Source organism: Coregonus clupeaformis, chromosome 18 (genome assembly GCF_020615455.1).
Source record: "Coregonus clupeaformis isolate EN_2021a chromosome 18, ASM2061545v1, whole genome shotgun sequence".
NCBI classification, from domain to species: domain Eukaryota; kingdom Metazoa; phylum Chordata; class Actinopteri; order Salmoniformes; family Salmonidae; genus Coregonus; species Coregonus clupeaformis.
The window spans coordinates 3185906-3320501 of record NC_059209.1 but is presented as its reverse complement, the minus strand read 5'-3'; the positions used below and the strand labels follow the sequence as shown (position 1 = coordinate 3320501).

Genomic DNA, 134596 nt, shown 5'->3' with positions numbered 1-134596 from the left:
TTATGAAAACTCAAATGTATTTATAAAGCCCTTTTTACATCAGCAGATGTCACAAAGTGCTATACAGAAACCCAGCCTAAAACCCCAAACAGCAAGCAATGCAGATGTAGAAGCACTGACTTTATAGAAGCACTGACTTTGCTGATAACTACTTTATTGAGGGAAAATGTACTTGCTAAGACTGTGATATGTGGTTGTCTCACCCAACTATCTTAAGATGAATGGACTAATTGCAAGTTGCTCTGGATAAGAGTTGGGGCACGATACCGATACTGCTCAGTGTCTTCTATCTTTGCCTTGTGCATGTGTGTGTGTGTGTGCGTGTGTTTGTGTGTGCGTACATTTATTCCTTCTCAAACATTACACACATTGCCAAAATTGAGGATCACTTGCCGAAGCTGTTCATCTATGGCTAGACATCCTCAAAAGTGCATAACTGCACCAGAACTCTCAGCACATAAAAGGCGATTGATGACTAGCCATAACATTTTGATATTAATCTTTGAAAGGCTTTCCTTATCTGCAGTAATATTAGCATTACCTCTACTTACGGATCCCATCAGTCTCTTATCCATAAATAACAAAGCTGTGCAATAAAGGTGAGTATCTAAGATGAGACAATGTGATGCTTTTTATATAGTCTCCACTCAAAGTTGGTGAATTGCAAGAGGCCTTAAAGGGATAGTTTACCCAAATAACATCAAGTTGTTTTGTGATTTGGTTGAACTATCACTTTAAGGTGATTAAAATAGGCTGACTGAAACACAGTGGACATTAGGATGGGAGTCATTTCCATTTAAACTCTGTAAAATTAACTCTGATTCTCTTCATGAGTTGCAGAAATAGCTCGTTATTTTTTGACGATTAGGAGAACAAATATTCGGCAGAATTTTCCTTTACAGTTATTACAATAAATAAATATACAGTAATTGATCACACCTCTAGACCTACAGGTAAGACCAACGAACACATGACCATGCTTTAATTCATGTTTACACAGAGAAAGAGAGTGAGTGTACAATAATATACTACACCATATCGTGAGATGCAGACTTAATAAAAGCTGATTTTGGGCCAGTAAATACAAAACGTCCTAAGAGAATGTCTAAGCAGAAGCAGTATACTGCACAGACAAAATAGTTGTTATTACAGACAAGGGTGAGTGGCTGGCAACCTGACACAGAGTGAAATAGATTATTATGCAGTGAAAGGCCTGAGGGATATAGAGAGTTGAGATGTCTATCCTTGTCCTTGTCCATCAAGGGAAGAATCCAGAGCCATAGCTCCACCTGCAGGATCTTGAGGCAAATAAGAACATTGTGTACCTCAAGAATGAACACAGACCTCCTAGTATAGTAGTAGTTACATAGTAATAAAGTAGTAGCACTATGTTTACAGTGCTTACAAATACACAAATAACTTAAAAACCTTATCATTATCATTAAGTTTGGGTAATCTCAACAAATATTATCATTAAGATTGGGTAATCTTACCAATCTTATCTCATATAGATTTGGTAAGCCTGTGTTGGTTTATATATTATTTTTAGGATGGAAATATAAGCCATTACTTACTTGGGGAGCATAGGCCATCGACTACTCCTCTCCATCACACTCTGGTCTGGGCAGTCTTCTGAATAAACCTTTGCCTCTTTAAAAAAGGTTTAACAACCTGTGCCTCCATTTGAAGAGGGATTAATCAACATAACCCCTCTCTTCTAAAAGCGTTAATGAACTCGGTGTTACATTTCCAAACTCGGCAATCGCTTTGCATTAATTGATACATTGAATATAATGGCCAATTAGAAACATTACAAATACTGTAGTATTTCAGTTCAGCTGAACTCAATTGACCCAATCGTACACCTCCTCTGTGTGATTTTCATCCACAAACAGAATATTCTGTAACATCCTTACTCAAACATGGCACTAGTACACCGAATACACATATTTAATATTGTCAAACCTTTGTCTGAATTAAAACATGTCTATATAAAAATGTAGCACTGTGACACAAAGTAATAGCAAGCTGAAGCACTACGTTAAATATAGATAATATAATTATATAAAAATAAGAACATATGGAACATAAGGAATAAACCCTCACTAGACTAGATCATTCTCTCTTGGATGTTTGAGAGGACTTAGGCATGCTCTGTACTCTGTATCTGTGATTCACTCATTAAGGGGGGCAATGGTACTGTACCATATCAAGTTAGATACTAGACAGCGTTTTGACTGCACCAGAGTATCACTGCCAGGTCCAGGACCTAATTACGGTAATACAATTACCAAACAACAGCTGCGATGATAACCAGTCACTGCTCTGGAAGCGGACTACATCAGTCCAAAATGTGCTCCCACATCAGTTCCCCTGGAACTCCCTGTAGTTGTTTTCAGGTACACATTGGACCATGAACATAGCTGGAAAACAGAAAACTGAATGAATGGTCTGGGACCTAGTCCATTCACACAGAGTTCAGGGTCCGCCAAATGGCACGGTGTCCTTGATGGAGAAAGTGAATGCTTCTCTCAAAGGGCAAGGATTGATGCTAAAGTTGTCTGTTATATTATGGGGGAAACTCTCTGTGGTTGTGAGCAATATGGTGACATCTAATCAATTAGGCTCTCAAATTGAATTTTGTAATTTTGTAAAGCAACTGAACGCAAAAAACAACATATCTGGTTGAAAACGTCCTATGTGGCATTGATATTAGTCAGAAACATTTATTCCAGCGACATAATTGACCAAAAAGTGGAACTAAATTTGTGAGATTTGTATAACTGAGGTCGTCACGACTTACATGAGGGTTGGATTGGGATTACAATCATGCCCACTTGCCCACTAACATGAGATGAAACAGCTGTGCTGATTGCGCTCTATCCAATCGTAGCTCCAGACAGTGAAGCAGACCTGTCCATTACTCAGCGCCTCAGACTTGAACTTGTTTACATAAGACAACACGTCGCCAATGTTATACGAATTTTTTTGTCATTTAACAGACGCTCTTATCCAGAGCGATTTACAGTTAGTGAGTGCATACATTTTTTAGCACTCTCATCTGAGTGTGCCAGAGCGCAGAATAGCTGATGAATTTACGAACCCTCAACACCCGTTGAATATGGCCGGTGTCAGTAAAAAAAAAAGCGTAGTTAAATTGTTGCCAGCAGCACAGTTACAATCACCAATGCTCTGGATAACATGAAAACAGCGTAACCAGCTCTGCTAGGGCTAGTAAAATCAAATCAAATCAAACTGTATTTGCCTCATGCGCCGAATACAACAGGTGTAGACCTTACAGTGAAATGCTTACTTACAAGCCCTTAACCAACAATGCAGTTTTAAGAAAAATGTGTTTTAAGTAAAAAAATAGATAAGTAAAAAATATTAAAGAGCAGCAGTAAAATAAACTTACAGTAGGGAGGCTATATACAGGGGGTACCGGTACAGAGTCAATGTGTGGGGGCACAGGTTAGTCGAGGTAATTGAGATAATATGTACATGTGGGTAGAGTTAAAGTGACTATGCATAAATAATAAACAGAGCACAGCAGCAGCGTAAAAGAGGGGGTAGGGTGGGGTGGGGTTGGGTTGGGTTGGGTGGGGGGGAAATGCAAATAGTCTGGGTAGCCATGATTAGCTGTTCAGGAGTCTTATGGCTTGGGGGTAGAAGCTGTTAAGAAGCCTTTTGGACCTAGACTTGGCGCTCCAGTACCGCTTGCCGTGCGGTAGCAGAGAGAACAGTCTATGACTAGGGTGGCTGGAGTCGTTTACAATTTTTAGGGCCTTCCTCTGACACCACCTGGTATAGAGGTCCTGGATGGCAGGAAGTTTGGCCCCAGTGATGTACTGGACATTACTCTGTAGTGCCTTGCGGTCGGAGGCCGAGCAGTTGCCATACCAGGCAGTGATGCAACCAGTCAGGATGCTCTCGATGGTGCAGCTGTAGATCGTACTTTTTGGAGAAATGTCCTCTGGTCTGATGAAACAAAAATAGAACTGTTTGGCCATAATGACCATTGTCATGTTTGGAGGAAAAAGGGGGTTGCTTGCAAGCCGAAGAACACCATCCCAACCGTGAAGGAGTCCCCTGTAGCTCAGTTGGTAGAGCATGGTGCTTGCAACGCCAGGGTTGTGGGTTTGTTTCCCACGGGGGGCCAGTATGAAAAAATGTATGCACTCACTAACTGTAAGTCGCTCTGGATAAGAGCGTCTGCTAAATGACTAAAATGTAAATGTAAGCACGGGGTGGCAGCATCATGCTGTGGGGGTGCTTTGCTGCAGGAGGGACTGGTGCACTTCACAAAATAGGTGGCATCATGAGGAAGGAAAATTAGGTGGATATATTGAAGCAACATCTCAAGACATCAGTCAGGAAGTTAAAGCTTGGTCGCAAATGGGTCTTCCAAATGGACAATGACCCCAAGCATACTTCCAAAGTTGTGGCAAAATGGCTTAAGGACAACAAAGTCAAGGTATTGGAGTGGCCATCACAAATCCCTGACCTCAATCGTATAGAAAATGTGTGGGCAGAACTGAAATAACGTGTGCGAGCAAGGAGGCCTACAAACCAGACTCAGTTACACCAGCTCTGTCAGGAGGAATGGGCCAAAATTCACCCAACTTATTGTGGGAAACTTGTGGAAGGCTACCCGAAACATTTGACCCAAGTTAAACAATTTAAAGGCAATGCTACCAAATACTAATTGAGTGTATGTAAACTTCTGACCCATTGGGAATGTGATTAAATAAATAAAAGCTGAAATAAATCATTCTGTCTATTAATATTCTGACGTTTCACATTCTTAAAATAAAGTGGTGATCCTAACTGACCTAAGACAGGAAAAACTGAGTTTGAATGTATTTGGCTAAGGTGTATGTAATCTCCCCATTTTAGCTACTGTTCTATCAATATGTTTTGACCATGACAGTTTACAATCCAGGGTTACCCCAAGCAGTTTAGTCACCTCAATTTGCTCAATTTCCACATTATGTATTACAAGATTTAGTTGAGGTTTAGTGTTTAGTGAATGATTTGTCCCAAATACAATGCTTTTAGTTTTAGAAATATTTAGGACTAACTTATTCCTTGCCTCCCGGTCTGAATCTAACTGCAACTCTTTGTTAAGTGTTGCAGTCATTTCAGTCACTGTAGTAGCTGACACGTATAGAGTTGAGTCATCCGCATACATAGACACTCTGGCTTTACTCAAAGCCAGTGGCATGTCATTAGTAAAGATTGAAAAAATTAATGGCCTAGACAGCTGCACTGGGGAATTCCTGATTCTACCTGGATTATGTTGGAGAGGCTTCCATTAAAGAACACCCTCTGTGTTCTGTTGGACAGGTAACTCTTTATCCTGTCACAGTTCCCTCAGCCAGAACCCAAAAGCAGACCAGGACAAGGAGAGTTGAACGAAGGTGAGGGTTTATTTGATACGACAAAAGGTGCAGAATAATCCAGGGACAGAGCGGGCGGCGTGGTTGAGTAGTTGGGGGTGCAGTACTGGGTCCAGTGATGGCTCGGCAGCCGCCGACCATCAGGCAGAGGTGGGGTGAAGGTTCCGGACGTGTGACTGCAGGTGGAACAAAAACGGAGGTAAGAACACAAAAACTCAACAAAGTACAAAATAACAAAACTCACGCTAGAAAGCTCTAAACTGATACACAGAACACCTACTGTTCATGGCTAACGATCCGGCAGGAACTGGATGTTTGGCCAGAGCCTAAAAAAGGGTGATGATGAGGGCCAGGTGTGCAGATTGCTGACGGGATGCAGGTGCGGAAAACAAGAGAGCTCCCCGGAGCGTTCCCGAACCCTCGGGAAACTGGAGACTACGAACAGGAAACACTAGTCACCAGACAGGACCCGACTCAGACTGCCGGGATCGTTACAGTACCCCCCTCCGACGAACGCCACCGGGCGGACCTCCCGGAGCGCCAGGATGGAGGCGGTAGAAATCCCCTGATGAGGTCAGCATCTAGGACCTGTCGCCGCGGAATCCAACTCCTCTCTTCAGGACCATACCCCTCCCAGTCCACGAGATACTGGAAACCCCGGCCCCGCCGTCTGGAATCCATGATGCGACGCACCGTGTAGGCAGGACCACCTCCGATCATCCGAGGAGGAGGAGGAGGAGGCGGAGGAGGCAACAGAGGACTGAGGAAGACAGGCTTGAGGCAGGAGACATGAAAGGTGGGATGGACTCTGAGCGTCCTCGGTAGTTTGAGTCGAACTGCCACTGGATTGATCACCTTCTCCACCACAAACGGACCAATGAACTTCGGTAACAACTTCCTAGACTCAGTCCGTAACGGAAGATCCCGTGTGGCCAACCAAACCCTATCTCCGATGGTATAGGTGGGAGCGGGGATCCGGCGACGATTCGCCTGGAGCTGATACCGATCCGAACCTCTAAGGAGTGCCTTTCTGGCCCGATGCCAGGTCCGGTGGCAACGACGAATATGAGCCTGAACAGAAGGCACTGATAGCTCCTTCTCCTGAGAAGGGAACAGGGGAGGTTGGTAGCCATACAGGCACTGGAAGGGAGACATCCCAGTGGCAGATGTAGGGAGAGTATTGTGGGCATACTCAACCCAAGGCAACTGAGAGGCCCAGGAGGTGGGGTTGGAAGAGACCAGACAGCGTAGCGTGGATTCCATCTTCTGGTTGGCTCTCTCCGCCTGACCATTGGATTGGGGGTGAAAACCAGATGTGAGACTGACTGTAGCTCCAATGGCCAAACAGAAGGACTTCCAGACAGCAGAGGTAAACTGAGGGCCACGGTCGGAAACGATATCACTGGGCAAACCGTGGACCCTGAAAACCTCCCCTAACCAGGATCTCGGACGTCTCCGAGGCAGAGGGAAGCTTGGCAATAGGCACAAAGTGGGCGAACTTGCTGAATCTGTCCACGATAGTCAGAACGACCGTGTTCCCCTCAGAAGCGGGCAACCCAGTGACGAAGTCCAGGGCCAGATGCGACCATGGACGCCGGGGAATAGGAAGGGGGGTGAAGTAGTCCAGAGCTGGGCCGATTGGTACTCTTATTCTGCGCACACACTGGACAGGCAGCAACAAAACCCCGAGTATCCTCGGCCATGGCAGGCCACCAAAAAGCGTCTGCGAAGAAACGCCATAGTCCGAGCCACGCCGGGGTGACAAGCCATCTTGCTGGCGTGGGACCATTTGAGGACAGCAGGACGAACCGACTCAGGCACAAACAACCGACCGGGTGGACCGTTACCGGGACCGGGCTGAGTCCGAAGGGCCGCCAGCACCTCCTCCTCAATCTTCCACATCACTGCTCCCACGACGCAGTTCCGGGGGAGAATAGTCTCGGTCTTGGACCCACTCTCCTCCGTCTTGGAGAACATCCGGGACAAGGCGTCCGCCTTGCCGTTCTTAGATCCAGGTCGGAACGTCAGGGCAAACTTGAATCGTCCGAAAAACAACGCCCACCTGGCCTGACGGGAGTTGAGACGTTTAGCCGATTGCACGTAAGCAAGATTCTTGTGGTCAGTCCAGACAATAACGGTTGCTCCGCCCCCTCCAACCAGTGGCGCCACTCCTCCAAGGCAAGTTTCACCGCGAAGCTCCCGGTTACCCACATCGTAATTCCTCTCTGCAGGCGAAAGGCGACGAGAGTAGTAGGCGCAGGGATGGAGTTTACTGTCCGTGGAGCATCGCTGCGACAGGATAGCGCCAACTCCCACATCAGACGCGTCCACTTCAACGACGAACTGACGGGCCGTGTCCGGTTGAGAGAGAATCGGTGCGTTGGTGAATCGCCTCTTCAAATCCAGAAACGCTCGATCCGCCTCCGGATTCCACTTGAAGGTCCTGATACTGGAAGTCAAGGCAGTTAATGGAGCGGCCACACGGCTGTAATCCCGGATGAATCTGCGGTAGAAATTCGCAAACCCCAAAAAATCTCTGGAGTTGCAATCTCGTACCGGGCTGGACCCATTCCAGAACCGCTCTAACCTTCTCCTGATCCATCCTAATCTCACCCCTGGAGATGATGTACCCGAGAAAGGATGTAGTGTGGGCGTGAAACTCGCACTTCTCGGCCTTCACGAACAGGCGATTCTCCAACAATCGCTGCAGAACCTGCCGGACATGCTGGACGTGGTCGGAAGGTTCCTTCGAGAAGATCAGAATGTCATCCAGGTAAACAAACACGAAGAGACCGATCATATCTCTCAGGACGTCGTTCACCATACTCTGGAATACCGCTGGAGCATTGGTCAGTCCAAACGGCATCACCTGATACTCGAAGTGACCCATCGGTGTATTGAAACCCGTCAACCACTCGTCCCCCCTCTCTGATCCGGACCAGGTGATACGCATTGCGTAGGTCTAGCTTGGTGAACACTGTAGCACCCTGTAAGGAGTCGAAGGCAGAACTCATCAAGGGCAGGGGATACTTGTTCTTGACCGTGATGTCATTCAACCCCCCGATAATCAATACACGGTCGAAGAGAGCCATCCTTCTTTCCCACAAAGAAGAATCCTGCCCCCAGGGGGTGATGACGAGGGACGAACGAGACCAGCAGCTAGGGACTCCTTGATGTAGGTCTCCAACGCCTCACGTTCAGGTCGGGAGATACTGTATAACCTTCCCTTGGGGTAGACAGCTCCAGGAACCAGGTTGATGGCACAATCATATGGTCGGTGGGGGAGGAAGTGACAGAGCCTTCTGCTTACTGAAAACTTCCCCCAAATCGTGATATGTCTCGGGAACCAGGGACAAATCTGGGGGTTTAGCCTCAATCACCTGACTGGGAACCGAATGGGGGCAGGCAGTCTTGAGACAGTTAGCATGACAATCAAGGCTCCAACTCGTTACCTTGCCCGTCACCCAATCGAACGTGGGATTGTGTTCCTTCAGCCAGGGGTATCCAAGAACCAGAGGAACATGGGAAGACGGCAGAATGAAAAATGAAATCATCTCAGAATGATTCCCCGACAACCGCATCTTAACCGGTTCAGTCCTCATCGTGATACGTGCCAGACTACTGCCGTTCAGAGTGGTCGCTTCAATGGCTTCCGGCAATTGCTCCTTGGAAAGCCCCAGCTGTTCCACCAACTCGGCATCAAGAAAGCTTCCATCGGCACCTGAATCGATAAAAGCGTTAAGCGCTAAGCTCTGATTCCTGTTCACAAGGGTAGCCGGGAAGCGGGGTCTGACAGAGGTACTGAGAGGTTGAAACTGGCTCGCTAAAAGTCCTCCCAACTTTAGCGAGCCGGGCAGTTTGACGACCGCCGGGAACAAGTGGAGATGTAATGTCCCGAGCGACCACAGTAGAGGCAGCAGTTGGTCTTACGTCTATGTTGACGCTCCTCCTTGGTTAACCCGTGCCGCCCCACTTGCATGGGTTCAGAATCGGGAGAGAGGTCCTCTCCACTAATCCTTAGTGGTGGAGAATGATCGACGTGTTCTGGTCCACCACCCGACCCGACTGGGAACTGAGAAGCTGATCGATTGGACGGACCCCCATTGCTTCTCCCTCCTTCGCTCTCGGACTCGATTATCCACCCGAATAGACAAGGCTACCAAGCTGTCCAGGTCACTAGGCTCCGGATAGGAGATCAACTCATCCTTGAGCTGCTCCGACAAGCCCTGGTAAAAGGCCGCTTGCAAAGACTCCTCGTTCCACCCACTCTCCACAGCCAACGTCTTGAACTCGATCACGAAGTCGGCCACGCTGCGAGTTCCTTGGTGAAGAGAAAACAGACGCCTAGCTGCGTCCCTCCCTCGGACGGAATGGTCGAAGAGCTTCCTCATCTCGGCCGTGAACCCCTGGTATGAAGCCATGCAGGGATCCTGTCGTTCCCAAACGGCTGAAGCCCACTCCAGCGCTCGACCACGCAGCAACTCAATCAAAAAGGCTATCCTAGCCTTGTCAGTGGCATAAGAGTAGGGCTGTAGATCGAACACTAATCCACACTGCATAAGGAAGGAACGGCATCTTCCCAGCTCCCCTCATATTTCTCCGGCGTCGGAACCTTGGGCTCACGGAGGGACACAACTTCAGAAGCGGCAGGCGAGATGGGTGAAACCGGTAGTGAGTCCTCCACCGGACACTGGCGTTGGTTCTGGACCTCCGTCAGGCCGGTAGAAAGGTTCCGAACTGACAACGCGATCTCCTGTAGTACCATGCTATGATGGCCCAACATCTTCTCCTGCTGGGTAATGGCATGGCGAACAGAGTCCAGGTCCGCTGGGTTCATATTTGGCCGGATCGTTCTGTCACAGTTCCCTCAGCCAGAACCCAAAAGCAGACCAGGACAAGGAGAGTTGAACGAAGGTGAGGGTTTATTTGATACGACAAAAGGTGCAGAATAATCCAGGGACAGAGCGGGCGGCGTGGTTGAGTAGTTGGGGGTGCAGTACTGGGTCCAGTGATGGCTCGGCAGCCGCCGACCATCAGGCAGAGGTGGGGTGAAGGTTCCGGACGTGTGACTGCAGGTGGAACAAAAACGGAGGTAAGAACACAAAAACTCAACAAAGTACAAAATAACAAAACTCACGCTAGAAAGCTCTAAACTGATACACAGAACACCTACTGTTCATGGCTAACGATCCGGCAGGAACTGGATGTTTGGCCAGAGCCTAAAAAGGGTGATGATGAGGGCCAGGTGTGCAGATTGCTGACGGGATGCAGGTGCGGAAAACAAGAGAGCTCCCCGGAGCGTTCCCGAACCCTCGGGAAACTGGAGACTACGAACAGGAAACACTAGTCACCAGACAGGACCCGACTCAGACTGCCGGGATCGTTACATATCCACAATATAGCAGGGGGTTTAAAGCCATAACACATACGTTTTTTCCAGCAGCAGACTATGATCAATAATGTCAAAAGCCGCACTGAAGTCTAACAAAACAGCCCCCACAATCTTTTTAGTATTAATTTCTCTAAGCCAATCATCAGTCATTTGTGTAAGTGCTGTGATTGTTGAATGTCCTTCCTTGTAAGCATGCTGAAAGTTTGTTGTCAATTTGTTTACTGTAAACTAGCATTGTATCTGGTCAAACACCATGGTTGAAACTACGCTCATGGTTGGTAACAGGCTGATTGGTCGGCTATTTAGCCAGTAAAGGGGGCTTTACTATTCTTAGGTAGCGGAATGACTTTTGCTTCCCTCCAAGCCTATGGGCACACACATTCTAGTAGGCTTAAATTGAAAATATGGCAAATAGGAGTGGCAATATCGTCCGCTATTATCCTCAATAATTTTCCATCCAAGTTGTCAGACTCCGGTGACTTGTAATTTTTTCACCTCTTCCACACTCACTTTACGGAATTCGAAATTACAATGCTTGTCTTTCATAATTTGGTCAGAAATACTTGGATGTGTAGTGTCAGTGTTTGTTGCTGGCATGTCATGCCTAAGTTTGCCAATCTTGCTAATGAAAAAATAATTAACGTAGTTGGCAATATCAGTTGGTTTTATGATGAATGAGCCATCTGATTCAATGAATGATGGAGCTGAGTTTGTCTTTTTTCCCAAAATTTCATTTATGGTGCTCCAAAGCGTTTTACTATTATTCTTTATGTCATTTATCTTTGTTTCATAGTGTAGTTTCTTCTTCTTTTTATTCAGTTTAGTCACATGATTTCTCAATTTGCAATACGTTTGCCAATCGGTTGTGCAGCCAGACTTATTTGCCATTCCTTTTGCCTCATCCCTCTCAACCATACCATTTTTCAATTCCTCATCAATCCATGGGGATTTAACAGTTTTTACAGTCATTTTCTTAATGGGTGCATGCTTATTAGTAACTGTAATAAGCAATTTCATAAATGTGTCAAGTGAAGTGTCTGTTTGCTCCTCATTACACACCACGGACCAACAAATATTATTTACATCAACAACATAGGAAACACCACTAAACTTATTGTATGACCTCATACACAACATTAGGCCCAGCCTTTGGAACTTTGGTTTTCCTAGACATGGCTTTTCAGGGAAGTTAGGAACCAATATACACAAGCAGTCAGGAAAGCAAAGGCTAACTTTTTCAAACAGAAATTTGCATCCTGTAGCACTAACTCCAAAAAGTTTTGGGACACTGTAAAGTCCATGGAGAATAAGAGCACTTCCTCCCAGCTGCCCACTGCACTGAGGCTAGGAAACACTATCACCACCGATAAATCTACAATAATCGAGAATTTCAACAAGCATTTTGCTACAGCTGGCCATGCTTTCCATCTGGCTACCACTAACCCGGCCACCAACTCTGCACCCTCTGCTGCAACTTGCCCATGCCCCCCCGCTTCTCCTTCACACAAATTCAGACAGCTGATGTTTTGAAAGCGCTGCAAAATCTGGACCCCCACAAATCAGCTGGGCTAGACAATCTGGACCCTTTCTTTCTAAAACTAGCCGCCAAAATTGTCGCAACCCCTATTACTAGTCTGTTCAACCTCTCTTTCATAACGTCTGAGATCCCCAGAGATTGGAAAGCTGCTGCGGTCATCCCCCTCTTCAAAGGGGGTGACACTCTAGATCCAAACTGCTACAGACCTATATCCATCCTGCCCTGCCTTTCAAAAGTATTTGAAAGCCAAGTTAACAAACAGATCACCGACCATTTCGAATACCACCGTACCTTCTCCGCTATGCAATCCGGTTTCCGAGCTGGTCACGGGTGCACTTCAGCCACGCTCAAGGTCCTAAACGATATTATAACCGCGATTGATAATAGACAGTACTGTGCAGCCGTCTTCATCGACCTGGCCAAGGCTTTCGACTCTGTCAACCACCGCATTCTTATTGGCAGACTAAATAGCCTTGGTTTCTCAAATGACTGCCTCACCTGGTTCACCAAATACTTCACAGATAGAGTTCAGTGTGTCAAATCGGAGGGCCTGTTGTCTGGACCTATGGCTGTCTCTATGGGGGTGCCACAGGGTTCAATTCTTGGGCCGACACTTTTCTCCATGTATATCAATGATGTCGCTCTTGCTGCTGGTGACTCTCAGATCCACCTCTACGCAGACGACACCATTTTGTATACATCTGGCCCTTCATTGGACACTGTGTTAACAAACCTCCAAACGAGCTTCAATGCCATACAACAATCCTTCAGTAGCCTCCAACTGCTCTTAAACACTAGTAAAACTAAATGCATGCTTTTCAATCGAACGCTGCTGGCACCCGCCCACCCGACTAGAATCACCACTCTCGACGGGTCTGACCTAGAGTATGTGGACAACTACAAATACCTAGGTGTCTGGTTAGACTGTAAACTCAACTTCCAGACTCACATAAAGAATCTCCAATCCAAAGTTAAATCTAGAATCGGCTTCCTATTTCGCAACAAAGCCTCCTTCACTCATGCTGCCAAACATGCCCTCGTAAAACTGACTATCCTACCGATCCTTGACTTCGGCGATGTCATTTACAAAATAGCCTCCAACACTCTACTCAGCAAATTGGATGTAGTCTATCACAGTGCCATCCGTTTTGTCTCCAAAGCCCCATACACTACCCACCACTGTGACCTGTACGCTCTTGTTGGCTGGTCCTCACTACATGTTCGTCGTCAAACCCACTGGCTCCAGGCCATCTATAAATCACTGCTAGGCAAATCCCCGCCTTATCTTAGCTCATTGGTCACCATAGCAGCACCCACCCGTAGTCTGCGCTCCAGCAGGTATATCTCACTGGTCATTCCCAAAGCCAACACCTCCTTTGGCCGCCATTCCTTCCAGTTCTCTGCTGCCAATGACTGGAACGAATTGCAAAAATCTCTGAAGCTGGAGACTCTTATCTCCCTCAATAACTTTAAGCATCAGTTGTCAGAGCACCTTACCGATCACTGCACCTGTACACAGCCCATCTGAAATTAGCCCACCCAACTACCTCATCCCTATATTGTTATTTATTTTGCTCTTTTGCACCCCAGTATCTCTATTTGCACATAATCTCTTGCACATCTAGCATTCCAGTGTTAATACTATTGTAATTATTCTGCACTATAGCCTATTTATTGCCTTACCTCCATAACTTGCTACATTTGCACACACTGTATATATATTTTCTGTTGTATTTTTGACTTTGTTTTTTACCCCATATGTAACTCTGTGTTGTTTTTATTGCACTGCTTTGCTTTATCTTGGCCAGGTCGCAGTTGTAAATGAGAACCTGTTCTCAACTGGCTTACCTGGTTAAATAAAGGTGAAATAAAAAATAAAATAAATAAAAAATATTGTGATCACTACATTCGATAGATTAGGATACTGCTTTCAAACAAATCTCTGCAGGGTACTGGAGTGTGAGGCAGGTCACGGCCCCTTATTCATCTATATTCTCTTATCTATCACCTACTGTACTGGAGTGGGAGGCCGGTCACGGCCCCTTATTCATCTATATTAATTTATCTATCACCTACTGTACTGGAGTGGGAGGCCGGTCACGGCCCCCTATTCATCTATATTCTCTATCACCTTGTCGTGACGTGACTTTCATTAATATGATGACTGTTATTTATCGAATCAACTAACTATGTTTATTGTAACTTGATTAAATTAATAATGTAACAATTAACCCATTAGGAATTTGGGGCAGCACGGAATAAGTTGTTTAACGAATTACCATCTCACGAATTAAACTCTTAGAAGATATATGTTATATATCGATAACAGTCACTTATTAAATAATTACCTCTTATCAGTCTCATTCTGAACGTCGCATAATCCTTGAACCTGCAAGAACCCTAACCTTATTGATGAATCAGCAATACACAAATTGGCTTAATTATTTATTTACTAACTAACTAAATAATAGCAGAATACAAACACACACACAATACAATGAAAACAGGTCCCTAGTGGACTGGACTCACAATAAGGAGGGGTCAGAGTGGAAGGGAGAGACAGAGATTCAAACTATCATTGTTACATTTGGAAACTACGCTCACAGTAATCATAATACTTAGCACCCTAACCACCGCTCATTCGGATAAGAAATGCAATGTATATATTTATGTGTAGCTGTCCTTGATTGTCTTTTCTCTGTTGAACCACTTTCTCAAAAAGGGTTTGAGTGTCCTGGTTCCACTTCGGTGAGACTCGACTTGTCTTCGAATGGAGTGTTCGTTAGAATAGATACTTCAGATGTATCAACGGTTGTCAGAGAGGGATTGTCCTTCCCAACTCGTGTCTTTACTGAATGTTCTCTAGACGACTATACATGCCAGCTGCAGACTGGTAATGCTACGGTCTAGTGAGTTTCTTCTTCTTGTGTAGAGATTGAGAGTTTCAGAGTTTCTCACCATTTCAAACGTGTGGACTAACGTCTCACGTTTTCTGGTCTTTCTGGTCTAACCATTTTAAGCCGGTATAACGGTTGATTTGTTTTTCAATACTTTTTATGCTCGGGTAAAAAAGGGCGTTCCATCACGCCGACCCAATGTCTGTGCTTACTTGGGCGTGGTTACTGACTGGCAAAAGTTTATATGAAATTATCTAATTTAGAAGGCTAAAATCACATTGCCATCTTCACAAACGTATTCTCATACTTAATCATATATTTTATACAACATTTAGATGCAAACCTGATAACTGAAATGTATACACTTCCAGAGATAGTTATTTAGTAATACCATTCTTAATAACATCACAAAACAATAAACAATATGACATGATTATTCTTTAGATCCCCACCAACCATTCCAACCACTTAGACGTCAGAAATAATGTGCCAATGTCCAATCATTTGGAGAAAAATGTTTTGGTGGCAGTCTGTCCCTGTAACACAGAGACATTCAGATCCAACAAGGAGTCATTTGTTTCAAACCATTTAGGAAAGGCGCGAGGAGTCATAAACCCCCCCACATCAATCCCTCCTGTGTTCATAAAAATGACCATGGGAGAGAGAGAGAGAGATCTGTAGACTGTTGCTTCTCTGTATTCTGATCTTGGGCTTCTCACGTGGGACCATCACATGAGAGTCATGACAACCTACTGTACTGGAGTGTGAGGCCGGTCACGGCCCCCTATTAATCTATATTCTCTATTACCTACTGTACTGGAGTGTGAGACCGGTAAAGGCCCCCTATTCATCTATATTGTCTTATCTATCACCAACTGGACTGGAGTGTGAGGCCAGTCACGGCCCCCTATTCATCTATATTCTCTATCATCTAGCATACTGGAGTGTGAGGCCGATCAAGGCCCCCTATTCATCTATATTCTCTATCACCTAGCATACTGGAGTGTGAGGCCGGTCAAGGCCCCCTATTCATCTATATTCTCTATCAACTACTGTACTGTAGTGTGAGGCCGGTCACGGCCCCCTATTCATCTATTTTCTCTATATATCACTAATTGTACTGCAGCTTGAGGCCGGTCACGGCCGCCTATACATCTATATTCTCTATCACCTACTGTAGTGGTGTGTGAGGCCTGTAACGGCCCCCTATTCATCTATTTTCTCTATATATCACTAATTGTACTGCAGCTTGAGGCCGGTCACGGCCGCCTATTCATCTATATTCTCTATTCCCTACTGTAGTGGTGTGTGAGGCAGGTCACGGACCCCTATTCATCTATATTCTCTATCTATCACCTACTGTACTGGATGTGAGGCTGGCCACGGTCACCTATTCATCTGCAGTGCATTTGGAAAGTATTCAGACCCCTTCACTTTTCCACATTTTGTTACGTTACAGCCTTATTCTAAAATGGATTAAATTGTTTTTTTTACCTCATCAATCTACACACAATACCCCATCATGGCAAAGCAAAAACAGGGTTACAGACATTTGTGCAAATGTATAAAAAATGTAAAATGTAAATATCACATTACATAAGTATTCCTACCGTTAACTCAGTACTTTGTTGAAGCACCTTTGGCGGCGTTTACAGCCTCGAGTCTACAAGCTTGGCACACCTGTATTTGTGGAGTTTCTCCCATTATTTTCTGCAGATCCTCTCAAGCTCTGTCAGGTTGGATGGGGAGAGTCGCTGCACAGCTATTTTCAGGTCTCTCCAGAGATGTTCGATCGGGTTCAAGCCCGGGCTCTGGCTGGGCCACTCAAGGACATTCAGAGACTTGTCCCGAAGCTACTCCTGCGTTGTCTTGGCTGTGTGCTTAGGGTCGTTGGAAGGTGAACCTTCGCCCCAGTCTGAGGTCCTGAGTGCTCTGGAGCAGGTTTTCATCAAAGGATCTCTCTGTACTTTGCTCTGTTCATCTTTCCCTCGATCCTGACTAGTCTCCCAGTCCCTGCCGCTGAAAAATATCCCCACAGCATGATGCTGCCACCACCATGCTTCACCGTAGGGATGGTGCCAGGTTTCCTCCAGACGTGACACTTGGCATTCAGGCCAAAGAGTTCAATCTTGGTTTCATCAAACCAGAGAATCATGTTTCTCATGGTCTGAGAGTCTTTAGGTGCCTTTTGGCAAACTCCAAGCGGGCTGTCATGTGCCTTTTACTGGCCACTCTACCATAAAGGCCTGAATAGTGGAGTGCTGCAGAGACGGTTGTCCTTCTGGAAGGTTCTCCCATCTCCACAGAGGAACTCTGAAGCTCTGTCAGAGTGACCATCGAGTTCTTGGTCACCTCCCTGACCAAGGCCCTTCTCCCCCAATTGCTTAGTTTGGCTGGGCGGCCAGATCTAGGAAGAGTCTTGGTGGTTCCTAACTCCTTCCATTTAAGAATGATGGAGGCCACTGTGTTCTTGGGGACCTTCAATGCTGCAGATATTTTTTGGTAGCCTTCCCCAGATCTGTACTTCGACACAATACTATCTCAGAGCTCTACGGACAATTCCTTCGACCTCATGGCTTGGTAGTTGCTCTGACATGGACTGTCAACTGTGGGACCTTATACAGACAGGCGTGTGCCTTTCCAAATCATGTCCAATCCATTGAATTTGCCACAGGTGGACTCCAATCAAGTTGTAAAAACATCTCAAGGATGATGAATGGAAGCAGGATGCACCTGAGCTCATTTTCGAGTCTCATAGCAAAGGGTAAGGTATTTCAGTTTTTTATTTTAAATACATTTGCAACAATTTCTAAAAACCTGTTATCGCTTTTACATTATGGGGTATTGTGTGTAGATTAATGAAAAAATATATACAGTAACAGTCAAAAGTTTGGACACACCTTTTCAATATTTTTTACTATTTTCTACATTGTAGAATAATAGTGAAGACATCACAACTATGAAATAACACATATGGAATCATGTAGTAACCAAAAGAGTGTTAAACAAATCAAAATGTATTTTATATTTGAGATTCTTCAAAGTAGCCACCCTTTGCCTTGATGACAGCTTTGCACACTCTTGGCATTCTCTCAACCAGCTTCACCTGGAATGCTTTTCCAACAGTCTTGAAGGAGTTCCCACATATGCTGAGCACTAGTTGGCTGCTTTTCCTTCACTCTGCGCGCCAATTCATCCCAAACCATCTCAATTGGGTTGAGGTCGGGTGATTGTGGAGGCCAGGTAATCTGATGCAGCACTCCATCACTCTCTTTCTTGGTCAAATAGCCCTTACACAGCCTGGAGGTGTGATATGGGTCATTGTCCTGTTGAAAAACAAATGATAGTCCCACTAAGAGCAAACCACATGGGATGGCGTATCGCTGCAGAATGCTGTGGTAGCCATGCTGGTTAAGTGTATCTTGAATTCTAAATACATCACTGACAGTGTCACCAGCAAAGCACCCCCACACCATCACACCTCCTCCTCCATGCGTCATGGTACATTGCCAGGACCAGTTGATTCCAGGCTGTAATGGAGTCTATTGCCCCCTGCAGGAGTTCAAGCAGGCCCTCTCCAACTACTCACTGACCTCTGAAATCTATGAGTCACTCTGCAATCACACAGAGGGCGTGGCTGACCCCTGAGGCTTCTGCGACCCCCTTCTTACCTTTGACCCCCAGCTCTGCCCCATGCACTCTCACTGTTACCAGCCACCATGTTTACATCCCACCAGAGACCTCCACTCTCCAGCCTAGCATTAGCCTATTACTAGCCAGTGTATTACAACAGAGGTTTTCAAAGTGTTGTCTTAATGTTCACTGAAGGGAGGCCCACTGTCTCAGACTTTGAAAACGGCTATATTTACAGTACAAACAGTCTAAACACACAAATGTAGCTTCACTGTCAAAGTGCATAACTGACTTTGAACCACATCCTGTGTGTTACTGCTCCTACTGGTTAAGATGGAGACAGTTTTACTTACAGAGATCTTAATTATTGAAATAATCTGGTGATATAATCTGCCTAAAAAATAAGTATGTTACCAATAATATTCATATTTAGTATGGAAAATGTTTGCACTCACTAACTGTAAATCGCTCTGGATAAGAGCATCTGCTAAATGACTAAAATGTAAATGTAATGGTGGAAACCACACATGCAGATATCATCCGTTCACCTACTCTGCGTCTCACAAAGACACGGCGGTTGGAACCAAAACTCTCCAATTTGGACTCATCAGATCAAAGGACAGATTTCCACCGGTCTAATGTCCATTGTTCGTGTTTCTTGGCCCAAGCAAGTCTCTTCTTCTTATTGGTGTCCTTTAGTAGTGGTTTCTTTGCAGCAATTCGACCATGAAGGCCTGATTCACGCAGTCTCCTCTGAACAGTTGATGTTGAGATGTGTCTGTTACTTGCATTTATTTGGGCTGCAATTTCTGAGGCTGGTAACTCTAATGAACTTATCCTCTGCAGCAGAGGTGACTCTGGGTTTTCCTTTCCTGTGGCGGTCCTCATGAGAGCCAGTTTTGTCATAGCGCTTGATGGTTTTTACGACTGCTCTTGAAGAAACGTTCAAAGTTCTTGAAATCTTCCGTATTGACTGACCTTCATTTCAAGTAATGATGGACTGTCATTTCTCTTTGCTTATTTGAGCTGTTCTTGTCATTGCATGGACTTGGTCTTTTACCAAATAGGACTATCTTCTGTATACCAACCCTACCTTGTCACAACACAACTGATTGGATCAAACGCATTAAGAAGGAAAGAAATTCCACAAATTAACTTTTAAGAAGGCACACCTGTTAATTGAAATGCATTCCAGGTGACTACCTCATGAAGCTGGTTGAGAGAATGCCAAGAGTGTGCCAAGCTGTCATCAAGGAAAAGGGTGGCTACTTTGAAGATTCTCAAATATAAAATACATTTTGATTTGTTTAACACTTTTTTGGTTACTACATTCTTCCATATGTGTTATTTCATAATTGTGATGTCTTCACTATTATTCTACAATGTAGAAAATAGTAAAAATAAAGAAAACCCCTTGAATGAGTAGGTGTGTCCAAACTTCTGACTGGTACTGTATATTTGATCAATTTTGGAATAAGGCTCTAACGTAACAAAATGTGTAAAAAGTCAAGGGGTCTGAATACTTTCCGAATGCACTGTATATCGGAGAGATATAAGAATGATCATGTATTTAACCCATTATTTTTGGCACTAAACAATCTCCATAGATACACTAGATGGCCAAAAGTATGTGAACACCTGCTCGTCGAACATCTCATTCCAAAATTATGGGCATTAATATGGATTTGGTCCCCCCTTTGCTGCTATAACAGCCTCCACTCTTCTGGGAAGGCTTTCCACTAGATGTTGGAACATTGTTCGTGGGACTTGCTTCCATTCAGCCACAAGAGCATTAGTGAGTTCGGACTCTGATGTTGGGCGATTAAGCCTGGCTCACAGTTGGCATTCCAATTAATCTCAAAGGTGTTCGATAGGGTTGAGGTCAGGACTCTGTGCAGGCCAGTCAAGTTCTTCCACACCGATCTCTTCAAACCATTTCTGTATGGACCTCGCTTTGTGCACGGGGGCATTGTCATGCTGAAACAGGAAAGGGCCTTCCCCAAGCTGTTGCTTCAAAGTTAGAAGCATAGAATCATCTAGAATGTCATTGTATGCTGTAGCGTTAAGATTTCCCTTCACTGGAACTAAGAGGCCTAGACCAAACCATGAAAAACAGCCCCAGACCATTATTCCGTCCTCCACCAAACTTTACAGGTAGCACTATGCATTCAGGCAGGTAGCGTTCTCCTGGCATCCGCCAGATGGTGAAGCATGACTAATCACTCCAGAGAATGCCTTTCCACTGCTCCAGAGTCCAATGGCGGCGAGCTTTACACCACTTCAGTCGGCGCTTGGCATTGCGTATGGTAATCTTATGTGCGGCTGCTCCGCCATACAAACCCATTTCATGAAGCTCCCAATGAACAGTTATTGTGCTGAAGTTGCTTCCAGAGGCAGTTTGGAACTCGGTAGTGAGTGTTTCAACCGAGGAAAGACGATTTTTATGCGCTACACGCTTCAGCACTCGGTGGTCCCGTTCTGTTAGCTTGTGTGGCCAACCACTTCGTAGGCTACATGTCCAGTTTTACCATTAAAAGCCTAGTTAGCCTAGTTTTACCATTAAAAAATGAACAAAAAATATTTAGGATTTCCCTTAGCCATTGTCTGCATATGTAATATATGCTCATACCCCGCTCTCACTTTGTTTGTTCACCACTATTGTATCAAACACACCGGACTTAGCACCTCAGGTTTCCCTCCCTGTCTCACATGTGCAGCCCCTCAGACAGGATAATACCAAAGCCTCTTTCAGATAATAATAAGTGTAATATAGATGATAATAATAATTATATAATTATCAATAATACTATAGATACTTGCTGCTACAACTATAAGAGATTGAGTGGTTAAAAATGACCATTTTATAAAGCCTCATATGAAGCAGACAATATGGTCTTGATGCAGTGAGGGGTGCAGAGAATAGCGGTTAAATGCAACAATCAAATTCTAGAATAGTAGCATAGAATTCTGGTACCGTGTGCAAAAATAACTTACAGTGAGGGAAAAAAGTATTTGATCCCCTGCTGATTTTGTATGTTTGCCCACTGACAAAGAAATGATCAGTCTATAATTTTATGGTAGGTTTATTTGAACAGTGAGAGACAGAATAACAACAAAAAAATCCAGAAAAACGCATGTCAAAAATGTTATAAATTGATTTGCATTTTAATGAGGGAAATAAGTATTTGACCCCCTCTCAATCAGAAAGATTTCTTGCTCCCAGGTGTCTTTTATACAGGTAACGAGCTGAGATTAGGAGCACACTCTTAAAGGGAGTGCTCCTAATCTCAGCTTGTTACCTGTATAAAAGACACCTGTCCACAGAAGCAATCAATCAATCAGATTCCAAACTCTCCACCATGGCCAAGACCAAAGAGCTCTCCAAGGATGTCAGGGACAAGATTGTAGACCTACACAAGGATGCAATGGGCTACAAGACCATCGCCAAGCAGCTTGGTGAGAAGATGACAACAGTTTGTGCGATTATTCGCAAATGGAAGAAACACAAAATTACTTTCAATCTCCCTCGGCCTGGGGCTCCATGCAAGATCTCACCTCGTGGAGTTGCAATGATCATGAGAGCGGTGAGGAATCAGCCCAGAACTAATGAATGTTTCAGAGGAGAACTGGGTGAAAGTGTTGTGGTCAGAGGAGACCAAAATCGAGCTCTTTGGCATCAACTCAACTCAACGTGTTTGGAGGAGGAGGAATGCTGCCTATGATCCCAAGAACACCATCCCCACCGTCAAACATGGAGGTGGAAACATTATGCTTTGGGGGGGTTTCTGCTAAGGGGACAGGACAACTTCACCGCATCAAAGGGACGATGGACAGGGCCATAAACCATCAAATATTGGGTGAGAACCTTCTTCCCTCAGCCAGGGCATTGAAATCGGTCGTGGATGGGTAATCCTGTATGACAATGACCCAAAACACACGACCAAGGCAACAAAGGAGTGGCTCAAGAAGAAGCACATTAAGGTCCTGGAGTGGCCTAGCCAGTCTCCAGAAATTAATCATATAGAAAATCTGTGGAGAAGCTGGAGGTTTGAGTTGCCAAATGTCAGCCTCGAAACCTTATTGACTTGGAGAAGATCTGCAAAGAGGAGTGGAACAAAATCCCTCCTGAGATGTGTGCAAACCTGGTGGCCAACTACAAGAAACGTCTGACCTCTGTGATTGCCAACAAGGGTTTTGCCACCAAGTACTAAGTAATGTTTTGCAGAGGGGTCAAATACTTATTTCCCTCATTAAAATGCAAATCAATTTATAACATTTTTGACATGCGTTTTTCTGGATTTTTGTTTGTTATTCTGTCTCTCACTGTTCAAATAAACCTACCATTAAAATTATAGACTGATCATGTCTTTGTCAGTGGGCAAACGTACAAAATCAGCAGGGGATCAAATACTTTTTTCCCTCACTGTACATTGTAAGGGCTGTTATTCATATTTGAAACTTACGCGCCAAAAGGTTAATTTGTAAAAATGTAAACCAAAAATAAATCTACTTTGACATTATGAAGTATTGTGTGTAGGACAGTGACACAAAATATCAATTTAATCCATTTTAAATTCAGGCTGTAATACAACAGAATGTGGAAAAAGTCAAGGGGTGTGAATATATTCTGAAGTTACTGTAAATAACATTTTTCTAAACTAATCCAATCTGTTAGTTGAACTTATTGCACCCGTTACTGAAATGGTTGTTCCAGTTTAGATGGTTTAATTCATTCATTTTTCTAACTCTGGCAGTCATTCTGAATGCAAATTGTGGGAATCCACTCTTTATGGATTCCAATAGTCTCCATAATGTGACTTGATGCCAGTTTTGCATTAGCTTATGCTGGTCACAAGTGTCCAAAACACAGTGAAGGCTGGTCACCTGTGAAAACACAACGAAGGCTGGTCACTAGTGAAAACACAACAAAGGCTGGTCACCAGTGAAAACACAACAAAGGCTGGTCACCAGTGAAAACACAACAAAGGCTAGTCTGCCAGCATAACCAGCTAGACCATGCTAGTCGGTCAGCAGAACCAGCTAGACCATGCTGGGTCAGACCAGCTTGACCAGCTAGACCAGCACTGACCAGCTTTACATTTATGCTGGTCTATGCTATCGAACCACACCCCCAAGACCCAAATCACATTTTTCTTAATGAGTAGCAGATAAAACAGCCCCCCTTTAAGGCTGACTTTAGATAGGCAGCCCAATTATTGGCAAAATAGCTGATCCGATAGGTCAAAATACCAATTAGTGGGAAAATGATCAGAATTAGGTTGCCTGTGTAAAGGCAGCCCTCCAGTTTAATTCACCGCCACAAACCACCGCTAGATTACCAGTAGTAAAGGCATGCCTTGCTTGAACAGTATATGTTTAATCATCGCGATGTCCATTGCTGGAAATCCTGACAAAGTTTTTGAAAGGACATTTAATGCCAGTCCTGTTCTTTTGATTTGAGCAGTTTGTGAATGTTCCCTTTGAGGATACTAATATAATGAAACTAAGATACAGTTGCTGGTTCTTTTGGTGCAGCAGACTGTGATCTAATGTTTTCTACAACTCAATTGACAATCTTATCAAATTATTGAAGAAAAACAACCTTTAATAATCTTTCCTCTGAGCTCAATTTTCTATTATTATGTAATCCACTTGCACAGTTAATCTGCACGTTTTGCTGAAATGTCATTTTTTTGTGCAACTTTTCATGCTCCACTTCCTTAACAGGATAGTGTGCCCAATGATCAACACTTGCACTTCCTATCTCCTGCGGGATTGTCTGAGACCAGCCACCCGGACAGCTGATGAAACTGTGGGTTTGCACAACCAAATAATTTCTGCACAAACTGTCAGAAACCATCTCAGGGAAGCTTTTCTGCATGCTCATCGTCCTCACCAGGGTCTTGACCTGACTGTAGTTTGGCAACATAACCAACTTCAGTGGGAAAATGCTCAGCTTCAATGGCCACTGGCATGCTGGAGAAGAGTGCTTTTCACGGATGAAACCCAGTTTCAACTATACTGGGCAGATGGCGTCGTGTGGGCGAGCGGTTTGCTGATGCAACGTTGTGAACAGAGTGCCCCATGGTGGCGGTGAGGTTATGGTATGGGCAGGCATAAGCTACGGACAACGAACACAATTGCATTTTATCGATGGCAATTTGAATGCACAGAGATAGCGCAACGAGATCCTGAGGCCCATTGTCGTGCCATTCATCCGCCACCATCACCTCATGTGATGGTGCTGAAAATGTCCCAGTTCTTCCGTAGCCTGCATACTCACCAGACATGTCACCAATTGAGCATGTTTGGGATGCTCTGGATTGACGTGTACGAGAGTGTGTTCCAGTTCCCGCCAATATCCAGCAACTTCACATAGCCATTGAAGAGGAGTGGGACAACATTCCACAGGCCACAATCAACAGCCTGATCAACTCTATGCAAAGAAGATGTGTCACGCTGCATGAGGCAAATGGTGATCATACCAGATACTGACTGGTTTTCTGATCCACGCCCCTACCTTTTTTTTAAAGGTATCTGTGACCAACAGATGCATATCTGTATTCCCAGTTATGTGATATACATAGATTAGGGCCTAATTTATTTATTTCAATTGACTGATTTCTTTAAATGAACTGTAACTTAGTAAAATCTTTGTTGCATGTTGCATATAATTTATTTATAATTTTTGTTCAGTGTAATTGGCTTCCTGTCTTGAGAAACAGAAAATATATATTTTGCTAAAGGCCTGACTTCAATTATTTTCATTGCAATATTTGAAACAGATTGATGGGTAGGCACATTCTCAACACTTTTGAGTGTGTTTATAGACAAAAGGAACATACACTTGTTGTAGGCTAACATGTTATCCATAGTGTTATGGCTTTCCAGATCAAGGCCTAGATTTAATCCGGATCACAAAGGCGATGTCCCCACATTTGTAGAGACTGTATTCACTGTAAAAGCTGCATATGTCAGCTCAATCGGAAATTACCTTTAAATTTCAATCGCGCTATAACGCGGATCTTCCGGGGTCCCGATTGAATCTAGCCCTAAGTCTCCCTAGAAGACCATCTCCTTGAATATAATGTGTATGACTCAGTGTTGTGCTCATTTTCATGAATGAAACATCATTATTTACCTAACATGCATCCGTCCTTTAACATCCATCCTTTAACATTTTGAACTTTTTGAGTTCTTCAGGATCATGAACACTACAACTTCTTTAAGAAATTATTTTTGCATTAAAAATAAGTTGCTACAGTTATTTTTCTTATGACATGGTTCCCCTTTAACTCTTCCTGTTTAGTAGTGTAACTTCCTGCCTCATTTAGAACACATGCCAAAACAGGAACTTGTCTGCCCTGTGAATCAGCCTCCTAGTGGTTAGTGCTCCCTCACTTACTCGTTTTTCATCTGTTGTCCAAATGGTTCTCCATTCATGAAACCCAGCAGACTCCTGACTCAGAGCTGAATCAAAAGGAATAAACAAGGGCCGGCCACAAGCAGCCATTTCATGCAGAATATGTGGGTTTGCCACAACGATTTTGTGGGCACACCATCAACCGTCCCTTTCTATTTGAAAACCTTTAACAATCCTTGTAACTGCCAACTCGTATACATAGCCAGGCCTCATCAATGTTTTAAGGGTGCTGTGCAATATATGGTATAGAGGCCTTTTAAGAAATGCCTGTTATCAAAAGTTTGAAATGTATTGCAAAGGCTTATTATAATCATTGTAAAATAGATATGTTAATGCAATGTTGGATTGACATAATTTAGTGTATAATCAAATGTAATATACCAATAACCCTTTACATGACACCTCTGTCACTCATACTACAGTACATTAAACTGTCATAATAATACAACTTGAAACTGACATCAGAAATTGCAAGAGATCCCCATACAACACAAACACATTAGAGAGGAGAAACAGCTCAGAGTGTGCCACCCCTGGAGCTAGGTTTGAGATTGAGTGCCTTGCTCAAGAGCACAACGGTAGGTTATTTCACAGGGGATCTGAAACCAGCAGCCTTCAGATAACAATAAAATACGTATCATATCATGTATACCAATAACATGTATAATACATGGTTAAAACATTTGCGTTGAATTTCTGTTTAATATATTTGAATTGCTTTGAATTAAATTCTACTTCCTTTAATTCAAATTCTATTCAAATTCTGCTTCCTGTGGGGTTTGTCTAATTCAAAAAACCGAATTTCAATTCATAGGTTGAATTAAATTCCAAATTGACCCCAACCCTGGTATTGGAATAGATTATGACATTTGTAAAGGGTTCTGTAGAATAAATTCACCTTTGGAATTTCATTGAATTCCTTTAACAACATTCTACTTCCTTTAATTCGAATTAAATTCAAATTCGGCATCCTGTAGAGTGTGACCAATTTAAATGTAATTCAAATTCAGTAATTAAATTGGAATTACAGAGCAATTCACAACCCAATTCAGAATTGACACCAACCCTGATTTGTTGATAGTTTAGTAAACATGCATACAATCAATACTTAGTAGATACTTTACATTATTAGGTAACACTTTACTTGACATGGTAATAACATGTATTATTTTATATATTACATACATATTATTATATGTCATAACAGCTGACATATCTTGTCATAACCTGTCATAATATGGTTATAACACTGTCATGACCCCTATATTTACACCTGTTGTGACATATATTGCGTTACTTTATGGCTGGTTATGACACCTATATAAAAGTGTCAAAACCCACATTTATTCAAATTAGTTGTTTCCCTGCCAAGAAGTTTCCATTCGTTTGAACGTTTGTTTCTTAAATCCTTTGTTGTTGTTGTGATTCATTCTTTACCGTCGTGTTTTTTAAAAATCATATTTTAAATAACATGTAGAAAATACACTTTATGACACTGTCAATAAGCATTATGACCATCCTGTGTCACTTTGACACAAAGACACTTTGATAGGCCTATCACGTACATGCCCTTATGTCAGTCATCAGTTAAAAAGAGGGTTTCTTGTCCTGCTCCTGAAATCTTCTCCTGCATTCATCCCAGTCATCAGCAACAGAGCTTTGGTATAGAGGTCTTTTGACATCAATGTGTGTGCAATTACAATGATAATTTAACATGGTTAATAAAAATATATACAGTACCAGTCAAAAGTTTGGACACACCTACTTATTCAAGGGGTTTTCTTTATTTTTACTATTTTCTACATTGTAGAATAATAGTGAAGACATCAAAACTATGAAATAACACATATGGAATCATGTAAAAAAAAAATATATATATATAATATAAAAAACTTAAAAAATGAAAAAAATATATAATAATAATAATTGTTAAGTGGTTATCCCACTGGCTATAAGGTGAATGCACCTATTTGTAAGTCGCTCTGGAAAAGAGCGTCTGCTAAATGACGTAAATGTAAATGTATGTAGTAACCACAAAAGTTTTCAACAAATCAAAATATATTTTTGATTTTAGATTCTTCAAAGTAGCCACCCTTTGCCTTGATGACAGCTTTGCACACTCTTGGCATTCTCTCAACCAGCTTCATGAGGTAGTCACCTGGAATGCATTTCAATTAACAGGTGTGTCTTGTTAAAAGTTAATTTGTTTGGTTTGGGGTGGAGAACACAGAAATGGAGGTGTGGCATAAGTGTGTCTACAGATATGCCGTATTCTGACCTTGACAATGAAGAAGGTCGAGCAACCTGTCGATTCCATCTTTGAGGACATCTATTTCCATTGTTAGAGTGGTCACTCGACTATCTTGTCAATATAATAGACAATCTTTGGCCATCTACTTTCTTTTTTTCTGATAGAAAAAACACCAATCTCCATGCACTGTAATTTACAAATTGATAAGAGCTATTGATATTGAGCTAGGTAAATGTGTTAGCCGTTTGGATAAGGGGATTGTGAATATAAATGAATATCTTTGTAGATCTATTTTACCTTATGGTCGCTGGAGACAAATGTGAAACCATGTACTTTCAGCAAACTGAAAAGCATATTAACATGACAGGTATTTCGGCCTCTTTTCCACACTGAAGTATAACTAGCTGTGTCGTTACTTAGAATTGTAATTGTAGGCCCAAGCCTTCATCATTTGCGGGGCTGAAATTTGGAGATCCAAGCCGAGGCTGTAGCCTATGGGAACCCATGAGCACTGACACTAGCACCAAACCTACCAAGTTGATTTATGATTTCTAGAATGTTTTAATTATATGCCCAGACTTTTTAGTTATTTCTTAAACTTTTTCTATCATATTAAATATTAGCCAGCGCCACTAATACCCACATACATAAAACCTGTCACTTTAGTGCAGTAACTGTTCATTTCCTTCAATTTGCAGCCTATATTTTGCATCATTCCATTACATCGCTTACCTTTCTTTCCTTTGGCCCGTCCTTGTGGTTGTTCCTGAGGGTCGCTAGCAATAGTGGATCATAGTATTACAAGTTGTGCAATAATTTGGGACATTCAGCCTACTTGAATCATTATGGAACACAGACCATACATACCAGTTTAAACCTGGAGTCTGGCTCACGGTTCACAATGACTGGACCATCACAGTTCCGTGATTAGTGAGGTAGATTTAGAGGACTATGTTCACCCCCTATCGTAGGCCTACACTTTTCTCACCTTCCAATATTTTTATTTTTATTTTTATTTCACCTTTATTTAACCAGGTAAGCCAGTTGAGAACAAGTTCTCATTTACAACTGCGACCTGGCCAAGATAAAGCAAAGCAGTGCGATAAAAACAACACAGAGTTACATATGGGGTAAAAAAACATAAAATACAACAGAAAATATATATACAGTGTGTGCAAATGTAGCAAGTTATGGAGGTAAGGCAATAAATAGGCTATAGTGCAAAATAATTACAATAGTATTAACACTGGAATGCTAGATGTGCAAGAGATTATGTGCAAATAGAGATACTGGGGTGCAAAAGAGCAAAATAAATAACAATATAGGGATGAGGTAGTTGGGTGGGCTAATTTCAGATGGGCTGTGTACAGGTGCAGTGATCGGTAAGGTGCTCTGACAACTGATGCTTAAAGTTAGTGAGGGAGATAAGAGTCTCCAGCTTCAGCTTCAGAGATTTCATGGATTGAACACTTGAATATGCCGACTCATGATCAAACCACTGTATTTTTGATTCACCAACACATTTCTTGCATAAAGGCTCTCCAACCCTGTTTATGTATTACATTTTAGTAATTTAGCAGACCCTCTTACAGTTAGTGAGTGCATACATTTTTTAAATAATTTTTTTCATACTGGCCCCCGGTGGGAAATGAACCCTCAACCCTGGCGTTGCAAGCGCCATGCTCTACCAACTGAGCTACAGGGGACTGTATGATTCATAAATACTTTCCTAACCCTAAGTAATCTACAATATCAGAGTATTTTTAAATATACCAATTGGTGCTGAAAAGTAGACGAATATGTATGTATTAAGATGGATTTATTTAATTGATCCCTATTCTGAACCCAGGGCGCTGCTCAGCCCGCGACCTGCGTTGATCTTGCAAACTGCGTCTGTGTTTTTACAGTTTTTGTCATCATTGTGAGTTTTATGTGAGCTGAAAGGACTTTTATACCCACTGCGGATTATTACACAAATGGACTAAAAGCTGCACTTCTGCTATACAATGTTTTTGGAATACACACGCGCTGCTGTCAAGTGGAGACCACAACAGGATTACAAACATGCAAGTTACATTTAGTTGAGTTGTCAACTAACGTGAATTCAACATGAAATTAACAAAAGATTTCACCATGTCATTCCCTTAATTAATTACTTTTTGCAAATCCAATCAGTTTTCCACATTATCACATATAATTTTTTGTTGAAATGACGTGGAAACTATGTTGATTCAACCAGTTTTTGCCCAGTGGAAGCAGTGGCGTGTATTCATATATGCTAAGGGAAGCCAGGATCCCCCCAAAAAATTTACCCAAAAAACCCACCTGTAAATAATTTAGCTTTTGTCTCTCTGTGTTTCATAATTTTACTTCAATTTGCAAGCGGCTGAATGCATCTCACCGGAGAAAGCATCCGAATGATCTGATGCTGTCTGGTCAAAAAGAGTATGATATTGTTGCTGCCTGTAGCATTGAATGCAAGGAAAGCCAGAGAGCATTGATAAAAATTTTAATAAATAATAGCCAATCAGTGTTGAGCTAAAGTGAGTGAGCTCAACTGTGAATGGTCCTGGCGCACCAAAAAAAAAGTGTCAAGGGAAGCCAGTTTTGATTTGGCTTCACACCAATCACATCGCATCAAAAACCAAACATAATTTACAGAAAAAACATCAATTGTTGCATCTCGTTGAGTTGTTGTCCTCCGGTGGCTAGGTAGCTAGCTAGCTATAATTGGACATTTCCTAAATGAGCCATGGATGGAGATAGGGATTTGTACTTGCGGTTTTACTTAATTCTCCGTACGTAATGATTATTACGGAGATTCTGATCCAACCATCAATTCATACACTATGCACCTTGCCTGAGAGGATGGAAGTTCAATATGTAGCTAGATGTAGTAGGCTAATGTTAACTATCTGCCTCATCGTTGCCCATGTCGTGAAAGGAAGTTAGGCTAGCGAGCAAGCATTTTAGCCAGGTAGCCTAGGACAACAAAAACTAAAAAGCGTGTACTGTATGACTAAGTCATAGACCGTTTCGGCAACATGAAATGGTTGGCATTGGCGTTTCTCTACAAGTAGGGTGAGTCAACATATTTTTTTCTACTTGCAAGCACGCACACAAATCAAATCAAATCAAATGTTAAGGGTCACATACACATATTTAGCAGATGTTATTGCGGGTGTAGCGAAATGCTTGTGTTTCTAGCTCCAACAGTGCAGTAATATCTAACAATTCACAACAATACACACAATACACACATATCTAAAAGTAAAATAATGGAATTAAGAAATATATGAATATTAGGACGAGCAATGTCGGCGTGGCATAGACTAAAATACAGTTAAATAGAATACAGTATATACATATAAGATGATTAAATCAAAAATGTGTAAACATTATTAATGTGACTAGTGATATCAAGTCTATGGCAGCAGCCTCTAAGGTGCAGGGTTGCGTAACCGGGGTGGAAGCCACCTAGTGAAGGCTATTTAACAGTCTGATGGCCTTGAGATAGAAGCTGTTTTACACTCTCGGTCCCAGCACTGATGCACCTGTACTGACCTCGCCATCTGGATGTTAGCGGGGGAACAGGCAGTGGCTCGGGTGGTTGTTGTCCTTGATGATCTTTTTGGCCTTCCTGTGACATCGGGTGCTGTAGGTGTCCTGTAGGGCAGGTAGTTTGCCCCCGGTGATGTGTAGGGCAGACCGCACCACCCTCTGGAGAGCCCTGCGGTTGCGGTTGGTGCAGTTGCCGTACCAGACGGTGATACAGCCCGACAGGATGCTCTCAATTGTGCATCTGTAAAAGTTTGTTTTAGGTGCCAAGCCAAATTTCTTCAGCCTCCTGAGGTTGAAGAGGCGCTCTTGCGCCTTCTTCACCACACTGTCTGTGTGGGTGGAGCATTTCAGATCGTCAGTGATGTGTACGCCGAGGAACTTGAAGCTTTCCACCTTCTCCACTGCGGTCCCGTCGATGTGGATAGGGGCGTGCTCCCTCTGCTGTTTCCTGAAGTCCACAATCAGCTCCTTTGTTTTGTTGACGTTGAGTGAGAGGTTACTTTCCTGGCACCACTCTCCCAGGGCCCTCACCTCCTCTATGTAGGCTGTCTTGTCACTGTTGGTAATCAAGCCTACTACTGTTGTGTCGTCTGCAAACTTGATGATTGAGTTGGAGGCGTGCGTGGCCACGTAGTCATGGGTGAACAGGGAGTACAGGAGGGGGCTGAGTATGCACCCTTGTGGTGCCCTGCCCCTGTGTTGTGGATCAGCGAAGTGGAGGTGTTGTTTCCTACCTTCACCACCTGGGTGCAGCCTGTCAGGAAGTCCAGGTCCCAGTTGCACAGGGCGGGGTTCAGACCCAGGGCCCCGAGCTTAATGATGAGCTTGGAGGGTACTATGGTGTTGAATGCTGAGCTATAGTCAATGAACAGCATTCTTACATAGGTATTCTTCTTGTCCAGATGGGATAGGGTAGTGTGCAGTGTGATGGCGATTGCATCGTCTGAGGATCTATTGGGGCGGTAAGCAAATTGAAGTGGGTTTAGGGTGTCAGGTAAGGTAGAGGTGATATGGTCCTTAACCAGCCTCTCAAAGCACTTCATGATGACAGAAGTGAGTGCTACGGGGCGATAGTCATTTAGTTCAGTTACCTTTGCTTTCTTGGGTACAGGAACAATAGTTGACATCTTGAAGCAAGTGGGGACAGCAGACTGGGAAAGGGAGAGATTGCATATGTCCGTAAACACTCCAGCCAGCTGGTCTGCACATGCTGTCTGGGCCGGCAGCCTTGCGAGGGTTAACATGCTTAAACGTCTTACTCACGTCAGCCAAGGAGGAGAAGAGCCTTGGTAGTGGGCCGTGTCGGTGGCACTGTGTTATCCTCAAAGTGGGCGAAGAAGGTGTTTAGCTTGTCCGGAAGCAAGACGTCGGTGTCCGCAACGTGTCTGGTTTTCCTTTTGTAGTCCGTGAATGTCTGTAGACCCTGCCACATACGTCTCGTGTCTGAGCCGTTGAATTGCGACTCCACTTTGTCTCTGTACTGTCCTTTTGCCTGTTTGATTGCTTTACGGAGGGAATAACTACACTGTTCGTATATTGCCATATTCCCAGTCTCCTTGCCATGTTTAAATGCGAAGGTTCGCTCTTTCAGTTTTGCACGAATGCTGCCATCTATCCACGGCTTCTGGTTTGGGTAGATTTTAATAGTCACAGTGGGTAACAGACAGAAATCACTACCGGACAGCCACATCATATTTAGCGTATGTATATTGGACTAAATAGTTGTTGGTATCTTTTAGCTGTCACTGTATTAGCCTAAGCATAGATGATTTGATGAGGTTGAAATGTTTGTTGAAATGGTGCTAGCTGGAATAGTGGAGCCAGCTCCTGTTTTCTTTGCGACTTGTGGTAACTCTGTGGTTTTAAATCAATAGTTGTTTAATAGTCAGAACATGTCGGAAACATTAACTTGCTTGACCATGCTGTAGGTCATGTAACTGTTTGTTACATGCAGTATGTTTTGTGGACTTCACAGGACAAATGTTGCTCTCCAGTTTTGTGATGAAACACAGGTGTGGTTGAATTGATTTTGCCACTGTGTCTTCTTATCGTCTTGTCCTTAGGCCTATTTATCATGGTGGAAAGGCATATGAACTAACAGGTTATAGAGAAAACGATGCAATTATCACAACACATTGGATGTAATATGGCAATTTTTTCATGGCTTGGCTTCCGCAGTGATTTTACCCACCACTGGTGGGAAGTCTCATTATTTCAACATAACATTGGCGACAATGTAACTTATTTCTCGTTGTCTGTCTAATGTCATCAAACAAGTCTAGGGGCACTGCGTGCTAATGACTCAATAGGGTAGTTCCGTCTGTAAAGAAATGGGCGGGCTTAGGTTGTTTCTGTTGCTACGATTGGATAGCGTGCAGCCGTTTTCTCCATTCCCCGTTTATTGTATGCTCTGATCATTTAGATGGGTGCTGCCAGCTGTACCGTGTTAGTGGGCATGTGGGCATGATTGTGGACATGATTGAAATCCCAATCCAACCCTCAAATATCCAAGGAAATCGGCGATTCCTTAAATCTCTGACATTTTCGTTTGAGAAAATACTGACCTTTTGAGTCAATTTTGGGACTAGAATTTACGTTTATCACTAATACCGATGCCACATAGGCTGTTTTCCACCAGAGAAGTTGTGTTTCAGGTTCAGCTTCTCTTTCACTTTTAGCCCTGGTTGCAGCCAAATCTTTGAAGACATTTGCACCCTCTGGTGTGTATTATCATCAGTAACAAATAAAACTTGCACTTTGAGCAGACCAATGACAATCATTCAGTACATGTGCAATAAAGTATTTCCTCGTTTACCACGGGAAATCTACTGTGTCAATTTACCCTACACGTTAGTGTGAATTAATCTTTTTTTTTGTTATAAATGTTTTGTTTATATAAAATTGTTCTAAACATATTGTCCTTTATTTAACCAGGAGAAGCCCATTGAGACAGAGTATATTCTGCAAGGGAGACCTGGCCAAGGCAGCAATAGGCAATACATTACTCAATTTAAAACATACAATACAATCAGTACAACAACACAATCCAGCCTACAGGAAAGATTTACATGCTTCCAGAACAGTAATTTGCACCAGAGTTTTAAACTCACTGAGGGGCACTAATACATCTAGGTGAGTAATACTTTGTAGACATTTCCATGCTTCTGGTGCACAATAGGAGAAGGTAGTCTTTGCCTAACTCGGTAACGGCCCTAGGTGCTTTAAGTAGCAACCACCTAGTAGACGGCGTCTGGTAACTGCTAGTGGTGAAGGAGAGCAGGCTACAGAGGTAAAGAACCCAGAAGGGCTTTGTATATGAACACATACCAATGTAGCTGTCCATTCCACCATTTGATACAAGGTGCAATGGAGGGCGAGTTCATCGACTACAGCTCAGCCTTCAACACCATAGTGCCCTCCAAGCTCATCACTAAGCTCAGGGCCCTGGGTCTGAACCCCTTCCTGTGCAAGTGGGTCCTGGACTTCCTGACGGTCAAGGCTCATCCTATATAACTACTGCTGTACACACCTTTTCTATTCAGATACTGTCCATACTGTCTATACACACCATTATATACAGTGCCTTCAGAAAGTATTCACACACCTTGACCTTTTCCACATTTTGTTGTGTTACAGCCTGAATTTAAAATGGATTAGATTTAGATTTTGTGTCGCTGGCCAACACACAAAACCCCATAATGTCGAAGTGGAATTATGGTTTTCAAAATTTCTACAAATTAATACAAAATGAAAAGCTGAAATGTCTTGAGTCAATAAGTATTCAACCCCTTTGTTATGGCAAGCCTAAAATACGTTCAGGAGAAAAAAATTGCTAAACAAGTCACATAATAAGTTGCATGGACTCACTATGTGCAATAATAGTGTTTTAATAGATTTTGGAATGACTGCCTCATCTCTGTACCCCAAACATACAATTATCTGTAAGGTCCCTCAGTCGAGCAGGGAATTTCAAACACAGATTCAACAACAAAGACCAGGGAGTTTGTCCAATGCTTCTCAAAGAAGGGCACCTATTGGTAGATGGGTAAAAAAAAAAGCAGACATTGAATATCCCTTTGAGCATGATGAAGTTATTAATTACACTCACTACAAAGATACAGCCATCCTTCCTAACTCAGTTGCCGGAGAGAAAGGAAACTGCTCAGGGATTTCACCATGAGGCCAATGGTGACTTTAAAACATTTACATAGTTTAATGGCTGTGATAGGAGAAAACTGAGGATGGATCAACAACATTGTAGTTACTCCACAATACTAACCTAAATAACAATGTGGAAAAAAAGGAAGCCTGTACAGAATACAAATATTCCAAAACATGCATCCTGTTTGTAATAAGGCACTAAAGTCAAACTGCAGAAAATGTGGCAAAGAAATGTACTTTATGTCCTGAATACAAAGCGTTATGTTTGGAGCAAATCCAACACATCCCTGAGTACCACTCTTCATATTTTCAAGCATGGTGGTGGCTACATCATGTTATACACTGGAATTGTTTACCAAGATTACATTGAATGTTCCTGAGTGGACGAGTTACAGTTTTGACTTAAATCGGCTTGAGACTATATGGCAAGAAGTGAAAATGGCTGTCTAGCAATGATCATTATGTACTGTCCATATTTGAAATTTGTAACTAAATAAAGCCAATTGTGATTGATTAATATATCCAAACATTTTATCAAATGAAAATGATGTCGAATAAAGTTATTTAAAATGGGACAAATTATATTATTTTGCCTTTTAAGATTAACTGTTTGTATGAAGTATAGGCCTAATACTCCTATATTCAAATAAAAAAAAACTTGTCAAGTACTTTGTAAACAACAGGTGTAGACTAACAGTGAAATGCTTACATTTTACATTCATCAGGTGTAGGTTTCTGATGCTCCTATTATGTTGTTATTTAATTGGGGAAATAGAGAACCTAGCGATTTTCCTACCAAATAGTCTGCTGAGGTCCTTCTGGTAGATTACGCAATTTAGATAATGGACTTGTGAGAAAAGATCTGCAGTGGCAGGTAGGGGATCCACTATAGCTCTAAGGTGGGCAGCTGTCCTCTCAGATCCAGATCGGTAAGTCCTCTAGTAACCCTCTCATTGAAAAGGCTTTACACCTTCTATAAAGCAGACACTTGATGTGAATGGTATGAATGAATGGGTAGGTAAAAATAAATGGGCACTGTAGTCTTACAAAAACATAATGGAAACACTTTCTATGATATGGTTGTTTATAATGCATTATGAATTGGCCACTCTGACAGAGCTCTAGAGTTCCTCTGTGGAGATGGGAGAAACTTCCAGAAGGACAACCATCTCTGCAGCACTCCACCAATCAGGCCTTTACGGTAGAGTGGCCAGACGGAAGCCACTCCTCAGTAAAAGGAACATGACAGCCCGCTTGGAGTTTGCCAAAAGGCACCTAAAGACTCTCAGACCATGAGAAACAAGATTCTCTGGTCTGATAAAACCAAGATTGAACTCTTTGGCCTGAATGCCAAGCGTCACATCTGGAGGAATCCTGGCACCATCCCTACGGTGAATCATTGTGGCAGCATCATGCTGTGAATATGTTTTTCAGCGGCAGAGACTGGGAGACTAGTCAGTATCGAAGCAAAGATGAACGGAGCAAAGTACAGAGAGATCCTTGATGAAAACCTGCTCCAGAGCGCTCAGGACCTCAGACTGGGGTGAAGGTGCACCTTCCAACAGGACAACGACCCTAAGCACACAGCCAAGACAATGCAGGAGTGGCTTCGGGACAAGTCTCTGAATGTCCTTGAGTGGCCCAACCAGAGCCAGACTTGAACCCGATCTAACATCTCTGGAGACCTGAAAATAGCTGTGCAGCAACGCTCCCCATCCAACCTGACAGAGCTTGAGATGGTCTGCAGAGAAGAATGCGAGAAACTCCCCAAATGCAGGTGTGCCAAGCTTGTAGCATCATACCCAAGAAGACTCGAGGCTGTAATTGCTGCCAATGTGATATTTCAGTTTTGTTTTTTAAATTAGCTAACATTTTGAAAATCCTGTTTTTGCTATGTTATTATGGGATATTGTGTGTAGATTGTGTTTAGATTGATAAGGGAAAAAAACATTTTAATCAATTTTAGAATAAGGCTGTAACCTAACAAAATGTGGAAAAGGTCAAGGGGTCTGAATACTTTCCGAAGGCACTGTAAGAGCTCACGGTTGCTCAAGGTTGCTCAAGTGTGACCAAAGTTACTGTATAGGGAAGAAAAATTTACTCATCATATGAGAGTATAAAGTTTGTTCAAAGTGAGAAACATTATTTTAAACTTGCAGTAGAAAAGTACAGTCAGTGTGTCAGAAAGGAATTCTGTACATCAAGAGCTGTCTACAGTGTCTGCTTTGTGTGGGTGTAGGGAGAAGTTGCCTTTAGATGCTGAGATTGGGTCAGTTTTGCATGTTCCCCATGGATGGTTAAGGTTAAGATTGGGGAAGGGGAAGCAGATCCTAGATCTGTACCTAGTGGAAACTTCACCCCAGAGCCACTGCAGGGCTAAATATGTGACACTCTCCATACTAACAAGCGTCTACTGCCACCTGCAGATCCCTGACTGCATTTCTGTTCATGTTCGTCTGTCATGAGTCTCAGTGCTATCGTGATGGCATACACTGACAGCTGTATAAAATCGAGCACACAGCCACACAATCTCCATAGACAAACATTGGCAGTAGAATGGCCTTACTGAAGAGCTCTGTGACTTTCAATGTGGCACCGTCATAGGATGCCACCTTTCCAACAAGTCAGTTCGTCAAATATCTGCCCTGCTAGAGCTGCCCCGGTCAACTGTAAGTGCTGTTTTTGTGAAGTGGAAACGTCTACGAGCAACAACGGCTCACATAACGGGACCGCCGAGTGTTCCGATGGACGAATCTGGGTTTGGCGGATGCCAGGAGAACACCACCTGCCCAAATGCATAGTGCCAACTGTAAAGTTTGGTGGAGGAGTAATAATGGTCTGGTGCTGTTTTTCATGGTTTGTGGCAACAGTCTGGGGAAGGCCCTTTCCTCTTTCAACATGACAATGCCCCCGTGCACAAAGCAAGGTCCATACAGAAATGGTTTATCAAGATCGGTGTGGAAGAACTTGACTGGCCTGCACAGAACCCTGACCTCAAACCCATCAAATACCTTTGGGATGAATTGGAACGCCGACTGCGAGCCAGGCCTAATCGCTCCAACATCCGTGCCCGACCTCACTGAATGGAAGCAAGTTCCCGTAGCAATGTTCCAATTTCTAGTGGAAAGCCTTCACAGAAGAGAGGAGGCTGTTATAGCAGATGCCCATTATTTTGCAATGAGATGTTCGACAAGCAGGTGTCCACATGCTTTTGGTCATGTTGTGCATTTTTTCTTTAAGAATACAATTATTTATCTTTCGTCTCTCTGTGTTTCATAATTTTCCTTAAATTTGCATGAGGCTGAATATATTTCACCGGAGAAAACATCAGAGCGAGCCAAACAGTGCCCCTCTGTCTCAGTATGTGTAGCCCATGTATCTGATGCTGTCTGGCCCAAAAGTGTATGGCAGTGTTGCCGCCCGTAGCATTGAATTCAATAGCAAGGGAAGCCAGCGATCACTTGGCCTCCCTTGATAATTAAAAAATAATAATAATAGCCAATCAGCATTGAGCTAAACTGAGTGAGTTCAACTGTGAATGGTCCTGGCGCACCAAAAACAAAGAGTCAAGGGAAGACAGTTTGGATTTGGCTTCAGACCAATCACATCACATCAAAAGCAAAATGTCATTGACAGAAAAAACGTGAATTGTTGCATCTGACTGTGTCAGCTAGCTAGCTAAAATCGTCCCTTTCCTAAATTGGCCATGGATGGATTTAGACTTGTGGTTTTACTTAATTCTCCATACTGGCCAATGATTATAATGGCAATTCTGATCCAACCATGAATGCATACATTGTGCCCCTGGCCTGAGAGGATAGAAGTTTAAAATGTAGCTAGATGTAGTAGGCTAATGTTAACTAGCTGGCTCATCATTGCCCATGAAAGGAAGTTAGGCTAGCGAGTAAGTGTTTTAGCCAAGTAGCCTAGGACAACAAAAACTAAAAGCGTGTACTGTATGACAGTCATACACCGTTTCGGCAACATGAAAGAGAGGAGGAAGGCATTGCCGTTTCTCTACAAGTAGGATTACTTTATCCTAAATCAATAGTTGTTTAGTAGTCCAAACATGTAGGAAACATTAACATGCTTGACCATGCTGTAGGTCATCTAACTGTTTGTTACATGCAATATGCTTTGTGGACTTCACCGGACAGATGTTGCTCTACAATTTTGTAATGAAACTAATGTATGATTGAATTTATTCTGCCACTGTGTGACTGTTGCCTTCTTGTTTTCTCTGCCTTATATATCATGTTGGAATATGAACTGAAAGGTTATAGATCAAAAACGCAATTATCATACATAATATATACAATTGAAGTCGGAAGATTACATACACCTTAGCCAAATACATTTCAAATCAGTTTTTCACAATTCTTGACATTTAATCCTAGTAAAAATTCCATGTCTTAGGTCAGTTAGGATCACCACTTTATTTTAAGAATGTGAAATGTCAGAATAATAGTAGAGAGAATGATTTACTTCAGCTTTTATTTATTTCATCACTTTCCCAGTAGGTCAGAAGTTTACATACACTCAATTAATATTTGGTAGCATTGCCTTTAAATTGTTTAACTTGGGTTAAACGTTTCGGGTAGCCTTTCACAAGCTTCCCACAATAAGTTGGGTGAATTTTGGCCCATTCCTCCTGACAGGGCTGGTGTAACTGAGTCAGGTTTGTAGGCCTCCTTGCTCGCACACGCTTTTTCAGTTCTGCCCACACATTTTCTATAGGATTGAGGTCAGGGCTTTGTGATGGCCACTCCAATACCTTGACTTTGTTGTCCTTAAGCCATTTTGCCACAACTTTGGAAGTATGCTTGGGGTCATTGTCCATTTCGAAGACCAATTTGCGAGCAAGCTTTAACTTCCTGACTGATGTCTTGAAATGTTGCTTCAATATATCCACATAATTTTCCTTCCTCATGACATCTATTTTGTCAAAACTTGGCAAAACTATAGTATGTTAACAATACATTTGTGGAGTGGTTGAAAAACTAGTTTTAATGACTCCAACCTAAGTGTATGTAAACTTCCGACTTCAACTGTACACCTGTATGCTGATAACACTGTTGTGTATGCAATTGCCCCATCTATTGACTCTCTCTGTGTTTTTTGCTTTGCAGAAAGCCATTGTTGAACTGAAATTGGTACTTAATGCAGGTAAAACTAAGTATGTGTTATTTTCCAAAAGGTAAAAAAATGTATCTGATGATTTATGCATTTGTACATTGGATGGTGCCCACATTGATCATGTTTGGGTATCTGGATTTATAAAAAGCTATCTTTCAAAAAGCATATTGATGAGTTAGTTAAGAAGTTTACAGTGGGGAAAAAAGTATTTAGTCAGCCACCAATTGTGCAAGTTCTCCCACTTAAGAAGATGAGAGAGGCTTGTAATTTTCATCATAGGTACACGTCAACTATGACAGACAAAATATGATTTTTTTTCTCCAGAAAATCACATTGTAGGATTTTTTAATGAATTTATTTGCAAATGATGGTGGAAAATAAGTATTTGGTCAATAACAAAAGTTTCTCAATACTTTGTTATATACCCTTTGTTGGCAATTACACAGGTCAAAAGTCTTCACAAGGTTTTCACACACTGTTGCTGGTATTTTGGCCCATTCCTCCATGCAGATCTCCTCTAGAGCAGTGATGTTTTGGGGCTGTCGCTGGGCAACACGGACTTTCAACTCCCTCCAAAGATTTTCTATGGGGTTGAGATCTGGAGACTGGCTAGGCCACTCCAGGACCTTGAAATGCTTCTTACGAAGCCACTCCTTCGTTGCCCGGGCGGTGTGTTTGGGATCATTGTCATGCTGAAAGACCCAGCCACGTTTCATCTTCAATGCCCTTGCTGATGGAAGGAGGTTTTCACTCAAAATCTCACGATACATGGCCCCATTCATTCTTTCCTTTACACGGATCAGTCGTCCTGGTCCCTTTGCAGAAAAACAGCCCCAAAGCATGATGTTTTCACCCCCATGCTTCACAGTAGGTATGATGTTCTTTGGATGCAACTCAGCATTCTTTGTCCTCCAAACACAACGAGTTGAGTTTTTACCAAAAAGTTCTATTTTGGTTTCATCTGACCATATGACATTCTCCCAATCCTCTTCTGGATCATCCAAATGCACTCTAGCAAACTTCAGACGGGCCTGGACATGTACTGGCTTAAGCAGGGGGACACGTCTGGCACTGCAGGATTTGAGTCCCTGGCGGCATAGTGTGTTACTGATGGTAGGCTTTGTTACTTTGGTCCCAGCTCTCTGCAGGTCATTCACTAGGTCCCCCCGTGTGGTTCTGGGATTTTGCTCACCGTTCTTGTGATCATTTTGACACCACGGGGTGAGATCTTGCGTGGAGCCCCAGATCGAGGGGAGATTATCAGTGGTCTTGTATGTCTTCCATTTCCTAATAATTGCTCCCACAGTTGATTTCTTCAAACCAAGCTGCTTACCTTTTGCAGATTCAGTCTTCCCAGCCTGGTGCAGGTCTACAATTTTGTTTCTGGTGTCCTTTGACAGCTCTTTGGTCTTGGCCATAGTGGAGTTTGGAGTGTGACTGTTTGAGGTTGTGGACAGGTGTCTTTTATACTGATAACAAGTTCAAACAGGTGCCATTAATACAGGTAACGAGTGGAGGACAGAGGAGCCTCTTAAAGAAGAAGTTACAGGTCTGTGAGAGCCAGAAATCTTGCTTGTTTGTAGGTGACCAAATACTTATTTTCCACCATAATTTGCAAATAAATTCATTAAAAATCCTACAATGTGATTTTATGGATTTTTTTTTCTCTTTGTTTGTCATAGTTGACCTGTACCTATGATGAAAATTACAGGCCTCTCTCATCTTTTTAAGTGGGAGAACTTGCACAATTGGTGGCTGACTAATTACTTTTTTCCCCACTGTAGATGGGCTGGTTCCTTTATAGGAATAGGGCATGCCTTTCATTAAATAGCAGAAAACAAAACATTTAGTTGACATTCATACCGGTTATAGATTATGGTGATATCGTCTATATGAATGCGGCTACCACTGTATTGAAACCATTGGACACACTTAATCATAGCGCACTGCGCTTTATTTACAGGCGACAGGTTCAGTACACATTACTGCTTTCTGTATCAGAAAGTAAGCTGGCCCTCTTTGAAGTCTCATAGATCGATACATTGCACTATTTTTGTTTATAAAGCCCTCCTGCATAAACTTCCGCCGTACCTTACTTCCTTGACAAACCTACAGACGTACGAGCTACCAGACTCAGTCTCAGGGATGGCTAACTCAGGAGATCCCTTCAGTCTCCACTGAGTTAGGTAGATCTGCTTTTAGTTTTTGCACCTTACTTGTGGAATAATCTCCAAATACTGGAAGAGTTGGTGCCTCTAGGGCAATTTAGATGGCTGATAGAGGACCTTTTTACTGAAGAATGTGTTCGTTTTATATGATTGTGTTTCCCTTTTCATGTATTGATGTGTACATTAGTGTGTATATTGTATATTGATGTGTATTGATGTGTATAGTGTATATTGATGTGTATTATGTGTATATTGATGGATAAGAGCGTCTGCTAAATGACGTAAATGTAATGTAATGTAAATATAGTGTATATTGATGTGTATTGATGTGTATAGTGTATATTGATGTATACATTGATGTGTATAGTGTATATTGATGTGTATTGATGTCTATGTTTGATACAGGGTTCATCTGTAAAAGAGACCTTGGTCTCAGCATGACTCCATGTCAAAATATAGGTTAAATAAAATATAAATTTAACTCCCATCTGCTGTCAACATCAGGGTATGATTTGAGAGCACAAGTTAGCTCCAAATGTGCTTACAATGAATTCAGTGGCTAGCCACACTATAAACATAATTTTACCAGGTTCCCGTGAAGCAATTATAATGACAGTCCACCACAACATACCCAAGAGTTTCCTTATTAGCAAGTGGTAGTCTATGTTGAATTTCATTGTGTATTAAAAACACAATTTGAGATCATTGTGAGGGGATGGTTTGAATGAATTGAATGGGGAATTAGTTTTAATGGGGAATTGGGCTTTCCGGGAAACTTTACAAGGTTGCAACAGTAACCAAGTGGGACAGGGCTTAGCGAAGGGTCAGTTGGTAATTACCAAATAGTACATAGTGATGGTTGTGTCAATGCCAGGCTGTAAAATAAAGGGTTACCAAATTATCCATTAATTCTACATAATTTCATAGGAACTACTAAATGGCCCAGGACTGCGTTTCCGAGAAAGTGTTTCCCAAACTGTTCATGTTTCTCAACATCCAAAGCAGGAGGGGGAATTTAGAAGGGTGGAGGAGGTTCTAGGGTGGGGTATTCATAAGGGAAATAGTTTGTACTTAAATAGTGAGATAAGAGTCAGTAATGGTGACAAATTCTCGGAACCCGTAAATCTATTAACAAATGAATTATCAGAGAAAAGCTTTAGAAAAATCCGAAAAGCTTTATTTTCCCTCTCACATGAATTGTCATTATTAAAAAATAACTTGACATTATATTATACAAATACTAACTGTAAAAAATCTAACACTAGATTTATGCTGCCATCATATAAAATGAGGTCCCTTGAGCAGTATCTTCTTCAATAAAGTACCTCATACTGTGAAATTATTACAAATTATTTTGTTTCAGTCAAAATGTTCCAGTGAAATGACTTTCCTTACTAATCCAGAAATGTCCAAACATCCAGCTGATGAGACACTAAGTCAGTAGCTGCCACTTAATATGGCCTTTCTTGTTACAGTAATGATTTATTTACAAGAGTACCAAACATGGTGCCTTAACTCTCACTAGAAATATAAGATCATCCTTATTCCAGAAACTAGCGAGCGCTGGATGCTATTTAAACATTTGCTCAATTAACTTGCAACATATTTTTGATTTGCTTGGAGGTAGTCTCGTCATTCAGATGTTTTGTTGTGTACCTGAATGTGAAGAAAGAGAGTACAGTCTGAACATCCATCCAAAACTACTCTAGTATTACTTAAAAACAATATTAACAGTCAATTGCAGCTAAATGGTTCAAACCATCTTAACATCCAGATATTTGCTCTGAAGAATTGTTGAGTAATTCCATGTACTGATGGAAAGGTCTAGACTCTAGGGTAAGATAACATAGATAAGAAAGCATTTTATAGTCTGCTTTAACAGAAATGTGCCTCATAAATAAACTCCTTACAGGACATAAACATAGACATCATACAACATACAAAAACATATGGAGGGCAGGGGACTGAACAGAGTGGCTTAGTCGGTGTAAAATATAATCACTTCTGGCAAAACAGTGTTCAAGGACAAATCAACAACATGCTAGTATAGTAGTGGCCTGAGGGCACACACTTAATGTGCTGTGAAAAGTGTTATGAAATGTAATGTCATGTAATATTTTATAGCTGCTGCCTTAGCAGGAACTAATGGGGATCCTTAATAAATACAAATACAAACAATGTAATACAACATGGGTGGACAACTTCAGTCATGGGTGGCTGCAATGCCAAACTCTTACACATCTGATTCATTTAATCATTGTCAACTTTGAAGACCCATAAATTGGTTGATTACATGAGTAAGGTGTGTTAGTGTGGCCCTTTAAGGTGTTGCCCTTTAGGACTGAAGTTGTGACCCCTGTCATTGAAAGGTAATTGAACATGTAATTAGCATGTAAATACACATATATATTAACACGCTATTATACATTCAAGTTGGCAGATAACCACAGCATGTATAGGAAAGAGAAGCCACTTACCTGAGAGCGTTTAGCAGGCCTTCCACACTGCTTTGAGGCTGATCCTTTAAGACTTTGATGCACCCTTTCATCTATATCAAAACAAAGTCAGTTACACATTTCTGGTTACATATGTCAGTGTCCCTGAATGTATTCATGGGGGATCCCTAGGAGGTGCACATTTTTGTTTTAGCCCAGCAGTAACACACCTGATTCAACTAACCATGGGCTGGTTGTTGTTGGATTATTTCATTTGTTCATTAAACTAGGTGTGTTGTTGGACTAGAACAACAATGTTTCCCCTCCCTGGTGATACAACAGGGATATATGAAGTCACGTTTGAGGTATGACAACATCTGGGGCTGTATGTATTAAGCATCTCAGAGTAGGAGTGCTGATGTAGGATCAGTTTGGCCTTTTAGATCACAATGAATCAGATTACATAGATAGGGGAGACCTGAACCTAGATCGGCCCTCCTACTCTGAGACGCTTGATACATATGGCCCCAATAAACGTCATAAGAACTCTGTAAACGCACCTCGATCTTGGAGGACTTGACAAAGGCTCCAGCAGGGTGAACATAGTCATAAAGAATGATCACTCCCACCATCACACGCAAACAGAAGGACACGGTATCCTCGCTGGCAAAACGGCTACGGTATTCCCTGTGGACGCACACACACACAAACACGCGTGCGCAAAGACACGTGTGTAGACACACAAGCGTACACATGCAGTCACATGCACACCCCCACACAGACAAACCAAAAAACAAACAGCATTTTTAGATAATGTTTAGGATTCAAAGAAATTAAACCTCAAAGCAGATGCAACCAAGTAGACAGACGTAATGGTAGAAAGTACAGTAATGAATAGTTTGTGATCTGGCAATGACTTTCTGAATTGTCACAGAGGGGAAAATAAAATTGGATTGAATTAGAAAAGAGGTCTGTCTCACGGTGTTTCCAGCATGACTTTGCACACGCTGGCCATCGTGCACAAGCAGTCCGTTGTGTTTTCAATGGGTAGATCTGTGTTCTGGTCAAATCAACAGAAAATACCATCTTATTGACACAGCTTTTGTTACCATTTTGATTGATGTTTTCCTAAAGCAAAACAACACTAAACTGTGTGTTTTTTTTTTACTGTGCGATACTGTTTAAATAAAAACTGCTGTACGATAAGCCAGCAGATGAGAATAAACTATGTAGCTTACATATTTTGCAATGTCTGTTTTACATGGTCACTGTCAAATAAACTGATACTGTAGCTCACTCTTTATCTGTATCAGAGACAGATTCTGCCCTGTTCCATGACATATGACATTTGGCAAATTACAATTCAAGTAAAGTATAATCAAGTTGTTCAGTGGATTTGCCTATCCAGGACTTTCACATTATGAAATAGGAGCTATTATTCTTAATCAATGTTGTGCTTTTTCACTTACGTCTGAGACAAACTTTGTTGTAGCGTCGCTTAGCGTTTTCAGCATGGGCGTGGCGTTGGCGTAGAACAGAGACATCCGGTTGGCCAGCTCATTGTTGACTTCGTTCTCCTCCTCTGCCTGAAAGCAAAAGAGTTGGGCCAGGATTCAAATCAGATCAGCGGTAACCCGTGTTAGCAGACAAACACGTAGCTTTTCATGGATTTTGTTTAGGCGGTGTCTGAGATGTAACTGCGTTAAAGCTGTCAAATCGGTGACCGGCTGGCTGCTCTTATGGTCATTGTCACAAAACCACACTGTCCTTATATCCCACCAGAGTTAGAAGTTCTAAACAAGAAAGTCAGGCTATCTAGAAATAATGACACTCAAATGTAAAATCATGAAACAAAATAATGGGGATTTCTATCAGCCTAATGGAGGTGTAGAGTACATCACGCATTTCAGTGTTCAAACTTGTAATGTGGCTGCATGGGTTTCTACTAATGCGACTCCAATGGCAATGTCTGTGATAAGTAACGCAAGGAGCCGCTTGTGGACTTGACAGTTCTAATGTAGTTACACCTCAGACACCGCCTAAACAAAAGCAATGAAAAGCTTTGTGTTTGTCGGCTAACGTGGGTTACAGCTGATCTGATTGAATCCTGGCCTTGGTGTCTTTCAACAAAAATAGAATTGATAGAAGTATACAATAGGATTAGTGCTGTTAGGATGTTATGTTGTTATCATTCCTTAAAAGTACTTTTAAAAGTGTTAATATAATATAGCCCATGGCTATATCCTTAAATATTGCACTTTATTTATTTTTTACATATTTTTAATTTAGTTTATAATTTCAAATTGGTATGCAAAATATATCGCAATATATTAAGAGTGGACAATTCATTCTATCTAAACCGTAATAGGACATTACACAGTCAGCACACTATTTGCTGTGCTGTTCTGCATGCATTCTACGTGGCGTTTTACATGAGGGCCTATGTCTAATGAGGCAGAAGAGCGCAAGTAATTATTCCCCAGCCACCGGGTCTCTTAATTGGAGACGCAAGGTCAATGATCCCCCTGTCTCATCGACGCCGTGGCTGGGGAATAATGGTGTTTCCCCTTTGATCAATGGGAGGGTGAGGTGACTAATGTACTACTGTTAGAATCCATTTACTGTGGGTATTTTTAACTGTGTGTGTGTGTGTGTATATACAGTTGAAGTCGGAAGTTTACATCCAACATCTTCACAAGGTCCTTGATTTTCCCATGTTGTCAAGCAAAGAGGCACTGAGTTTGAAGGTAGGCCTTGAAATACATCCACAGGTACACCTCCAATTGACTCAAATGATGTCAATTAGCCTATCAGAAGCTTCTAAAGCCATTACATACAGTGGGGGAAAAAAGTATTTAGTCAGCCACCAATTGTGCAAGTTCTCCCACTTAAAAAGATGAGAGAGGCCTGTAATTTTCATCATAGGTACACGTCAACTATGACAGACAAATTGAGATTTTTTTTTCCGGAAAATCACATTGTAGGATTTGTTATGAATTTATTTGCAAATTATGGTGGAAAATGAGTATTTGGTCACCTACAAACAAGCAAGATTTCTGGCTCTCACAGACCTGTAACTTCTTCTTTAAGAGGCTCCTCTGTCCTCCACTCGTTACCTGTATTAATGGCACCTGTTTGAACTTGTTATCAGTATAAAAGACACCTGTCCACAACCTCAAACAGTCACACTCCAAACTCCACTATGGCCAAGACCAAAGAGCTGTCAAAGGACACCAGAAACAAAATTGTAGACCTGCACCAGGCTGGGAAGACTGAATCTGCAATAGGTAAGCAGCTTGGTTTGAAGAAATCAACTGTGGGAGCAATTATTAGGAAATGGAAGACATACAAGACCACTGATAATCTCCCTCGATCTGGGGCTCCACGCAAGATCTCACCCTGTGGGGTCAAAATCATCACAAGAATGTTGAGCAAAAATCCCAGAACCACACGGGGGGACCTAGTGAATGGCCTGCAGAGAGCTGGGACCAAAACCTACCATCAGTAACACACTACGCCGCCAGGGACTCAAATCCTGCAGTGCCAGACGTGTCCCCCTGCTTAAGCCAGTACATGTCCAGGCCCGTCTGAAGTTTGCTAGAGTGCATTTGGATGATCCAGAAGAGGATTGGGAGAATGTCATATGGTCAGATGAAACCAAAATAGAACTTTTTGGTAAAAACTCAACTTGTCGTGTTTGGAGGACAAAGAATGCTGAGTTGCATCCAAAGAACACCATACCTACTGTGAAGCATGGGGGTGGAAACATCATGCTTTGGGGCTGTTTTTCTGCAAAGGGACCAGGACGACTGATCCGTGTAAAGGAAAGAATGAATGGGGCCATGTATCGTGAGATTTTGAGTGAAAACCTCCTTCCATCAGCAAGGGCATTGAAGATGAAACGTGGCTGGGTCTTTCAGCATGACAATGATCCCAAACACACCGCCAGGCAACGAAGGAGTGGCTTCGTAAGAAGCATTTCAAGGTCCTGGAGTGGCCTAGCCAGTCTCCAGATCTCAACCCCATAGAAAATCTTTGGAGGGAGTTGAAAGTCCGTGTTGCCCAGCGACAGCCCCAAAACATCAATGCTCTAGAAGAGATATGCATGGAGGAATGGGCCAAAATACCAGCAACAGTGTGTGAAAACCTTGTGAAGACTTACAGAAAACGTTTGACCTGTGTCATTGCCAACAAAGGGTATATAACAAAGTATTGAGAAACTTTTGTTATTGACCAAATACTTATTTTCCACCATAATATGCAAATAAATTCATTAAAAATCCTACAATGTGATTTTCTGGAGAGAAAAAAATCTCATTTTGTCTGTCATAGTTGACGTGTACCTATGATGAAAATTACAGGCCTCTCTCATCTTTTTAAGTGGGAGAACTTGCACAATTAGTGGCTGACTAAATACTTTTTTTCCCCACTGGAATTTTCTGGAATTTTCCAAGCTGTTTAAAGGCACAGTCAACTTAGTGTATGTAAACTTCTGACCCACTGGAATTGTGATACAGTGAATTATAAGTGAAATAATCTGTCTGTAAACAATTGTTGGAAAAATGACTTGTGTCATGCACAAAGTAGATGTCCTAACCGACTTGCCAAAACTATAGTTTGTTAACAAGAAATGTGTGGATTGGTTGAAAAACAAGTTTTAATGACGCCAACCTAAGTGTATGTAAACTTCCGACTTCAACTGTATATGGCTGGAAAGGCGGATGAAGGCTGCAACTGATGCTAAATGACTTAAATGTATACAGATTACAGCTTTCAAACAGAAACCAATACCTGCAAAAAACTGGTACCTTTATATAACTTTTAGGAAAATAAAAGGGGCACCAAAAGGGGTGCACTTACGGCAACATTGTTGATGCGCATGCGGTTGAGTGTTCTCCTGTAGTAGCTGAAATCATTCTGGATGGCAGGGTTCGTCATCTGTAATAGAGGGAGCAAATGTCAACACAAAATCACTCAGAGGACAGAAGCTTAACGATTATCTTAAATGTCCCACAGTGGGGAGTTGAGGAGGGATTGTGCCAATTTGAAACCCATTTATTAGTACTTAGCCTGTCGTATTAGCCTGTCTCCTGAAATCTGATTGTCTTGATGGTTAGTTGACTATTTAAAATAGGTGTGTTCATGCTGGGCTGGAAAAAAAGTGTGACAGCAACACTTAGCTTGCTTAAAAATATATATTTCTTGTTCACAAATCCTTGCATCCTCTGTCTCGCAAACAAACATGACCGCCCTCTTGACAACACCTTAGCCAGCTGTACCAACGAAATATGTAATTTGATGGAGTGAGATTACCTATCAAACTAGAATGGGTAACTAGCAATAGGTTGGTGCTATTTATCTCCAAAACTAAAAGCTTCGCTCAACCCTAAACTTCATCTGGATCTATTATTGAATAATGTGGCTATTGAGCAAGTTGAAGAGACTAAACTACAAACTATCATGGTCAAAACATATAGACTCAATGGTTACTAAAATGGGAAGAGGTCTGTCTATGATAAGGTGTTGCTCTGCTTTCTTGACATCTCAATCAACCAGACAGGTCCTACCGGCCCTAGTTTAGACGCACCTGGACTAGTGCTATGTAGTGTTTGTATATTATGTATTGTATTAATTACTGTATTATGCAGTGTTATGTAATAATAATAATAATAATATAATTATGCAGTGTTATGTAAATGACATATTGTATTATGTAGTGTATTATGTATTGTATTATGTCATGTTATGTATATTATGTATTGTATTATGTAGTGTTATGTATATTATATATTGTATTATTGTATTATGCAGTGTTAAGTATATTATGTATTATATTATGTATTGTATTATGTACTGTATATTATGTATTGTATATATATATTATGTACTGTATTATGCAGTGTTATGTATATTATGTATTGTATTATGTATATTATATTGTGTATTATGTAGTGTATTATGTAGTGTATTATGTAGTGTTATGAATATTATGTAGTGTATTATGTATTGTATTATGTAGTGTCATGTATATTACGTGCTGTATTATGTATTGTATTATGTAGTGTTATGTACATTATATTCTGTATTAAATTATGTATTGAATTATATAGTGTTATGTATATTATGTATTGTTTATGTTTTGTATTATATATTGTATTTTGTAATGTATTATGTAGTATATAATGTATTGTATTTTGTATATTATGTATTGTATTATGTAGTGTTTTGAATATTATGTATTTTATTATGTATTGTATTATGTAGTTTAAGTATTGTATTATGTATTGTATTATATAGTGTTTTGTAGTGTTTTGTATATTATGTATTATATTATTTACTGTATTATGCAGTGTTATGTAAATGACATATTGTATTATGTAGTGTATTATGTATTGTATTATGTAGTGTTATGTATAATATGTATATTATGTATTGTATTATGTAGTGTTATGTATATTATATATTGTATTATGCAGTGTTATGTATATTATGTATTATATTATGTATTGTATTATGTAGTATATTATGTAGTATTAGTAGTTTTATGTACTGTATATTATGTATTGTATATGTATATTATGTACTGTATTATGCAGTGTTATGTATATTATATTGTGTATTATGTAGTGTATTATGTAGTATATTATGTAGTGTTATGTATATTATGTAGTGTATTATGTATTGTATTATGTAGTGTCATGTATATTACGTGCTGTATTATGTATTGTATTATGTAATGTTATGTATATTATAAATTGTATTATGTAGTGTTATGTACAGTATATTCTGTATTGGATTATGTATTAGATTATATAGTGTTATGCAGTGTTATGTATATTATGTATTGTTTATGTTTTGTATTATATATTGTATTATGCAGTGTAATGTATATGATGTATTTTATTTTGTAGTGTATTATGTAGTGTATAATGTATTGTATTTTGTATATTATGTATTGTATTATGTACTGTATTATGTAGTCTATGTATTGTATTATATGTAGTATTATGTACTGTATATTATGTATTGTATATGTATATTATATATTGTATTATATATTATATTATGTAATGTTATGTATATTATGTATTGTATTATGTATTGTAAAATGTATAGAATTATGCAGTGTTATGTATATGATGTATTGTATTTTGTAGTGTATTATGTAGTATATAATGTATTGTATTTTGTATATTATGTATTGTATTATGTAGTGTTATGTATATTATGTAATGTATTATGTATTGTTATGTATATTAAATATTGTATTATGCAGTGTTATGTATATGATGTATTGTATTTTGTATTGTATTTTGTATATTATGTATTGTATTATGTAGTGTTTTGAATATTATGTATTTTATTATGTATTGTATTATGTTGTTTATTATGTATGGTATTATGTGTAGTGTTATGTACTGTATATTATGTATTGTATATGTAAATTATTTATTGTATTATATATTATATTATTTAGTGTATTAAGTAGTTTTATGTATATTATGTATCGTATTATGTATTGTATTATGTAGTGTTATGTATATTATATGTTGTATTATGTAGTGTATTATGTGTAGTGTTATGTATATTATGCATTGTATTATGTAGTGTTATGTATATTATGTGTTGTATTATATAGTGTATTATGTATTGTCTTATGTAATGTAATGTATATTATGTATTGTTTTATGAAGTGTTATGTAATGTATATTATGTATTTATTATGTATTGTTTTATATAGTGTTATGTAGTGTACTACGTAGTGTTGTGTATTGTATTATGTAGTGAATTATGTATTGTATTATGTAGTATTCTATATATGATGTATTGTATTATTTATTGCATTATGCAGTGTTATGTACATCTATTGTATTTTGTAGAGTATTATGTAGTGTATAATGTATTGTATTATGTATATTATGTATTGTATTATGTAGTGTTATGTATTGTATTATTATATTGTATTATGAATTGTATTGTGTATTGCAATATGTATTGTATATTGCAGTGTTATGTATATTATGTATTGCATTACATGTGTCTCCTGAGTGGCGCAGTGGTCTAAGGCACTGCATCGCAGTGCTAACTGTGCCACTAGAGATCCTGGTTCGAATCCAGGCTCTGTCGCAGCCGGCCTCGACCGGGAGACTCATGGGCGGCGCACAATTGGCCCAGCGTCGTCCAGGGTAGGGGAGGGAATGGCCGGCAGGGATGTAGCTCAGTTGATAGAGCATGGCGTTTGCAACGCCAGGGTTGTGGGTTTGATTCCCACGGGGGGCCAGTATAAAAAAAAAGATGTATTCACTAACTGTAAGTCGCTCTGGATAAGAGCGTCTGCTAAATGACGTAAATGTAATGTGTTATGTACTGTATTACTTAGTGTTATGTATATTATGTATTGTATTATATATTATATTATGTATTGTATTACGTATCATATTATGTATTGTATTGTGCAGTGTTATATTATGTATTGTATAATGCATTGTATTATGCAATGTTATGTATGTTATGTATTGTATTATGTAGTGTTATGTATATTATGAATTGTATTGTGTATTGTACTATGCAGTGTTATGTATATTATGTATTGTATTGTATATTGTATTATGTAGTGTTATGTATATTATGTATTGTACTGTATTGTATTATGTAGTGTTTTGTATATTATGTATTGTATTATACATAGTGTTATATAATGTATATTATGTTTTGTATATGTATATTATGTATTGTATTATGTAATGTCTATGTGTGGAAGCCAGGAGATGCTAAATGTGTTTAAATGTATAAAAAAATATATGTATTCACTAACTGTAAGTCGCTCTGGATAAGAGCGTCTGCTAAATGACTTAAATGTAAATGTAAATGTAAATGTATTATGTATTGTTTTATGTAGTGTTATGCATATTATGTAGTGTTCTGTACTGTGTTTATTATCTATTGTATTATGTATTGTATTATGCAGTGTAATGTATTATATATTGTGTTATGTAGTGTATTATGTAGTGTTGTGTATTGTATTATGTAGTGAATTATGTATTGTATTATGTAGTGTTATGTATATTATGTATTGTATTATATATTATATTATGTAGTGTATTATGTATTGTATTATGTTTCATATGTATTGTATTTTGCAGTGTTATATTATGTATTGTATTATGTATTGTATTATGCAGTGTTATGTATTATGTATTGTGTTATGTAGTGTACTATGTAGTGTTATGTATTGTATTATGTAGTGAATTAAGTATTGTATTATGTAGTATTCTATATATGATGTATTCTATTACGTATTGTATTATGCAGTGTTATGTATTGTATTATGTATTGTAATATGTAGTGTTATGAATATGATGTATTGTATTTTGCAGTGTTATGTATATTATGTATTGTATTATGTATATTATGTATTGTATTATGTTTTGTATTATGTAGTGTTATGTATTGTATTATGTATAGTATTATGCAGTTTTATGTATATTATTTACTGTATTATGTTTTGTATTATGTAGTGTATTATGTAGTGTTATGTATATTATATAGTGTATTATGTATTGTACTATGTAGTGTTATGTACTGTATATTATGTATTGTATTATGTATAGTATTATGTATTGTATTATGTATTGTATTAAGTAGTGTATTATGTAGTGTTATGTAAATTATCTAGTGTATTATGTGTTGTATTATGTAGTGTTATGTACTGTATATTATCTATTGTATTATGTAGTGTATTATGTATTGTATTATGTTTTCTATTATGTAGTGTTATGTATATTATGTATTGAATTATGCATTGTTATGTATATTATGTATTTATTATGTATTGTATTATGTAGTGTATTATGTAGTGTTATGTATATTATATATTGAATTATGTAGTGTTATCTATATTATGTATTGTATTAATATATTGTATTATGTAGACTTACGTATATTATGTATTGTATTATATTATATAGTGTTATGTCCAGTGCATTCGAAAAGTATTCAGACCTCTTGACTTTTTCCACATTTTGTTACGTTACAACCTTATTCTAAAATTGATTAAATTGTTTTTTTCCCCCATCAATCTACACACAATACCCCATAATGACAGATTTTTAGGCAAATTAATTAAAAATAAACAACTGAAATATTACATTTACATAAGTATTTAGACCCTTTACTCAGTACTTCCTTGAAGCACCTTTGGCAGCGATTACAGCCTTGAGTCTTCTTCGGTATGACGCTACAAGCTTGGCACACCTGTATTTGGGGAGTTCCCCCCATTCTTCTCTGCAGGTCCTCTCAAGCTCTGTCAGGTTGGATGGGGAGCGTTGCAGCACAGCAATTTTCAGGTCTCTCCAGAGATGTTCGATCGGGTTCAAGTCCGGGCTCTAGCTGGGCCACTCAAGGACATTCAGAGATTTGTCCCGAAGCCACTCCTGCGTTGTCTTGGCTGTGTGCTTAGGGTCGTTGTCCTGTTGGAAGGTGAACCTTCGCCCCAGTCTCAGGTCCTGAGCGCTCTGGAGCAGGTTTTCATCAAGGATCTCTCTGTACTTTACTCCATTCATTGTTACCTTGATCCTGACTAGTCTCCCAGTCCCTGCCGCTGAAAAACATCTCCACAGCATGATGCTGCCACTACCATGCTTCACCGTAGGGATGGTGCCAGGTTTCCTCCAGACGTGACGCTTGGCACTCAGGCCGAAGAGTTCAATCTTAGTTTCATTAGACCAGAGAATCTTGTTTCTCATGGTCTGAGAGTCTTTAGGTGCCTTTTGGCAAACTCCAAGCAGGCTGTCATGTGCCTTTTCCTGAGGAGTGGCTTCTGTCTGGCCACTCTACCGTAAAGGCTTGATTGGTGGAGTGCTGCAGAGATGGTTGTCCTTCTGGAAGGTTCTCCCATCTCCACAGAGGAACTCTAGAGCTCTGTCAGAGTGACCATCGGGTTCTTGGTCACCTCCCTGACCAAGGCCCTTCTCCCCCGATTGCTCAGTTTGGCCAGGCAGCCAGCTCTAGGAAGAGTCTTGGTGGTTCCAAACTTCTTCCATTGAAGAATGATGGAGGCCACTGTGTTATTGGGGACCTTCAGTGCTGCAGAAATGTTTTGGTACCCTTCCCCAGATCTGTTCCTCAGCACAATCCTGTCTCGAAGCTCTACAGACAATTCCTTCGATCGAAGGCTTGGTTTTTGCTCTGACGTGCACTGTCAACTGTGGGACCTTATATAGACAGGTGCCTTTCCAAATCATGTCCAATCAATTGAATTTACCTCAGGTAGACTCCAATCAAGTTTTAGAAACATCTCAAGGATGATCAATAGAAAGAGGATGCACCTGAGCTCAATTTCGAGTCTCATATCAAGGGTCTGAATACTTATGTAAATAAGGTATTTCTGTTTTTATTTTTAATACATTTTCAAAAATGTATTTAAACCGGTTTTCACTTTGTCATTATGGGGTATTGTGGGTAGATTGCTGAGGATTTTTTCAAATGTAATCCATTTTAGAATAAGGCTGTAACGTAACAAAACGTGGAAAAAGTCAAGGGGTCTGAATACTTTCCGAAGACACTGTATCTTATGTATTGTATATTATGTATTTTATTTGTTGTTTTTTGTTTCCTGTTTGGACCTCAGGAAGAATAGCCACTGCCTTGGCAGCAGCTAATTGGGGGATCCTAATAAAATGCTAAATACTAATACGAACTCCATTACAAAATCATCTATGGTAGTGTCAGTTAAAGATTTGAACACCAGAGAATTAGGTTTTGGGAAGACAGTGTGGATGGGGGGAGGAGAGGGAATGTACATGTGTCCCAGCACAGCTTGCATTTAAAAAGGGATTCACTAATTACCCGTTCTTCCCCTCCAGGACAAATCCTTTCCCCTTTGAAGTGATTTTCCTGCCCTGTCAATGCCATGGTATACCTCCATGGTACCTACTGTATACACACTGCCTTTCCTCCTCGCTTTCATTTTTCCTTAACATCTCTGATTTCTTGTACTCTTTAATTCAGAATATTGTTATTTTCTCCCTGCCAAAATAATGCTATGCAGAGGAATGTGCATTTAAAAGAGGTGGAGGGTATAAGCTCAAGGGAAAACTACCCTCTCCCGCCCTCTCTCTTCCCCTTTCTTCCCATTTATAATCCTAAAGATCAAAGACAGAGAGAAAGAGTGCAACTTGAGATTGCTGAAGGGCAGAAAGGTGGGTCTCATATCCATAGCAGTGCTGTTGACAGTTCAGACGTCTGGTACATGGGGAGGTTGGTAGAGGTGAGTGAATCTCCAGTACCTTCAGAAAGTATTCACATCCCTTGACTTTTTCCACATTGTGTTGTTACAAGGTGGGATTCAAATGGATGTAATTGTCAGTTCTTGTCAACGATTTACACAGAATGACTCTTGTAGCTCAGTTGGTAGAGCATGGCGTTTGCAACGCCAGGGTTGTGGGTTCGATTCCCACGGGGGCCAGTATGAAAAATAAAATAATGTATGCACTCACTAACTGTATAACTGGATAAGAGCGTCTGCTAAATGACTAAAATGTAAATGTAATAGGAAGAAGATTAAGAGCCAGGTCCCTGGTGCTTATGCTAGATTGAGGGGAGTCATCACTGCAGTCCCAATATCTATGTCCATAGAAGATATTAAAGACAATGTGAAGGGAGAAAGAGTGATTGAGGCCAAAAGGTTGATCAGTAGGAAAGAGGGTCAAGGGAATGAAAGCTTATCTTATCAGTGCTGCGGTTTGAGAATGTTTTGCCAGGAAATGTACAGATAGGATTCCTTAGTTTCAATGTCAGAGAATTTGTCCCATCCCCATTGCAGTGTTTTAGATGCCAAAGAATGGGACATGTAGCTGTTCAATGTAAAGGAAGGAAAGGAACATGATTATGGTGACTGTGGGAGCAATGTGAAGGTTATGTGTTGTAATTGTGGTGGGGAAGGTTAGTTTAGCTCGGTGGAGCTCTTGTATTTTGTATCGCCGGGATATTCATCCGTGTGCTTTGTTGTTTCCAGTGCGCTGTATATTTCTGCACTGGAGTGTTTGACGCATTGCTGCGTACCGCTGTGTCAACGGAATATGTACCCACTGTTATTCTGTGATTTACCTTCCTGCGCCTGACTCCTTCATATCACATCACCACAGTTTGCGGACATCCATGATATCATAGAAGAAGAAGAAGAAGAAGAAGAAGAAGAAGAAGAAGAAGAAGAAGAAGAAGAAGAAGAAGAAGAAGAAGAAGAAGAAGAAGAAGAAGAAGAAGAAGAAGAAGAAGAAGAAGAAGAAGAAGAAGAAGGGGGAAATGTTTGAAAACTTTTAAAGTAAAATACTTCAGTAATTGTGCTGTTAACCTGTTCCATTGGGTTATTTGCCTGGAAAAAGGGAATTACTGGACCTCTCACATAAGCACTTCCATTCAACACCAAGGAGTAGTGAGCGTATCTGATTGAATGTTGCATTGTTGATTGTCTCTCCTGTTCTTCCTATTGGATTATAATGTCTCTTTTTTGTGGATTTTCCTTTTTGGGGAAATAACTATTTCGAACTGAATTGAATTATTTGGATTGAAAGGACATTTTTGGGTGAACTGAATATCTTTTTGACTTTGACCATTGAACTTTAGACTATTGCATGAATTGACTATTGACTTTGATTTGATTGCTGGATATATCCAATACAAAAAAGCCTTATTGCATCAATTTTTAGTTGGTTTGGGATTTTTGTTGCTGATCTATTGCTGCTTTATCATTACTAATCAAAGCTTTATTCTGATGCTTTAAAGCGGCAGTCAGCAGTAGAAACAATAACAAGGCGGGCACCCCACTCCTGGTTCGGTAAAATTGCTGAGGGATGGGGCTAGAGAAATGTAACCCCTCTCAAATTCATAAGCACAGCTATGGATGCAAGGACTGACCATCCATGATATCACAATTATAGTTTTAACCATGTTTTGAGGCTATATGATGTTTGTTTACATTTTCTTTGTTTAGAAACATTGGAGTAAAATAAGTTATATTCTTCAAGGATCAGTGGGTACATATCATTCATTTTTAAGTAAAGAAATGGCTGTAGCAACTGCTTATTGCTCCTTTAAAGTAGCCAGCAGATTCCGACCCTACCGTTACGCTTGTTTACGCTGAGCTGCACTGGGATCGGAATTCAATCATGGTTAGATTAAGAGCCGGCGCAAGATATGGCTCGGAAAACGTACCTCAATCCAGGGATGAGAAATTGCGTTGTGCTCCGAATTGTCACATTATCCCAACTGTTACACCGGGAAGATTGAATGACTACTAGTTTTTCCAGAAAGCTGCCCTTTTCTTCCTAATGCTAGCTAGCAGTAGCCACAGAAGCCATAGTATAATGGTACGTCACGTTGAACAACAAAGAAGCTAATTGGCTGACACTGCCATTCCACAATGGCAGCATTGGCAACTGCTAGCTAGCATAAGGACAAAAAATAACAGTTTTCCGGATAAACTAGCAGTCTTTCAATCTTCTCGATGTATCCGTTTGGATATAAATAAAACGTGCAGTACAGTGGCATATCCCATCCCTGCATTGAGGTACGTTTTCCAAGCCATATTTTGCGCCAGCTCCGCTGTGGCTTAATCTAACCATGATTGCGTCCCAACCCCATTGCAGCTCGGTGTAAACAAACCTAAAAAGGTCAGGTCGGAATCTGCTGGCTAGCATTAAATGTGCTTTGCTTTTTGTTAGGGTTGTGCATATTTATACTTTTTCTAAATTGCAAATAGGTCTAGGGGTCAAGCTATTGCTTATAAGTGAACATGTTGAGTGGAGGGCAATGCTTCCTTGCTGTTACTTGTGTGTATTCACCAGATACTACTTAGACCGACCAAACTAACGAAAATCTGTCAATTTCAACACAAAAAAGTCCGACATCCATACATTTCTTGTTGACTAAGAGTTGTGGCAGCATTGGATGTTGTTTCAGGGAGGAGTATCCTGGGGAAGGTGAAAGGCTACAAATTGCCACAATCCCTTCTCACCTCTCCAGTGTGATAACTGATATGTGGTGAGCATTCTGATGCAAACCTTCACCTTCATTTACTCTCATAATGTAAAGCTTTTTTGAGTTGAAGAAAAAGCATTTTATTATTTACTTGAAATGTTTTATTTGAAGTGAACATTTAAGATAAATAATAAGCAGATGAGTTCATTCAAATATAAAAAAATTGAAGAAGCATTATATACAGTGGGGAGAACAAGTATTTGATACACTGCCGATTTTGCAGGTTTTCCTACTTACAAAGCATGTAGAGGTCTGTAATTTTTATCATAGGTACACTTCAACTGTGAGAGACGGAATCTAAAACAAAAATCCAGAAAATCACATTGTATGATTTTTAAGTAATTAATTTGCATTTTATTGCATGACATAAGTATTTGATATATCAGAAAAGCAGAACTTAATATTTGGTACAGAAACCTTTGTTTGCAATTACAGAGATCATACATTTCCTGTAGGTCTTGACCAGGTTTGCACACACTGCAGCAGGGATTTTGTCCCACTCCTCCATACAGACCTTCTCCAGATCCTTCAGGTTTCGGGGCTGTCGCTGGGCAATACGGACTTTCAGCTCCCTCCAAAGATGTTCTATTAGGTTCAGGTCTGGAGACTGGCTAGGCCACTCCAGGACCTTGAGATGCTTCTTACGGAGCCACTCCTTAGTTGCCCTGGCTGTGTGTTTCGGGTCGTTGTCATGCTGGAAGACCCAGCCACGACCCATCTTCAATGCTCTTACTGAGGGAAGGAGGTTGTTGGCCAAGATTTCGCGATACATGGCCCCATCCATCCTCCCCTCAATAAGGTGCAGTCGTCCTGTCCCCTTTGCAGAAAAGCATCCCCAAAGAATGATGTTTCCACCTCCATGCTTCACGGTTGGGATGGTGTTCTTGGGGTTGTACTCATCCTTCTTCTTCCTCCAAACACGGCGAGTGGAGTTTAGACCAAAAAGCTATATTTTTCTCTCATCAGACCACATTACCTTCTCCCATTCCTCCTCTGGATCATTGGCAAACTTCAGACGGGCCTGGACATGCGCTGGCTTGAGCAGGGGGACCTTGCGTGCGCTGCAGGATTTTAATCTATGACGGCGTAGTGTGTTACTAATGGTTTTCTTTGAGACTGTGGTCCCAGCTCTCTTCAGGTCATTGACCAGGTCCTGCCGTGTAGTTCTGGGCTGATCCCTCACCTTCCTCATGATCATTGATGCCCCACGAGGTGAGATATTGCATGGAGCCCCAGACCGAGGGTGATTGACCATCATCTTGAACTTCTTCCATTTTCTAATAATTGCGCCAACAGTTGTTGCCTTCTCACCAAGCTGCTTGCCTATTGTCCTGTAGCCCATCCCAGCCTTGTGCAGGTCTACCATTTTATCCCTGATGTCCTTACACAGCTCTCTGGTCTTGGCCATTGTGGAGAGGTTGGAGTCTGTTTGATTGAGTGTGTGGATAGGTGTCTTTTATACAGGTAACGAGTTCAAAAAGGTGCAGTTAATACAGGTAATGAGTGGAGAACAGGAGAGCTTCTTAAAGAAAAACTAACAGGTCTGTGAGAGCCGGAATTCTTACTGGTTGGTAGGTGATCAAATACATATGTCATGCAATAAAATGCTAATTAATTACTTTAAAATCATACAATGTGATTTTCTGGATTTTTGTTTTAGATTCCGTCTCTCACAGTTGAAGTGTACCTATGATAAAAATTACAGACCTCTACATGCTTTGTAAGTAGGAAAACCTGCAAAATCGGCAGTGTTTCAAATACTTGTTCTCCCCACTGTATAATGCATATCTTGGTCATTGGAGGGGATAGTACTACCTTGAGCTCGTCGAAGCGCAGGGTGAAATGCAGGATCTCTGCAAACTGTCTAGCCAATGCCTGCTCCTGCTCCAGATGCTGGGTGGGACTGCAGCGAGCGCTCGTCAGAGCCTTCAGCAGACCATGCAATGACCCCTCTGTATCAAAGAGATGGGGGGATGGAAGAGGGGAAGAGAGAGAAAGAAGGGAGAAAGGAGGGAGCGGGGGAATGAATGGAGAAAGAGAGAATGGGGGAAAGAGAGAATGGGGAAAGGGAGAGAGCGAGAGTAAGGGAAGAAAATAGGGGGTAGAATGGAGAAATATAGAGGGGGAGAGAGGAAAATAGAGGGTAGAGAGGGAGGGAGACCAGGTGAAAGAGAGGGGAAGGTGGGAGATAGAGAAATGACATGGAGGGATTAGAATGAGCATATGCAGGTCAGATGGGATGAATGTGATCAGGATGGATGTAGCCAAGGAGGGGTAAAAAGAGGGGAAGATGCAAGTTAAATGAGAACTTGGATAGGTGGATGAGAGATGGAGGGAGAGTGAGATGAAGAAATGGATAGAGGGATAGGCGAAAGTAAAGCTAGGACATGGAGGAGTGTAACTGGAAATCATAAATATGAGAAGGAGATAAGAAAGGATCATTATTTGTGAACGGGAGGATGGAGAAGTGAAATAGAGCGGTAAAGCTAGAGAGGGCAGGATAGTACAAATGATGATGTCAGTGAAAGTCTTGAGTTGTCAAACCAATGTTCGAAAAAATAAGTAGGCAGTTGAACTTCATGGGAATGAACTGCAATTCAACACAATTACCATTGACCACCTACGACCATTATTCTGTTTTCTGAATTACAATGGAATTGACTCGATCCCTTTCAAAATGCTACAAAAGATTCTGACAAGATTTCATTGTCCCTATAAGATAATAATGTGAAAGAGAAAATACTTGTTCCGAGCTGCTAGCTAGACTATAGTATTGGTCTTTGAGGAATGATGTGAATGGGCTCCCTACAATGAGCGGTACTGCATTTACCAAGCTGTCAATCATTCACTTATTTGACTCAATGACCTTATCAAGCTCATTTTGATGTAGGAAGCCAAGGGCTTCTTTTGGATAAGAGTAACAACCTTATGCAACAATGGACAGTGCAAGGTAAACCCATTGACTCAGCGGTCTCATCTGATCTGAACTGTGAAAAAAGAGGAGGGACATCAGACACTTGAGATCTGTTAATGCTTATTGCCACGTTGACTTTAGTTTGAGTCCTCTTTCGTTAGGTAGAGGAGGTTCCATTGGTCCTTTCTTTGAAATAATGTCTGATTTAGACCTGGAAACCCGTTTTTTTATAGATTTCCTATAGAAGCAATTACTTGAATTGATAAAGGACAAATGGACCCTCCTCTACCTAACAAAAGAGAACTCAGCTAAAAGTCCAGACTAAAACATAGGGTGAATTCCAGGCCTACTACATTGCAGACTATGCATTGCATGAACCAATTGTTGTGTGCCACATCATCGGCTGCAGGGTCAGGCATCATATTGCAATATCTTATCTGATATGGTTAGCTGATATGTTAAACACCTATCCAGGTGTTGTGAGATCTGGCAGGTGTCTACAATTTAGTCAGCCTGAAACGTGGCCATAATAGGACTGAAGCAGTCAAGGGCTTTTACTTTTTAGCAATATTTTTATGTGTAACTCCAACATACTACGGCCCTAGCTACATACCTAAATTTGTTTTAACAGTCAATAACTATGAAAAGCCCCCACCAAATGTAGTGCCTCGGATGAGGATCGTAAACGAGACAAACAACCCATTTATCGGGACCTCTACATTTGTATGCCCCTGTGACAGGGGCGGCATGTAGCTTAGTGGTTAAGAGCGTTGTGCCAGTATCCGAAAGATCGCTGGTTCTAATCCCCGAGACTAGGTGAAAAATCTGTCGATGTGCCCTTGAGCAAGGCACTTAACCCTAATTGCTCCTGTAAGTCGCTCTGGATAAGAGCGTCTGCTAAATGACTTAAATGTAAATGTGTCGGCACTGGCATTGCAACACAAAGTTCTGGAACTCTTGTGAGAGTCTAGCTCCGAGATCCCACTCATCTGTGTCGTGGCTTGATCTCCAGAGAGTCGCGCTGTTGGATGGCGTTTAGACGTGATCAGACCGTGTGTCACAGCTAATTAGGTCATGGCCTAGTTCTTCAATGTGAGTGTAACCCCTTTCTTTCAAGCAATAAGACTGGGGCTGGGATTCAACAGAGCAGTGCAATGAACAGCCGACAATGCACCTTTTTAGGGTTGACCCCATTTAGTCGACTGGTTGATTGATTGGTCAATAGGCTGTTCATGTATCCAAAAAAAAGAGGTCGCAAATTGATATTTTTTTCATAGCGCACGAGACACCTGCCTGATTTGTGCCAGTCTCAGTGGACCCACTGTGGACGCCGCAGGGATGGCGGTGTTTGCGGTAGTGCACTTGATTCCGCTGCGGTGAGACAAAGCCCTCCCTCCAGACTGACCATCAGATGGATGGTGAGAGAGCCCTCCCTCCAGACTGACCATCAGATGGATGGTGAGAGACAGCCCTCCCTCCAGACTGACCATCCATCTGTACATTTCGATGAAACATGGTGAAGCCCCAAAATTGCCTACCCTGGAAGCCTGTGTTTCAAACATAAGGAAGTGGATGGCAGTAAATGTTTTACTTTTAAACTCGGACAAAACAGAGATGCTAGTTCTAGGTCCCAAGAAACAAAAAGATCTTCTGTTGGATCTGACAATTAAACTTGATGTTTGTACAGTCGTCAAAAAAAAAAACTGTGAAGGACCTCGGCGTTACTCTGGACCCTGATCTCTCTTTTGACGACCATATCAAGAATATTTCAAGTACAGCTTTTTCCCATCTTTGTAACATTGCAAAAAATCTTAAACGTTTTGTCCAGGAATGATGCAGAAAAGCTAATCCATGCTTTTGTCACTTCTAGATTAGACTACTGCAATGCTCTACTCTGCGGCTACCCGGATAAAGCACTAAATCAACTTCAGTTAGTGCTAAACACAGCTGCTAGAATCTTGACTAGAACCAAAACATTTATTCATATTACTCCAGTGCTAGCCTTTCTACACTGGCTTCCTGTTAAGGCTAGGGCTGATTTCAAAGTTTTACTGCTAACCTACAAAGCATTACATGGGCTTGCTCCTACCTATCTCTCCGATTTGGTCCTGCCGTACATACCTACACGTACGCTACGGTCACAAGACGCAGGCCTCCTTATTGCCCCTAGAATTACTAAGCAAACAGCTGGAGGCAGGGCTTACTCCTATAGAGCTCCATTTTTATGGAATGGTCTGCCTATCCATGTGTGAGACGCAGACTCGGTCTCAACCTTTAAGTCTTTACTGAAAACTCATCTCTTCTGTAGGTCCTATGATTAAGTGTAGTCTGGCCCAGGGGTGCGAATGTGAACGGAAAGGCACTGGTGTGACAAATCACCCTTGCTGTCACTGCCTGGCAGGTTCCTGTCTCTCCATTGGGATTCTCTGCCTCTGACCCTATTACGGGGGCTGAGTCACTGGCTTACTGGTGCTTTCCATGCCGTCCCTAGGAGGGGTGCGTCACTTGAGTGGGTTGAGTCACTGACGTGATCTTCCTGTCCGGTTTGTCGCCCCCTCTGGCTCTTGCAGTGGAGGAGATCTTCGTGGGCTATACTCAGCCTTGTCTCAGGGTAGTAGGTTGGTGGTCTGTTGATATCCCTCTGGTGGTGTGGGGGCTGTGCTTTGGCAAAGTGGGTGGGGTTATATCCTGCCTGGTTGGCCCTGTCCGGGGGTATCGTCGGACGGGGCCACAGTGTCTCCCGACCCCCCCTGTCGCAGCCTCCAGTATCTATGCTGCAATAGTCTATGTGCCGGGGGCCTAGGGTCAGTCTGTTATATCTGGTGTTATTCTCCTGTCTTATACAGTGTCCTGTGTGAATTCGAGTATGCTCCCTCTAATACTCTCTCTCTCCCTCTCTCCCTCCCCTCCTGGAAGACCTGAGCCCTAGGACCATGCCTCAGGACTACCTGGCCTGATGACTCCTTGCTGCCCCAGTCCACCTGGTCGTGCTGCTGCTCCAGTTTCAACTCCTCTGCCTGCAGCTATGGAACCCTGACCTGTTCGCCGGACGTGCTACCTTGTCCCAGACCTGCTGTTTTCAACTCTCTCTCTCGACTACACCTGCTATTTCAACCTCTAAATGCCCGGCTGTGAAAAGCCAAGTGACATTTACTCCTGATATACTGACCTGTTGCAACCTCCACAACCATTGTGATTATTATTTGACCCTGCTGGTCATCTATGAATGTTCTTGGAGAAAAATCTGGCCTTAATGGCCATGTACCGTCTCCCGAGTGGCGCAGTGGTCTAAGGCACTGCATCGCAGTGCTAGCTGTGCCACTAGAGATCCTGGTTCGAATCCAGGCTCTGACGTAGCCGGCCGCGACCGGGAGACCCATGGGGCGGCGCACAATTGGCCCAGCGTCGTCCAGGGTAGGGGAGGGAATGGTCGGCAGGGGATGTAGCTCAGTTGGTAGAGCATGGCGTTTGCAACGCCAGGGTTGTGGGTTCGATTCCCACGGGGGGGTATGAAAAAATAAATAAAAATAATAATAATAAAAAACAATAATGTACAGTTAGTGACACTCACTAACTGTAAGTCGCTCTGGATAAGAGCGTCTGCTAAATGACGTAAATGTAATAATTCTCCACCCGGCACAGCCAGAAGGGGACTGGCCACCCCTCAGAGCCTGGTTCCTCTCTAGGTTCCTTCCTAGGTTTCTGCCTTTCTAAGGAGTTTTTCCTAGCCACTGTGCTTCTACATCTGCATTGCTTACTGTTTGGGGTTTTAGGCTGGGTTTTCTGTATAGCACTTTGTGACATCTGCTGATGTAAAAAGGGCTTTATAAATACATTTGATTGATTGATTGACAGCCCTCCCTCCAGACTGACCATCATATGGATGGTGAGAGACAGCCCTCCCTCCCGACCATCTGATGCAGATCATATGGAAAAATACAAGTTTAAAAATGTAGACCAATCGATTGGTTGAAAGAACAGACGACTTTCGGTCGACCAAGATTTGTTTTTGTCGGGACAAATCCTGAAATGCACTTCAAAGACGAGCTGTTTGTTTCGACTCCTTACATCTAAGGGGGTTCTGTTTTAGATATGTGTTTAGATGGGAATTATGCTATAATATAGTATATTTTTATTTACAGTACCCCAGTTGCAGCAAAGTAATAATGAAAAGGTACAGTTGAAGTCGGAAGTTTACATACACTTAGGTTAGAGTCATTAAAACTCGTTTTTTAACCACTCCGCAAATTTCTTGTTAACAAACTATAGTTTTGGCAAGTCGGTTAGGACATCTACTTTGTGCATGACACAAGTCATTTTTTCAACAATTGTTTACAGACAGATAATTTCACTTATAATTCACTGTATCACAATTCCAGTGGGTCAGAAGTTTACATACACTAAGTTGACTGTGCCTTTAAACAGCTTGGAAAATTCCAGAAAATTATGTCATGGCTTTAGAAGCTTCTGATAGGCTAATTGACTTCATTTGAGTCAATTGGAGGTATACCTGTGGATGTATTTCAAGGCCTACCTTCAAACTCAGTGACTCTTTGCTTGACATCATGGGAAAATCAAAAGAAATCAGCCAAGACCTCAGAAAAATAATTGTAGACCTCCACAAGTCTTGTTCATCCTTGGGAGCAATTTCCAAACGCCTGAAGGTACCACGTTCATCTGTACAAATAATAGTACGCAAGTATAAACACCATGGGACCACGCAGCCGTCATACCGCTCAGGAAGGAGACGCGTTCTGTCTCCTAAAGATGAACGTACTTTGGTGCGAAAAGTGCAAATCAATCCCAGAACAACAGCAAAGGACCTTGTGAAGATGCTGGAGGAAACAGGTACAAAAGTATCTATATCCAGAGTAAAACAAGTCCTATATCGACATAACCTGAAAGGCCGCTCAGCAAGGAAGAAGCCACTGCTCCAAAACCGCCATAAAAAAGCCAGACTACGGTTTGCAACTGCCCATGGGGACAAAGATCATACTTTTTGGAGAAATGTCCTCTGGTCTGATGAAACAAAAATAGAACTGTTTGGCCATAATGACCATCGTTATGTTTGGAGGAAAAAGGGGTGGCTTGCAAGCTGAAGAACACCATCCCAACCGTGAAGCATGGGGGTGGCAGCATCATGCTGTGGGGGTGCTTTGCTGCAGGAGGGACTGGTGCACTTCACAAAATAGATGGCATCATGAGGAAGGAAAATTATGTGTATATATTGAAGCAACATCTCAAGATATCAGTCAGGAAGTTAAAGCTTGGTCGCAAACGGGTCTTCCAAATGGACAATGACCCCAAGCATACTTCCAAAGTTGTGGCAAAATTGCTTAAGGACAACAAAGTCAAGATACTGGAGTGGCCATCACAAAGCCCTGATCTCAATCCTATATAACATTTGTGGGCAGAACTGAAAAAGCGTGTGCGAGCAAGGAGGCCTACAAACCTGACTCAGTTACACCAGCTCTGTCAGAAGGAATGGGCCAAAATTCACCCAACTTATTGTGGGAAGCTTGTGGAAGGCTACCCGAAATGTTTGACCCAAGCTAAACAATTTAAAGGCAATGCTACCAAATACTAATTGAGTGTATGTAAACTTCTGACCAACTGGGAATGTGATGAAAGAAATAAAAGCTTAAATAAATCATTCTCTCTACTATTGTGGTCCTCTGTATCTCAGCTGGTAGAGCACGGCGCTTGTAACGCCAGGGTAGTGGGTTCGATCCCCGGGACCACCCATACACAAAAATGTATGCACGCATGACTGTAAGTCGCTTTGGATAAAAGCGTCTGCTAAATGGCATATTATTATTATTATTCTGACATTTCACATTCTTCAAATAAAGTGTTGATCCTAACTGACCTAAGACAGGGAATTTTGTACTAGGATCAAATGTCAGGAATTGTGAAAAACTGAGTTTAAATGTATTTGGCTAAGGTGAATGTAAACTTCCGACTTCAACTGTATCTACTGTATTACATAATATATACATAATACATCATATTTTGTATTATAACAATGTTATCTTCCAGTCACACATAAAGACCCAACTTTCAACACTGGACAACACTCATTATATTATTACCTTTGATGCAATGTTGCCATTACTTGGTTGGACGGTTATGTTCTCAAAGAATACAAATGTTGTACAGTAAAAGTACATTTTCTTACTTTCTCACCCAGTCTAAAAGCCTGTGCTTATTACCACAATATTTTCAGACACAGCACAGTGACGTTTCACAAACACAGTTTCTCACATTTTAAGTCACATATTGGCACCAGATTTATGAGACATTGTTAGTGTCAGATATCCAGCTTTGATGCGAGCATGGCTTATATCTTGCATACGTCATGTCTGGACCAGATTTCTGAGAGATTTCTGAATGTCTGCCTATGGTTAGACCTTGTTGTGAGCATACTGCCTCCCTATTCCTTATGGGCACTGGTCAAAGGTTGTGCACTATGAAGTAGGGATGTGCATATTTTCCTTCAAGATGATTCAATACGTATCTAGATACAGTGCCTTCAGAAAGTATTCATACCCCTTGACCTATTCCACATTTTGTTGTGTTACAGCCTGAATTCAAAATTGATTAAATCGATTTTTTTCTCACCCATCTACACACATTACCCCAGAATGACAAAGTGAAAACATGTTTTTAGAAATGTTCAGCTAATTTCTTGAAAAGGAAATAAAGAAATAACTCATTAACATAAGTATTCACACCCCTGAGTCAATACTTTGCAGAAGTGAATGTGACTGTACATCAAATGTTGCAATTTAGTGAAAATCGATTCACGTTTGATATATACTGAACAAAACTATAAACGCAACATGTCAAGTGTTGGTCCCATGTTTCATGAGCTGAAATAAAATATACAATAAATGTTCCATACACACAAAAAGCTTATTTCTCTCAAATTGTGTGCACATATTTGTTTACATCCCTGTTAGTGAGCATTTATCCTTTGCCAAGATAATCCTTCCACCTGACAGGGATGGCATTTCATATTAAACAGCGTGATCATTACACAGGTGCATTTTGTGCTGGGGACAATAAAAGGCCACTCTAAAATGTGCAGTTTTGTCACACAACACAATGCCACAAATGTCTCAAGTTTTGAGGGAGCGTGCAATTGGCATGCTGACTGCAGGAATGTCCACCAGAGCTGTTGCCAGAGAATTGAATGTTAATTTGTGACCGACCGCCTTGATTCAGTCTTATGTAGCAAAATTTGAAATTGTGTTTTTTACATTGGATTAAAGCAGAGACAGAGCTACAAAATGGTGTATCATACACTGCATTTAAGGGAACAATGGGAAAGTAATTCTGCTTTGACAGTTGATAAACTTGTAATCTCACTTTTGAGAAAATGGCCTTTGAATGTTTTGGTACCTACTGAAGAGCTCTTCTTTGTCTACACCCATTCAGCATCGTTCAGAGCACACACTTTACTCTCTGGCCAATGAGTAGGGTTGATTTGAGCGTTCTGACCTCACAACGGCAGTCAAGCACCCAAGCTAACTGGTTAACATTGGCTAGCTTGCTAGCTACTTCCAGAAACTAAATTGGGATTATGGTTCATTGTTTACCTCTGGATAACATGAAAACAGCCTAACCAGCTCTGCTAGGGTGAGTAAAATGGTCAGTCGGGTGTCGCTAGTGCGCCCTAGCAGAGCTCGCCCTAGCAGATCTTTTTTCATGTTATCCAGAGCGTTGGTGACTGTAACTGTGCTGCTGGCAACAATTTAATTACGCTTTTTTGCCAACGTTTACTGACACCGGTCATATTCAACGGGTGTTGTGGGTTCGTAAATTCTTCAGTTATTCTGCGCTCTGGCATACTCAGACTGAATTTACGAATGCACCCGAAATGGTTACTTGCATAGTGTATAGCTAGGTAAACAATTAACCATAATCCCAACTCATGACGTTACTACCCTGCATTAATCTGCAGGTAGCTAACCAACCAGGTTCAATGTTAGCTAGCTAACATGAGGTTCTAACTAGCCAAGCAAATGGCTCTGAGATATAATAAGAATAATAAGATCATACATTAGCTAGCGAACCGGCTAGCTAACAGAAACGTGTAATATTAGAAACGTGTAATATCTGAAAATGTAGCTAGCTAGACTATCTTTACCCGTATACATCATGCATGATGGACGCATCTCCCTGTCACGGATGCCATGGTTGCCCTTAGTTTGAAGATGTAATCCGGAGACAGGTGTTTTCTCCATCTCTTTAGCTATCATACTCTAATTCCACTGATTTCAAAACTCGATCCTCCAGAAAGTGGAGAGCAACACTTATGCAGCTCCACAAACACGATACAATTTCACATGTTCCAGAAGTAATTTCTGCCAAGAAACGCATTTTGATCAAATAAAATAAAATACGTTCAAATGGCTCTCCTGTGAAGTAGTGACCCGCGACATACACCTAGTTCCCTGAAACGTGTCATATTTCTCTACCATAAGTCGTTGTAGAGAATTCGGCAGTACGTCAAACCGGCCTCACAACCGCAGACCACGTGTAACCACACCAGCCCAGGACCTCCACATCCGGCTTCTTCACCTGCAGGATCGTCTGATACCAGCCACCCGGACAGCTGATGAAACTGATGAGTATTTCTGTCTGTAATAAAGCCCTTTTGTGGGGAAAAACTAATTCTGATTAGCTGGGCCTGGCTCCCCAGTGGGTAAGCCTATGCCCTCCCAGGCCCACCCATGGCTGTGCCCCTGCCCATTCATTGTGAAATCAATAGATTACAGCCTAATGAATTTATGTAAATTGACTGATTTCCTTATATGAACTGTAACTTGTTGAAATTGTAGCATGTTGCAAAATACCATAATGTCAAAGTTTTATCATTTGTTTTGCATTTTTAAAGATTGATAGAAATGTAATAACTAAAATAGAGTCGTTGCATAGGTATTCAGCTCCCTGAGTCAATACATTTTAGAAACACCTTTGCCATCGATTACAGCGGTCTTCTTGGGTAAGTCTCTAAGAGCTTTCCACACATGGATTGTGCAATATTTGCCCATTATTCTTTTCAAAATTCCTCAAGCTCTGTCAAGATGTTGGGGATCATGGCTAGACAGCGATTTTCAAGTCTTGCCATATATTTTCAAACAGATTTAAGTCAAAACTGTAACATGGCCACTCAGGAACATTCACGTCTTCTTGGTAAGCAACTCCAGCGTATATTTGGCCTTGTGTTGTAGCTTATTGTCCTGCTGAAAGGTGAATTCTTGTCCCAGTCTCTGGTGTAAAGCAGACTGAAGCCGATTTTCCTCTAGGATTTTGCCTGTGCTCCATCCTGTTTCTTTTTTATCCTGAAAAACTCCCCAGTATTTGCCGATGTCAAGCATACCCATAACATGATGCAGCCACCACCATGCTTGAAAATAAGGAGGCAGTTACTCAGTGATGTGTTGGATTTGCCCCAAACATAAGGCTTTGCATTTAGGCCAAAAATATGCAATATTCCTTTGCTGTTTTTTTTTCTCCCAGTATTACTTTAGTGCTTTGTTGCTTACAAGATGCATGTTTTGGAATATTTTTATTCTGTATATTTGTATTCTTCTTTTCACTCTATTATTTAGGTCATTATTGTGGAGTCACTACAATGTTGTTGATCCATCCTCAGTTTTCTCCCATCACAGCTATTGAACTCTGTAACTGTTTTAAAAATCACCACATGGCCTCATGGTAGCATCCCTAAGCAGTTTCATTCCTGTCCTTCAGCTCAGTTCAGAAGGATGACTATCTTTGATGTGTCTGGCTGGTTTAATACATCATCCACAGCATAATTATTAACGTGACCATGCTTAAAGAGATATTCAATGTCTGATCTTTTATTGTTACCCATCTACCAATCACTGCCCTTCTTTATGAGGCTTTCGAAAAGCTCCCTGGTCTTTGTTGTTGATTATGTGCTTGAAATTCAATACTTGACAGATGTTGTATGTATGGGGGACAATGGTTAGTCAACCCCTATTATTTTACACAGAGTGAGTCCATGTAACTTATTATGTGATTTGATATGCCAAATTTTACTCCTGAACTAATTTAGGCTTGCCTAAACAAAGGGGCTGAATACTTATGCAAATACTATATTTTAATTCTCATTGATATTCATCAACAACAAAAAAAATACAATTAAACCCATTTGAATCCCACTTTGTAACAATAAAATGTATGAATACTTTTGCAAGGCACTGTAACAAGATAATAACTGCTGATGCAAAACCACATTTCACCTTGTGTATTCTATATACTATTCTATCTCACAACAGTAAGAGACCCAAATGAGTTCCCATAAAATAATTAATAATAATAATAAGAACTTGGAAATTGATCCGAGGGCCTTAAAAAGGGGGACGGAGTTACCCATCCATGCCCTAGATGCTGTCAATTGCCCAACTGATAGCACCACTCCAAAGGAATAACTTGAAATTACATGTAGGTTAATCAAATAATCAAAATAAAAAGGTGATTATTTACTAGCCTTGTGGTCATAAGTATTTAGGCATATCATGTAAATTTGGTATTGTGTAAAATCATTGTCAAAAGCGCAATGGATAGCGTACTGTTGCATGTAACTGGACAGCTCATAAGGTGTCCTAAATATCTGTTGACTAGGTGTGACTCTTATGACTAAAGAGGCTTCATGCATAGCTTTTATTTTGACCCATCAGAGTAGGAGTAAAATGTCTCTATTCTCAGGATTTATGACCGCTTTGTGGATATGACCCCTGATCTACACAGCATTCAGGCTTGTCATGGCATACTTACCCAACCTCAGAGAGAACTCATAGAACTTCTTTAGTTTCCCGACCAGTGGGACCACAGCAGCCCAGGCTCGCTCCTGTACCCGGTCCTCACTTGGGTTCTGTATCGCCTGGATGAGAGTGAGTGAGTGAGTGAGTGAGTGAGAGGATTAAAATGTCAGATTCCTCTGAAACAGATTAAACTCCATAATAGCCCCCCTTTACACACAATGAGACGTTTTGATCAAAAGGCCTTAACAAAACAAAACAAAATGTGTAAGAAGAATTCAGAACATTTGCACTGAAAAAAAAAATAAGCAAAAGCTGAGAGCAAACTGGCTATGGCTCCCCCATTTCCATGGCAACCATGAACAGTAGCAGGTATCAAGCCAAAATTGGCTACTGGTAATGAAAGCCATAGAGTTTGGCAAACTTGGCATAAAATGTCTAAATGTCCTTTGCATTTAATTCAGTTGTATTTACATTTTTCAGCTTTTGACATTTCAACTTTTATAGCGTATTACACTAGAACAGGGGTCTTCAACCTCTTGCCCAGGGACACACTCCCAGGGACCCACCCCCATCATATGTTTGCAAAATGTCTATGTCAAGAAAGTTAACCAGCTGCCAGCGGCACTTGCCGCGACTGGTACTCGCGGGTGCTTTTTCAAAGCCTGGCAGATACTCCAATGTGTGTAATTTGCTCAATATTAGAAGTTGATATTTATACTGAAGGTACGTAATACAAAATGTGTTTATTTTGTTGTTGCTAGCCATATTCATAAAAACCTTTTTTTATGCAGACCACCTGCAGTACCTCGGGGCCGCGGACCCCAGGTTGAATACCTCTGCACTAGAACGCTAAAATATTCCCATATTTTTTCCAGAACATTTGCTCAAATTGAGGATAGTTAACCAAACTCCTCTGGTGTTTATTAACTTAACCCTTAACCCACCTGTCGTATCTCTTCTCCTGCTCCGTTGTAGGATTGCAGGTCGTCTAGGATAGCCAGAGCCTCCATCAGTACCTCGTTCACCTGCTCCCATACTGCCCTCTCTGCCTCTGTAGGCTGGGCATCTGTAGTGGGTCAGAAAGCAATTCAGAGCAAACATTGATACAACTTTTATAGAATGTTGATGCAAAGTGGCGCAGAGTATTGGGCATTTTTTTGTGTGATTCCTTTTTAGTTGTTCATTATCTCTACAAGAAAAACAGACAAAAAAATTGCAGTGTAGCACTTAATAATAACTTCATGTAATAAAGCATTTATAATGGATTAGTAAATAGTTTATTCATCATTTAGTAATTATTACTCCCAAATTTGTAAATGTTAGTAACCTAGTTATTCACACATTTATAAACAACTTTTAAAGTGTTTAATAATTATTCATAAGGCCATTAATAAGATGTTTAATATAGGTTCTTATAAACAATTCACTAATCATTAGTTAAATCTTGCGTAAATTGGTCAGCTGCGTGACTAAATTCTGGGTCCATACGTGTTCGAAATTGCGAGTTCTGGTTTGCGAATTCTCCACCCTCGCAAAAGGAAACTCTCAGCCAAAGCCCCCCCGCTCCACTATTTTTCACCACACGTGCGAAGAAGTTGATGTTTAAGCAATCCTGGTACTTCCAAATAATCAGTGATGAAAACCCAAACACTGAAACTACTGCTGCTCATTATACTATGCTCTTCGGTTTATGCGCAGAATCTGTTGACGAGAGATTAAGAGTAGTCCATCGACTGCTTACAAGGTAAGGAAACAAATATCTGAATACATTATTTCGCTGAACCATCCCATTACGTTTTTAAGACTTACTACCTTTTAAAGGCCCAGTACGGTGCTGCCAAACAAAGCCTTGTGTGAAATAGTCTGTGGTGAAAAGACTGAAGCACTGGAAGCATTTAAAGGTTATACTGTACATGTAACATTTCTACCTCAATCACATATCAGTAGTAATGAAGGAATCAAAATCCATTAAAGAAAAACTGTTGTTTGTAGGCTCCCTGTTTTATGATTAGTTCACGTTCACGAGGTTGATAACATTAACAAAACATTCACATTACAACTCTTCCACAAGTCTTTGCCACAGTTGTTTCACAACATGTTTTGTGAATAAAATGTTCAATACAATTCTCAATATATTTATTTTAACATCCTGTGTTGTGTGCTTACTCTTTTACCATTGATATGTTCAAGGCTATTTTGAGACCTTGAGGAGCATCAGGTAGTCCTGGAATATCTACCAATGGCATGTCCATCTTTTTGTGAGAAATTACACTGGTCACTCAAAACATTTATAAAGTATTTATAAAGTATAAATAGCCCACACTTTCGATGAGGCCATGCAAAAATACTTAACTAATGATTAGTAAATGGTTTATAAGGACCTATATTAAACATATAAAAAATTTAGTAATGATTACTAAATGATGAATAAACTATTTACTTATCCATTATACATGCTTTATTAAGTGGAGTTATTATTAAGTGATGCAAAATAACAAAGGTATTACTTGATCGTCTGTACATTAGAAATAGTGTGTACGATTTCCCACCAAAGCTCGTCACCTCACCCCAATGGGCATGGCTACTCCCTCACCCTACTCCCCAATCTCCAAAGAAAGAAATACAGTATATCTATAGAGCTTTTTCAAAAAATATCAAATGATGCATTTTTTTATCAGGGATAATGTTTTTTTTTTCTCAAGCCCATGTTTGCCAGGTTCCTTCATTTCAGGTAGCTCCTTCCTTCTCTGTATCCTACCAGGCGGGCCTCCTAAAGCTTATTTTATCCATTCAACCATCATTTTTCATCCTGACTCGCTTCTCTGCATTTCCCCCTCTCTCGCCCTGCTAAATCCCATAAACACTAACCCTCGGCTAATTCCAAATTCTGACCTAAGCTGCAAATTCCAAGATGAGGGAGAGAGGGGGGAAATAGAGAGAGATGGGAGAGGTTTTCTGCGGCAATGATCTTCCAATCAGATTTCATGTCAGGTAGCATTTCCAGACCCTGCTGTGCCTTCGAAGCCCCTAAAAATATCTGACCTAGTATTCCTAGAATCCCAAATTTGATAGGTAAGCCTGATGCTCCTATGCTTTTAGCATCCCGATCCAATAGGTTCACCAGATACTCTTATGGAAACACGTGGATAAATAGGACAGACTGGTATTTTAGCCTTACTGTGAACTGTTGCCTTAAGTGAACTATGCAAATCAAAGATCTGAATTTAACCGAATGGAAGTCATAAGTATCCTCCAACATGTTGGAGGAGAATACCATTATGAGGTAAAAGAGGGCCATGGATTTGATACTTTGCTAATAACATGGTTGAGTTTGTACAGGGACGAGCTGAATGCATGGAAAGCAACATTTTTGACAACTTCCAGACATAACGTCAGCGCTGAGGACAATTTAGGCTTGGGGACAATTTGTAGTTTAGAGTAGTCAATTCAGGAAATAAAATGAAACCAACAAGTTGCTTTTTAAATATAATTTCATCCCAATACACCACCCTACCACTACTTTTTTCTTTGGAGGAATCAGTGACGCTATAGATGTGGTGTGTGCATGCATGCATGTAAATCACTTACTCTCAAAGTCCAGGAAGAAATTCCCTGCATTGTTGTCTATGTCCCTTGTCAACACCTTGATCAGGTTCCCCATACCGGCAAATCAAGAACCTAAACACAGGAGGATGGGTAACATTAGATATGCATGACTGGCTCATCCTTATTTAGTACCCTCACCATTCCTGTGGGCATTGCTGGGCATGTACGTCTGTGTGAGACCATCTGTCCAGAAAAACGTGCATATTGTATGAAGATTAAGATGAACATACAACAGAGTCTGCTTGTCTGAGTGTGTAAAATGTGAGCGTTAACTAAAATGTGTGTGTGTGTGTACATGCCTGCCTGACCCTCTCTCAGCCACCTGCTCTGTCACGATGTACACATCTGGTCGCCACTGAGAGCGTGACAGAAAACAACTGCTACTTGGGGACTGACAGGAACAGGGGGAGAGGAGTGTGTGCATGTGTTTGTCGTGTGTGCGTGTGTGTGTCAAGCGTTCGTGCGACACCACTTTAACTCTTCCCTCACTGCCAACTGCCACCTATAACAGGGCTTACCCTGACTAATTCATGGTAAGCATAGGGCTATATTACAAAGAAGGTTCAATGAGTTAGCCAGCTAACCTGCCTAAATATTCTGATATAACTTTTTATTTTGTAGAAAGATAAGCTTGAAATGGGCATGGTCTAATTGATGTAACAAATGAAAAGACATATTAGCGTTTTTAATGGACCAGAAAATCTGTAGTTATTTCTGGTTGTTTATCAAAGTTAGCTGGCTAACTCATTGATCTTGCTTTGTAGTATACCCCTCAGGTGTTGGAGAACTCCCAAAAAAATGGCAGCGATTAACTTCTTGCGCTAAGGTTTTATTCCATGATCAGATGAACTCCAACTTCCACCTCTTAACCCAGGGATGGTCAACTGTTCTCCTGGAGAGCTACTGAGTCTGCAGGCTGTTGCTCAAACCCTAACACATTGGGACTGTACCCCCAGCCCTAAAACACTCACTCTGCTGCTGGCTGAACTGGTTCTGACTTTGTTTCTTCTGTTGTATCAACATGCCGCACACACACACACACAATACTGGTAATCGTATTACAATAACTGGCCACATTACATGACTGTACCAAGGCTGGGCATGATCCAAACCCATTTCCTAAAAACTCATCTCTAAAGCATGCTACACATAAATATAAACACACACACACAAACGTTTGTTTTACTATCCTTGTGGGGACCAAACAATTGATTCCCATTCAAAATCCTATTTTCCCTAACCCTAAACCTAATCCCTAATTGTAACCCTAACCCAAATCACTAAGCCTAAAATAGCCTTTTTCCTTGTGGGGACCGGCGAAATGTCTCCACTTGTCCAACATGTTCCTTGTTTTACTATCCCCACAAGGATGGTAAAACCAAAAATACACACACAAACACAGTCTACCCCATGAACTTGATGGGAAGGAGTTGAAGCCAAGTTGACTATTGGGGCAATTCCAATGGGAGTTCAACCTGAGAAAAATTTTACTAAATCAAAGCTTGTTCCTAATTATCCTTAAGGTATATATTTTGGAGGGTAAACTTTATTTTACCAGTGAATGTAGGAAATTGGATGATTGTTTTTTCCATTAGAGTATGATGCCAAGTGTCAAATAACACTTTTTAGTAATATATATATATATATATTTTTAAAGGGCTTACAGAGCTTGTTCTGCCACTCACACCTGTCACCCAGTGTTTGTTATGAAGTTGACATGTTAATGAAGAAAAGTGCAGAAAGGTGAGTTGGCGGTATACTACTTCATTTGCATATTTTAATACAATATTTCAGAAAAGGTGTTATATAAAAAGTATAATATTTGTGTCTACATTCAACTGGTAATTGGCATCACTCACACCTGCACTGTTGGAGCTCGGAGCTTAAGTATTTCACTGTACACTGCAACTACATCTGCGACCCTGTGCATGTGAACAAATTAAAATCCAACAGTCCATTTTCTATATAAAGAGAAAACAATGCTCTATTCGGGTGTGGTGCCAGGCCATAGCCTATGCAGTATATTATTGAGACTACCTGTAATCATGTAGTTCTAAGGTACTATGGCTTCTGTTTACATTTGAAAAACATTCCAGATGACTACAAATGATCAATAAATCAAACTCTGTTTCATAACAGAGGGTGTAACAATGCTAATTTTTCTAAGCCCCCCCGGGTGCATGTTTCCAGCACTACACAGCTGATTCAAATAATGAAAGATTGATGATAAATTGGTTATTTGAATCAACAACAAAAAAAAACGTGCACCCAGGAGGGGGGTGAGGGTTTGGGCTGCCCATCGATGACTTAACTAAGACTGACTATCTTATGTGATGGGTAATTACAAAGTCGAAGTCCACCCCTTACATTCCCAAACCCGATATGGTGCACTACTTTTGAAAAGAACCCTATGGGCCCTGGTCAAAAGTAGTGCACTATAAAGGGTATAGTGTGCCATTTGGATACACCCACTGACTCCATGTGGATTTGGGATAGGAGCCAGGTAGATTGAGCTAGCTTGGTGACTACAAAGCCAGACAAACATAGTCCATCAGTATGTACACTACCGTCCATTAAAATAACATCAAATTGATCAGAAATACAGTGTAGACATTGTTAATGTTGTAAATGGCTATTGTAGCTGGAAACGGCTGATTTTTTAATGGAATAGGCGTACAGAGGCCCATTATCAGCAACCATCAGTCCTGTGTTCCAATGGCACGTTGTGTTTGCTAATCCAAGTTTATCATTTTAAAAGGCTAATTGATCATTAGAAAACCATTTTGCAATTATGTTAGCACAGCTGAAAACTGTTGTGCTGATTAAAGAAGCAATTAAACTGAGACTAGCCTTCTTGAGACTAGTTGAGTATCTGGAGCGTCAGCAATTGTGGGTTCTATTACAGAATCAAAATGGCCAGAAACAAATAACTTTCTTCTGAAACTCGTCAGTCTATTCTTGTTCTGAGGAATGAAGGCTATTCCATGAGAGAAATTGCCAAGAAACTGAAGATCTCGTACAACGCTGTGTACTACTCCCTTCACAGAACAGCGCAAACTGGCTCTAACCAGAATAGAAAGAGGAGTGGGAGGCCCCGGTGCACAACTGAGCAAGAGGACAATTACATTAGGGTGTCTAGTTTGTGGAACAGACGCCTCACAGGTCCTCAACTGGCAGCTTCATTAAATAGTACCCGCAAAATAACCAGTCTCAACGTCAACAGTGAAGAGGCGAGTCCGGGATGCTGACCTTCTAGGCAGAGTTGCAAAGAAAAAGCCATATCTCAGACTGGCCAATAATATAAAAGATGAATATGGGCAAAAGAACACAGACACTGGACAGGGGAAGATTGGAAAAAAAGTGTTATGGACAAACGAATCAACGTTTGAGGTGTTCGGATCACAAAGAACATTTGGCGCTTGCAACGCCAGGGTTGTAGGTTCGATTCCCACGGTGGGCCAGTATGAAACATGTATGCACTCACTAACTGTAAGTCGCTCTGGATAAGAGTGTCTGCTAAATTACTAAAATGTCTAAAGAAATTATTATTATTTCTATTAAAAATCATTAATTCTAACCTTGTCAATGACTACATTTCCTATGCATTTTGCTATATTTCCTACTCAAACTCATTTCATGTATGTTTTCATGGAAAACAAGGACATTTCTAAGTGACCCCAAACTTTTGAACGGTAGTGTATGACTAATGGGTAACTGCTGAGTAGCAGGAAGGTTGCTCACTCTGGCCTCTCCTTCAGTCCTTTACTGCCCCCTAGCTGTCAGTCAGGAAAGGTCTAATGCAGAAAAGGTCTAAACCAGTGGTCTACAACCCAATAACATCTCCTTTCTCCTGATATGTGCACTCATTCTACAAGTCAAATCTTCTTTCTTTTGATATTGAATGCTACATGAGATATACCGGAGTTGGATTCAATTCCATTTTGATTCTAGTTATCATATCAAGTCAATTGACACATCTCTTTGAATTAGGCCCCATTGAACAGTGAGCTGGCACGTAAACATACTTCTGGATTAATGGTTTAAGGTGTATTCTGTAACATTTCCACACACAAATAGCCCTTAGTGGTATATCTCTAGTAGTAGTAGTAAATCAAATTCCATTGGGGGAAAAATAACAATAACCTAGAACCGTTAGCTGCCATCCACAAAACCTGTTTGCCTCCCTGGGCCCTCACCAAAGTGTCAGCCACCCTTACTTACGTCATCCCTAAGGCCAGATCACAGGCTTCAGTGGCATATGGGGGAGTTTGGAGTAAGGGGGAAGTTTTGTGTTTGGGTCACTTAGAGATAAGGGATTTGCCAAGACTTAACCCCCCCTGGCCTAGCCTATGGGACTGGCTAACGCTAATCCAAGCAACTGCAGTTAGCCAGTTTAGCAACACAGGGCAAAACACTCAATTAGCTTCATTTCTAGCATTTGGCTGTAAGGCAGCAGCTACATCATCTCATTAATCCATGGTGTTAGACTACCAACACATGCTTTGGAAGGGTCAGAAGTGGGTGGCTGTGTCTTTATCATTTAGCTTTTCAACATACTTCTTATTAATTGGGCTTGCGATACAGCTATTTTACTAACCACATCAACAACATTTCCTTTTCCCAATGAGAATAGAAAGGTTCAGAACTTTTGTAAAACATCACAGTACGGTTGAAATATATATGGCAAATAGAAATCCTATATGAATCAATCAATCAATTTTCAATCAATTTTATTTTATATAGCCCTTCTTACATCAGCTAATATCTCGAAGTGCTGTACAGAAACCCAGCCTAAAACCCCAAACAGCTAGTAATGCAGGTGTAGAAGCACGGTGGCTAGGAAAAACTCCCTAGAAAGGCGAAAACCTAGGAAGAAACCTAGAGAGGAACCAGGCTATGAGGGGTGGCCAGTCCTCTTCTGGCTGTGCCGGGTGAAGATTATAACAGAACCATGCCAAGATGTTCAAAAATGTTCATAAGTGACAAGCATGGTCAGAAAAGGTGTTGATTAAGAGATAGATGGGAGGTATTGAATAGAGTTGAAGGATGGGACTAATAACAAATAACAACAAATAATAGCAAAGATAGCTAATAATGTAAGCATACTGTGTCCATAATAAGTATATAGGTTGTATGTTGGGAGCTTTTGGGAAAGAGCACAGTTAGAAAGATATGGCATATAGAAGCAAACCGGATGGACATCATGAAAATGATCGGAGAGGTTGAGAGTAGAAGAAGTTCAGGAGCAATATATATATATATATATATATATATATATATATACATAATAGAATTATTGTAAAATTAACTCTGTCCATAAGGTGTAGATAGTAAGTATAGACCGGAAGTAGAGGCCTGGGCATTGTTGTTCACTAATTTACTCCAAGTAGGGAAAGGATGGTGGGGTTGAAAAGTAATAAAGGGGAGTATATATATTTAAAAAAACATGGGGGATTGGAAGTGATGCAGACAATTACATTGATAGAAGATACAATCTATCTGCAATATTAAGCTGATCCATTCCCCCCAGAAAAAAACAAAACAAACATTTCCTTTAACTTTTTATAAACAACTGAAATTCCGACCACTTTCCCAACAAGTTAGACAGAAACTTAGAGTGTGTGACATCTTGGTCTACTTCTCTGCTATTCAAATCTGGAATCAGAACATAATTATCTGCTACCAATCAAAGGTTACAGTTGTTTGTCAGAGTTTAGAGTGACCAAAAGTAGCTAGCTAATGTCAGTTAACAGCTCTATCATGTCTCGTCATTGAGCAGTCCAAACGAAGCCGTTGCTATGAATACTCACAAACGCATATGACCATATGGGCAAGCGCTGGCAAAAATTATGAAGAGGGTGAAGAGAATGATTGAATTTAGAACAATAGTGTAATGATGATGAAGAATTGTGAACACCAAGAGAGTAGCTACTACTGCCAAGGAGGCAGCCAAGGCAACAGCGTCTATCTAATTTACATAAGTATTCACACCCCTGAGTCAATACATGTTAGAATCACCTTTGGCAGTTATTACAGCTGTGAGTCTTTCTGGGTAAGTCTTTAAGAGCTTTGCACACCTAGATTGTACAATATTTGCACATTATTATATTCATAAATTCATCAAGCTCTGTCAAATTGGTTGTTGATCATTGCTAGACAACCATTTCAAGTCTTGCCATAGATTTTTAAGCAGATTCAAGTAAAAACTGTAACTATGCCACTCAGGAAATTCACTGTCTTCTTGGTAAGATTTGGCCTTGTGTTTTAGGTCATTGTCCTGCTAAAAGGTGTCCCAGTGTCTGTTGGAAAGCAGAGTGAACCAAGTTTTCCTCTAGGATTTTGCCTGTGCTTAGCTCCATTCTGTTTATTTTTTATACTGAAAAACTCCCCATTCTTTAACGATTACAAGCATAACAAGCTGCAGCCACCACTATGCTTGAAAATACGGAGAGTGGTACTCAGTAATGTGTTGTATTAGATTTGCCCCAAACATAATATTTTGTATTCAGGACAAAAAGTGAATTGCTTTGCCACATTTTTTGCAGTATTCCTTTAGTGCCTTGTTGCAAGTTTTGGAATATTTTTTATTCTGTACAGGCTTCCTTCTTTTCACTCTGTCAATTATGTTAGTATTGTGGAGTAACTATACCGAACAAAAATATAAACAAAATATGTAAAGTGTTGGTCCCATGTTTCATGAGCTGAAATTAAAGATCCCAGAAATGTTCCATACACACAAAAAGCTTATTTCTCTCAACTGTTGTGCACAAATGTGTTTACATCCCTGTTGGTGAGCATTTCTCCTTTGCCAAGATAATCCATCCACCTGACAGGTGTGGCATATCAAGAAGCTGATTAAACAGCATGATCATTACACAGGTGCCCCTTGTGCTGGGGACAATAAAAGGCCACTCTAAAATGTGCAGTTTTGTCACACAACACCATGCTACAGATGTCTCAAGTTGTGAGGGTGCGTGCCATTGGCACGCTGATGCAGGAATGTCCACCAGAACTGTTGCCAAATAATTAAAGTTCAATTCTCTACCATAAGCTGCCTCCAACGTCGTTTTAGAGAATTTGGCAGTATGTCCAACCAGACTTTAAAAAACCGCAGACCACGTGTAACCACGCAAGCCCAGGACCTCCACATCCGGCTTCTTCACCTACGGGATCGTCTGAGACCAGCCACCCGGACAGCTGATGAAACTGATGAGTATTTCTGTCTGTAATAAAGCCCTTTTGTGGGGAAAAACTCATTCTGACTGGCTGGGCCTGGCTCCCCAGTCGGTGGGCCTATGCCCTCCCAGGCCCACCTATGGCTGTGCCCCTGCCCAGTCATGTGAAATCCATAGATTAGGGCCTAATGAATTTATTTCAATTGACTGATTTCTTTATATGAACTGTAACTCAGTAAAATCTTGAAATGTTGAGTTAATATTTTTGTTCAGTACATAATGTTGTGGATCCATCCTCAGTTTTCTCCTATCACAGCCATTAAACTCTGTAAAAGTTTTAAAGTCCCAATTGGCCTCATGGTAAAATCCCTGAGCAGTTTCCTTACTCTCCGGCAACTGAGTTAGGAAGGATGCCTGTATCTTTGTAGTGACTGGGTGTATTGATACACCATCCAAAGTGTAATGAATAACTTCACCATGCTCAAAGGGATATTCAATGTCTGCTTTTTTTATTTTTACCCATCTACCAATAGGTGCCCTTCTATGCAGGGCTTTGGAAAACCTCCCTGGTCTTTGTGGTTGAATCTGTGTTTGACAAAGGGACCTTATAGATAATTGTATGTGTGGGGTACAGAGATGAGGTAGTCATTCAAAAATCACGTTCAATACAATTATTGTCCATGCAACTTATTATGTGACTTGATCAGCAAATGTTTACTCTTGAATTTATTTAGGCTTTCCATAACAAAGGGGTTGGATAATTATTGACTCAAGATATTCCAGCTTAATTTTTTTATTAATTTGTAAACATTTTGAAAAACACAATTCCACTTTGACAATATGTGGTATTGTGTGTAGGCCAGTGACCCAAAAATATAAATGTAATCTAGTTTAAATTCAGGCTGTCAAAAAAAGTAAAGGGGTGTGAATACTTTCTGAAGGCACTGTAGATTACTGCTGCCTCCTGTTAGCTTGCTACTATGATCAATCAAAAGGCGAGGATGTTTGCTAGCAAGCTATCAATGTGCATAATATCTAAAAGGCAACGTGAGAAAAGGGAAAGAAGAAAAAACACTGATGCCCATTCTAACTGAAACAAACATGCATTTTGAGGACAGGACAAACAGACACACACACCGCCACGCGCTGCTTCTAATCTGCAGCAACATCTACATAGGCAAAATAAAACACGTCCTGTGTTTTCGATCAATTTATGTATACAATTATGAATACGAGTATAGCCAGGTTGTCACACCCCTAATAACAACACAGTAGATTAATCTGACACGTACAGTGAGGGAAAAAAGTATTTGATCCCCTGTTGATTTAGTACATTTGCCCACTGACAAAGGCATGATCAGTCTATAATTTTATTGGTAGGTTTATTTGAACAGTGAGAGACAGAGTAACAACAACAAAAATCCAGAAAAACGCATGTCAAAAATGTTATAAATTGATTTGCATTTTAATGAGGGAAATAAGTATTTGACCCCCTCTCAGTCAGAAAGATTTCTGGCTCCCAGGTGTCATTTATACAGATAACATTTACATTTTAATAATTTAGCAGACACTCTTATCCAGAGTGACTTACAGTAGCAATTAGGGCACATCGACAGATTTTTCACCTAGGCGGCTCGGGGATTAGAACCAGCAACCTTTCGGTTACTGGCACATCGCTCTTAAACTACAGCCCCAGAACTACACGGGAGGATCTTGTCAATGATCTCAAGGCACCTGGGACCATAGTCACCAAGAAAACAATTGATAACACACTACGCCGTGAAGGACTGAAATCCTGCAGCGCCCGCAAGGTCCCCCTGCTCAAGAAAGCACATACACAGGCCCGTCTGAAGGTTTGCCAATGAACATCTGAATGATTCAGAGGAGAACTGGGTGAAAGTGTTGTGGTCAGATGAGACCAAAATCGTGCTTTTTGGCATCAACTCAACTCGCCGTGTTTGGAGGAGGAGGAATGCTGCCTATGACCCCAAGAACACCATCCCCACCGTCAAACATGGAGGTGGAAACATTATGCTTTGGGGGTGTTTTTCTGCTAAGGGGACAGGACAACTTCACCGCATCAAAGGGACGATGGACGGGGCCATGGGTATTCCAGCATGACAATGACCCAAAACACACGGCCAAGGCAACAAAGGAGTGGCTCAAGAAGAAGCACATTAAGGTCCTGGAGTGGCCTAGCCAGTCTCCAGACCTTAATCCCATAGAAAATATGTGGAGGGAGCTGAAGGTTCGAGTTGCCAAACGTCAGCCTCGAAACCTTAATGACTTGGAGAAGTCATTAAGGGACAAAGTTAAGGGACAAAGTCCCTCCTGAGATGTGTGCAAACCTGGTGGCCAACTACAAGAAACGTCTGACCTCTGTGATTGCCAACAAGTGTTTTGCCACCAAGTACTAAGTCATGTTTTGCAGAGGGGTCAATGACTTATTTCCCTCATTAAAATGCAAATCAATTTATAACATTTTTGACATGCGTTTTTCTGGATTTTTGTTGTTGTTACTCTGTCTCTCACTGTTCAAATAAACCTACCATTAAAATTATAGACTGATCATGCCTTTGTCAGTGGGCAAACGTACAAAATCAGCAGGGGATCAAATATTTTTTCCACACTGTACATAGTTCTTCAACTACCACAAAAATACTTTTAAAGAGCTGTAATTACTAGATGCACAATCATATTTCTGTCACGAACGTTGACTGATGACTCGTGGAACCAAGGCGCAGCGTGATAAGCGTACATCTTTATTGATACACAACACACGAACAAAACAACAAAACAAAACGATACGTGAAGACCTGAGGTTACACACACCAAACCTTTACGTATCAAGATCCCACAAACTAACTGGTGCCAACAGGCTGCCTAAGTATGGACCCCAATCAGAGACAACGAGCTACAGCTGCCTCTGATTGGGAACCACCCTGGCCAACATAGAACTAAACGATCTAGAACAAAAAACATAGAAAACTAAACATAGAAAATCCACACCCTGGCTCAACATTTAAGAGACCCCAGAGCCAGGGCGTGACAATTTCTCTCCCCAAATAATAGCCTAAAACTTTCTAATTCCTTATAAGTTCATCCCTTCAACCACAATAGTAAGTCTTCATATTCAGAAAAAAAAGAAGAAGATGCAGAACCAAGATGTATTTTCTTTCGTTTCAACACGGACTGCATTTTATGATGGACCACAACAAATCAGAAACAGGATGTTAGCAAAGCTTGAATGAAAAATAATGGATTTGCATCAGGGAAAACGACAGGGCATCTGACTTAAGTTACACTGCATAACGCCAACAAGACAGACCTGTGAGATTCCTACAATAGTCTGTACTAAGTATGCAATCGGTCCCAGATTAAAATATTTAATATACGACTGCATCGGTCCCCGGAACCCAATCCGATCCAAATGTAGCATGCATCGGTCAGAAAATCGATTCAAACATTACGAATCGCTGGTTCACTATTTTTGGGGGGTTCATATGACCTTATTTCTACCTTCCGAAAATACCTAATCTATTTTGACTTTTGTCTCCTTCAGTGTCGAACTAAGCAAGTAACTGTGTTGACAGTCATTGATCGACAAGTCGGCCTGATCACCGACAACAATGAGACAGCCTATAGGGAGGAGGTCAGAGACCTGGCAGCGTGGTGCCAGGACAAGAACCTTTCCCTCAACATCAGTAAGACAAAGGAGCTGATCGTGGACTACAGAAAACGGAGGGCCGAACACGCCCCCATTCACATCGACGGGATGTAGTGGAGCGGGTCGAAAGCTTCAAGTTCCTCGGGTTCCACATCACTAGGGCTCTACCATGGACCAAACACACCAACACATTCATGAAGAGGGCACGACAATGCCTCTTACACCTCAGGATCCTCAAAAAGTTATACAGCTGCACCATCGAGAGTATCTTGACTGGCTGATTAACGCTTGGTATGGCAACTGCTTGGCATCTGACCACAAGGCAATACAGAGGGTAGTGCGTATTGCCCAGTACATCACTGGAGCCAAGCTCCCTGCCATCCAGGAACTGTATACCAGGCAGTGTCAGAGGAAGGCCCAAAACATTTTCAAAGGCTCCAGCCACCCAAGCCAGACTGCTCTCTCTGCTACCGCATGGCAAGCAGTACCAACAGGACCCTGAACTGCTTCTACCCCCAAGCCATAAGTGTTTGAAATTCACTGCTCGACTGAGGGATCTTACAGATAATTGTACAGTGCATTCGGAAAGTATTCATACCCCTTGACTTTTTCCACATTTTGTTACATTACAGCCTTATTCTAAAATTGATTAAATTGTTGTTGTTTTTCCTCATCAATCTACACACAATCCCCATAACGACAAAGCAAAAACAGGTTGACATTTTTGCAAATGTATAAAAAATTGGTATTCAGACCCTTTAATCAGTACTTTGTTGAAGCACCTTTGGCAGCCATTACAGCCTCGAAATTAGGCCTGTTCCTGAGGGCCCACACATCGTTCTACAGGTGCACCATCAAGAGCATACTGTTGGCTGCATCACAGCCTGGTACTGCAACTCCCCCGCCGCTGACCGCAAGGCTCTACAGAGGGTGGTACGCTCTGCCGAACGCACCATTGGGTGCACACTGCCTGTCCTCCAGGACACCTACAACACCAAGTGTCGCAGGATGGCCAAGAAGATCATCAAGGACCTCAGCCACCATGGCCTGTACTCCATGCTTCCATCACTCAAACGCAGGCAGTATATGAGCATCATGGCAAAAACTGTCAGACTGGCCAATAGCTTCTACCCCCAGACCATCAGGCTGCTGAATAGCCACCACTAGTCAGCTACCTGCTTCTCTCCCTATGGACATTTAACCTGCCACCACCCCCCAATGGATATTTATCATTGTTACAGTTGTAAATATTATTATACATTTATTTTTAATTGTTCTCTTTTTGACCTGCACCTGCACCCTACAATCACATCTGCAGCCCTGTGCATGTGACTAATAAACTCATCTAATTTAATATATCGTGACAAATACAATTTGATTTCATTTTGCATGCCAAACAACCCTAGGGAATATCAGTAGCCTAGTTAAACTGCACACTGTGCCCAGCTTCGCGTGCTGACCAACGCGAGGTAGGCGGCCTGTGCATGATCTTGCACATCTGCGCGGCACTTTCGTCATTCAAATGCTTAAATGGCTTGCACGATATCAGGCTTTATTAGTTGAGTGACAACCTATGTAATATGCTAGGTTATTGTTATCTACTGTATGCGCTGTTGAAAATTGTGTTTTCCCAGAATAAAAGTAAGCTACCGGAGACACAACTCATCTGGCTATTCCTGCTGAATGGCAATAGTTTTGGTAGTTTTGCTTTAAACAATCAGTGTATATGGTCATTTTTTGATATACAGGTTAAAGTTCATAATTTCATAATGAGGACAGCAATCACTTTGCGAGGTGCACTGCATGGCCAAAACGGGAGGAGACAAAAGCTCACTAAAAACTTCCAACGCTCAAAACCATTCGATTTTGAGATGGGGGAGAAATCCTAAATTGTGCTATATATTCATTGGCTACGTCATAGCTAATTTGTTAACGATAAATATTGTTACATTACTAGCTCAAACACTTCATCTGCAAAAATGACAAGTTAATTAGTGGGTGATGGTGATTTCAGAACGAAAGTGGGGGGACAAAAAACATAGAGTGCCTTCAGAAAGCTCAAACTCCTCGACTTCTTCCACAAGGCGGGATTAAAATTGATTGAATTGTCATTTTCTGTAAACAATCTACACAAAATACTCTGTAATGTCAAAGTGGAAGAAAAATTATAACATTGGTCAAAAAATATATATGAAAAATAAAAACAATAATATATCTTGATTATATAAGTATTCAACCCCCTGAGTCCATACATGTTAGAATCACCTTTGTCAGCGATTACAGCTGTGAGTCTTTCTGGGTAAGTCTCTAAGAGCTTTGCACACCTGGATTTTACAATATTTACACATTCTTTTGAAAATTCTTCAAGCTCTGTCAAGTTGGTTGTTGATCATTGCCAGACAGCGATTTTCAAGGCTTCCCATAGATTTTGAAGCCGATTTAAGTCAAAACTGTAACTCGGCCACTCAGGAACATTCAATGTCGTCTTGGTAAGCAACTCCAGTGTATATTTGGCATTGTGTTTTAGGTTATTGTCCTGTTTAAAGGTGAATTTGTCTCCCAGTGTCTGTTGGAAAGCAGACTGAACTGGATTTTGCTCTAGGATTTTGCCTGTGCTTAGCTCTATTCCGTTTCTTTTTATCCTAAAAAACTCCCTAGTCCTTGCCGATGACAAGCATACCCATAACATGATGCAGCCACCACCATGCTTTAAAATATGAAGAGTGGTACTCAGTGATGTGTTGTGTTGGATTTTCCCCAAACATAACGCTTTTGTATTCAGGATATGAAATTAATTTATTTGCCACATTTTTTACAGTTTTACTTTAGTGCCTTATTGCAAACAGGATGCATGTTTTGGAATATTTGTTATTCTGTACAGGCTTCCTTCTTTTCACTCTGTCATTTAGGTTAGTATTGTGGAGTAACTACAATGTCGTTGATCCATCCTCAGTTTTCTCCTATCACAGCCATTAAACTCTGTAAATGTTTTAAAGTCACCATTCGCCTCATGGTGAAATCCCTGAGCGGTTTCCTTCCTCTCCGGCAACTGAGTTACGAAGGACGCCTGTATCCTTATAGTGACTGGGTGTATTGATACACCATCCAAAGTGTAATAAATAATTTCACCATTCTCAAAGGGATACTCAATGTCGGCTTTTATTTTGACCCACCAACCAATAGGTGACCTTCTTTGCGAGGCTTTGGAAAACCTCCCTGGTCTTTGTGGTTGCATCTGTGTTTGAAATTCACTGCTCGACTGAGGAACCTTACAGATAATTGTATGTGTTGGGTACAGAGATGAGGTAGTCATTCAAAAATAATGTTATACAAGTCCACGCAACTTATGTGAGTTGTTAAGCAAATATTTACTACTGAACTGCCATTGACTCAACATTTCAGCATTTAATTTTTCATTAATTTGTAAAAAATTCAAAAAACATAATTCCACTTTGACATTATGGGGTATTGTGTGTAGGCCAGTGACACAAAATCTCAATTTAATCAATTTTAAATTCAGTATGTAACACAACAAAATGTGGAAAAAGTCAAGGAGTTTGAATACTTTCTGAAGGCATGAGATGGGACTACACCTTTAGTGTGTTCTACTGGGGAAAGAGGGGGGGACAGGCCACCTGCAGTTAATTTCACCTGCAGCGAGTAATGTATACTGACAGGGTGTGTGTGTGTGTTGTGTGTGCGTGCGTAAGAAGGCCACCATCCGTCATACACATCTTTAAGGTAAACACTTCAACTACTGTTGCTGGGGGAGAACAGTATAGATAGATTAAGGTTGCTGTAAGCCCCATCCACGAGCCATCGGTGGGGGGTTAGGGAGGGATAAAGAGGTTTGGGGGTACATTTGACTGAGGGCCACTCATTCGACTACAACTCCCCATTCCTACGCTCTTATTGGCTCAGATGGGAACTCAGCATTCTGCTGTATCCATGGAGCCCCAAACAACCTGCTGAGAGCTGGCCCAAAAAGCTGCTGCTGCTGCTGCTGCTGCTGCTACTGCTACTGCTACTTCTACTGCTACTACTACTACTACTACTACAAGCCCATCCAATGAAGAAACAACCCACCCCTTTCTCTCTTTCCTTTCTCCTCCTCCTCCTCCTCCTATCCTCCTCCTCACACACACACAAGTGGGGGGGTTGAGGAGTCACATGGTGCTCGGCAAGGCAGGCAGCAAAGCTAGGGAGCTGCAGCAGCAGACTTGACCCAGATTTGCCCAGTGATATCACACCAGAAGTAGGGTGAAGTTGCCCCCTTAGACCTTAGTGGGGGGGTGGGGCTTACAGTGACCTTATCTATACTGTTCTCCCCCAGCAACCTTAGTCTAAGGTCAGCTATAGTATGGTTTCTCGCCATAATGGTTAGGGGAAGGTATCGGGGGCGGGTGAAACTTATCCTAGATCTGTTCGTACGGCCAACTTCTACGAGTGAGACACCACGTTGCGTTAGCGTCCAAGTTACAATTAGTCGTTAGCTCGGCAGGGTGGCATGGTTGTGCTGTGGGGTGCCACTGGGTATTGGGGCGGAAACCAGAAAGTGTGCATCTCATATTATTGCATGAACACCCCATCTTATATGCATAGTCAAAAAAAAAGGCATTACCCAAATCAAGTTTTGTAGAGTCACAAGATTGATGTAGTCATTGCGTGCAAGGAATATGGGACCAAATACTAAACTTTTCACTACTTTTATACACACATAAGTCAACTTGTCCAAATACTTATGATTCCATCACATGGGACTAGATGCATAACTAGATGCATATCATTTCTAAACATTAAAACAGATATGTATGACATCACCCTCAAATAAAAGGTGAAATGCTGTACTGTCGCCTCATATGAAACATTTGATCTCAAATACAAAATACTGCCACATTTATGCTTCACTGTGTTAATACATATGGTGAGGACTGTATACAGTGCATTCGGAAAGTATTCAGACCCCTTGACTTTAATCACATTTACATAACTACTGCATCTTTGGCAGCGATTACAGCATCGAATCTACTTGGGTATGACGCTACAAGCTTGGCACAACTCTATTTGGGGAGTTTCTCCCATTCTTCTCTGCAGATCCTCTCAAGCTCTGTCAGGTTGAATGGGGAGCGTTGCTGCACAGCTATTTTCAGGTCTATCCAGAGATGTTCGATCGGGTTCAAGTCTGGCTCTGGCCAGGCCACTCAAGGACATTCAGAGACTTGTCCCAATGCCACTCCTGGATTGTCTTGGCTGTGTGCTTAGGGTCGTTGTCCTGTTGGAAGGTGAACCTTCGCCCCAGTCTGAGTTTCTGAGTGCTCTGGAGCAAGGTTTTCATCAAGGATCTCTCTGTGCTTTGCTCCGTTCATCTTTCCTTCGATCCTGACTAGTCTCCCAGTCCCTGCCGCTGAAAAACATCCCCACAGCATGATACTGCCACCACCATGCTTCACCGTAGGGATGGTGCCAGGTTTCCTCCAGACGTGATGCTTGGCATTCAGGCTAAAGAGTTCAATCTTGGTTTCATCCGACCAGAGAATCTTGTTTCTCATGGTCTGAGAGACTTTAGGTGCCTTTTGGGAAACTCCAAGCGGGCTGTCATGTGCCTTTTAGTGAGGAGTGGTTTCCGTCTGGTCACTCTACCATAAAGGCCTGATTGGTGGAGTGTTGCAGAGATGGTTGTCCTTCTGGAAGGTACTCCCATCTCCACAGAGGAACTCTAGAGCTCTGTCAGAGTGACCATCGGGTTCTTGGTCACCTCCCTGACCAAGACCATCAGTTTGGCCGGACGGCCAGCTCTTGGAAAAGTCTTAGTGTTTCCAAACTTCTTCCATTTAAGGACGATGGAGGCCACTGTGTTCTTGGGGACCTTCAATGCTGCAGACATTTTTTGGTACCCTTCCCCAGATCTGTGCCCCGACACAATCCTGTCTCTGAGGTCTACGGACAATTCCTTCGACCTCATGGCTTGATTTTTGCTCTGGCATGCACTGTTAACTGTGGGACCTTATATAGACAGGTGTGTGCCTTTCCAAATAATGTCCAATGAATTGAATTTACCACAGGTGGACTGCAATCAAGTTGTAGAAACATCTCAAGGATGATCAATGGAAACAGGACGCACCTGAGCTCAATTTCGAGTCTCATAACAAAAGGTCTGAATACTTAAGTAAATAAGGTATTTCTGTTTTCAAAAAATCTGTTTTCGCTTTGTCATTACGGATGTTGAGGTCCTGGGCTGGTGTGGTTACACGTGGTCTGCGGTTGGGAGGCCAGTTGGACGTACTGCCAAATTCTCTAAAATGACGATGGAGGAGGCTTATGGTAGAGAAATTAGCATTCAATTATCTGGCAACAGCTCTGGTGGACATTTCCGCAGTCAGCATGCCAATTGCGCGCTCCCTTAAAAATGGAGACATCTCTGGCATGGTGTTGTGTGACAAAACTGCACATTTTAGAGTGGCCTTTTATTGTCCCCAGAACAAGGTGCACCTGTGTAATGATCATGCTGTTTAATCAGCTTCTTGATATGCCACACCTGTCAGGTGGATGGATTATCTTGGGAAATGAGAAATGCTCACTAACATGGATGTAAACACATTTGTGCACAACATTTGAGAGAAATAAGCTTTTTTTGCATTTGGAACATTTCTGGGATCTTTTATTTCAGCTAATGAAACATGGGTCCAACACTTTAGATGTTGCGTTTATATTTTCGCTCAGTATAAATGTAATCATGCCCCTAGTGTGTCCACTCTGTCTCTCTCTCTGTTGCTCCTCCTCTCCACCTTTTTTTCTATCTCTTTGCTATCTTCCCCGACCTCTTTCCTTCTCTTTTCATGCCTTCCTTTCCCCACTCATTCCTGTGCTCTTTATCCTTCACTTTGTCTTTACTCCGTATCTCTCTTTTACGAACTACCTGCCTCCCCCACACTTCGGTCTTTCTCTCTTTGCACTGCCTGGCAAGTCGTGCTCGTCCACTTTAGGGTCTCTCTGCGAGGAACTGAGTCCTACTCTCCGCTTGAAGCTGTCACGATAATGTACATTAAGTCCTCCATAAGCTTATAACATCCTTATTCTGCCCTCAAAGAACACTATACACAGTAAACTACAGATGAACCGCACTGTAATTTGCCCTCTGACATCCCCTGGTGCGAGGTAAGAAGGGGGGTTGCAGCACTCCACTAACGCCACACCCCAAGCTAAATAGGAGGCAGTGATACAGACACACAAACACTCACATGCATGTGCATGCTTGCAAATTGCTGGAAGGCAGGGGACACAGGTATTTCTGTCTAGTCCTGATTTCAGACTTGACAGACGTGACACACACATACACCCAGACACAGAGACTAAATAAAAGAAGCAAACACATACATACGCAAACAAACAAACAAACAAACAAACCAACAAGACACACACACACAGTGTACTGTATGTGGCACACACATATCTGCCAACAGACACACTGCAGACTAGATTATTCTCTGCAGTCTATCTCACTGCATTGCATCATGATATAAATGACCTTGATATCAATGACCCTGATCGTCTATCTCACTGCATTGCATCGTGATATAAATGACCTTGATATCAATGACCCTGATCTTCTATCATCAACAAACATAACAAATTGTCTGCCTAGATGTGATATTTAAACCATCCCTTTTATATTTCTAGAGCACATCATCCTACATGATAGTATCTTTCCTCCTACAATACTATACCTATGAGTTGTTCCACCTCAAAAAGCACAAGAAAGAGGATTTTGAGGAATGTATATAATCGATTGCAACCAAATTAGCCATTTAAATTTATAGGATTCATCCAACATTTAATAAATATAGTACCCAACATCTGATTTGGACCAAACCTCTTCTTAACAATGATTAAGACATGAGGAATCCAAACAAAAATGGTCAAAAGCCACCCACGTACCCTCCAAACCCCACCCCAAAGGCCGGTATACAGTATCAGTTCCCTATGTTTGACAAGTAGTACAAAGCTGTGGCTTGGTATATTCTTTATTCATACTATGTAATGTATTCCCAGTGAATTTGGTGATGTTTTTCCCCCCTGTTCAGAGACATTAGCTATTGAAGTCGCTTGCATTTCCCTCCATAAATTAGTGTGAAAGTACCAGATTTTACCCAATAGATGCCACTGTTCCTACTGTTACTGCCAAAGCCTTTTATTCGTTTTGCTGTTCTTTTGTTTTTATAAAATTGATAATTTTTTGGGGTAGAAAACCAAAAGCTTTTGCTCATTATGAAAATATATTGTGGGGTCATCCTCAAAAGTTAAACCAGTCCTCCATTAAAGCAATCCAGTTTGTCCTTCTCTTAGAAACCTAATGCTTCAACCCAACTCTTCTCGAATTGTCCAACAAATGGCAGCTCTCTGAGAGGGCTATCCTTAAGGTGCAATTCTCATATGAAGACTTTTCCTACAAGGGTGTATACATGGGCTAGTGACTAAAATGTTGTGACAATCCTAATAAAATAATAAAATTATAAACCATTAAAGAGCAGTCTTACGTTTTTCAATGAAATGATTAGAAAACATCTCTATAATGTTGTTTGACTAATTACATCATTTAGCAGACGCTATTATCCAGAGCGACTTAGAGAGTGCATACATTTTTCATACTGGCCCCCCGTGGGAATCGAACCCACAACCCTGGCTTTGCAAGTGCCATGCTCTACCAACTGAGCTACAGGAGGCCCTGACATGACATTTACCATTAAACCCAACCCAACCCAATACCATTGCAAAACACTATACAGTGTGTCTTTGGGACTTTTACCATTGAAGACCCTTACAGACCATAACATTGAAACCATTAGAACTGCTGTAGCCTAATGGTTTGCTTGCTCACCAGCAATGGTTTAACTAATCCAGACATTTTTTGAAGGGAATAAACTACACACACAGGGGCTGTTTCCTGAACACAGATTAAGCCTTATCAGAAGGACAGTTTGTGTGTTTGAATTGCTTTCATGGAAGACTGGCTTGAATTGTAAGGGTGACCACATAATTTATTTTCATCATGAGCAAAAGCTATTTGTTTTCTACCCAAAGTTGCAAAAGGGTCAATTTACTAAACACAAGATACCTAATGATGCTAAATGTATAAAAGGGCAGTAACAGCATGAACAGCGGCATCTGGAGCATTCATTTAGCTTTCATTAAAGAAGGTAAGAACACCACCCAGTGTTCACACCATCGCCCCCTATCTTTGATAAACAAAGATATTAAACTACTTTCTCAAATTCTGTCGTCCCGTCTCGAAACGTATTTACCCAAATTGATACATCTGGACCAAAGCGGGTTTGTTAAAAAACTATTATCCACAGATAACCTCTGTCATCTATTACATATCTTACATGGTTCATCAGAAACTAAAGCTCCTTGGGCAGTTCTATCTCCAGACACAGAAAAAGCTTTTGTTACAGTGGCTTGAGAAAGTATTCACCCCCCTTGGCATTTTTCCCATTTTGTTGCCTTATAACCTGGAATTAAAATGGATTTTTTGGGGGTTTGTATCATTTCATTTACACAACATGCCTACCACTTTGAAGATGCAAAATATATTTTTTGGTGAAACAAACAAGATATGGGTATTATATTTAATGAATATTATATGAATCCTAGTAATTGAAATGGCCAACTTAGGTGCAATTAATAAGCTTAATTTCTCAGAGTTCAAATTGTCTTTCAACCAAATTGTGTTGCAGGAATTATTATCTTATCTGTTTCGAACTACAGCAACCATTTCAGAACAATTTGAGATGGTGGGTGTCATGGCTTGCTGAACTGAAGTGGAACGATCCCTGTGGCTCAGTTGGTGGAGCATGGCGCTTGCAACACCAAGATAGTGGGTTTGATTCCCGGGACCACCTGTATGTAAAATGTATACACGCATGACTAAGTCGCTTTGGATGAAATAGTCTGCCTAATGGCATATACTATTACATTATTGAGTAAAACTACATTACTTTTCTATATCTGTTCAATATCTGACAGTGATAGAAAAAAAACTACTCTCCAAAGTGGACCAAATCGTATAAAATAGCATATTTAGGAACAAAAATATAAAACGCAACATGCAACAATTTTAACGAGTTACAGTTCATATAAGGAAATCAGTCAATTGAAATAAATTCATTAGGCCCTAATCTATGGATTTCACATGACTGGGAATGCAGTTATGCATCTGTTGGTCACAGAGACCTTTAAAAAAAAGTAGGGGCGTGGATCAGAGAACCAGACAGTATCTGGTGTGCCCACCATTTGCAGTCATGCAGAGCGACACATCTCCTTCGAATAGAGTTGAAGAGGCTGTTGTTTGTGGCCTGATCAATAAACTTTTTGTGAGTATGGAACATTTCTGGGATCTTATATTTCAGCTCATGAAACATTGGACCAACACTTTACATCTTGTGTTTGTATTTTTGTTCAGTATAGATAATTTTTATGTCAAATGTGCATCTTTTGGATTTATCAATCCATATCTATCTGCAAGATCCATCTGCTTCTGTCTATGTTTTCCTAATGCCACTTCTGCTTTGCTTTCACGCTTCTTTTCTTTCTTTACTGAGACTAGGTCATCAAATCCAGGGCACGTTTTTTTTTAGATGCCCCTGGGGTACAGAGCACACAGTAGGGAGGTGCAGCCCAGTCAAGCACTGCGTAGGTTTATGATGCCCCCTGGTGGAGCCACAGTGAGTGACCTGTGGGTTAAACACCACTGCATGCATAGAAATCATCCTGCATGCACACTGGGATTTTGTGTCAGAATTTCGGAAGAAGACAATGCTTTTACAATTGGAATCATCCATTCCCGGATAGACAACGGATGATGATTTTCCGACAAAAATATTTTTACAACCCGACAGACAATAGTTGACTAGAGTTATGCTGGATAATGATGGAGGCCTACAGTGCCTTCAGAAAGTATTCATACCCCTTGACTTATTCCACATTTTATTGTGTTATAGCCTGAATTCAAAATGGATAACATTTATATTTCTCACCCATCTACACACAATACCCCATAATGAGAGTGAAAACCTGTTTTTTTTTAAACATCTTTGCAAATTTATTGAAAATTAAATACAAAAATGATCTAATGTACATAAGTATTCAAACCCCTTTGCTAGGACACTCCAAATGTAGCTCAGGTGTATCCAATTTAATTTGATCATCCTTGAGATGTCACTACAACTTGATTGGAGTCCACCTGTGGCCAATTCAAATTGTTTGGACATGATTTAAAAAGAAACACACCGGTCTATATAAAAGGTCCCACAGTTGACAGTGCATGTCAGAGCAGAAACCAAGCCATGAGGTCGAAGGAAGTGTCCGTAGAGCTCCGAGACAGGATTGTGTCGAGGCACAGATCTGGGGAAGGGTACCAAAAAAATGTCTGCAGCATTGAAGGTCCCCAAGAACACAGTGGCCTCCATCATTCTTAAATGGAAGAAGTTTGGAACCACCAAGACTCTTCCAAGAGCTGGCCGCCCGCCCAAACTGAGCAATCGGGGGAGAAGGGCCTTGGTCAGAGAGGTGACCAAGAACCCGATGGTCACTCTGACAGAGCTCTAGAGTTCCTCTGTGGAGATGGGACAACCTTCCAGAAGGACAACCATCTCTGCAGCACTCCACCAATCAGGCCTTTATGGTAGAGTGGACAGACGAAAGCCACTCCTCAGTAAAAGGCACATGACATCCCGCTTGGAGTTTGCTAAAAGGCACCTAAAGGACTCTCAGATCATGAGAAACAAGATTCTCTGGTTTGATGAAACCAAGATTGAACTCTTTGGCCTGAATGACAAGCGTCATGTCTGGCACCATGCCTACGGTGAAGCATGGGGGTGGCAGCATCATGCTACGGGGATGTTTTTCAGTGACAGGGACTGGGAGACCAATCAGGGTTGAGGGAAAGATGAACAGAGCAAAGTACAGAGAGATCCTTGATGAAAACCTGCTCCAGAGCACTTAGGACCTCAGACTGGGGTGAAGGTTCACCTTCCAACAGGACAATGACCCTCAGCACACAGACAAGACAATGCAGGAGTGGTTTCGGGACAAGTATCTGAATGTCCTTGAGTGGTCCAGTCAGAGCCTGGACTTGAACCCGATCGATCATCTCTGGTGAGACCTGAAAATAGCTGTGCAGCGACGCTCCCCATTCAACCTGACAGAGCTTGAGAGGATCTGCAGAGAATAATGGGAGAAACTACCCAAATACAGGTGTGCCAAGCTTGTAGCATCATACCAAAGAAGACTCGAGGCTGTAATCGCTGCCAAAGATGCTTCAACAAAGTACTGAGTAAAGGGTCTGAATGCTTATGTAAATGTGATATTTCCTCCTTTTTTTTCTGTTTCTTTTATATACATTTACAAAAGATTCTAAAAACCTGTTTTTGCTTTGTCATTATGGAGTATTGTGTGTAGATTGATGAGGAAAAAAACAATTAATCCATTTTAGAATAAGGCTGTAACGTAACAAAATGTGGAAAAAGTCAAGGGGTCTGAATACTTTCCATAGATTGTGAGTGGTAGTGATACTTTAGGTACACGTAGAGGGCGACATTTTACACATGCAACACAGCCCAGGCAATGCCCTAAAAAACAGAGACATTCTTAATAGACAGGATGCAGCTCGTGATTACAGTATGTTATGCTTTTTTGTGCTGTTGACCTCATATCCACATACTGTACATATTGCCACCTTCTCATGGACATCGTTAAAAGGAACGTTTTGAGAATATTAAGGTTTTTTAAATGCTACCCAGACAGTAATACAGACATGCAGTATTTTAGATATGTTTGTAGCATACAGTACATGTAAAATGATTGATTTCATGTATGATAATGATCTGGTATGTCGGTCGGTCTTACAGAATAGCTTGATTTATATATAGACTTACTAAGACAAAATGTTCCAGTTCTAATCACAGACTCTTTGTGCAACTAATCATGGTCTCCGATCACCACCCTGAACCGGGTGGCTCATTTGTAATAGGACTCCCTGTTTAAATAACGGTTAGAACCACAATTTGATGAATCAGGTGTTAATGCTGGGTTGGAACAAAAGCCTACAAAAACAAAACAGAAGCCAGGAGTTGGAGACTCCTGAGGGGTATACTACAAAACATAATCAGTGAGTTAGCCAGCTAACTTTGATAAGCAACCAGAAATAACTACAGATTTTCTGGTTCATTAAGAAAGCTTAACTTCAATATGTGTTTTTGGTTGTTGTTTCAATTAGATCATGCCCATTTAAAGCTTATCTTTAAAAAAAATATATATATATATATATATATATACAGTGAGGGAAAAAAGTATTTGATCCCCTGCTGATGTTGTACGTTTTCCCATTGACAAAGACATGATCAGTCTATAATTTTAATGGTAGGTTTATTTGAACAGTGAGAGACAGAATAACAACAAAATAATCCAGAAAAATGCATGTCAAAAATGTTATAAATTGATTTGCATTTTAATGAGGGAAATAAGATTTGATCCCTCTGCAAAACATTTCTTAGTACTTGGTGGCAAAACCCTTGTTGGCAATCACAGAGGTCAGACGTTTCTTGTAGTTGGCCACCAGGTCTGCACACATCTCAGGAGGGATTTTGTCCCACTCCTCTTTGCAGAACTTCTCCAAGTCATTAAGGTTTCGAGGCTGACGTTTGGCAACTCGAACCTACAGCTCCCTCAACAGATTTTCTATGGGATTAAGGTCTGGAGACTGGCTAGGCCACTCCAGGACCTTAATGTGCTTCTTCTTGAGCCACTCCTTTGTTGCCTTAGCCGTGTGTTTTGGGTCATTGTCATGCTGGAATACCCATCCACGACCCATTTTCAATGCCCTGGCTGAGGGAAGGAGGTTCTCACCCAAGATTTGACGGTACATGGCCCCGTCCATCGTCCCTTTGATGCGGTGAAGTTGTCCTGTCCCCTTAGCAGAAAAACACCCCCAAAGCATAATGTTTCCACCTCCATGTTTGACGGTGGGGATGGTGTTCTTGGGGTCATAGGCAGCATTCCTCCTCCTCCAAACACGTTGAGTTGAGTTGATGGCAAAGAGCTCGATTTTGGTCTCATCTGACCACAAACACTTTCACCCAGTTCTCCTCTGAGTCATTCAGATGTTCATTGGCAAACTTCAGATGGGCCTGTATATGTGCTTTCTTGAGCAGGGGGACCTTGCGGGCGCTGCAGGATTTCAGTCCTTCACGGCGTAGTGTGTTACCAATTGTTTTCTTGGTGACTATGGTCCCAGCTGCCTTGAGATCATTGACAAGATCCTGCCGTGTAGTTCTGGGCTGATTCCTCACCGTTCTCATGATCATTGCAACTCCACGAGGTGAGATCTTGCATGGAGCCCCAGGCCGAGGGAGATTGACAGTTCTTTTGTGTTTCTTCCATTTGCGAATAATCGCACCAACTGTTGTCACCTTCTCACCAAGCTGCTTGGCGATGGTCTTGTAGCCCATTCCAGCCTTGTGTAGGTCTACAATCTTGTCCCTGACATCCTTGGAGAGCTCTTTGGTCTTGGCCATGGTGGAGAGATTGGAATCTGATTGGTTGATTGCTTCTGTGGACAGGTGTCTTTTATACAGGTAACAAAATGAGATTAGGAGCACTCCCTTTAAGAGTGTGCTCCTAATCTCAGCTCGTTACCTGTATAAAAGACACCTGGGAGCCAGAAATCTTTCTGATTGAGAGGGGGTCAAATACTTATTTCCCTCATTAAAATGCAAATCAATTTATAACATTTTTTACATGCGTTTTTCTGGATTTTGTTGTTGTTATTCTGTCTCTCACTGTTTAAATAAACCTACCATTAAAATTATAGACTGATCATTTCTTTGTCAGTGGGCAAACGTACAAAATCAGCAGTGGATCAAATACTTTTTTCCCTCACTGTATATATATATATATATATATATATATATATATATATATATATATATATATTTTAGGCAAGTTAGCTGGCTAACTCCTTGATCCTACTTTGTAGTATACCCCTCTGGTCTACTGCATACCCATGTATCTGTGCCATGGAATAAGAGGGGAAGGAGAGAGCACAGAAAAATGCCAAGAGCAGGAACATGAGAGGTGTGATCCGCAACTTGGGGGAAACTTGTGTGAACTTGCCACCCGTCGCGTGACTGTGCATACATTTCTGACTGAAACATGCGTCTGAATGAGCCGACTCTGCAAATCTAGTTGAATGCTTTAGTGGGATCCACAATAAAACATTGTGACATACTAAACAGAATGAACATTTTGTAGAGGTGTAGTATATATGCATCGCAGGGGTAGGCCTATGGACTTGTGCGTTTGCAGTACAACATAATGCATAATTTCACCAGTTATTCAATGAGGGTGAGGCCTACATACAGTATGGTTTTTTCCACCAAGGCATGATAACACCAACTACTGAAACTGAGCGGTAGCCTCCTTTTTGCTGAGGCAGGCCTGCTATCTGCAGCCTCTGTGTACCCACACATGCACACACACATGCACACAAAACTCTATTTTTTTAAACCATGGACACTTCTACAAAGGTTTTGTAAAGGGTTTATAAAATGGTCAAACGCAACTACAAAAGGAACTACTTTAGCTTCATGGCCAATTTGAATGTTTGCCAAATATTGAACCTCAGTTAGCAACATAGAGCATTCACAAAAGATTATGGAGCAAACATGAAGCATGGCAAGCATTCCATGTAACTAAATTCTTTATGAACGGTGTAAATTATGTACAGATAATATAAAATACAAATGTAATATCGATAAACAACAGAAATCTCTTTATAAAACTACAGTGCCTTGCAAAAGTATTTAACCCCCTTGGCATTTTTCCTATTTTGTTGCATTACAACCTGTAACTTAAATGGATTTTTATTTGGATTCCATGTAATGGACATACACAGAATAGTCCAAATTGGTGAAGTTAAATGAAAAACATAACTTGTTTCAAAAAATTATAAATAAATAAATAATGGAAAAGTGGTGCGTGCATATGTATTCACCCCCTTTGCTATGAAGCCCCTAAATAAGATCTGGTGCAACCAATTACCTTCAGAAGTCACATAATTAGTTAAATAAAGTCCACCTGTGTGCAATCTAAGTATCACATGATCTGTCACATGATCTCTGTATATATACACCTGTTCTTAAAGGCCCCAGAGTCTGCAACACCACTAAGCAAGGGGCACCACCAAGCAAGCGACACCATGAAGACCAAGCAGCTCTCCAAACAGATCAGGGACAAAGTTGTGGAGAAGTACAGATCAGGGTTGGGTTATACAAAAATATCAGAAACTTTGAACATCCCACGGAGCACCATGTAAAGAATATGGCACCACAACAAACCTGCCAAGAGAGGGCCTCCCACCAAAACTCACGGACCAGGCAAGGAGGGCATTAATCAGAGAGGCAACAAAGAGACCAAAGATAACCCTGAAGGAGCTGCAAAGCTCCACAGCGGAGATTGGAGTATCTGGGCTTTACGGAAGAGTGGCCAGAAAAAAAGCCATTGCTTAAAGAAAAAAATTAGCAAACACGTGTTGTTCCCTAAAAGCCATGTGGGAGACTCCCCAAACATATGGAAGAAGGTACTCTGGTCAGATGAGACTAAAACTGAGCTTTTTGGCCATTAAGGAAAACGCTATGGTCTGGTGCAAACCCAACAACTCTCATCACCCCGAGAACACCATCCCCACAGTGAAGCATGGTGGTGGCAGCATCATGCAGTGGGGATGTTTTTCCATCGGCAGGGACTGGGAAACTGGTCAGAATTGAAGGAATGATGGATGGTGCCAAATACAGGGAAATTCTTGAGGGAAACCTGTTTCAGTCTTCCAGAGATTTGAGACTGGGACGGAGGTTCACCTTCCAGCAGGACAATGACCCTAAGCATACTGCTAAAGCAACACTTGAGTGGTTTAAGGGGAAACATTTAAATGTCTTGGAATGGCCTAGTCAAAGCCCAGACCTCAATCCAATTGAGAATCTGTGGTATTATTGCTGTACACCAGCGGAACCCATCCAACTTGAAGGATCTGGAGCAGTTTTGCCTTGAAGAATGGGCAAAAATCCCAGTGGCTAGATGTGCCAAGCTTATAGAGACATACTCCAAGATACTTGCAGCTGTAATTGCTGCAAAAGGTGGCTCTACAAAGTATTGACTTTGGGGGGAATACTTATGCTAATGTTTTCTGTTTTTTTGTCTTATTTCTTGTTTATTTCACAATAAAAAATATTTTGCATCTTCAAAGTGTTAGGCATGTTGTGTAAATCAAATGATACAAACCCCCCAAAAATCTATTTTAATTCCAGGTTGTAAGGCAACAAAATAGGAAAAATGCCAAGGGGAGGTGAATACTTTCTCAAGCCACTGTACATCATATTGACCCAACACTGTGTTTAGAATTTTCTTCCATTCTCATAAATCTAGGAGCTATGAGATGGTGTAATTTTAGGCATTGTTATTGCCAACGGGTTTAAACTCGGTGATGCACAACAGCAAAAGTTGCTTTGACATTCTGACTGCAGATACAACATTTTACAATAAGTATTATGGTAAACACATTAAAGGGGCAATCTGTAGTTCAAACAATAACAAATCGGAACCCTCCCCCCACTGTTTTAGTACAAAGCTGAGGGATGGGGCTGGGGAAATGTAACCACTCTCAAATTCATAGACAGCGCTATGGATGCAAGGACTGACCATCCATGAGATACAAATTATAGTTTTATCCATGTTTTGAAGCTAGACAGTGTTTGTTTACAATTACATTGTTTACAAACAATGGAGTAGAACATGCTTATATGTTGGGTTGTGATGGGGTTAGACATTTGAACTAAACTTATGAAGCATTTATAAGTTATATTCTACTCTAAATTAAATAATGAAATATAATTATTTAAATGTCCAAAAATGGATGTACCAATCACAGATTGGCCCTGTAAATGGATGAATTTCAGAAGAATGTAACTTTACTAGAGTCAAGCTGGGATTCAATCCGATTGTACTTGTAGACAATGTGTATTTTAAAGGCAATGTTACGGTTTCTACAGAGATCGCATTCAAGTTAAACGCTGCAGATATTGACTCAATAGGAAATTATCTTTAAAGCCACAATATGTAGAAATTTCTCCGCCATTTCCTGGTTGCTAAAATTCTATCACGTTCGCAACAAAACAAGCAATGTATAGTATAGAGAATCATTTTACAATCTAAACCGCTGAGAAATAGCGCACATAGAAGGGATCTACCGTTTGCTGTCAATGAGAATGACAGACCTACAACTCACATTTCTTTGTGCATTTGGTCGGTTCGCCCACAAAGCAACATGCTGGAACTTTAAATGTCAAGCACGCTATAGCGCGATTTTGGATTGAATCCTGGCCTTAGTGTTACCTTCAATTCAATTCATCATGCTATTTCTAAAGGAGAGTAAGATGACGAAAAAGAAAACTCAAAATATGTTGAGGGCTTCTGGGGACTAGTTCACATTGCTTTAGTCCTGCAGGGTGTTGCAGAGTGTTTAACGACGGATGTGTCGATTTCATAGTGTGGAAAATGTGCTACATCAGACACAAGACACCCAGGAAGTTACAAAGTAGCAGACTGGCATTTCCTCTGTGTTTGTTTTTGGCTGTCTCCTCTACTCAATTCTCTTTTCTAGCTTCAGTCTGTCAAACCTGCCAAGCTTAGCAACACATTGAACAAATTGCAGCCAAACAACAAAAGGTACACGCTATCTGTTGGCGACATACAACAGATTGTCTTTGACTTAACCACAATTTGGAGACAAACTCCAATGTCTCTTTCAGACCAGCAGCAATAGACCAGTAGTAGACCAGCAATGTGGTCTAAGAGAAATCCAGACGTTTACTTCAAACATTCACCTTTAAATTGGATTCAGGTCACTAAAAGACTGTACAAATGTGAAATGCAGTGTATGATTGTGATAACATGTTGTTGTATTCATGACGTAAATTGTCAGCAACTTTATGTAAAAAATGATATCACATGTAAACCTTCTAAAATATTCAAGGAAGGAATAAAGACTTCATAACACAAGTACAAGCAGTGCACCTTCATGGTCAATACACTAGCATCCATAAATGGCCCCTGGCATACAGGAGAGAGACAAGAGGCCAAACACAAATCAACACTTACAGAGCTAGCTAGTCAGACAAGTATCTTTGCCTTAAGGCCATGTCAAGCAGCACTTAAGTTACGCTACAGCACGTAGGAATGCACAGCCAAAGCCTAGACTTTCACTGACACAATAATGGACACCTTCTGGTCCTGCGCTATGCAGACCAAACCTACACATTGCTCTCCTATCATTTTGATTTCCATACTGCTTCTTGGGATCAACATTATACCATTCACACACCTGAGATAGTTACCTCTACATACAGTACCTTGAACCCGTATACATTCTTCTGCTGCAAGGTAAATGTTAAGGCAGAATCTATTTCCTGCTGTTCAATGGCCATTTCATTTAATGATACCGAATATTTCGAATAATGAATATAACTTATAAATGGCTCAAAATAACCCAATAATGTAAGAATGTAATATTATATAAATCACGTTTAAAACTAGGGCTGACCCCGACAAAAAAAATTATTGGTTGACCGAGAGCTCTGTTCTTTCGACCAATCCATTGGTTGAAATTGTTAAAAGTGTGTTTTAATCAAATCAACTATATGCACTGAGCTTGTCTGATGCTTTAAGCGCACTGCTTGATGAAATAATTAAGACACACAAATGACTAGAGGGAGTCTTACCGCAATTTATTTGATTGTGCTCAGACTGTGTTAAAAAAAATGACAGCGAGTGACTGTATGACTAGCACCCGAAATCCCTCATTTTTGGGGGAGATCCCTATTCCCTCAACCATTGCTGTCTTTATGTGACACATGTATGCATCACATGTACGTGACCAATAGGGCCTGACCTATAGCATATCATAGTCACATCAATAAATTGGTTATAACAAACTCTGAACACATGTGACAGCAAAATGGATGCAGAGGACGAGACAAATAAACTCGTTGTTTACTGGTTGCTCATGAGGTAAAGGGGAAATCAGATGTGTGGAATAAATTTGACTAGTTGTGGAAAATACAGGAGATTAAGAAAAAGAAGGTAAGGTGCAAGTGCTGAGTGCATATTATGTGTGCCAAACAGGTGCTGTTAGAATACAATATAATTTCTGACCATTTGGAACAATGTAAACAACACTAAATACATTATAAGTGTACCAGAGAGTCTGTTGTAATGTTTTTTTGTAAAGCCTTTATTACAGCAAAGACTAAAAACAGTCGCATTCATTCGTGTATGCAATTTCCAAAATGGAACGGTTTATTTATTGTTTACGCTAATTATTCAAGAGTCGCTTTATTTGATTTTTAAATGGAAATGCTTGATTGCATTTCAAATCATGAATGACTAATATGCTGTGTGATGACATGAATGAATTCATGATTGATTGATACAGTAGCCTATATTGGTATTGAAATATAGGCCTAAGTAAGTTATGGTATTAAGACTAAACAGGATGCTCTCTTTGGCCTACACCTCGATGGTGGTTATTCAAGGCTGCTATACTAAGCCTACTAATGATAACGACATGACTTATTATTATAATGATAATTAATAATAATAATAGTAATAATAACGAAAAGGAGATCAAGAAAAAGGAGGGTTATTATTATTATAAATGCTATTTTTCTGACAATTTGGAAGAGTGTAAACAACACTAAATAAATTATAAATAATACCAGAGAGGCTGTTCTAACGAAAAAAAAGTGTAAAGCCTTTATTACAGGATAGCAAAGTTTAAAAACAGCCATATTTGTGAAATTGTTTATCCGACATGTTGTGGTTATATGAGACCTGGTGCTCAAGGAATCAGTAGGCTATTAAACAAACACTCAAACAGAAGCAGGATCTGTCTTATTTCTGTAGATATATATGGATGATTTATAAAGCCAGGTACATTTAACAGTTAGGCTATTGATTATAGACCTAATTAAGTTGGGGTTTCGCCCTCTCCTCACTTTCCGTAGACAATTAAGGCAAGTGCTGTTTTCTCGTCTCCCAACTCCGCTGCTGCCTCCGCCGCTTTGTTCTCAACACCAATATGCTGGTTAACTTTGCTATTATGCACATAGCAAAATGGTCTAGGAAAAGGCGCCAAATCAACAGCACACTGATGTTTCAGAACCACGGACAGCGACCACTATCCAATGCGGGAGAAAGCTAATTTGTTATAAAATAATATAATTTGTATTAGTGTTGTACAATTGTTCTTAGGTAATATAACCATATACAATTTCAGTAGCACATGTCTTAGTGATGGACTGTGCCATCCTCCACAATGGATTAGTCCACTCAGACAGGAACGAATCAGACAGGTGTCTTGTACACAATTAAATTATTTTATTTTTTTGCTACTGCTCGACTAAATACATTTTGGTCGACCAACAGCCTATCGACCAAACAATCGACCAGTCGACTAAATGGGGTCTGCCCTATTTAAACGATGTCAGTCTTTACATCTATGAATGTGAAAGTGGGCTGATACATCTAGAATACCATGATGTGTAAACATTCTGTCAGAGCAGCGGTAGAAGTAGGCTACTTTATGAAGAAACTCAATATTAGGAACTTCATCAGCATGTGACTATTCATAATCATTCCAAGTTGAACTGGACTGACCACCTGCCCTGATCCTCTGCACCTTAGCACACATGCACTCACTCATGCACACACACACACACAGACATACACACACATACATTCCTGCTACACACACACACACACACACACACACATCACAACTGCTGCTACCAGACTCTTATTATACACTTACCCCCCTTCCCCAATACACGTGTAAATATTGGACTATAAATGGTGCCTTCCTGTATTATACTGATGCTAAAATGTTTACTCTATTCTACTGAGCCATTTACTTTATGTTCGTATTCTTATATTTTATAATTTCTTATTGTTGTTGCATTGTCTAGAAGGAACCTGCAAGTAAGCAATTTGTTGGACAATGTATACCATGTGTATCCAGTACATACGACTAATAAAACTTGAACTTAATTTAGCAATAGGTTGACTCTAAAACATGACTTCTTACTTACAGAAATCAATAACAATAAAAGTTAAATCTCCCAAGAAGGGCCTCCCGAGTGGCGCAGCGGTCTAAGGCACTGCATCAGTGTTTATTCCGACACATTGGTGCGGCTGGCTTCCGGGTTAGGCGAACAGTGTCAAGAAGCAGTGTGGCTTGGCAGAGTCGTGTTTCGGAGCACGCATGGCTCTCGACCTTCGCCTCTCCCGAGTCCATACGGAAGTTGTAGCGATGGGACAAGACTGTAACTACCAATTGGGGAGAAAAGGGGGTAAAAAGTAAATCAAATAAAAAAATTGAAGATTGCCACTATTGGCTGGCTCTTCCAAATGTGGACATACCTCAAAGGACAAATTGAGAAGTGCAAATAGTGTCAGTCTAGGTTGATTTGATGGAAGTCACCTTGCTGTGGATCTCATGTAGCTGAGTGATAACTAACCACAAAGTGGTCCCACTTTGAAATGGAATTACAGTATAGTATGTTACATACACCAATATAGTACTTACAACTGTAATACCTGTTTGCAGCATGCACAATTTCAAGGATTTGCAAATTAACTAACAAAGAACTTGTCCTCAGACATTAGCTGAACATGAGGTGTTTGCTCTACCCACTAGTAACTCTGACACCACAGCAAAGAGATTGAGAGGTTCATCTCATTACAAAGGATTTATACCAAAAGATCGCATTGCAGTAGTCAGACGTCAACTCCCACACTGAAGCTTTCAGTAAGTTCTCTGAACAGGTTTTTAACCCACAAATATTATGATCTGTGAAGTACAAGGCAATACACAACTCCAGCAAGCAGAACTAACAGACACCAAAGATCATTCTTAGTATGATGAGCCTTTTAAGCTGCAATATGTAACTTTTTGGGCTACCCGACCATATTCACAAAAATGTGAGTTATAGATCTGTCATTCTCACTGAAAGCAAGTCTAAGAAGTGGTAGATATGTTCTATGTGTGGTATTTCTTTGCTTCCCGAAGTTTCGTTTTTGCATCTTTTACTTTCGGTTTTGTACAGCAGTTTCAAACAGCTGAAAAAAAAAAAATATATTTAACAGCGGTTTAGATGGTACAATGATTCTCTACACTATACTTTCTTGTTTTGTCACATAAACTGAAATTAGGCTAACTATTAGAATTTTAGCAACCAGGAAATGGAGGAGCGATTTTTGCATAGTGCATTTCTAAAGTCCTTTTTAATTTCCATGCAGAATCATCAACCTTTTTCTTACAGTTGAAATGCATGTCCAAGCACAGGTGACAGTGTCCTTTCTATTTCATCACTGGCTATTGCTTCCTAAAATCTGCTAAACGTCGTTCTGTATCATTCAAGTGAATGCTTCTCTCCTGCTGCCTCCTCTTCTGCCTCTTCTGAGAAATCTTATTAACAAGGCTGAATAAACTGCTTTGTAGCCTACTTGTAACCTTCAATAAACTGCAATTGTATTGTATCGTTACACAAAATTACATTGTTGCACAAAATAACACATCTCACACTATAAGTAACAATGCATAAGGTCGAGCAAGGGAAATGAGAGAACTTGGCGAATTAAATGCGTGTTTTGAATAAACAAAATGAGGAAGTAGTATGATTACTTTGAAAAGCTGCCTTCACATTGAGGAAGTATAAGAATAGTTTTGTTCTTTTCCCTTTCAATTCAAATCAAGACTGGCTCTATTCTCACATCAGCAGAACTTCAGCATGATCATTCTTTGAGATAAGAATGTAAGTCAACCAATTGCCTTCTCTTAGGTTATGCGATTTTCAGCCGTCGAGTTTATAGCACATATCTCAGCTTGCTTTATCAGTTTATCACAACTTGAAGGATATAGGCCTAGGCTATCACTCAGGCGCCCAACATAATTTGTTTACAGGCAAAAAAGTGTTTCAACATGCTAGAACCAAAACATGAACACATGTTTTTGTCATGATACCTGTTGCTAAAGCCGAAATTATGCTGCACGTTTGTAGTAACCCTACATGGATGACCTGAAGACATTTTAGTACCCTTAAGATGAAAGCGCAACAGTAGGTAAATTACAGTCCAGATAAACACATACCTTCAAGATCGAGAAATTATAGGTCTACCCCTGCAATCGATAAGGAAGTCTTCGTATTAACACCTAAAACTCAAACAACCAGGTACGCAGTCCCGTGTGCCTCCTTTTACATGACTGGCCAACCCGGAAAAAATTATGAATGTCAGTTTCACAGGTTCCTTCTAGTAGTGCGGATTTGTATTACGTCACCAGCCATGAAGGAGAGGGCTGTACCGAGGTAAAGTAGGTTTTATATCAGACATTCAACAGACATTTGACGTTAAATCTCGTTCACAATAACTTTTGCATTGATTGTCATAGAAACATCAAAACAAGTGCTAATTATTCTAAATAGGCATGGCCAAATTTTACAACCTTTGATTTGCATAAATAATTGTTTTGATTTGATAGAAATAATCAAATCATATGAAAATGCAATTTAATCTCTTGTTCGAAATAACTTTTTCATTGATTGTCATAGAAACATCAAAATGAGTGCTAATTATTCGAAAAAGGTATGGCCAACTTTTACAACCTTTGATTTGCATAAATAATTGTCTTGATTTGATAGAAATAATCAAATCATATGAAAATGCATTTTAATCTCTTGTTTGAAATAACTTTTTCATTGATTGTCATAGAAACATCAAAATGAGTGCTAATTATTCTAAAAAGGTATGGCCTACTTTTACAACCTTTGATTTGCATAAAAAGTTGTGTTGATTTGATAGAAATAATCATATCATATAAAAATATTTGTAATCTCTTATCCTCAATACATTGTTCATGGATCATCATAGAAACATCAAACTAAATTAAAATTATTCAAACTCTCAATGGAACAGACGCAAGCCATCACCGCCATACAAGTTCTGGTTTTGCAAATTATGTTACAGAATTACCTGTTAAGTCTGTGCACACCATCTCACAGCCCTCTCTCAGAGACAAAATATGTAACTGGCCCTTCCCACCTCTGGCCCTAACCAAACCGATTGGTTGCTAGGGACCAGGTTGCCAGGTGCCTTATCACACCGTGGGGTCAGCCAATCAAAGGCAGTCATCTTGGGTTCCAGATCCCCAATTCCTGCCGCCCCCTCTCAGGTCTTCTTCAAGCAGTTGCAAAGAGAGCATCAAGCTCCTACACCTCTTCCCTGCCCAACACAACTGGACTCATATCTTGACATGTGGGATGGTGTGTAAAGTAAGTAGAGGGAGGGACATTGTATTTGTGTATATTACTGCTGGTTGTTCAGTGCAATATTAGCTTTTAGTTCTGTACAGTTCTTTGCCATTTGTTTCTGCTCTATACTGTAAGGTTCTGTATCTGTGCATTCTTGCCCTGGTGTATTCATTTGGTATGTGAATATTATTTGCCTCTATTTTCTCCTGTTACAGAACCACTACCATTCTACTTTCCATGTCTGCCTGTGTATGTCAATAAAGTATCCCTGTGTGTAACTCTGAGGTTGAATCATTCCCCATCTCCTCTGACAGTGCTGGCGGGTCACAGACCAGCAAAATACGGAGAGCCAGGTCACTCTTTCAAATGGTGTATAATTACTGAGCACAATGGTGTGCAATTATTGATGTACATAATTACATAATGTATAGGTCCTCTTGTCTGTCCAGTGCCCTGACCACTGTTTTGTTTCAATGTACTTATGGAGACAACCCTGAGTGACCTGTTCCTGCCAAAATAACACCACAACCCTGAAGACCTCCACCTGGCTGCCACATTGAAGCTCTCTCAGTACAAGCTACAGAAGTCAAGATTAATTTGGATAAGTAGAAAATGCTGTATCACACATGTTACAAGTTGCACTGGACCAGGGTATCTATAATATGATTTGGTTTGTTAGGTTGATGTGAGGACTGTTAATGATGTTTGCTGTACTAATGATTCTGATGTGCCGCTTGAAACATGAAGTCTGTTAAGTCATGCAACAGAAACCCAGTGCCTAAATAATGGTCCAAATGCAAACCCTCAGCCCAGCTATATACAGATACTGTAAGTACTGGGTATGTCATGGTTTCATCCACGCCGGGATGAGGCGAAGCTTCCCCTGTCCCCTCTCCGTCTGTCATGGCCCGGTATGTTGCTACTCGCCTGTGGGCAGGGGCCCATTTCATAATGGAGGATTTGTGGGACTTTTAAAGTTTATGAATTGATGTTCTCACATGAATGACATGTTGTTTCTGCTATATACTATATATGAATATCTGTTCTTGGAAGATGTTAAACTTCTATATGAATCTGTTACTTTGAGATTCTGATGCTGTAAAACAAATTGTCAATTTCTCTCTGTGGACTATGGAAGAGGAGACATTTATCTTTTCAAATGGAAGGGTCATATTCCTGCCCTATAACCCCCTACAGGCTGGGTTTCTACTAAGCTAGCATATTTAATTATTTTAAGTTGGTCATACCAAGGATCATTTATCCATTAGATTTAGAATTTTAGGACCCCTGTAGGTATTTTAAAAAAATTTGAACAATTTTTTTTGATTAAACTTACTGCTATTATCCCATAGAAACACATTGAATAACAGATTCATACATGGAAAAACAGATAGTCAAAAAATAAATCAAAAGGAAGTTTGTTTTGAAGTGTCTGTCCTATCTATATGGTAGATATATACAGTGGGGAGAACAAGTATTTGATACACTGCCGATTTTGCAGGTTTTCCTACTTACAAAGCATGTAGAGGGCTGTAATTTTTATCATAGGTACACTTCAACTGTGAGAGACGGAATCTAAAACAAAAATCCAGAAAATCACATTGTATGATTTTTAAGTAAATAATTTGCATTTTATTGCATGACATAAGTATTTGATCACCTACCAACCAGTAAGAATTCCAGCTCTCACAGACCTCGGCAGTGTATCAAATACTTGTTCTCCCCACTGTATCTCTTGTGTTTGTTACAGTCTCACCTTTCCAAAGAGTGGTCATAATAGTTTGCAGCCCAAACCATTCGACGTACAGACGTTTTCGTGAGAAGACGAATTTCGTAATGTCTCCTGGTCTTTCAAACACCTCCGTAGCTCTGCCACCTTTCACCGCAGATGCGGAAGGCCGATATCGGCAGATGCGGTGGATTGAGACTTGGCCCATAGCTTAAACCGACAGATTTTGATGGGGATTGTATGATTATGCTAATTAGATTTAGAGCGCATGCATCGACTCAATCTTTTAAAATCAAGGGTCTTATTCCTGCCCTATAACAAAGAGTAATAAAACATTTTAATGCATGATAATGCATGTGTGAGTGTATGGGTAGAGTCCAGTGTATGTGTTGGAGTGTCAGTGTCAGTATGTGTGAGTGTATGGGTGGAGTCCAGTGTGTGTGTATAGAGTCAGAAAGAGTAAAAGGGTCAATGTAAGTAGTCCGGGTAGCTATTTGGTTAACTAAAGAGCATCCCACTTAAAAAAGATGAGAGGGCCTGTAATTTTCATCATAGGTACACGTCAACTATGACAGACAAATTGAGATTTTTTTTTTCCAGAAAATCACATTGTAGGATTTTTATGAATTTATTTGCAAATTATGGTGGAAAATAAGTATTTGGTCACCTAAAAACAAGCAAGATTTCTGGCTCTCACAGACCTGTAACTTCTTCTTTAAGAGGCTCCTCTGTCCTCCACTCGTTACCTGTATTAATGGCACCTGTTTGAACTTGTTATCAGTATAAAAGACACCTGTCCACAACCTCAAACAGTCACACTCCAAACTCCACTATGGCCAAGACCACAAGTGCTGTCAAAGGACACCAGAAACAAAATTGTAGACCTGCACCAGGCTGGGAAGACTGAATCTGCAATAGGTAAGCAGCTTGGTTTGAAGAAATCAACTGTGGGAGCAATTATTAGGAAATGGAAGACATACAAGACCACTGATAATCTCCCTCGATCTGGGGCTCCACGCAAGATCTCACCCCGTGGGGTCAAAATGATCACAAGAACGGTGAGCAAAAATCCCAGAACCACGCGGGGGGACCTAGTGAATGACCTGCAGAGAGCTGGGACCAAAGTAACAAAGCCTACCATCAGTAACACACTACGCCGCCAGGGACTAAAATCCTGCAGTGCCAGACGTGTCCCCCTGCTTAAGCCAGTACATGTCCAGGCCCGTCTGAAGTTTGCTAGAGTGCATTTGGATGATCCAGAAGAGGATTGGGGAGAATGTCATATGGTCAAATGAAACCAAAATAGAACTTTTTGGTAAAAACTCAACTCATCGTGTTTGGAGGACAAAGAATGCTGAGTTGCATCCAAAGAACACCATACCTACTGTGACGCATGGGGGGTGGAAACATCATGCTTTGGGGCTGTTTTTCTGCAAAGGGACCAGGACGACTGATCCGTGTAAAGGAAAGAATGAATGGGGCCATGTATCGTGAGATTTTGAGTGAAAACCTCCTTCCATCAGCAAGGGCATTGAAGATGAAACGTGGCTGGGTCTTTCAGCATGACAATGATCCCAAACACACCGCCGGGCAACGAAGGAGTGGCTTAGTAAGAAGCATTTCAAGGTCCTGGAGTGGCCTAGCCAGTCTCCAGATCTCAACCCCCATAGAAAATCTTTGGAGGAGTTGAAAGTCCGTGCTGCCCAGCGACAGCCCCAAAACATCACTGCTCTAGAGCAGATCTGCATGGAGGAATGGGCCAAAATACCAGCAACAGTGTGTGAAAACCTTGTGAAGACTTACAGAAAACGTTTGACCTGTGTCATTGCCAACAAAGGGTATATAACAAAGTATTGAGAAACTTTTGTTATTGACCAAATACTTATTTTCCACCTTAATTTGCAAATAAATTCATAAAAATCCTACAATGTGATTTTCTGGAATTTCTTTTCTCATTTTGTCTGTCATAGTTGACGTGTACCTATGATGAAAATTACAGGCCTCTCTCATCTTTTTAAGTGGGAGAACTTGCACAATTGGTGGCTGACTAAATACTTTTTTTCCCCACTGTATTTAGCAGTCTTATGGCTTTTTGGTCCTAGACTTGGCGCTCCGGTACCGCTTGCCATGCAGTAGCAGACAGAACAGTCTATGACTTGGGTGGCTGGAGTCTGACAATGTTTAGGGCCTTCCTCTGACACCGCCTGGTATAGAGGTCCTGGATGGCAGGGAGTTCAACCCCAGTGATGTGCTGGGCCGAACACACTACCCTCTGTAGCGCCTTGCAGACAGATGCCAAGCAGTTGCCATACCAAGCGGTGATGCAGCCAGTCCAGACGCTCTCAATGGTGCTGCTGTTGAACTTTTTGAGGATCTGAGGGCCCATGCCAGATCTTTTCAGCTTCCTGAGGGGGAAGAGGCGTTGTCGTGCCCTCTTCACGACTGTGTTGGTGTGTTTGGACCATGATAGGTCCTTAGCGATGTGGACACAGAGGAACTTTAAGCGCTCGACCCACTCCAGTACAGCCCCGTCGATGTGAATGGGGGCGTGTTTGGCTAGGATCCTTTACTGGGATTCTGGAGACGGTTGTAGACACAACATGGACCATAGCTGCAGCCAACTCTTCCAGTCAGCCACCTCTTCCAGTTCAGCTTGAGTTAGTGGTTTATTATAAATATAGAAAAATACATTTTCAAAATATTTGAGAAACAGCCCTGTCAGTGGATTATAAAATGAATTGTTGACATTCAACATTAATTAATTGGAGAGGGATTACATTTCCCCAGCCCCATCCCTCAGCTGTATACCTAAACTAATGTTGTGGACTGTGATGCACATTGTCAAAAGGCACACTGGTGTCCCCTTCCTTTTCCACAAAGCTTTGAAAATGTGCTTTGCGAGTGTATAGCCTAATGCAGATGTAATGCGGCCTACTGTTTAAGCAATTGAGATTCAGTAGATACTGTTGATAAATGGTTTACAGAGCTAAAACTAACTTAGAAGGTTGACATTTTATAAGAAAGAGACAAGGTTTTTCTATGTAATAAGATTGGATTAATCATGACATTTTTGAAACATTCTCTGCATTTTGTTTTCCTCTTCTTGATGTCAATCCTTCCTGTTTCTCCAAATAAAGTATCTGTCTCTTCTTTGAACTTCTTTCCCAGCTGTTTTTAGAATATTTTGCACTTGTTTTGATGTTTCTTCACAATCAATGTAAAAGTTATTGCGAACAAGATATTGAAATGCATTTTTATATGATTTGATTATTTATATCAAATCAACACATAATTTTTTATGCAAATCAAAGGTTGTATCTGATGTAATTCTCCTGTCTTATCTGGTGTCCTGTGTGAATTTAAGTAAGCTCTCCCTCTCTCCATCCCCTCCCGGAGGACCTGAGCCATAGGACCATGCCTCAGGACTACCTGGCCTGATGGATGACTGACGGACGACGACTGACTGACTGACTGACTGACTGACACTCTCTCTCTCTCTCTCTCTCTCTCTCTCTCTCTCTCTCTCTCTCTCTCTCTCTCTCTCTCTCTCTCTCTCTCTCTCTCTCTCTCTCTCTCTCTCTCTCTCTCTCTCTCTCTCTCTCTCTCTCTCTCTCTCTCTCCCTCCCTCCCTCCCTCCCTCCCTCCCTCCCTCTCCAGCACCTACTGTCTCGACCTCTGAATGCTTGGCCAATTGACATTTACTCCTAAGGTACTGACCTATTGCACCATCTACAACCACTGTGATTATGATTTGACCCTGCTGGTCATCTATGAACGTTTGAACATTTTGAAGAACAATCTGGCCTTGATGGCCATGTACTCTTATAATCTCCATCCGGCAGAGCCAGAAGAGGACTGGCCACCCCTCAGAGCCTGGTTCCTCTCTAGGTTTCTTCCTAGGTTCCCCGCCTTTCTAGATAGTTCTTCCTAGGCACTGTGCTTCTACATCTGTATTGCTTGCTGTTTGGGGTTTTAGGCTGGGTTTCTGTATGAGCACTTTGTGACATTTGCTGATGTAAAAAGGGGTTTATAAATACATTTGATTACATTTGTAAAAGTAGGACATACCTTTTTAGAATAATTAGCACTTGTTTTGATGTTTCTATGACAATCAATGCAATGGTTATTGCGAACAAGAGAGTTAAAGGCAAATGTCTGTTGAATGTCTGATATAAAACCTACTTTACCTTGGTGAGGGACCTCCATAACTATAAAAGGAATTAGTTTTGCAAGTAGGAAGTGACACTTTTGTGACAGCAGCAATCTGAACTCCGATGCTGTGTGCAATTGCATTCAATGTGTGATGGCTATTGACAGTGATACACTGTAGACCTAGCCCATCTTTCACATTCACTTATTTTGGCTACTAAGTCATAGAGCACTGCATGGGAAGGTGTACATGGAAATTCTTATTTCTGGAGACACTTAAGCATAGATTGCTCAGTATTTAATGAAAATTAACCAGGCCCAGGGACGGAGGAGCGACTCTGACATTGGGGGAGGACACATTTTGCTACTGCAGTCTGGGGGCATGCCCCTATTTTAAAATAAAAACTAGTTTTAAATGCTCATTTCTAGTAACTTTTGAGAAAAGGATACAGACAAATCTTAACTTACAAATGTACAAGGATAACTGGGGCCTTGCAGCCCAATCATTCTTAGGGGTCATGGCCATTCATAATGGGCTGAATACCAGTGTGACTGTAATGTGGATATATTCAATTAAACAACCATTTTGTACTCTTTCTCTGCTACTGTATGATTAATTTCCTAGTATTTTTCTCACTTCCCCTATTTCAGGTTGTTACTACTGCTGCTCTACACACTGTATGGTTTGAAACTTAACAGAATATTTTCATTTTATAATACAGTTATTATATTGTAATAATAACCAGCAACATACAATTGAAAAATATTTGGTATGACAGATCAAACTGAAATCCACTCTACACAATTATAAAAAATAAAATATCATCATGGCTGCCTCTCTCCTGCATGAAGTTAACACAGACTTAAGCTGCTATCATTTCATCAGAGATCATATATGATCATTCAGATTGATTCACACTGTGACAGATCATCAGTCTATGAACTCTATGAGCTTGGAGTGGCACTTACTGGTTGGTTTGTGGCCTCTCTCTCTCTCCCTCTCTGTCTGTTCATGGCTGTCACTCTCCTGCCACGACCATGATGGCACCAAACAATGTCTTAACACATGAAACACACCTTCATGACCCATAATCACTGTGATGAAGTTAAAGACATTAAGCTGAAAGCCCTCAAATTTGCCAGCTAGTTTGCCAGGGGTGATGTGAGGGCAGTTTCCAAGAAGAACCTTACTTACAGTCCTTTGCACTCCTTTTATTGACTGGTGGCACATCCAGTGTCACTGTGACGAGATTTCCGGGCGAGAGTATCTGCTGGCGTCGTGCTTGACTGCCACTTCTCCCTGGTACCTGTTTAGTAACAATGTTTACTCGTCTGTTCTTCTCCCTGGTACCTGTTTAGTAACAATGTTTACTTGTCTGTTTTACATTAAGCGTTAGTTTTTTCTACTTTTCGGCCTGTTGTTTTTGTCCACTTTTAGGCCTCTGATGTACTTATCCCTGCCGGCTCATCATGCATCCTACGTAGACGCAGTTACCTGCATCGTGGCTTACGTCGCAACTGGTCTGTCAACTATTCTACTGGTAGCAACATTAACTCTCTCTGGTCTCACTCGCGCCCTGCTCCCAATCCATCATCTCATACTGTAAACCATGACTGCCTACAACTATCCAAAAACGTACCTCTCAGTCTCACAATCCTAATACTTTGCTCTCTTCAACAGTTGATCAATGAACAACAAAGCCCCCTTGCTCCATTAACTAATATCTGACAACAAGCTAGACTTCCTCCTCTTAACTGAAACTTGGCAACAACCTGGTGATTAATTTTCTCTTAACCAAGCTACTCCCGCTGGTTATGGCTACATGTGTCACCCCGCTCCACCTCGCTGTACTGTATAACTCTACAATTGTCACCCCACTCCACCGACTTGACAACAACCTGATGATTTATTTTCTCTTAACCAAGCTACTCCCGCTGGTTATGGCTACCTGTGTCACCCCGCTCCACCTCGCTGTACTGTATAACTCTACAATTGTCACGCCCTGGCTCTGGGGACTCTTAATTGTTGAGCCAGGGTGTGGATTTTCATTGTTTAGTTTTCTATGTTTTTCGTTCTAGATCGTTTATATCTATGTTGGCCAGGGTGGTTCCCAATCAGAGACAGCTGTAGCTCGTTGTCTCTGATTGGGGACCATACTTAGGCAGCCTTTTGGCATGTTAGTTTTGTGGGATCTTGTTCCGTAGGGTTTTGTGTATAACCTAGGACTTCACGTATCGTTTGGTCTATTGTTTTGGTTCGTGTGTGTACTAATAAAGAATGTACGCTTATCACGCTGCGCCTTGGTCCGCTTCATCAGTCAGCGATCAAGGCAGAAGATCCCACCACCAGAGGACCAAGCAGCGTGCCCAGGAGGAGAAGTTGGCGATGTCCCAGGTGGGCGAATGGTGGTCATGGGAGGACATATTCGCGGGCAGAGGGCCATGGGCAAAAGTAAATGCCCAGGCAGGAGAGGAGAAACGGCGCCAACCGTGCCGATGACGGACACGCGAGAGGCAACCCCAATACATTTTTTGGGGGGCACACGGCGTGGACGACGGGGCTGCTGGAGCCGGCTACAGGGCGCATCGGCGGACTAGGAGAGGAGGCCATCAGGTTTGGGGGGCTGGAAGGGTGGTTGGCGGAGCCTAGAGGTAGAGCAGAGCCAACTCCCTGTGCTCAGGCTAGGGAGCGTGAGACTGAGCAGGCTCCGTGTTATGCGGAGCCACGTACTGTGCTGCGAGTGTTCCGGCACAGTCCTGTACGTCCTATGCTAGCACCACGCACGTGTCGTGCTAAGGTGGGCATGCAGCCAGGACGGAGTGTGCCGGCTCAACGCTCGTGGCCTCCAGTACCCCTCCTCGGTCCCGGATATCCTGCGCCAGTGCCACGTGCTGTAGCGCCAGTACGAGTGCACAGCCCTGTACGTCCTGTGCTGATGCCTCACGCATATCGTGTGGAGATAGGCATTCAGCCAGGACGGGTTGTGTCAGCTCTCCGCTCCAGACCTCCAGTCCGCCTCCACAGTCCAGCCCGGCCTGTTCCTGTCCCTCGCACCAAGCCTGTGGTGCGCGTCACCAGCCCGGTCCGGCCTGTTCCTGCTCCCGCACCAAGCCTGTGGTGCGCGTCGCCAGCCCGGTCCGGCCTGTTCCTGTCCCTCGCACCAAGCCAGTGGTGCGCGTCGCCAGCCCGGTCCGGCCTGTTCCTGCCCCTCGCACAAAGTCTGTGGTGCGCGTCGCCAGCCCGGTCCGGCCTGTTCCTGTCCCTCGCACCAAGCCTGTGGTGCGCGTCGCCAGCCCGGTCCGGCCTGTTCCTGTCCCTCGCACCAAGCCTGTGGTGCGCGTCGCCAGCCCGGTCCGGCCTGTTCTTGTCCCTCGCACCAAGGCAGTGGTGCGCGTCGCCAGCCCGGTCCGGCCTGTTCCTGTCCCTCGCACCAAGCCTGTGGTGCGCGTCGCCAGCCCGGTCCGGCCTGTTCCTGCTCCCTGCACCAAGCCTGTGGTGCGCGTCGCCAGCCCGGTCCGGCCTGTTCCCTGTTCCTGCTCCCGCACCAAGTCTGTGGTGCGCGTCGCCAGCCCGGTCCGGCCTGTTCCTGTTCCTGTTCCTCGCACCAAGCCTGTGGTGCGCGTCGCCAGCCCAGTCCGGCCTGTTCCTGCCCCTCGCACCAAGCCTGTGGTGCGCGTCGCCAGCCTGGCCCGGCCTGTTCCTATCCCTCGCACCAAGCCTGTGGTGCGCGTCGCCAGCGGTCCGGCCTGTTCCTGCTCCCCGCACCAAGCCTGTGGTGCGCGTCGCCAGCCCGGTCCGGCCTGTTCCTGCTCCTCGCACCAAGCCTGTGGTGCATGTCGCCAGCCCAGTCCGGCCTGTTCCTGTCCCTCGCACCAAGCCTGTGGTGCGCGTCGCCAGCCCGGTCCGGCCTTATCCTGCTCCCCGCACCAAGCCTGTGGTGCGCGTCGCCAGCCCGGTCCGGCCCTTTCCTGCTCCCCGCACCAAGCCAGTGGGCGCGTCGTCAGCCGGTCCAGCCGTTCCTGCTCCCCGCACCAAGCCAGTGGTGCGCGTCGTCAACCGGTCGGCCCGTTCCTGCTCCCGCGCACCAAGCCAGTGGTGCGGCGTCGTCAGCCCGGTCCGGCCCATTCCTGCTCCCCGCACCAAGCCAGTGGTGCGCGTCGTCGGTCCGTGCCTGTTCCATCGGTGCCTGGTCCGGCACCGGTCAGCTGCTCCACACCGGAGCCAGAGCAATCCGCTCCACCGGTGTCCAGTCCAGCTCCGGCCAGCGGGGCCAGACCAGACCAGGGGCGCTACGGGGGGTAGAGAGAGTGGTGGTCACGCCCGGAGCCGGATCCGCCTCCCGAGGCGGAATGCCCACCCGGCCCCTACCCGTTGTGTTGGTGTGGCGCGGTCGCAGTCCGCGCCTTTGGGGGTACTGTCACGCCCTGGCTCTGGGGACTCTTAATTGTTGAGCCAGGGTGTGGATTTTCATTGTTTAGTTTTCTATGTTTTTCGTTCTAGATCGTTTATATCTATGTTGGCCAGGGTGGTTCCCAATCAGAGACAGCTGTAGCTCGTTGTCTCTGATTGGGGACCATACTTAGGCAGCCTTTTGGCATGTTAGTTTTGTGGGATCTTGTTCCGTAGGGTTTTGTGTATAACCTAGGACTTCACGTATCGTTTGGTCTATTGTTTTGGTTCGTGTGTGTACTAATAAAGAATGTACGCTTATCACGCTGCGCCTTGGTCCGCTTCATCAGTCAGCGATCGTGACAACAATCTAAATAACTGAACTGTCTCTCCCTACTGTCTCCTCACTTGAATACATTGCCTACATATCATCTTGCTCCATGACCACTATCCTTGTGTACCGTCCTCCTAAAGCTAATGAATCCTTCCTATCTGAACTACTCATCATTGCTGTCCCACTCTCCACCCGCTTACTGTTGCTTGGCGATATGAATATTCATGTGGACTCATCAAACTCAATACTTACCTCTGATTTCATTGCTGTTCTGGACTGTTTCAATATTACCCAACATGTTAATTTTTCCCACTCACATCAAGTGATATGTACTTGACCTCGTCTGCTCTGTTGGCCTCAACCTAACTCATATTTCTCCCTCCCTGTTCCCGCTGTCTGACCACAAGATCCTTCATTTCTCTCTTACCTAATACTCACCCCACAACACTGACAAACGCCTCATCTCCTTCCGCAACATTAAGGCTGTTGACCCCCTCCAACTCTGTGATGCCATCTGCTCTGCTCTGCCCCTTGACCACGCCCCAACTCACCTGATGAACTAGTTGACCAATTCAATACTGCTCTATCTGTCTCCCTCAACTCTCTGGCCCCACTCCAAACTAAACCTGTCTCCTTCTCCTCCTCCTCCCCCTCGTTTACCACTGAGATCCGTACCCTGAAGCAAGCTGGCCACCTGGAGCGCCTGAGCAGGAAGTCTGGGCTCAATGACCACGCTGAGGCCTACAACCTCCACTTCTCCACCTACAGAGATGCCCTCCATGCTACCAGGTCCACCTAACCCAACATCATCAACAGCTCCAATGGGCTCTATGCACGCATTTCCGCATTGGCGTAAGGATGCTTGGGCATTTCCGGTTACCGGAAAAAAACATTAGACAGTGACAGTAGACCGTTATGATGGCAGAGATGAAGTTTACAAGGTGTTTGCTGGAGTTGCCTAAAGTATCTGTTAATGATATACGGAGGGTTGTCCGTGTCACGGTTTCGGCCGAGGCTGCTCCTTCTCCTTGTTCGGGCAGGCTTCGGCGGTCGTCGTCTCCGGAGTACTAGCTGCCACCGTTCGTTGTTTCTGTGTTTGTTTGGTTTGGTCTGTTTTGGTACACCTGTTTCTCATTTAGTCTTGATTATGTGTCCTTTAAGTTCTCGTTGTTTCTGTCTTGTGGTTGTGTGTAGTTGTTCCTTGTCAGCTGGTGCTTCCAGTCAGTTAGTGCTCTATTTTGTATTGGATAGAGAGTCCGCACTTGTTGTGCGTGTTTGCTGTGTTTTGCATTTATACGCTGTGTGCGTTATTTTTCTCGTGCCTCCGGCTTTGTTTGTAGCCGTTCTTTTGTGGACTTTACTAAAGTATTTTTGGACTAGCATCTGTGTCCTGCATCTGATTCCTACACCACACCTACGCCCGCTCTGACAGAACTACACACCATCCATGGAATCAGCAGGAGCAGCAGCAGCGACCGAGTCTTGGGAGGAGCGCGTCCACGGACAGGACGAGCGGATAGCCCAAATCACCAACGCTCTGCAGGGAGTAATGAATACCCTGCATCGCCTGGAGACCAGTTGGGCACCCACGCCTCCTCCCACATCACCACCAGCACCGGTCAGTCCCTTTGTCCACGCTCCGGAACCCAGTGGGATTCGGCTCTTGCTCCCGAGGGCGTATGATGGTACCGCTGCCGGGTGTCAAGGTTTCCTCCTACAAGTTGAACTCTACCTCGCCACCGTACACCCGGTGCCCTCGGGACACGAGAGCGTTTCCGCCCTCATCTCCTGTCTCAGCGGCAAGGCGTTGGAGTGGGCCAACGCCAAATGGAGGAGAATAGACCCCGCGACGATCACCTATGCGGAGTTCTCCCGTCACTTCAGGGCTGTATTCGACCATCCACCTAAGGGGAGGGCGGCGGGAGAACGTCTATTCTACCTCCGACAGGGGAGGAGGAGCGCCCAGGAGTTTGCACTGGAGTTCCGGACTCTAGCGGCAGACGCAGGGTGGAATGAGCGGGCCCTCATAGACCACTTCCGCTGCAGCCTACGGGAGGACGTCCGTCGTGAGTTGGCCTGCAGGGACACCACCCTTATGTTTGACCAGTTGGTGGACATGGCCATTCGCCTAGATACCCTGCTGGCTACCCGCTGACGTCCTGAGTGGGGGTCGTCCATTCCACCCTCCAGCACCTCCGAGCCTAGTCCTATGGCGCTCGGGGGTGCTGGCGCTAGAGAGGAGAGGAGAAGGAGCCCGAAAGGGACCACCCCCTGTACCAACTGTGGCCGTGGAGGACACACTGCGGCTAGGTGCTGGGGGGGGTCTCCTAGGGGACGAGACGGCAGGCCCCGCACTGGTGAGTCCTTCCAGGTGAGTAGGCGCCCCACTTACCCAGAGCTCTCTGTTGTGCACATAACCATACCTGTTTGTTTCCCACAGGTTGCACCTCGTTCCCAGCATAAGGCGCTAGTAGATTCAGGCGCAGCCGGGAATTTTATAAATCTGAGATTTTGTGTAGAGTTAGGGATTCCCCTCCTTCCTGTCAACAATCATTTTCCTGTACATGCTCTAGATAGCCGTCCGTTGGGATCGGGGTTGATTAGGGAGGTCACAGCTCCACTTAGGATGGGGACACAGGAGGGTCATGAGGAGACTATTCAGCTATATCTTATTGACTCTCCTGCGTATCCGGTGGTGCTGGGGCTTCCCTGGTTGATTACCCATAATCCCTCTATTTCGTGGCAACAGAGGGCTCTTAAGGAGTGGTCTGCCCAGTGTGTAGGGCGATGTCTGGGCGTTTCCGTAGGGGCGACCTCGGTGGAGAGTCCAAACCAAGTGCCCACATTGCACATTCCCCCCGAGTATGAGGATTTAGCACTTGTGTTTAGTAAGGCGAAGGCGACGCAATTGCCACCACATAGACAGGGGGATTGTGTGATAGACCTCCAGGTAGGAGCTGCGCTTCCGCGGAGCCATGTGTATCCTTTGTCTCACGAGGAGAAGAGAGCTATGGAGACTTACATAGCCGAGTCTCTGAGACAGGGATACATACGGCCCTCCACTTCCCCTGCGTCCTCGAGTTTATTTTTTGTGAAGAAAAAGGATGGAGGTTTGCGCCCGTGTATTGATTACCGCAATCTCAGTCAGATTACTGTGAAATACAGCTATCCACTCCCTCTGATTGCGACTATGACGGAGTCTTTACACGGGCGCGGTTCTTCACAAAATTGGACCTCAGGAGCGCATACAACTTGGTGCGTATTAGGGAGGGAGACGAATGGAAGACAGTATTTAGTACCACCTCGGGTCATTACGAGTATCTCGTCATGCCATACGGGTTAATGAATGCTCCTTCAGTCTTCCAATCCTTCGTAGATGAGATCTTCCGGGATATGCAGGGGCAAGGAGTGGTCGTGTACATTGACGACATTCTGGTGTACTCTTCTACCCGAGCCGAGCATGTAGCCCTGGTGCGCCGAGTGTTGAGGAGATTGTTGGAGCATGACCTATATGTCAAGGCAGAGAAATGTCTGTTTTTCCAGGAGTCAGTCTCCTTTTTGGGTTATCAGTTGTCTGCGTCAGGGGTGAAGATGGAGGTTGACCGTGTGTCGGCCGTGCGTAATTGGCAAACTCCAACCACTGTTAAAGAGGTGCAGCGGTTCTTGGGCTTTGCGAATTACTACAGGAGGTTTATCCGGGGATTTGGACAGGTGGCAGCTCCCATAATGTCCCTTCTAAAGGAAGGTCCGGTGCGCTTGCAGTGGTCTGCTGAGGCTGATAGGGCTTTTGGGAGACTGAAGGACCTGTTTACCTCGGCGCCGGTGCTGGCGCATCCGGATCCCGCGCTACCATTCCAGGTCGAGGTAGACGCGTCTGAAGCCGGTATAGGGGCCGTGCTCTCGCAACGGTCTGGCACGCCACCGAAACTCCGTCCCTGTGCTTTTTATTCTAAAAAGCTCAGTCCGGCGGAGCGAAATTATGACGTGGGGGACAGGGAGCTGCTAGCCGTGGTACAGGCCCTAAAGGTGTGGAGGCATTGGCTTGAGGGGGCTCAACACCCTTTCCTCATTTTGACTGACCACCGAAACCTGGAGTACATCCGGGCAGCTAGGAGACTGAACCCTCGCCAGGCTAGGTGAAACCTGTTTCTGGCCCGGTTCGTTTTTAAGATCACTGCATCGCAGTGCTAGCTGTGCCACTAGAGATCCTGGTTCGAATCCAGGCTCTGTCGTAGCCGGCCGTGACCGGGAGACCCATGGGGCGGCGCGCAATTGGCCCAGCGTCGTCCAGGGTAGGGGAGGGAATGGCCGGCAGGGATGTAGCTCAGTTGATAGAGCATGGTGTTTGCAACGCCAGGGTTGTGGGTTCGATTCCCACAGGGGGTATGAAAAAATATATATAATGTAAGTCGCTCTGGATAAGAGCGTCTGCTAAATGACGTAAATGTAATGTAAATGTACATCCCTGGGTCCCAGAACGGTAAGGCAGATGCCCTGTCCCGGCGGTATGACACGGAGGAGAGGTCCGTTGAGCCCACGCCCATACTACCGCTGTCTTGCCTGGTGGCACCGGTAGTGTGGGAGGTCGATTCCGAAATCGAGCGGGCGTTGCGTACCGATCCTAGCCCTCCAGAGTGTCCTGTGGGTCGGACGTACGTTCCGCTCGAGGTTCGGGATCGACTTATATATTGGGCTCACACGTCACCCGCCTCTGGACACCCAGGTATTGGCCGGACAGTGCACTGCCTTAGCACTAAATACTGGTGGCCAACGTTAGCCAGGGATGTGAGGGTTTATGTTTCCTCCTGCTCGGTGTGTGCCCAGTGTAAGGCACCCAGACACCTGCCCCGGGGTAAGCTACAACCCCTGCCCGTTCCACAACGACCCTGGTCTCACCTCTCGGTGGATTTTGTTACTGACCTTCCCCCCTCCCAGGGGAATACCACCATCCTGGTCGTTGTGGATCGGTTCTCGAAGGCCTGTCGTCTCCTTCCCATGCCGGTCTCCCTACTGCCCTACAGACCGCTGAGGCACTATTCACTCACGTCTTCCGGCATTACGGGGTACCCGAGGATATAGTGTCTGATCGAGGCCCCCAGTTTACCTCTCGAGTCTGGAGAGCGTTCATGGAGCGCTTGGGGGTCTCGGTGAGCCTTACCTCGGGGTACCACCTGGAGAGCAATGGGCAGGTTCAACGGGTAAACCAGGATGTGGGTAAGTTTCTGAGGTCGTATTGCCAGGGCCGGCCGGAGGAGTGGGCGAGGTATGTTCCCTGGGCCGAGATGGCCCAGAACTCCCTTCGCCACTCCTCCACCAGACTAACTCCCTTCCAATGTGTATTAGGGTACCAACCGGCTCTGGCACCTTGGCATCAGAGCCAGATCGAGGCCCCTGCGGTGGATGAGTGGGTGCGGCGCTCGGAGGAGACGTGGAACGCTGCTCACGTACATCTGCAGCGGGCCATCCGTCGACGCAAGGCGAGCGCCGATCTCCACCGCAGTGAGGGACCGGTGTACGCACTGGGAGATCGAGTCTGGCTCTCGACCAGAAACCTGCCCCTCCGCCTGCCCTGCCGGAAGCTGGGTCGGCGGTTTGTGGGGCCTTTTAAAGTCCTGAGGAGGTTGAACGAGGTGTGTTACAGATTACAACTACCTATTGATTATAAGAATATTAACCCCTCGTTCCATGTGTCTCTCCTCAGGCCGGTGGTAGCTGGTCCACTCCAGGACTGTGAGATAGCAGAGACTCCTCCGCCCCCGCTGGACATCGAGGGGGCTCCGGCGTACACAGTTCGGTCCATCCTGGATTCGAGACGTCGGATGGGGGGTCTCCAATATCTCGTGGAGTGGGAGGGGTATGGTCCGGAGGAGTGGTGCTGGGTGCAGAGGAGAGATATCTTAGACCCGTCCCTTCTGACTGAGTTCCATCGTGGTCATCCCACGCGCCCTGCTCCGCGTCCTCCTGGTCGTCCCCGAGGCCGGGGTCGGCGCACGGCTGGAGCCGCGCGTCAAGGGGGGGGTACTGTCACGGTTTCGGCCGAGGCTGCTCCTTCTCCTTGTTCGGGCAGGCTTCGGCGGTCGTCGTCTCCGGAGTACTAGCTGCCACCGTTCGTTGTTTCTGTGTTTGTTTGGTTTGGTCTGTCTTGGTACACCTGTTTCTCATTTAGTCTTGATTATGTGTCCTTTAAGTTCTCGTTGTTTCTGTCTTGTGGTTGTGTGTAGTTGTTCCTTGTCAGCTGGTGCTTCCAGTCAGTTAGTGCTCTATTTTGTATTGGATAGAGAGTCCGCACTTGTTGTGCGTGTTTGCTGTGTTTTGCATTTATACGCTGTGTGTGTTATTTTTCTGGTGCCTCCGGCTCTGTTTGTAGCCGCTCTTTTTGTGGACTTTACTAAAGTATTTTTGGACTAGCATCTGTGTCCTGCATCTGATTCCTACACCACACCTACGCCCGCTCTGACAGTCCGGACATCCAGTACGACACCACGTAGAAAACTGGATAAAGGCTTCAAATTTTACGTTTCTTATTTTCTTTGCAACTTTGAAGGTAATATGCTAACGCTAGCTAGCCTGAGCTAGAAGCCTTGCTTTGGTGTTTTCAGTCATGACTCCGTCCTGCTTCAGGTTAATCATGCTTTAAATAAAGTTTAATCATGTGTATATACCTCTCACTTCATGTGTTTGTACTTTTATGAAAGTATCAGGTAAAAACAGGGCTCAATGAAGAAACCAAAGCCACCACACCAGCTGAGAGTAGGACTACATTAAGTGACACGTTCAAAGTTCTGTTGAACTTGTTCAAGGTTCCGTTCAACACGTTTTACTCGTTTAATGTTACCACAGCTTTGATTGCCATTGCTAAGAGAACACTTTAGAACTTTAGTGGTTTTCACGATAGCTGAACAGTGGTAGCCTAATACAGACCAGGGTAGCTGAGTGGGAATTGCCATGCTTTGTTGTTGGGTCTGTTGTAAACAAATTGGTGTTTGGTTTGAAATGTAAACAATAATGAGATTACTACTTTTTCCTGACTTGATGACTGCAATGACAGTAACATATTCCACTCAGCTATTCTTCAAATTGCTGATGTTCTACTCAAAACTGTCCTGTCATCTTTACTTCTTTCTTTATAAACATATGGCCCAACTTCCTTGCTTTTGTACTTGATGTTTCTACTTTTCAAGAGGAATTAGGAGCAAAACCTTCACTCTACTGTTGTTATTGGTACTAGGCTATAATGTTGCACCACTCACCTTCTGCTCTGCCAATACTGTTTGAAGGTAGGTAAATGGCACAAGACAATAGGTAAGTGGTGGGAGACAGTATAGCCAAGTGGTGCAAGACAGTAGGAAAGTGATGCAGAAAGCACAAAAGTGACACGAGACAGTAGATAAGTTGCTTACACCAGTAAAAAGTAGAAAGAACAAGTTTTGCTCCTACTCCTGCTGCTGTAGACCCTCATCTTTCAAAACCCATTAAATTATGCTTCTGTGTATTTCAGATGACATTGCGTGATTCACAGCCAGTTGTACTTGTTAAAAGCTACTGTTTCTGTGTGGCTGGGTGTGGGATATGCAATGATTTGGTTGCATTACTATATCAGACTGCCCATTACTCTGAATGTGGCATGTCTGTCGTCCCTCCTGTACTTTCGTGCACTGAAACAGAGCAGAAGTGGCATAAACCACGAACAATGGTTTGTATCATTTCAATACCAGACAGTTGTGTCACATGCATACTAGCATGTTAGCATCCTTATTGACAGTTATACAACATCTTAGAACATTTGGCACTAAGGTCAGAAACTGGACCACGCACACGTCAGTCCTTTTGCTTACTGCTCTTCTCAGTATTTTAAATACAATGAATGCGCTAGTAGATAGCCTAGATCTAGATAGTTTTAGATATATACTTTACTCATCCCGAGGGAAATTCAAGGTTTCCAGTAGCTTACAACAACACACATCACACATGCAACATTTAAACAGATAATAATACTAGTCATTGTTGACAGCTCAAATACATAGGCCTATATATTAAACACATTGGACATTTTAATTTACCTTGTGAAAAACCTTATGTCATCATCAGATCCAGCAAACCGCTCCAAGCAGAACTTGCTGCTGATAGTTATCTCCTCAATTTGATTTCGGAGCCTTGCTATCTCTACACTAAGTTCTTCATTGTGGTCAAGGGACATATCCAGCACAGCAGCTTCAGTACTGTTGCAGTAGTCATGGTCAGGAGGACAGTCCAATTCCACAGACGGATCATTCATGGTTTCTGTGTTGGGACGCTCGGTCCTATCCCAAACTCCGGGCCGTGGGGCTGGAAGACTGAAATTGTTCCATTGAAACAGCACTGGAACAGCTCCCTTCTTCAGACGTCTGTGCCCAGCTGGAGTCGGAGGCTCTATCACATCTTCACTTAGAAAGTGTCGGCTGCAGACTTGTGTGTTTGTTGTAAGAAAGTTGACTTGTCGAATGTTAATCACCCACCGTTTATGTAATTCACTGTCTTTGGGAAAAGTAAAAAAACTAACAGAAGAATTGCATCTGGCAGACACTGTACATTGCGGCACACAGCAGTGATGGCTGGAAGAGCTGTCATCCCGTTTTTGAAAGGACACTTTTGTACGTTTACACGTCATCGTGTTATAAGTCAAGACGAAGTATTACAAGTAAAAACATTAACATAAACATTAAGATAAACAACAACAACAATGAAAATTAACCGTTTCGGATGTTTTTGACGACAAGCATTCAATGCTAGCATACGGTAGCACATCATTCTACGATAACCGGAAGTTTACATTCATCCTGAGATTTAACCGGAAATACGTCATGGTCGCCTGTGCAAATCGCCTATAAGAACTCCAATAAGAACTGCTTCAGCCCTGTGACCACACCTTCTCTACTCCCTCCACTGAACTCTGCAACACCTTCCTTCTGTTTTTCAAGGACAAGATCACCAAAATAAACTCATCACTGACTGATCAATCTCCTTCAGCCGCCCCTCCCCCTGTCAACCTCCCAACAGTCACCCCTGAAACCCGGCTCTCCTAATTTACCCCCATTGACTCTCCCTATATCTCAAAACGTATCATGTCATCCTCTCCCCACTGTTCTCATCAAAGCCTGCCTGCCTGCTCTCTGTCCATACATCACAGACATCGTCAACCTCTCCCTCGCCCATGGTACTGTCCCCTCCAACTACAAAACAGCTGCAGTCACCCCCATCTTAAAAAAGCCAGGACTGGACACCGCCATCCTCAATAACTTCCGTCACATTTCCAACCTCCCCTTCCTTGCCAAGACTGTGGAATGTACTGTTGCCTCCCAATTACAAACCCACCTGCTAATCAACAACCTGTTTGAGCCCCTACAGTCTGGTTT

At 42.1% G+C, this 134596-nt stretch overlaps 1 protein-coding gene across 1 annotated transcript; it reads right to left on the bottom strand.

The window, feature by feature from the left end:
• Positions 1-44719: 44719 nt before the first annotated feature.
• Positions 44720-113589, bottom strand: fam49ba (family with sequence similarity 49 member Ba). Its single transcript, XM_045226718.1, has 11 exons — positions 113444-113589; positions 78331-78420; positions 75687-75808; positions 74756-74861; positions 62845-62981; positions 50854-50931; positions 47463-47579; positions 46974-47053; positions 46554-46680; positions 46036-46106; positions 44720-45214 (listed from the first exon to the last, which is right to left on the bottom strand). Exons 2-11 carry the CDS (start codon positions 78401-78403, stop codon positions 45145-45147), a joined length of 981 nt encoding a protein of 326 aa, XP_045082653.1. The 5' UTR covers positions 78404-78420; positions 113444-113589; the 3' UTR covers positions 44720-45144.
• Between the last annotated feature and the right edge of the window lie 21007 nt (positions 113590-134596).

What these genes read in the sequence shown, in the direction of transcription:
- fam49ba (XM_045226718.1), bottom strand. Translation starts at nt 78,403, where the DNA reads ATGGGGAACCTGATCAAGGTGTTGACAAGGGACATAGACAACAATGCA. An exon ending in CAGGAGAAGAGATACGACAG is followed by an intron (nt 74,862 to 75,686) that starts GTGGGTTAAGGG and finishes ACTCTCATCCAG; the next exon opens with GCGATACAGAACCCAAGTGA. An exon ending in GGCCTGCTAAACGCTCTCAG is followed by an intron (nt 45,215 to 46,035) that starts GTAAGTGGCTTC and finishes CTTCACATTCAG; the next exon opens with GTACACAACAAAACATCTGA.